Genomic DNA, 132,266 nt, shown 5'->3' with positions numbered 1-132,266 from the left:
GAGAGAAAGGAAGGAAGGAAGGAAGGAGGAAAGAAAAAAGAAAAGAAAACTGGAATGTAGGGGGCACTTCTGATCAAAGTAATAAACAATTATATCTCTGGAATACCTATGATGCAACATTTGGTCCATCTCCTGAGAGAGACATGATGACCTAAAGACAAATGTACATTTTTGGAAATGGCCAAAAATTTTCCTTGCATGATTATTTATTAAAAGGGCTTTCTTTTTCCTTCCTCTCAGTTATTTGGGCATGGGGTAGGTAGGGTAAAGAAGAGAGATTAAGAATAGTAATGTCAAGATAAAATAATGGAGTTACTGAAACATTTGTTTAAATGCACAGAAGATAAAAGAAGGAAGTTCAAAAGATAGGACAACAGGACAGTTTTGAAAGTAATATCTAGAATTTTTTATAAATTTTTTTGAAGCAAGTGGTATAAAACAGAGATTTGAGGTTTCATATAGAACCCTCTTTTTGCTTTCTCATGCATGTGAGGAAATGTATTTTTTTTGTTTTTAATTTCCAAACAAAAATACAAAATAAAAAATAAAAAATAAAAAAAGAATTATGCTGTGTTGCAAATTCACTACATGATCTCTCTTGTGAACAATAATGCCCTTGTAGTCCATCTCTCAGCTTCCCCCTATCATCACCTCAATATAGGTGTTAAAAAATATTTAAATAAAAATTAAACATACAAAATAAAGCAATATACATCATTATGAATGACCTGTATAACCAAATTATATATATTATATATATATACATATATATCATATGTAATATGGCAATATTTGAATATACCTGAATAATGAAAGCAACTCAACTGTCCTGGATTATGTGATGCAAGTTATGAGATGTCAATTGATAGAATACATCCTTGAGGGGAAAACTGAATGAGTTCAAATTTGAACTCAGGATTTCCTGACTCTAAGTCTAGTACTCTCTCCACTGTGCCACCTCCTTCAGCATCCTCTCCTCTGTGATTGGAGCTTGCTCTACTTGGCATCTGCTTCTCTGTCTAATATCAACTCCATGGAACAAAATACCCCTGAGTTGGGTATGCTCTATGTGTCCTTCCCCCCCACACACATATTCTCATTAGATTATAAGCTCCTCTGGGAGGAGGGACAGTCTTTCTTTTTATTAATTGTATCCCTACTGTTTAGCACTATGCCTGGCACACAGTAGGTACTGAATAAATGTTTATTGGATTGGATTCTGCACTTTGACTCATCTTCACGAGTTCAAATTGGTCTCAGACCTCTAATAGCTGACTGATTGTGAGCAAGTCACTTAATTCCATTTGCTTCAGTTCCTCATCTGTAAAACCTGAGCAGACTAAATGGTTAGGAATTCAAGAAACTTGCCTGTTTATAAGAGAGCTCTAGAAAGTGATGGGGACTCTACAAAGACAATTCACTAAGCCCATAATCTGTTGTCAAAGGAAAGAATCAGTCACTTGACACCCTGGACAGGAGGAACCAAGTGACAAACTAAGTAGTTTCTGAGAAGAGATCATCTACCAATTATAGAGAGATTCAGACAGACAATAATTAAGAAAGCGGTCTTTCAAATGGAGAAGAAGACTGAACCAGTCTTGAATCTACCAATCCTTCCTTGGGCTAAGGTGAGACCTTGGTTTAGACAGGGCATGGGACTTAATTTAGAGACAGTTCCTTTCCTGCCTAGTATTACAACTATAATAGACCCCTGGCCCAAGAGAGCAGCAAATATCACTAAGTGAAGGGAATGTGACAATTGTATTTAAAGAAAAGCACTATTCCTCTCTTCCCTCAAAAGGGAAGTCTTTACTCTTCTTCCATTTGAGACTTTTACATGCACACTTAATTCCTCATGAACAGCCAGGATAAAACAAAAACAACAACAAAAAACAGGTTTTTTGTAACCACACAGTAGTATAACAAACAGGAAATAGTCAGGATACTTGCACATGCAAGCATTACATTTCTACCTGATAAAGGGGTGTAGGCAGCCTTTCTCAATCCACTTCCTTTGGGTCTCTGTGGCAATATAGGACACTCAAATATTCTTCAGGGATTCATGAAACACACTGGGAATTCAACTAGAGTTCTGGAAAGAATCTCCAGGTGTCTCTACATATGGCACACCAAAATTCTCCAATGCCATTGCAAGGACAATTCTAACAGAATTCCAATCATAACCAACATGGGACATGAGTTTATTTTGATAGGTAAGAAAATTATAGGTAAGTCCTGAATAAGTACAAGACTACCAGAAAGGGGTTAAGCACTTGGGGTTGATTTCTTGGGTTTTCAAAGCCACTAGACATATCTTATCATATAGACCACTGGTTCCCAAATTTTTTTGGCCTACCGCCCCCTTTCCAGAAAAAATATTACTTAGCCCCCTGGAAATTAATTTTTTTTATTTTAATAGCAATTAATAGGAAAGATAAATGCACCTGTGGCCATCACCACACCCTGGATCACTCCAGCACCCACCAGGGGGCGGTGGCACCCACTTTGGGAATCACTGATATAGACCTTGGGGTATGGGTGTGGTGAATCATAGATATTTCTATATGTTCCATATTTTAATCGTCTTGAGTCATATTTCATATTATCCTTAGATCAACATTCAGCCTGGGTCAGTGATGATATCTTTGCTCAGCCATCTGGAATAGCATCATATGGTATTATTACCTATAACACCCAACCAGTGAATACTCATCTTTCATCAAGTATATCATACTTAAAAGACAAAAAAGATTAATGCTTATCTATTTGATTTGGGATAAAAGTGGGAGATAGAGAATAGGCTAGCAGATTTCTTCTAATTGCATGGCTATAAACATACATACATATATGTATGCACACGCACATTGTAACTGTGTTGAGACAAATAGCCAAATTTATCCACCGAACAGGTGCATTTTTAGATTTAAACATGTTTAAATTTACCAAGTAAATCCTAGGGAGTTGTAAGAACCTTACATTTAACAGAACCAAAACTAGACTTCAGTAGGATGTGGAGGGGAATGCCAAAGGGGATGACTTCCTCTATGTAGCCTCTGATCACTCTTCTATGCTGGACACTCAAGCAGCTGAGGCTAAAGCTGTGTGACCCTAAGCACCTCTCTATCCCTGGGGAAAGAAAAGAAAATGGGTATAGGTCCCATGGGAATGTAGGAAATGTGGGCTTGGTGAGTAGAGAATGATGGGAATGAAGCCACCATACTAAGAATCTACAAGCTCTGCCTCGCCCTGCTCTGACATTTACACTAGCCAGTTTAAGGATGAAAATAAAACCTATTTAGACTAAGGAGGGAGCTTTCCATTTAAAAGTTCCTTTGCACATTGTACATAGTAATAGCAATACTGTATGATGATCAACTGTGAATGACTTAACTATTCTCAGTAATACATAATCCAAGACAATTACAAAGGATTTAAGATGAAATATGCTATTTACCTCCAGAGAAAGAACTGATGCAATCTGAATGCAAATTGAAGCATACTATTTTTCATTTGGTTTTCTTTATTTTTTTAAGATGAATCTTCCACAACATGACCAATGAGGAAATGTGTTTGGCATGATCACATAAATATAACCTAAATCAAATTGCTTACCATTTTAGGGAGCGGGGAGAAAAGGAGGGAGAGAGGAATGGGAGAGATGAAGAAGAGATTTGGAACTCTAAATTTTAGAAAATAAATGTTAAAAATTGTTTTTACATATAGTTGGGAAAAATAAAATATATTTAAAAATTCCTCTGCTTTGGAACTATTTAATCATGCCTCTGAATCACACTGCTTTTTTTTTTTAATGAACACTTGTCTTATTATAGCTTAGAGATGCCACTTTAAATCCATCTCTTGATGCAGAGAATAGATCACCAAAAAATGGTGGGGGGAGGTGGGTTAGAGAGAGGACACATGACTGGAATGTACAGGCAGCTGTTTTCATTACAAAATTAGTTACTTATATTTTTCAAACTATTTGAAACAAACACCCCTCGAATAATACCTATCTTTTCAAATCTATTTTCCTTGATTGCATAGAAAAAGCCTTATCAGTAGAATGTAAGTTCTTTGAAGATAAACACTGTCATTTAAAAAAAATCTTTTTAGGTTCAATATTTGGTACAGCACACACAGCAAAAAGAGACTAGGATGATGAATATAAAAAGGACAGTGGAGGGGCAGCTACTTAACCCTTGTTGCTCTTCTGTCTTTTGATAATAAGTTATTGAATTAAGTTGATATTAAGATGGAAGGAAGGAAGGAAGGAAGGAAGGAAGGAAGGAAGGAAGGAAGGAAGGAAGGAAGGAAGGAAGGAAGGAAGGAAGGAAGGAAGAATAGTGGAATGAATTAGGAAGAGGATAAGAGCAAGGTAGAAAGTTCTTCTGTGTCACCTCAGGTGTAAGAGTATTCTCTAATAACAACGATAGAAGACCACAAATTAAGTCCTAGGGAGGTATCCTAGGCACATAGAGTATAGGTGACTTGTTTAGGGTTACAGAGCTAATAAGTATCATATTTCCCTGACTCTAAACCCAGCATTCTATCCATTGCATGGCAGTGCATTAATGCAACTAATACATAGTGTTTAATAAATAGTCATCTTTTTTTTTCCTTTTTTAAATTTAGAATATTTTTCGATGGCTACATGATTCATGATTGCACCACCACCCCTTTTCTTCCCTCCCCCCTCCCAGAGCTGAGAAGCAATTCCACTGGGTCATACATGTATGACTGTTCATAACCTATTTCCATGTTATTCATATTTGCAGTAGAGTGATCTTTTAACATCAAAACCCTAATCATATCCATATCAAACTACAGGATAATTCATATGTTTTTCTTCTGTATTTCTGCTCCCACAGTTCTTTCTTTGGATGCGTTCTTTCTCTGGATTGTCCTGGGTCATTGCATTGCTGCTAGTAGAAAAGTATTACATTCGATTGTGCCATAATGTATTAGTCTCTGTGTACAACATACTCTTGGTTCTGCTCCTTTCACTCTGCATCAATTCCTGGAGGTCTTTCCAGTTTACATTGAATCCTTCCAGTTCATTATTCCTTTCAGCACAATAATATTCCATCACCATAAGATATCATAATTTATTCAGCCATTCCCCAATCAATGGACAGCCCCTTGTTTTCCAATTTTTGCCACTACAAAGCACAGCTATAAATAATTTTGTACAAATCTTTATCCTTATTATCTCTTTGGGGTACAAACCCAGCAGTGGTATGGCTGGGTCAAAGGGTAGGCATTCTTTTAGAGTCCTCTGCACATAGTTCTGAATTGCCCTTCAGAATGTTTGGACCAATTCACAACTCCACCAGCAGAGTATTAGTGTCCCAATTTTGCCACATCCCCTCCAATATTTATCACTTTCCTTTGTTGCCATATTGGCTAATTGGCTAGGTGTAAGGTAGTAAGTACCTCAGAGTTGTTTTAATTTGCATTTCTCTAATCAGGAGGGATTTAGAACATTTTTTCATGTGCTTATTGATAGTTTTGATTTCATTGTGTAAAAACTGCCTATTCATGTCCCTTGACTATTTGTGGATTGAGGAATGACCTGATTTTTTGTAAATTAGAACAGTCATCGTTTTAATACAATTTTATTTTTCCCCCTTTAAATTTATTTATTTAATTACTTACTTTAGAATTTTTTTCCATGGTTACATGATTCAGGATTTCCCCTCTTCATTCCCCCTTCCTGGCACTGACAAGCAGTTCCACTGGGTTTTACATGGCTCATTCAAAACCCATTTCCATGTTATTAATATTTGCAATAGAGTGATCATTTAGAGTCTACATCCATTGAACCATGTGATCAAGCAAATGTTTTTCTTCTGTGTTTCTACTCCCACAGTTCTTTCTCTGGATGTAGATAGTGTTCTTTCTCATAAGTCCTCAGAATTGTCCTCGATCATTGTATTTAATGCAATTTTCTTAAAAAAGTTATTTGCTGGGGCAGCTGCATAGCTCAGTGGATTGAGAGTCAGGCCTAGAGATGGGAGGTCCTAGGTTCAAATCCAGCCTCAGACACTTGCCAGCTGTGTGACCGTGGGCAGGTCACTTGACCCCCATTGCCCACCCTTACCACTCTTCCACTGAGGAGCCAATACACAGAAATTAAGGGTTTGAAAAAAACGTTATTTGCTTAATGAAATTTCTTAGATCCTTGTTCTGGGCCAGGCCTAACTTAGGACAGTCTGTGGTTCAGGCTCAGGATTGGAACAAAATAAGACAATTCCAACCCATATTTAACAAAACAACAACAACAACAACAAAAAACAATTTAACAGTAGCATAGAAAGGACACTCAGTAAGGCCACAGCACTGGTTCAGGTAGATGCAGCTTGCCTGGTCTCCATGGAACTACATCTGGTCAGAAGATGTGTTGAGTCAAAAGTGTCAATTAACTCATATGGCAGGGTTGATTCATATCAGTCAAGGGTGAGGGGTATTGACTCTTTGAGGGCTGAGCTTTTTTTGCTCTGGCAACTGGGAAACCACATCAGCAGCTTGAGTTCTTGTCCTCTGGATCAACTAAGCCTTTATTTTATTAAATTTTATCTAAAAAAATTTTAAACTCTTACCTTCTGTCTTAGAATCATTGTGTGTTTGTTCTAAGGCAGAAGTGCAATAAGGGCTAGGCAATGGGGGTTAAGTGACTCATCTAGGGTTACACAGCTAGGATGTGCCTAAGGCCAGATTTGAACCTAGGATCTAGGCCTGGCTCTCTATCCACTGAACCATCCAGCTACCCCCTTAAATTTTATTTTTCAGTTATAGTGTAAAAACAATTTTTGACAATTTTGTGATTCAGATTTTCTCTCTCCCTCCTTTATCTTTCCCCACCCTTGTTGGTAAATAATCCAATATAGGTTATACCAATGCTGGATTAATCAAGTCTTAAGGATTACTTCCCTTTTGGGGGGAAACTAGCCAAGCTTACATGGTAGAGATTCCAGAAGATATTGCACCTACTATCTTCCTAACCTATCCCACTGCTCTTCCTTCCTTCCTTCCTTCCTTCCTTCCTTCCTTCCTTCCTTCCTTCCTTTCTACCTTAGTATTAATTCTAATACAGAAGAGCAGCAAGGACTAGGCAATTGAGGTTGAGTGACTTGCCCAGGGTCACACAGCTAGGAAGTGTCTGAGTTCAGATTTGAACTCAGGTCCTTACTGTAGTCCTGACACCCTGTCCACTGTGCTACCTAGCTTTTCCTCCACTATCCTTTCCATATTCATCATCCTGTACTGTGGTAAGAGCAATATCCTAATCCTTTCTTCCATGCAATTAGGTTAGTTTTTCCTTAAAAGGTACTGAAAGGCACATTAAGGCTTGTTTGGCTCAGGGGACTAATGGCTCAGGTTGCTGATATTACTTCCCCTTGACTGAGCACAAAACAGCCACACAGGGCACCAGGGGTATTTAAAACTTAACTGGTGGAGGGGGCAACTAAGTGGCTCAGTGGACTGAGAGCCAGGCCTACAGATGGGTGATATGTCAGCTATAAAATAGCAAAGCACACAATCCTCTAAAATATAAAATATTTGATCTTACAGGTGAAAATCTAGAGAAGACTCATCTCAAAGGACTTTAGTAGGTAATTTCATTTTGGATTAAAAGGCAGCTCTTTTACTTCAGTCTAGGAGAGAACCCCTCAACCCAAGTTCCCTGATAAAAAGGAAAAAAATATAAAACATTTTTGTCTTGCAATGAAGCCATGAAAATCTAAATAGACCTAAGAAAGAGCAAATCTCTACTCTATTATCTGATTTAATAGACATAAGCAGAAAGGATAAGACTACTAGAGAAAAATAACAATAACCAAATAGCCAGTAATTCCAAACATGGGAAGAGAACTATCAGGTGGTATGACAGCTGACATTTTGTGTGTCCTAATAAAGATTCTGTCATTTGAAGACAGCAAAGTTTTTTGTTTTGTTTTTTAAGCAAGGTTTTTTACAAGCAGAGTCATTTACAAAGTCTTCATTCTCTCTAGTTTTTTATTAGGAAAAATGAGGCAAAGGGAAGTTAATTCTCCTAAAAGAACTTCCTTTAGGAAGCTTGACTACACTGGAGGCAAGAGTTTTTCCAACTCCTTCTGTCAAACAGGCCTTTCCTTTCTTTTCCCTCTTTTTTTTCTCTCTCCTTTTCCTTCCTTCTTTCTTCCTCCCCTCCCTTTCTTCCTTCCTTCCTTTCTCCTTCCTTCTCTCTCTATTTTCTTCCTTCCTGCTTTCTTCCCTCCTTTCCTTTCTCCCTTTCTCTTTCTTTCTTCCACCTTTCCTCCTTCCCTCGCTCCTTTTTTTCTTCCTTCTTTCTCCTTCCTTTCTCCTTCTCTTCCTCTCTCTCTCCCTGCCCCCCTCTTTTCCTTCCTTCCCTCAGAGTACTTAACTATACCAAAACACTGTTAGGCAGATGAGAAGCCCCAAACTCATCTCCAGAAAAGTTACAAAGAAAAAAGCCCATATTAAAAAAATTTTTTTTCACTAAAAAAATTAACCTCTGTGTCTACAACGTGGACTGCTTTTGAATACTAGATCCTAAAAGGAAGGTACAGTAATCTAAGGATGCTCAGTACAGCATAAGACGATTTGACATTTATTCAATGTCAAGCAGTAAGAGATACATCTAAGGTCACAGTGACTTGGTGACAGCTTTAAGAGTAGGAGTCCAGAGTGTTGACTTCTAGTCATTTCCTTCACCTATTGGTTCATGATTCTCTTCTCAGGTCTTGAAACTAAGCAAAAGTGAAAACCACCATCCACAATGAGAAACCAGGTAGTAGTTGAGAAACATTTGATGTAGGGCACAGAAAAGTAAAGAGATGATGAAAAGGGAAAGCAAACAGAGAAAACGAAGTGTGGGAGAGGAGGATAAGGGATAAACCATACAAAACTGCTTTTCAATTTTTGTTTTAAGAGCCCTTGAGCAACTACATGATGTAGTGGATAGAGCACTAGGTCTGAAGTCAGGAATTCATCTTCCTTCTTCCTTCTCTCTCTCTTTATTTCCTTCAGACACTTACTAGCTGTGCAACTCCAGATAAATCACTTCATCTTATTTACCTCAGTTTCCTCATCTGTAAGATGAGCTGGAGAAGGAAATGGCAACTCATTCCAGTATCTTTGCCAAGAAAACTCAACCAACATGACCAAAATTAATGAATGACAATAACAAACTAAGAGCCCTGTTCAACTGTTTTTCCTCAGCCAAATACAAATGAAAGATCAATTTATAGATCATGTTAACTTGTCACCAGCTCAAAACCCTGGGTCTGGAAAATGTGCCTCCCTTCCCGCCATAGGTAATTAAGAGGTCTTCAAAAATTGAAATTGATAATTCAACTCAAAAGACATCAATAGTTCTTTCTTGGACTTCAACAAGTCCAGCTTTCTATAAAGATAATGCTTGTATTTTTTTTTAAGGAAAAGTATTTTCTCTTTCCCCAGGTGACTACCCATGAATCACTCTCTTACCTTGAAAAATGTGGGAAATAGCTTCCATTTGCCAGCCAGCATCCAAATACTAAATAGAATTCACTCATTCATTTGAAGGGATTGAATTTCCTACTATGAGCAAGGCACTGTATGTAATAGTTAGTCACAGTCCCTCTATTTGTGGAGTTTACAGTCTAACAGGGTTATGTTGTTGTTGTTCAATCATGTCCAACTTTTCATGAACCCAGTTGTGATTTTCTTGGCAAAGATACTAGAGTGGTTTGCCATTTCCTTCTCCAGCTCATTTTATAGATGAGGAAAATCAGGCAAAACAGGGTTAAATGACTTGCCCTGGATCACACAGTTAGTACGTGTCTAAAGGTAGGTTTGAACTCAGGAGGCTCAGTCTTCCTTTCTCCAGGCTTGGCACTCTATCCATCAAGCCACCTAGCTGTTCATATTAATATTGATGTTTATGTATTAATATTAATGATGTGATATGATATTAAAATAAATAATGAATAAACTATTTAAAGCCTATGATTCATAAATAAAATCTCACTCTAATACTTGGTAACTTAGTAGTTTGCCAAGAATAAAGGGAAGCAAGACTTGGCATATTGTGCCTTTAAATTAAGCTCAAGATCTCACTTCTGTTCTAGGCATTCTGGAGCAGTACATTCCAATCAACTATGATAGAGATGCAAGAGCAAGCTGTTCTCTAAATAATGTTTCCCACTGCAAACTCAGAGAGAGCAGAGGGAAGCAGCATAGTCTGTGCTACTTGGAAGAGTGTGAGGAATGAAATTTGGACTGTTTTTTAATATCTCAGCCCACATCTGATTCACAGTCTGATCTCGAGCAAAATAACTTTTTTTTTTGCATCTCATAATATGTTTATTTCCATCAAGCATGAGGCTAATAATATTTTATTGCTACCAACCTCCCTGAGATATTATGGGAGAAAATAGGAAAATTTGTAAAAGCAGCCTAAGAACACTGAAACTACAAAAAGTTCTTGAGCTTCAGTTCCAACATTATGGGAGGGGAGTTACAAAATCTGTCTGGAATTCAACAACCAGCTAACCACACTCCAACCCCAAACCATATCAGGACAAGTTCCTCAGTGTAAGGGCCTGAGTCTTTTCTCCCGTGCTTGCATGGAACAGTACTTCATGTGCTTAATACACACACACACACACACACACACACACACACACACACACACACAAAATAGCATATATACTTGTATAATGATATAATATGTGTCTATATTCCATATTAAGGGATTACAGATTTTTTTTTGTTTCAATGAAACATTTTATTTCATTCAGTGGCTCAAGCTAATGAGTTGAGATAGATGCTATATGAGCCTTTAAAAAAAAGTTACTCTTTCTATAAACAAATCCAAGGTAATTCTCCAAAGGGGACTAATCATCACTCATGACATCTTTTATAAATATACTCTAATTAAATATAAATAACCTACTTTCTCAAGCTACTTCTCAATTTCATATGTTGGTTAACTCCTTTCCGTTTTAAATGGATGTGGACAGAATGAGTTATAATTTTAATATATAGGCTGAGTACAGTCATAAATGCTTTCTTTTCTTTTCTCTTAGTGCAATACACTAAGGTTTGGGTAGTAATGGTTGGCATTGATATAGTGCACTAAGGTTTGCAGATAGATAACACAGTGGATAGAGTGATGGGCTTGGAATCAGGAGTTCAAATCTGGCCTCAGACATTTACTATGACCCTGGGGAAGTTATTTATTTATCTGTTTGTTTCAAACTCCTACCTTCTGTCTTAGATTCTAAGGCAGAAAAGCAGTAAGGGCTAAGCTTAAGTGACTTGCCCAGGGTCACACAGCTAGGAAGTATCTAAGGCCAGATTTGAACTTAGGACCTCCCATCTCTAGGCCTGGCTCTCAATCCACTAAGCCACCCAGCTGCCCCCTTGGTCAAGTTATTTAGTCCTATTTACCTCAGTTTCCTCATCTATGAAATAAGCTGGAGAAAGAAATGACAAACCACTCCAGTGGCCAAGAAAATTCCAAATGGAGTCACAGTCAGACACAAATGAACAAGACAACAGAAAGTTTACAAATAATTTGACATGAATAATTTAATCTAACCCCCACAATAACCCTGTAAGATAGGTGTTATTATTATCTTCTTTTTTCAGATGAAGTAACTGAGGTTTAGAGAAGTTCAATGAATTTCCCAGGGTCACACAGCTAAATAATCTCTAATACTACATTCAAACTCATATGAACCCAACTCCAACTCAATTCCTGAAACCTGGTGCCACTTTGACTTCTACATTACCCAAAATGCATAATTTTAAGAAGTTAGGTTTCTATTAATCCATGGTTTAGAGAGAAAATATATCTGTAACATGCCTTTAGATTGTATCTGATATCATGGAATTCATTATACTTCCATCAGGATTTATTTTTTTTTAAAGGAGTTTCAAGATGGTTCCCCTTTCATTTGTCTATCCAGTGTGCATTTATATGGTAATACTTTATAGAAGTGGTAAGTGCCTCGAATATGTCAGAGAAATATAAAATTAGGAGGTGGAGGGACACAGAACTAGTAGTCAGAGAGATCAGAAAAGGCTTCATGTAGGAAGAAGTCCCAGAGCTGAGCCTTGAAAGGAATTAGATGGGATATTGATATAACAACCTTGTCTTGTCTCATATATCTGGTGAATCATGACACCACCTAGTGGAGGTTGTTTGGAATTAGCCAATCAATCAATTAACAAGCATTTATTAATCATCTACTAGGTGACAGTTATCTGATTTTTTATCATGCTCAAATGCCTTAGCACTTGGGAATAAACAAGGGGCACAGCATCTTGAAAAGCAAAACAAAACTAGAGGGAAAATCATAGCCAGTGGCTTCTAGTTACTCCAAAAGCCCTGGGTCTACGTAAGTCCTTTTTACTATCTGATAACTTTGTGAATTCCAAAATTTGCCTCTGATATCCATCCACCTGCCTCCACCAATATTCACTTTTGAAGTATATTCACTGATTTTAGTGACATTATATACATTTAAGTTACTTGGCATACATATTGAGCATAATAGGGAAAAGATGAATAATACTAATTTAACTCTGAAGGACCCTCCCATGAGCCCAATGGACTAGACTAGCACTTTGCCCCCATATGTTCTGTACCCAGGCATGTGATTAGATAGATTCAGTCCTGAAGAATCTTCCTCTAATACAGTGGTTCCCAACTTTTTTTGGCTTATTATATAAAAAATATAACTTAGCCCCCTGGAAATTAATTTTTTTTAATTTTAATAGCAAGTAATAGGAAAAATAAATGCATCTGTGGCTATCACCGCCTCCCTGGATCGCTGCAGCACCCACCAGGGGGCGGTGGTGCTCACTTTGGGAATCACTGCTCTAATACAAGAGTTCTTAACTTGGAATCCTGTGAACTTTTTTTTTTATCTTGATAACTTTATTTCCATATAATTGGTTTCCTTTATAATCTTATTTATTTTATTTTAACTATTTAAAAACATAACTGTGAGAAAGGGTCCAGGCTTCACCAGACTGCCAGAGGACTCCATGACAAAAAAATGGCTAAGGATCTCTGTCTCAGACCATAATTGAGATATTTCGCCACTGCAGTGATAATCTAATCTAACCCTACATGTTTCTCAGCATACGATTTCCAAGCCAGCATTGTCCTAAATGCCCTTTGTAAAATGTCAAGGGACATTTTCTCTTCTCTTCATTCTTTATCCAATGTTATCTAGTCTCTCTTCTATTGACATTTGTTTTTTTTCCCTCTAGCGAGAGATTAATCTCTCTGTTCTTATGCTCATTGATACATTAAGTCCCCTTTATTAATTCCTTGGAAATATTTTTACTTGTTTTCTCATACATAAGACCTCCCTACAAAAGAGGAATAGAAATAAGCATATATATATATATACATATATAGTGCCTACTATGTGCCAAGTGCTTTTTATAAATATCTCATTTGATCCTCACAACAACCTCATATGGGAGGTACAATTATTATCCTTATTTTATAGTTGAGGAAATTGAGGTAAACAGAAGTTAAGTGACTTGCCCTGGGTACGTATCTAAAGTCAAATTTGAACTCAGGTCTTCTTGATTCCAAGTCTAAAACTCCATCCACTTTTGTGCCACCTGTTGCCTCTGTTAAAGTGAGAAAAGGTGTTTGATATATAGAATAAACCAGTTATATAGAATAGGTAATTTATTCCTACACACAAAAATGATACTAAAACATAGTACCTTTAAGAAGATGCATTTGATTTTTTTTAAGAGTTTAAAAACAGGATTCAGTGGCTTAATTTATAATTGTCATTATAATCTGCTGGAGGTTGATACTTAAACTTCCTCAGAACATAAAGCAGCTCACAAGACTGCTAATTAGATATTTACATTTCAACTCTACTGTGGAACATAATGTTCTACTGTAGAACATAATGTTCTAACCAGCAGTGATCCAGAAGAATGTGCAGATGGAGCAAGCCATTCCCTAAATAACTTGAACCTCTAAAGTCTGAACCTCCTCTGAAATTCATACTAAGCCCTTTTCACCGCTTCTGCCATAACCAGTAAGTAGTTTCTACTGCTGCCCCAACTAACTTTCTAATCTCCCAGACTCATGCCTCCAAATCTGAATGCTTCCACCTTAAAGGTGATATTCAGATACTCACTCAAGAAAGGAAGCAAAGCAAAAAAGACACTTAGGGATCCAGGTGCCACCTTCTGGAATCCTCCTTTGCTAGATACCATGTGAGCAGGGTAACTAGGATGCAAGAGTGGAGAAAAGGCAGCCTTCAATTTCCATTGTGAGTCCAAAATCTATATGCTATCTCCTCGAGAACACATAGAGACTGAACCAGAAACTGTCTCTTCTTTTTAGTGATACAGCACCACCCTCTGTTCTTATCTGCCACTGTCACAGGGCAGGGGGAGGCTAAAAAGACCCTTCAGGGTGCTCCACGTCATACCAAACCACTAAGTCCTTCCAGTTCTGGGTAACCACATGGCTGGAATCAGGACTCAAAGTTTCCATGTGGTCCGCCAGACCAAGGAAGGGCGATTCTGAGCATAACCCTCCTGGCATGAAGATAATATTCAATTAAATTCATTTGATTATAGAATCCTAGAATCTGAAGGGATCTTTAAAACCATCTAATTCAATCTTCTCATTTTGCTGAGGAATTCAGTGCATTATTCACTTTCTGGCAGAGATTGTGACTGATAAAGAAAATAGAGAAATGGATTATCTGTGTTAGTGAACTTAGATGGGTCCTATTAGAGCAGTGATCAAACTCAAAAAGAAACAAGGGCCACTAGTTTGTATATAAAGATTTCCTCCAGACAGCATATTGACTTTGTTTTAAAATGTAATGTTGGGGCAGCTGGGTAGCTCAGTGGAGTGAGAGTCAGGCCTAGAGACAGGAGGTCCTAGGTTCAAACCCGGCCTCAGCCACTTCCCAGCTGTGTGACCCTGGGCAAGTCACTTGACCCCCATTGCCCACCCTTACCAATCTTCCACCTATGAGACAATACACCAAAGTACAAGGGTTTAAAAAAATTAAAAAAAATAAAATGTAATGTTTATCCATGTCATTTTATATTTTTATTTTGTTAAATGTTTCCCAATTACATTTTAATTGTTTCAGAGTATTGTGGGCAGAATGCAGTGACAGGCAGACTATGTATCTAACACCTCTAGTCTAGAGAATTTTGGTCTGAAGCTATCCATGGACAAGTACCAATTTTGTAGAGTCTGTCTTAGATATGTGAGCCGTTCACATATTGTGAGTCTCAATAAAGTGTGAGCACTGGCCCCAAGAAGAAAGAAGTGCTTCTGAACTGGTCATGGCCTTCTAGGATTCAGCAATCATCATTAAGAATTGTGCTATTAGCTTAAAAAGAAAAACAACAACCTTACTTTCTGTTTTAGTAATAACTCTAAAGCAGAAGGGCAAAGGCTAGGCAAATGGTGTTAAGTGATTTGCTGAGGGTCACACAGCTAGGAAGTGTCTGAGGCCAGATTTGAGTCCAAGCACCCAACCTCAGACCTAGGGCCACCTAACTGCCCCCAAACTGTGCTATTGTTGCCAAACCATTGAATGATCTCATTTGTGTATACATGACCAAAAAGAGAAGGAACACAAAAAGGCTAAATTTCTCTAAAACACAGTTTTCAATGACTTAGACAACTGACTCATACATATATCAGGGCCAGCTAGGCAGACCCAAACAAGCCTTTTGTCCCACACACAGATGCCAGCTTGGAAGACTGAGAAGCTGTCCTGTACCAAGACAGTGATGGTTACCAGAAACCAATTACATTCAGAAAACTGACCAACAGTGAAATTCAATACTTCATTCACAAACTGGAGTTCTTGGCTTTGAAGTGGGCAGTCATTGAAAAGTTCAAAGACTATGTGTATGGAACAAAATTCCAAGTGTGGGGTGAAAACAATCCGCTGACATATTTTGACAATGCCAAATTGGATGTTGCATGTCAGAGGTGGGTAGAAGTTCTAGCCAGTTGTGAATTCAGCATATACATAAGCCAATAATGACTAACATGGATGTGGATGCTTTGTCCTGAAGGCTACATGACAAGACTTTGGTGATATTAAGAAATGGTTTGAAAACTACATGTATACATAGAAAAGATTAAATTTATTCGGTATCATTTTTGTTGATCCTATTCACAAATAGTTGTTAAATATGTGTATATACATATATACATACATATATACATTCATATGTACATGTAGATTATATATATAGATACATATATACATATACATATATATTATACATGGCCCCTAGGTGATTCAGGGGATAGAGTGTTGGACCTGGCATCAAGAAGGTCTGAGTTCAAGTTAGGCCTCTGACCCTTACTAGCTGTGTGACCCTGGATAAGTCAGCTAATCCCTGTGTGCCTTACTCCATTAGAAAAAGAAAAGGCAAACCATTCCAGTATTTTTGCCAGGAGAACCCCATGGTTAGAACTGGTATGCTATAGTCCTTGGGGTCATGAAAAATCAGACGTGACTGAACAATAATTTGTTCAAATTAAATTGAAAATAATTGAATAAATATTTGAATTTTTCATACTTAATTGAAAATAATTGAACAAATTATTGTTTAGTTGTGTCTGACTATATATATATATATTATATATATATAGTCAAGATACATAAACATGTGTGTGTGCAGCCAAAAATCTAGGCTACAATCATGCTGGAGAAATTGCTTAGAACTCAGGAGAGACTTTCACCCTAGACATCATGCCAATAACATATTTGAACTTTTTAAAATTTTCATTTTCTTTCCATCAGCTGTTTGTAGATGACTACCAGCAAGAGAGAAATCCATTAAAGGGTTAGAAGAGACTCAAGCCAAGAAGCAAAGAAGTGATGCTGAAAGTTCTAGTCACTTGTAGGCATCGTGTCATGGAGACAATGGCAGGAGGCAGAGCTGTGCAAAGAAATGGTTTGCCAGTTGAAGATGCTGTTTCTTTGATATGTGAGTAGTTTGGTTACTGAAAAGGCACTAAAATGTTTTTTATATTGGAAAAACTAATAAAAATAGCTTGAAAAGAAACACTGCTTCTCAAATAAAATGCTTGAGAGACACAGACTGTTCTGGAGAGCAAATAAGGATATTTGCTCTGAAGATATCTGAAGATATTTATCTGAAGATAAATGTAGAGAGGGCTGGTTTGAGGGCAAAATAATGACTAAAATAAGGATGATTTCCGAGCATTGTGTAGGTGACTTTTTCCTGAGACCTCTTAGAGTTTTAAGGATAACTGTTGTTAAGATGAAAATTAGGGAGTCTGGCCAGAGATTTTTAATATTTTATTAGCAGAGAGGAAAAGTTGAGATCCCTAATTTTAATCTTAACACTGTTTAGGGCTTTGGAGAAGATTAAATAAGGGCCTCACTGAAAGATCAATTTCTTGAGTTTTACTTCATAAGGTAAAGATGAATAACTGACCCTCCATGAACCTGATTTAAAACATAGGGAGTCAGAAAGAAAAAATACATAAAAAATAATATTTTATTCTCCCCCCACCAATTACGTGTAAAAACAATTTTTTAACATTCATTTAAAAATAGTTTTGACTTCCAAATTCTCTCCCTCCTTTCCTGAGATGTTAATCTAATGTAATATAAATTGTACACATTTTGCATCTGTTTTTCTATTAGCTGTCCTAATCTGTGAGAAGAGGCTTGGAGATGATTGGGCAAAGCAGAATTCCTATTTAATTCCCTGCTATTTTCTCTCTTAGACTCTAGATGGCACAAGCGAGCAATGAGCTGGGATAACCATTCACCCAGAATCCAGCTATCTTCTTATGAATTTCCAGAAGCTATTCGAAAGCCATTAGCTTTCTCTGGCTAAACAACAAAGTAACGTCTCTCTTCCAAGTCATCTGGCTGGTGGACAGGGTCTAATCAGCTCTAATGTAAAGGTTGCCAAAAGTACCATCTCCAAGAGTTCGTATTGTCTATTCACAAAATACATTTATTCCAGAGCGAACACCACGACTCAATCCAGCTGAGGTCTTCTGCCCTCCACCATGAGAGCAATGATGCCCTCATTGGGCTGCCCCAAAGTCGCCAATGGAAATCAGGGATTTAGTAGGACAGTAGCCTGGTTTTCAGTGATCAGTAGCCCTTCTTATATTTGGCAACATTTCCCTTTCTAGGCATCAGGTCTCAGGTCCCCTCACCATCTTACAGTTAAGATGATCCATGCCTTGGTGGAACTTCACCCTTTACCCTAGAATGACTTATCCCAGATTTCCTTAAAATCTAAATACAAGAATTTGGGTAACTCAAATTTGGGGAGGGCTTCAGGGGATATTTTTTGGTTGTTCTTTTCTTAAAAACATTTTATTTTCCCAATTACATATAATAACAATTTTCAACATACGTTTTCCAAAATTATAAGATCAAATTGTCTCCCTCCCTCCTTTCTCTGCCCCCTCCCAGTGATGGTAAGCAATTTGATCTAGGTTATACATGTATTATCATGCAAAACATGATTCCTTCCTGGGCATTGTTATAAAAGAATACTCATAAAACAAAAACCCCCAAAATAAAAACACACATTAAACTAAAGTGAAAATCACATGCTTTGATCTGCATTCCAACTCCATCAGTTCTTTCTCTGGAGGTGGACAGCATTCTTTGACATAAGTCTCAGGAGATATTTTAAGCTTGAGTGAAGTGGAAAGGTTCTTACTACCTAGATTCTGTCATGATAAAGTTTTACTAGCACTCTCATAAATTAGCATGCTCAAAACTTCTTATGCAGGAGTTTTCTCACTCTCCGTTTGTTAAGCTGGATAGAGAATATCGTTCTTCATCCCGCTATTTGTATAGAAACAAGCTCCACTGTTTGGTTTGTCTAGTTCTGTGCAGTAGTATGCCAGAGGGGATCCCCAGCCAAAGGCTGAAGTCACTTAGGTGGGACTCCAACCTGAAGGTAGAATCAAATTGTTCCCAATGTTGGCCGGTCATAGAATAAAGGACAGTGATGTCAAACTCAAAAAGAAAGGGCCTGCTAAACCATACAGAAGGATCCCTTTGGGATACATATTGACTTAGAAAACCACAAATTAAAATTTTGCTTTATTGTAGTTGTCTTGTTAAATGTTTCCAATTACATTTTAATCTGGTGTTAGTAGCTTCTTTTTTGGACCCACAAATCCATTTTAACCAGCTGAAAAGAACAATCTCCATCTAGGTTTCCAAATGATTTAATAGGCTTTCCGAAATATCTTATGTGAGAATCATTGTTCTAATGATGTAACAAGTTTGTTTAAACTTTTCCTGCAATGTCTCAGGCTCCTCTGTAGTAAAGCCCATCTATCCTGTGACATAACTCCCATAAAAAAGCACCTTCCAGGGTAGCAATAGGATTAATTTGTGATTCTCTCACCACCAAGGTAGAAAACCAATTCTCGTTCTCACTCCTGAAGTCAAGTGATAAGTCTCAACTTCCCTGCAGCAGAATCTCCAAGCATTCATCACCACATTGGTTTTGTGCTACATAATTACAAATTTAAAGTATACTTGGGCTGATTTTGCAATAGGTTACAAAGATTCTGGCCTCAGCAACGAATATATTTTTTTTTCAGACTCCTGACCAGAGAGCATTCTAATAGAGATGAAAGATTGGAAATATATAATAGACTTTATATCAAAGTTCATGTTTGGTAATTTTTTTAAAAAACTTCATTTGGAACCTTTTGGAAAGAAGGTAGAAAGAAGAAAGGAGCATATCCTCCATCTTGCTTGCTTTTTTTCCAGGGAAGAGAAAATTTGATGGCTAGTTTCAAGCTTTGGTATTTCTTTCTTTGCCTCATTTCTCCTAAGACTTTGGTGGACTGCTGTTATGGGACAATGCTAATTGGAAGTGATGGGAGATATATTAGATGTGGATGTTAGAGAACTTCCTGCCAGGTATCATCTAAGTGTAACATCTGTTTCACTGGACTCTCATGGAATCTCATGGAGACTACAGACCCTGTTACTGTATTTTTTAGAGTCAAATGGGGACAACTAGCTAACACAGTGGATAGAGTGCCAAGCCTGGAGTCAGGAGGACCTGAGTTCGAATATGACCTCAGATACTTCCTAGCTATATGACCCTGGGCAAATCACTTAATCCTGATTGTCTATACCTTGCTGTTCTGTCTTAGATAGAAGGTAATGGTTTAAAAAAAATAGAATGTTATGGAAAGAGTAGTTTGTTGTTATAATTGTAACTATTATTCTATCAGATGCTTCTCTCTAGAGTCAAAGTGAATGTGTGTTTAATTTTGATCTATCAGAAGCTATGAGAGAAACTATAGAGGAGATAAAAATGAGTAAGATGAAATTATCTCTTTTAGAATTAGAACTTTCTTAATGACTATATTTGTAAAGAAATATAATAAAGAGAATTTTATGATGATGAGTCTGGAGAGTCTCATCAAAATGAATTAGCTTGAGCTTGAGGGAGAAGCTCAAGATAGTTTTCCTGTCAAGGCTAGAGAGAAGCTGAAGAAAAAAAGAGAAAAAGAGGATGGAGAAATCTTTCTTGAAGGATCTGCTTTTAACCTTTATCTTGTAAAGAACATGAAGAAAATTCTTATGAAGACACTTTACTATTCTGAATGAACTAAATAGTGTGAGACTATATTCTCAGAAGAAAAGAAAAGTCATCTGCAATTACAGTACAGTTTGAGGTGACTCTAGTTGTGATCATTATCACAGCTTACACAGAGCCATTGATTATCTCTCTTTATTTTCTTATTACTTTCATTGTTAAGAAATCATATGTTTAGTACCTTTAATGTTTATTTAATCCTATGACTTTTCTACTCAGACTGTCACCTCCTTCCCCTCCCCATGAATAGCTTAAATCAGTGATGGGCAACCTTTTGAGCTTGATGTGTCAAAATTCACCAAAAAAACAAGCATAACTCAGGTGATGTGTCACTTCGAGAAAAAAACCATAATTTCACGATATTTACAGTTTAAACAACAAAAATGTATAATTGTAATATATAACTGTATTTAATAAACCAAAAGCTAATTATTTAACTTACCTGCTTAGTGACTTCTTTGTTCATCTGTCAGTTGGTTTCTTTTGTTGGTCTTGATATTATTTAACTTGTGTGGGGTGCTGCAAACTAAGATAAGTGAGGGGGAGGGGGAATTCTTTAACTAACCTGCCTTTTAGTGACTTTTTTGTTGCTGAATTTCATTGGCTAGTGAAAATTCGTTTAGCCGCTAAATCTTCAATTGAAGGTTAGTATTTTGTACACTTCGAGCCCAAGCAAGTGCTAACTTCATCTGTCAATCTGTTTCTTTTGTTGGTTTTGATATTATTTAACACTGAGAATAAGGTCTCACAAAAGTACGTAGAAGGAAAAATTGTGAGTAAAGTCATTGCTATATTTTTCAGGGTACTAAAAGTGTCTGGTAATCGGTTCCAGGAACTCCAAATTTCCTGTTTGTAGTGGCACTCCTCTTGATTCTCTAAGTAGCATCTTTCCAGATTCTCAAGCTTTGACCTCAAGTTGACAAACACCTGAGCCCAGATGCTGTCTTGAAATTCTGCAAGTTTTGTCTCCAAATCATCAATTTGCATCCATTGGAAACAATTTAATTCCAAACTGTAGACTACTACATCAGGATACTTAATTATTTTCATGGTCTGTTCTAGGCTTCTAAATTGATTAATTCTATCACTGAACTGGTCAAGTAATGAGTTAAAACATGCTGGTACTTTATATGCAAGGGTTCCATTTCATTTTGTACAGCTGCATTGGCCTTCTCAAAATACTTTTGTTACTCAAAGAAAATACTTATAAGTTTTAGTTTCTACATCTCACTTGAAAATGTTAAGTTTACTTTCAAAAGCTCGAATGTATCCAAACACAATGTCAATACTTTTGCCAAAACCTTGTTATTTTAAATTCAATTCATTAATATGAACAGAGAGATCTGTAAAAAACATCAGGGTGTTGACTCACTTATCATCATTGAGCTGAAGAAAGTTTCCCAGATCCTTATCCTCAAGAAATACCTTAATTTCTTCAAAGCACTACACAAAGCTCTCAAGAACTTTGCCTTGGCTCAGCTATCTTACATTATTGTACATCAACAGTCCACTGTAGGTAGAATCAACCTCCAGTAAAAGTGCAGAAAATTCTCACTTGTGAAGGGAGCGAACAGCTATTAAATTAACTTTTTTTTTTTTTAACAACTACATTGACGTTTAAGTCGGAGAATCCTGCCTTTGTACATAAAGCCTCCTGATGGATAATACAATGAAAAGGAACAATGGGATGTCCAATAGCTTCCGTAAACAATTTGACAAATCCGACTTTTTTCCCCACCATGTTTGGTGCCCCATCTGTCATCAATGACACAACTTTAGAGATATCAGTGCTTAGGTAGCGGAATGTTTGCATAGCAACCTTACATATTTCACTTCCTGATGTACTTGTTGGCACTGATACTAACTTTATCAACTCTTCTCTCATTGTGAAACCATCATAATATTGATCAATAATGACCAACTGAACATGTGATGTAACATCAGTAGTTTCATGAAGAGAGATCGAAAAATATTTACAATTACTTATGTCTCTTTAATTGATGTTGTATGTTTGTGTTGTCTCATTATTCGGTCTTTTGTGATATTTCTACTGAGTGGTAACTCGGATATCCTCTTAATAAATGCATCTTTATTCTATATATCATGAAATAGAACTGGTGCACATCTTAGGGGAGTTTCTTTAATAGATTCTCTCTCGCTGAGTGCTTTTCCATGCTGAGCTATGGAGTGAGCAATGCTCAAACTTGCAGTTGTTAAATTTGTAGAGCCTTTTACAAATTTAAGGTTGCAATTAGATTGGCTCTTATAAAGGTATAGCTGCCTGGAAATGTATTCCTTCCTTTCATCCTCACTTTTTTTTCAAGAGCTGGGAATGATTAGTTTCAAAATGTCTAGTTATATTTCATGTTCTGCTTACTACCGTTTCAGTACATAGAATGCAAAATGATCTGCCATTTTTTTCTATAATGCCATACATCTCTGTCCATGTCTCTTGAAAGGGTCGGCTACTGCTACTACCACTTCCTTTACTTACCCTTGGTTTTTTATTTTTTGGGTTCTCCATCAGGGAGGCAGTAATAGAAGATAGCATTATAGCTAGCCCGTTAGCCCTGCAGGCAATTAGGGGTTAATTAGCCTAACTGACCACAAGATGGCACATGTAACTGTCTTTTGGAAAAGGGCAGGGTTAATAAGCAGAAATAGGGGTTAATAAGGACGTACAACAGTAATAGTGGTGAAATGGAGTCTGCACTATGCTGCAAGATGGTGTTCCTTATGTAAATTAAGATGGCTGCTGGTATTTCTAATGGCGGGAAACGGCACCCATAGCACAGGCCCTTGCCTCTCCCAGCCTCCCCCTCACTTATCTCAGAAATGATGGTCAATTAGAAATCCTCTACACCCCAGAAAAGTAGATTGGATGATGGTTGCTGTGGTTATGTGGTTGCTGGCAGTGGCAGTCACAGGGCCCCCAGAGATACATCCCCTGTGGCATTCTGCTGCTCCCTGCTCCACCAGCCAAAAGTGAGGTCAAAGGTCCCCTAATGGCCTGGAAGTCCCAGAACTAGGTGTTCTGTGCTGGAATTCTGTTATTTTGGCCTACAGACTTCCAGCACAGAGTGTCTACACTACACTACAGCAAATGTTTCATCTTCGCCATGCGGCCCTATACTTCTCTGTATGAGGCTGCATGTGGCCTCATGTCATTGAAAATGGCTACGCATGTCAGTGCTGACATGTGTGTCATAGGTTCGCCATCAGGGACTTAAATTCTGTCTTTGAGTCTCTCAGCTCTGTTAGATAAATTTTTCTTTTTTCTTACTAAAACTCAGGCCTCTAAACCATTTCCTAGCCATCTCCACTCTAAGCCTTCCCCCTTCCCAGTTCCCCTTTATGTACTTTATTCCTCCATGAGAATGCAAGTCCCTTGTCTTATGTGGTTGTATTTATATTCCTATAGCTTTAGCAAAGTTCTTGGCAGGAAGTAATTGTTCCCTCTCTCTCTTTCTTCTCTTCTCCCCTCTCTGTCTCTTTCTCTGCCTCTCCTTCCCTACCTATAATTGGCCAATAAATACAAACCTTAAGAATCTGCAGCATGCTTTTCTCATGCAATCCTCACATGGACTATGGAACATGTGTAGACATTCTATAAGTAGTTTTAGCCCTCCAATTTTACAGTGAAAAGGATCCCTTTTGATTATCTGAAAGCACTAGTCAACCAGAATATACCCCTTTGGGGGGGGGGGGGGTCTGTCTTCTTACTACCTGGTAGTACTTTGGTGAGACAAAAGAAACAGACTATGCTGTTAAGGGAAAAGACTTGACACCTCCTTATCTAAGGTTAGCATGTGGCCCATGAATATGGACTTAGACCTCTGCCTCTGTGAGTGTCTTTGGTTTTTTTAAGTGAAGGAGATTAGAGGCTATGTCCTTGTGAGTTTTGAAAGCCATTAGGAAGTCCAAGAATGGAATTTGTGTTGGAGTTTTAGCCAACTGGTTCAGCTCTGAGGCTCTGAGAAAGAGCAAGGACCTAGACCAGTGGTAACTTAAATTGGGCTCATCCAGTGATAAAGATGAATTATTTAATCCTATGCCTTTGGACATAAACTTGGTGGGACTATGTAGAAACTGCATTAGGTCTGAGTCCACTTTTCCCAAGGACTAAGATGGCATAAGGATTATTTTATATCCCAAAATATTGGAGATGTGGGAAGAAGGAAGTGTTCTTCCATTCTTGCCCTATCCTCAAATTATTACTGGGTAAAAACTAATTGAGATTAAATGGTTAAATGGAACTGGAGAGTTAATCCCTGGTGCCTAGAATGAAGATTTGATCCAGTATTAGAGGAGATACACACTCTAATCCTTCAAAAGTACCCCTAGAAATGTGAGGAAGAGATAAAGCTAACTTCACTAGGAAAGAGAGAGGCCAGAGTACTCATTACATATTTATCTATCCTAGGAGATTAAGAGATTTAAGATATAGATACACATGAGTAACTATTATTGGAAAAGGAAGTTTCTCCAGTTTATTAAATTAATATTTAATTAACTAGAGGGGACTCTGAGCTTAGTTGATTGAGGGATATGTTGAAATTATATTAATTGTCAAACATATCTTTGGATTACCCTAGAAGCAAGTATATGATTAACAATGGAAACAAGTCAAGTGGCAGGTTGAAGGATGACCCTTAAGTGAGTTCAACTTGCACTCTTTTTTAAAAATTTAATTTTATTTAATTGGGAAAATAAAATATTTTTGAATTTAAAAAATGAATTTAAAAATTTCCACAATTACATGTAAAAAGAGTTTCTAATAGTTTAAAAATATTTTGATCAACCTGCACTCTTAAAATGGGAGGAGTCATCCTTCACAGACCTGCTACATAAGGTTTTGGAGCAAAGTGATGAAAGCTGTATTTAAGGATTAGTTTGGAAACGGTCAAAATGTCTTTCATGGTTTTTAGAAGTTAATGTCATCGAGTTAGTATAGTATTTGAAGCTGAATGTAAATGAGATCTCTGAAATAGAGAGCATATAGAGAGATCAGAAAGTTGAACTTCAGTGTATGTTTTTAGAATCAGGGAGAGTTGTCTTCCCGAGCTCAAATCTGGACTCAGACACTTATCAGCTGTGGGACCCTAAGCAAGTCACTTATCCCTGTTTGCTTTCTCATCTATCAAATGAGCTGGAGAAGAAAACCAGTGTCTTTGCCAAGAAAACAAATGGTGTTGTGAAGAGTAGGAAATGAATGAACATCAACAACTATACCATTTGTTAATAGAGCAGAAGGAAAAAGAGAAATTCAAATAGAAGAAAGAGTGATCTGAGAGTTTTTATTCATATAGTCAATATAGAGTACAGGCATACCTCATTTTATTGTGCTTTACAGCTAATACAGGGTTTTTTCCCTTACAAATTGAAGGTTTATGGCAATCCCATGTTTAGCAAATTTATTGGTGCCATTTTTCCAACAGCATGTGTTCCCATTGTGTCTCTATGTCACATTTTGATAATTCTTGAAATACTTTAAACTTTTTCATTATTATCATAGCTGTTATGGTGATCAGTGATCTTTGATGTTACTACTATAATCATTTTAGGATGCCTTGATCCATGGCTAAATAAGACTGTGAACTTAATAGATAAATGTTATGCTCTACTCACTGGCTGTTCCTGTCTCTCTTCCTCTTCTCGGGCCTCCCTATTCCCTATGACACAACAATATTGAAGAATATTACATAAACTTAGTGATAAAACAGTAGATGTGAAAGAATTGACTCCAATTTTAAAAGAAGTTCTACTGTGGGTAACATGCTATAAAATAGTACCAAATCCTACAGAGAAATCTTCCATGAAAAGAACAATCAATCAAATGGAGCAAACTTCATTGTTGTTTTATTTTAAGAAATTGCCATGGAGGGCAGCTGGGTGGCTCAGTGGATTGAGAGCCAGGCCAATAGATGGGAGGTCCTAGGTTCAAATCTGGCCTCAGACACTTCCTAGCTGTATGACCCTGGGCGAGTCACTTAACCCCCACTGCCTACCCTTACCACTTTTTTGCTTTGGAGCCAATACACAGTATTGACTCCAAGATGGAAAGTAAGGGTTTAAAAAGAAAGAAAGAAAGAAAGAAAGAAAGAAAGAAAGAAAGAAAGAAAGAAAGAAAGAAAGAAAGAAATTCCTATGGCCACCTCACCCCACCCTTCAGCAACCACTACCCTGATCAGTCAGCAGTCATAAATATCAAGGCAAGACCCTCCACCAGCAAAAAGTTATGATTCACTGAAGGTTCAGATGATGGTTAACATTTTTTGCAATAAAATATTTTTAAATTAAGGTATATATTTTTTATTTTATATATAAGGTATATATTTGGTTTTTTAGCTATAATATATTGTACATTTAATAGACTACAATGTAATGTAAATATGTGCACTGGAAAACCAAAAAATTCCTGTGACTAGTTTTATTGAGATATTCACTTTATTGGGGTGGTCTGGAACTGAATCTACAATATCTCCACGTATGCCTGTAACTGATGTTCACAGATATGTTCACAGTATAACTGGAGCTGTCAGGGGACTTTTTTATTTCTTCTGCATTGTTATATACCCCAAGGTGAGCCAGGGCAGCTGGGAACAGAGGAGGGAGACAGTGGAACCTTTTCAAGGTCTCTGTTTTTAATCTTTTCTCCACCATAGGAAGGTTCTAGGCTGACTTTCCCTACCCACACTTGTGTAATACCAGGGGAGTGGATAATTGCTTTGAGGCAAGCCAAATGAGAGGCTAGAGTCCAGAAGAAGCCAATAGTATTGATTCTTTTTTCCTTACTCCAATTTGCCCTTGAGATGGTGACTTTTTTTCTTTTCTTTCTCCATGCTGGTGGTAGTTAGATGTTGCTGTTGCAATGTAGGACGTAAAGAGAGGTACTGCTGGTTCTTGTCCTTTTCTCCTTCAGACCAGGAGAATGAGGGAAAACTGGAACACACCCCAGAGATTAGTGCTTCAAAAGCAAAGAATTTGGAGCAAAAACAAGGCATCATAGATGAAGACATAGTGGAACTGCTCTAGAATCTGCTGTGAAACTTCAATAAGTTTTTGAGAAGGCAGGGAGACCATTCCAACTCAAAGCATTCCTTGCTGTTTCTGCTTTCACTGTTCTAGAACAGAACCTGGAACTGGGCACTCAACAGTAGCATTGTTCCTCCCCCATGTACCATTTTCTTTCCATGACCATGATGCTTGAGTATTACTCCATGAGAGAGGAACATTTGATTTTTTTTGCAATTCTGCTATTCTAAATCAACTTTTTTTTTGCCAAAATCAAATTGATCACCTTTGTAATTTCAATATAAAACATCATAATTAAATTAGGAAATTTCCCAGAGGTGAAGTGAAGACTAGAACTTTCTAATTTTAATAATCCTGGATTCACTCAGAACTCAGGTTCAGTGTGGGGTTTCTTTCCCATCAGGTCTTTTTTAGCTAGTGAGGCTGACTTCTAGGACATGGATACAGAGAAGATATTTAGTACATGCATCAAAGGGACCTCTATGGGTCTACTGTGCCAGTGTACTCCAGTGTAGGCTGGAGTAGTAAGCTATCTGGTGAAATTATAAACTATATTCTCTTGCTGGTTAATGGTAATGTGGTACCTTCTGTGTTACTGTAGGCTTTCAGGGGGCAAACGATGAAATAATGTCACATAGCAAATGAACTTGCTGCTACTGCTGCTACAACACTCCAAGTATCACCTGGGATACCTGCCAAAAGCACACATCACCCTAATGTTATGGAAGTCAAGAGAGAGTTTCAGACAAGAGGATTGATAGAGAATGTCAAATGCTACAGATATCAAGGAGAATGTGGCCTCAGATAAGGCCACTGAATTTGGTACTTAGATCACTGGTCATCTTTATGGGTGCAATTTCAATTGATTAGTGGATATAGAAGCCAAATTTCAGGAGGTTGAGGAGTAAATAATGATGAAATGGAGACCTTTGGATTGGCAATGAAATGAAGGCAAGAAATAGGGGAAGCTGAGTCAAATAAAGTTATTTTTCAAAATAGGAGGGATCTTTGATATTTTACAGACAGACAGAAAAAAATCCAATGGAAAGGGAAAGATTGCTGAGGAGAAGGAGAAAGGTGATAAGAAAGGAGGAAGGAAGCTAGATCTCCCAGATGAGGTTCAAGGGGATGAATTAAATTAGCCTTGGAAAGGAGGAAAGACATCTTTTCCTCGTAGTTTGGGGGATTGGCACAGACTGAGAGACATTTTGAAATGGAAAGAAAGGTAGTTAGCCTTGATCTCAGTAAATTAGAAAGCAAGGTCACATTCAGAAAGCTAAGGAGAATTGGTTGCTTCAGGGGAAGAAAAGTTTAGAATTGATGTCTTAGAGAGTACATTAGAAAATCAACGAGACAAATAAATGGATGTCAAACACCAGTGAGGTTAGAGATCATTAATCAGTAGAGATGTGGTTTTAGGACTTTTTCCAGCTGTGTTCCATGACTCAAGAGAAATAGCAAAGAAAATATACAGTGAGACTGATCAAGACTGGGAATTGGCTCAGTGAGCTGGCTGAGGTCAAAAATAACCTAGGGCAGTGATGGGCAAACCATGGCCTGCGGGCCAGATGCCCTGAAATGTTCTACCCACTGCAGGACATTATTCCTAATCTGACAAATACAATGAGTAGGATACAATACAATGAAATTTCGAAAGAGTTGCCTTAGAAATAGACTGACAGATGAGCATTTCCTTTCCTTTGGCCCCCCTCTTTAAAAAGTTTGTCCATCACTGACCTAGGGTGTTGGTGAGTGCAGCAGTGAAGTGGCTACAATGGATTATAACTAGATAATCCTAAAGTGGGTTATAACCTTTATGCAGATGATTTCCAAGACTATCTCTAGCTCTGACCTCTTTCCAAATTCTGGATCCATACCTCTACTTGGATGTTCCACTAGCACCTTAAACTCACCCATGTCCTCAAAGAATGCTTATCCTTATTTTAAAAAAAAAGTTTAAAAAATATTCTTAACAAAAAAAAATATTCTTAACTTAGACATCAGATAAAATAAATATTTCCATTCAGTAGATAATTAGGATGACTGAAAAAAAATGCTACAATGACCCTATTTTCCTTCTTTTATCTTTTTTTTTATCAATACTATTGCTAGTCCCAATTTCCTCCCTGAAATTGACAAGAACAAAAGGAAAAAACAAAACTCTTAGAACAAATATGCATAGTAGGGCAAAATAAATACATTGGACATTTCTGAAAACATGTCTCATTTGCACCTTGAGATCCTCATCTTTTTGTCAGGAGATAGGCACCATGCTCCATTATTGGTTGTCTGAAGTGATAGTTAGCTATTTCATATATCAATGTTCCTAAGAAGACTTTCAAAGTGGTTTTTCTTAATAATAATGTTGTTGGCACTGGAATAGCAGATTGTTTGCCACCTGTGGATTGGTGGGGAGAGAGGGGAGGGGCAATTTGGATTGCAAAAGGTCAGAAAGTAATGTTTAAAAAATTGTTTCTACATGTAATTGGAAGAAATAATAAAAATGTTAGTTAAAAAATCCAACTAATAATGTCAGGAAAGTTAGGTGACTCTGTGGATAGAAGATTTGGTCTGAGATACTTCCTAATTGTGTGACCCTGGGCAAGTCACTTAACCCCAGTGTCCTACCTCTTACTACTCTTTCTGCTTTGGAATCCATACTATGTATTAATTCTAAGGCAGAAGATAAGAGTTTGTATTAATAATGTTTTTTAAAAATAGCTCTTCTAATTATGTTCATTTTATTCTACATCATATGTCTTTAGGTTTCCCTTGAAAGTCCCTTTGATGGTTTCTTCTGGTAAAATAATACTTCATTACATTCATAGGTCATAATTTGTTCAACTCTTCCCCAGCTGATGGACAATCCTTTAGCTTACAGTTCTTTACTACTACAAAAATATTTATACATATTTGTATAAATATTTTTATACAAATGAGTCCTTTTTTCTCTAATCTTTTTTTTTCTCTTTGGATTATCAGCCTAGTAGTGACATTTGGGTTAATATATAGAATATATATAGTTTAGTGATTTAAGTGAGAATAGTTCCAAATTCCTTTCTAGAAAACTTGGACCAAAGAACAGTTTGTTGTGTGCCAAGATACTTATGGAAGTTTGAGTTAAGTTTCACTGCCTTACATCTACCCAAACACATTCCCACAATGCTAGCCAGAGCTATTATGAACTAAGAAGTTATGGAGCAAACTGGGGAAGTTTGAATTAACTTTGTCCTTCGGTGGATTGATTTGGACCAAATGGTAGTGAGCCCTTAAGATCATCAAGCAACTTTATAGCTTATTTGCTTTTAACTTTTCAGGTGATTTTTAAAAATTGCTTTTGTCTTCCAATAACTGCTTTATCACTTTTTCATACTGCTTTTACTTGGAGGCATTTGAGTATGTATTTATCAAAGGGACTTATTATCAGTGCTCGGTCTCTGAGTCCTCAGCATTACTGAGACAGTTCCACCAACAGTGTTTTTGGTTAGTGTGCTTGTCTTCTTGCAGTCCATCTAACAGTTGTCATTTTCCTTTTTTGTTATCTTTGTCAATCTGATGGGCATATAGGAATTTCTTCCTTTGAGAATGTTAAAATCATTATCTGGGACAAGATGGATGCCACCTTGAATGACCAGACCAGCAGTTGAGAATTTTGGAATGTTCCCTGTGCCATGAGCCAAGGGCAAAAATTGGTTGGCCCCACCCTATAAATACCCCCAAGGAACAATGTTGGGAGCTCAGATTTGAGCAGGCTCTTTTGGAGCAAGGACTTGGGACGGAGGGAGGTGAAGGGTGGAAAGGGTAGGTTTGAAACCTGTAACCTGTACCTTACTGAGAGAGAGCTAGTGATCAATCAACACCACTGATATTAGAACTGAGAGAGTATACTGATTCATCTATCAACATTTATCTATTTGATTGGGTGGGGAATGGCTGAACAAATTGTGGTATCTGTTGGTGATGGAATACTACTGTGCTCAAAGGAATAATGAACTAGCGGAATTCCATATGAACTGGAATGACCTCCAGGAATTGATGCAGAGTGAAAGGAGCAGAACCAGGAGAATGTTGTACACAGAGACTGATATACTATGGTACAATCGAATGTAATGGACTTCTCTACTAGCAGCAATGCAATGATCCAGGATAATTCTGAGGGACTTAACAAGAAAGAACACTATCCAGGGCAGCTGGGTAGCTCAGTGGAGTGAGAGTCAGGCCTAGAGACAGGAGGTCCTAGGTTCAAACCCGGCCTCAGCCACTTCCCAGCTGTGTGACCCTGGGCAAGTCACTTGACCCCCATTGCCCACCCTTACCAATCTTCCACCTATGAGACAATACACCGAAGTACAAGGGTTTAAAAAAAAAAAAAAGAAAGAAAGTAAAGAAAGAACACTATCCACATTCAGAGGAAGAACTGTGGGAGCAGAAACACAGAAGAAAAACAACTGCTGGATCACATGGGTTGATGGGGATATGACTGGGGAAGTAGACTCTAAGTGATCACCCCAGTGCAACTATCAATAATATGGAAATAGGTCTTGACCAATGACACATGTAAAACCCAGTGGAATTGCATGTCAGCTATGGGAGGTGGGAGGGAAAGAACATGAATCTTGAAATCATGTAAAAATATTCTAAATTAATTAATTAAATAAACATTTCCAAAACAAAACTAAACAACAAAACAAAGGAAATGTAACTTTTCTTTGCTATTCTAATACAAGTGGCAGGAGATTTTTCACAAGACTCCAGACTGGCATCCTTGCAGAACACAGAGATATGAGGGCCTTCTGGATTTTCAGAGATGGACACAATATTACTTCCATAGCCTAGGAAAACCCCCAATTTTCTTTGCTATACTTTAGGGCAGTGATGGGCAAACTTTTTAAAGAGGGGGCCAAAGGAAAGGAAATGCTCATCTGTCAGTTTGTTTCTAAGGAAACTCTTTCTAAGTTTCATTGTATTGTATTCTACTTATTGTATTCATTAGATTAGGAATAATGTCCCCCCCCCACCCCAAGAACATTTCAGGGGGCCTGCATCTGAAGGCCTTAGTTTGCCCCTGCTTTAGGGGAAACTCTGCAGTCCAGGCATGAAATCCTGCTACTTGGGACCAAATGAGATAGTCAATAAACCACTCAATAAATATTTACTAAGCACCCACTCCAGTGTCTTTGCCAAGAAAATCCCACTGGGTCATGAAGTTGTACATGACTGAAATGACTCAACAACAACTCTATATAGTCAGGGTTCCTGCTAAGCCTAGGGATACAAAGAAAGTCAAAAGACAAGTCCTTGTTTTTTTGTGAAGAGCTCATAGTGTAGCTGAATGTACATATAAAAGACTATAAACTTTTAACAGTGATATGTTTGGTGTTATGATTGTTGTTATTATGAATCTACCACTGCAGGTACCAACTACTTTGTCATTGCTTCTTTTGACCCACCAGATTTGCAGTTCAGAATCTCCCTTCAGTAAATTAATCCACCCAGCTTGGCTTTGTACCTAAAATGAGTGAAATGAATATTTACCTAACACACTAGATCTATGGGGCCCCAATCCATGCTTCACACCCTATTCAACTGTCTACCAGGAAATCAGAGCCCCTTTGGTCCTTTGTTCCCAGACTCCCCATTCTCCCACTTGCCAATTCTCTTTCTTGCTTCTCTTGTTGCCTGAGGGAATAGTAAATCAATGCCGCTATCACCTCTGGAAAGAGCCTAAGAATTATCTACCCCATGGTTTTACTCATAATCTTATGATTCTCCCACCCAAAAGCCTTTCCATGCTCCCACTCCCAATATGTGCTATTAGAATGTAAAAATACCGGGGCTCGCACTATATCACTTTCCTGTTTGTGTCCCCAGCACCTAGCAATAATGCCTGGCATGTAACAGGCCCCCAATAAGGGTTTATATGTTCATTCATTCATGGCAATGGGATAGGCAAGAAGAAGGAAGCCTAAGAGCTGTAAGTCGAAGAGAGGGGAAGTTTGGCAAAGATTTCTAGCCTATATCCTGTAGTGTCAAATTAGAATTCCGTGTCCAGCCAGTGCCTGGATGTCTAGTTCCTTCAGGGTTCAGCTCATATACCACTTCCTATGATAATACCTTTCTTGATTCAATCCAACTAATTGTCGGTGCTGTCCTTATCCCACTTCAAATTATGTCGTATTTAACTAATTATATCGTATTTAACTAATCATCATACATTTGTATCTCCCAGGAGAATATAAGTTCTTCGAGAGTTGGGACAGTTGGTTTTCTTTGTATCCCTAGGGCAGCGCTTCTTGCACAGCTGTGTCTTCCGAGCAGGGCCTAGAACATTCTCCAGAGCTGAACCTTGCCCAATAGATGTTAGCTAAATTGAATAATATATAATAAGATGGGGGAACTGGGCGGGAGATGCTAATAAGTTTATGGCTCTGTTAGGTTTCTCTATGCAAGGAAGAGACTCTTCTCCTCTTGAGGGAGGGACGGGGAGAAGAGGAAGGGCGGTCCTCTTTGTCCCGGGGCTAAAGAGCTCCAACGTCCCGTACCCCGCCTCTAGGTGTGGGCTGCCAGTCAGTCTACAATCAGGAGTGTTCTTTTCTCTCCCTCCCTCAGGTGTCGCTTCGAACTCAGAAGTCTGCCCCCGACCCTCCCCCCCAGCTCCAGCCTAAAAGGGCGGAAGTAACTTCAGGACCTCTCACCAAACAACCAATGAAATCTTGGGAAACTGCCGCCACCCTAGTCTCTGACCAATAGAATCACGAAACGCTTCCCAGTCTACCGGCATCTCCGTAATCGCAACGATGAGGAGGAGGGGTTTCCCCTTTAGGATTGCCAGGACCATAGATGGCGGCAGCCCTAGGTGGAGGGGAGGTGAAGTAAGGGAGTGGGGTTAGGGGGCGAGGACTCTGGCGAGAGGAGAACAGGACCCTCGAGGGCCTGGTAAGTACCAGAAGGCCAGAGACTGGCCCGTGGGGAGGAGCAGTCTGGTTCAGGGCTGACCCCATCCCCCTCCTTCTTTGGCCAAGACCAGAGGAGTCTGAGGTCTGCACCTGGGAGAATGGGCCTGGTCTGGGGGTCGTCTCGGGGGAGAAGTGGAATGAATGGAAAAGGCTGGCCTCTGCCTGTCGGCTCCTTTTCCTCTCCTTGATTATTCCTTTCCCTCAGGGTCCCTGCCCCAGGCTTCTCTCCTGGTGGGGTCCAGCTGGTCAGGAATCCCTCCCCACTTCTCCTATACACACATGTACACAAAGGGTGGGCCCTGGTGGGAGTCCTCATCCAGTGCCTCAAGTTTGCCATGCATGGGCTCTGATCCTGAGCTTTTCAGCTCTGATGTTGTAATATATATTTATAGTCCCTGGGGGAGTCCCAAGGCCAAGCCAAATCTCAGTCCACTCCCCCTCCTCCTACGGGCTCCCCACCACCTCTCCCCAGCTCAGCTGTTGCTTGGGAGTAGGAACTTCAGCCTTTATGCTGACCAGTCCTCTCTCCTCTCCCCCCACTCCCTCCCAAGCTTCTGCACCTGCTCTGTTTCCCTGGGAGCGGATGAGCTGCTCAGCTTTGTTCCCTGGGTTTTCATAAACTTACTTTGCTGTTGATCTAATTCAGAAGTTTGGTGACTCAGTCAAGTCAGTCAGTGAGTATTTAAATCTCTTATAGAGAGGCCCTATGCTAAGCTTTGTGGATACAAAGAAAGACAAAAAAGGAAAAAAGGACCCTGCCCTCAATGAGCTCTCACTCTGGGGGAGATCATATGCAAGCAACTCTCTATAAATAAACTATATACGGGATAAATTAGAGATGATAATATCAGAGGGAAAGCCTGGATTTAAACTGAAGCCAGGAGGTTGAGTCTAGGAAGAAGAGTTCTAGGCTTAAGGGGAAAGGTTCTCATACTCTGGTCTTGGTCAAAAAGGTAGGTGTAATAATAACTCTTCCCACCTTCTCCAAAGACAATTTGAATTCTATAGTTCCTATCTAGTAAAACCAAGTGTTGGAGTTTTTTTTGTTGCTGTTCTCTGCAGTTCAAATGGTTCACTCATTCTTATCTCACAACATTAAATAAGCACTTGTCCATCTCTTTGAGTGACTCCTGTAGTTCAGCTACTGTTATAGGAGTGGGGGAGTAGAGGAAAACTCTGCTCTTAGCACTCTAGATGCAGAGTTGAAAGACTCTTTAGAAGTCATTTAGGCCACCTCTGTCATTTTGACAGATTAGGAAACTGAGGTGCAGAGAGGTTAAGTGACTGGTCCAAAGTCACAATTATAACACACTATATTATTTAGATATATAGAACACTATATTATTTATATAGTGTTCTAAAGTTGGCAGAACATTTTGTATATACCACCTCACAGAGTAGAATTTTACTCTCAACCTAGTTCTCTTTTCACTGCCTTGTATATTTCATTTGGCCTTACCTACACCACACCTTTTATTGGTCTGGTCATATCCTCCTGTTATCTCTTCCTCCCCCCTCTAGTTATAGTGCTCTGTTTTCCTTCTTGGTAAGTGTTCTTTATGCACCAATGTGAAAATGATTACTCAGCAGTTCTTTTACACCTTTCTTCAAGAAACTCAGTTTTAAAGACTCCATTGAATTTATTTTGTGGACACTCCTAGTAGAAACATATTCTAGCATTTTGTATATGAGACTGAAGGATAGATATGTAAAGGGTCTTATCTGGCTCACTTGTGAACAGTCTGAAAGAGAATCCAAACGTTTGGATTTTCCACTAGAACAATGGTTCTCAAAGAATAATCTGGTATTTTTTAAGGATCTTCCAGTTGATCTATAGTTAGTCTTCAATAATATCTTTAACATGATCCATATATATACACTGCAGTTTTTGGCAGGAATGAATGGTAGAAGCAGTGGTTTGACCAAAAAACAACAAAAAATGCCACCAAAATCCATTAATTACCCTCAGTTTTGGTGAGATTTTTTTTTTGTTTTGTTTTTTTAAGGAAAGCAAGTAGGACTGGTGGTCTTTTACCCTAATGAAATGATTCATGATCTAAAAAAGTTGAAATCCTTCCATATTTGGCCTGGACCTGTGATTTCATTGGTTTGGTACCTTCCTCTAGCAAAACAGATTAGTGCTTTTCTAAGGCAATCAGAAATTCAGAGACTATCCTGTGGTCACACAATTACAGACAGTTCTTACTTAGTGTAAGTGGAACATTCCACAGATCTGTCTATTAAGCAATTTTTATATCATTTGAATTAATCCCTACCCACCTATATCACTTAGCCTATATAACAAAATCATACACAAAATAATACCTTCACACAAGATATAAAATGTACTAAAATGAAGACATATTCAATAATAAACAGAATTATGAAATGAAAAGTAAAGTTAATGATAAAGTATGCGCGGTACAATACAGTAAAGTTAACCTAGGCTTTTCTTATGTTGTCCCTTTCCCACCGATTGCACCTGGCCTTTATTTTATCTTTGCAGGTTGACTGTATTTTTTTTTTTTTTATGAAGCTATCAAGAGATATTTGGACAGTGGTTCTCTTTTTTTTCTCCTTCATATATCTGATGATAGCAACCAATATAATCCTTAACTAATCTTTGAACTTTTAAAATTCCTGAAGTATTTGGATCTAAAACAAGAAAAAAAATTCACTCAAATGATAAAATGCTTCTGCCAACTGTTTTCATTGTCATAAACTTTTTAGGTTTGACCTTGGTTCCAGAGCTTCTCTTTCTTCTGTAGTCCTAGCTGGGCAGTCAGATTCTCCTTGGACAATTCTCCATAAAACTCAATCAGCAACTCTACATCATTCTTATCCACTTCTAATCTTGTGCTAATTTTACCTACTTCTTTGAATGTTTCATCTTTGTCAAATACAGGAAAATCAGGAATGAATGAACTGTGAGCAAATTTTTTTCCATACTCTTTTCATACATGTTTTTGTTATATTTTCCCATGTCCTAGTAATATTCCAGATTGCATGGTAAAGTTGACTTCTAGAAACTCTCAATGTCAATTCTTTATCTGTATCCAAAATTGCAGTTGCCTGGGTAAATGTAGTATGTAGCAATCACTTCCTCATCCCTAGGTTGTAGATTCTCCATTTTCATTAAAACCGTCCAGATGGGTAGAATATCCTGGGGCCTTATCCAAAATCAGTAGAATCTTGAAAGGAATGCTATTATCTTTGTTCAAAGATGATAAGGGTTATCCTGTACTTTTGGAATAACAGAATAACCTGTAGTGTGGCCTTATAGCTTCCTTTCAATGTTCTGGGATTTTTTGAGTCATTAGACTCAGAAGATGCACTAGAAGATGTTTTAATTTGCAAGTCCCAGATTCATTCTCTCCAAACAGAAAATTAACTATTTTTGAAAGCTTTATGTCCTGACATAGGTTTTGTTCCACCAAGATATAGGTTTAAGATGGCATTCTTTGATAAAATAGGCTGGTTTCATCTACATTAAAGATTTCCTTTGGCCAATAGGGACCTTTGGCTATTATCTTCATCATTAGTATTATTTAAAAACCCTTATCTTTCAGAATCAATGCAGGTTCCAAAAATCAGTATTTTCCATCTTAGAACCAATATTGGTTCCAAGACAGAAGAGCAGTAAGGGTTAAGCAATGGGAGTTAAGTAACTTGCCTCAGGTTTACACAGTTAGGAAGTGTCTGAGGTCAGATTTGAACCCAAGACCTCCCATCTCTGGCTTGGCTCTCACTGAGCCACCTAGCTACCTCCTCAACTATTATTTTTTTGTAGAAACTCTGGGAATTTCTTAGATCTGTACTGGCAGCACTTCCTGACATTTACATATTATGAAATCCTGCACTAAATCATGCAAACCAACCACTGCTTGCTTTGCTTGATGTAAATACCTGTGTTCCTTTAGGGGACTTTTATCTTTAAATAAAGAGGCTTCAAACCTTGGCTTGAATTGTCATCAAGCATAAAGGAATAGTTTTCTGAGTCTGGCCTGCTATCCACATAGTTAATAGTTTCTCCATCTCTAGAAAAGCACCTTCTCTTTATTTTGACAAATATCTTTGTGCAAGCCTTGCCTTTTGTGTTCTTTATTCTGGCAGCATCCCTCACTATGATGTTCACAGTCGACACAGCAAAATTAAGTTTTTGCCCTCCTTCAGATTTTCTAATTTTTTTCTTTCTTTTTGTAAAAATCCTTATCTTCCATCTTAGAATCAATACGGTGGATTCATTCCAAGGCAGAAGAGTGGTGCGGGCTAGACAGTAGGGGTTAACTGACTTGCCCAGGGTCACATAGGGAGGAAGTGTCTGAAGCCAAATTTGAACCCAGGACACATAGGGAGGAAGTGTCTGAAGCCAAATTTGAACCCAGGACCTTCCATCTCTAGACCTAGCTCTCTGATCCACTGAGCTACCTTGCTGCCCCCTATTTTCATTTTTATTTCTAAGTCTATTGACTTATGTTTATAAGGCAGTTCACTTTCCCCTCAAAAGCACATTTACTGCCAGTCATGGTGAAAATGTATGGATCACTCTTGAACAATAGGGAAAGGAACAGTGTCACTTGCTGTCTGTAGGCACACAGGAACAGATTTTGAGATCCTTTTCAGCTTCTCACCAGCGTTTATGCTCTCCTCATCACATAGCAGCTTTTCATCCAGCTTCTGTTTTGTGTAAGGAATTTTATGAATTTTCTTTTGGAATGTGGATTTCTTTCAGAATTCATTATGAGAAATTGAATTTGGGGAGGCTAGGTAGCTCAGTGGATAGGCAGCCCTGGGTTCAAATCTAGCTTTAGATAATTCCTAACTGTGTTACCCTGGGCAAGTCACTTAACCCCAACTGCCTAGCCTTTAATAGCTCTTCTGCCTTGGAACTGATACTTTGTATCCATTCTAAGACAAAAGGTAAGGGTTTAAAAAGAAAAGGAAAAGTTGAATAATGCAAACTTAGATCTAAACATGAGAACTGTCTGTAGAATTGTGTCAGAATCAGGACATGAGCCCAGTAGATCAACCAGCATTTATTAAGCACCTGTGTTATGCCACAACACTGTGCTTGAGATACAAAGAAATTTTTGAATTTTCTTCCACAGTTCACATGTGACCTCCAAGAAATCTATCTATGCCTCAGTTTCATCTGCAAAATACTAGAATATCTCTTTTCACAAATGAACTAGACCTTACTGTCACAGAGCTTACATTCTTTCAGGAGAGACATTTATTTTTTTTAAACATTTATTAATATTTATTTTTTAGAAAAGTTAACATGGTTACATAATTCATGCTCTTTCCCCTTAGGGCTCCCCCCCCCCCCGCCATCATTCCCCCCACCCATGGCCGATGCACATTTCCACTGGTTTTAACATGTGTTATTGATCAAGACTTATTTCCAAATTGTCGTTAGTTGCATTGGTGTGGTAGTTTTGAGTCCACATCCCCAATCATGTCCGCCTCAACCCATGCATTCAAGCAGTTGTTTATCTTCTGTGTTTCCTCTCCTGCAGTCCTTCCTCTGAATGTGGGTAGCATCTTTACCATAAATCCCTCAGAGCTGTCCTGGGTCATTGTATTGCTGCTGGTACAGATGTCCATTACATTCGATTTTACCACAGTGTATCAGTCTCTGTGTACAATGTTCTTCTGGTTCTGCTCCTTTCACTGCACCAGTTCCTGGAGGTCATTCCAGTTCACATGGAATTCAGGAGAGACAACATTTATACTCTATTTTAGATTCTTGTTCTAGTCAGCATCATGGCTGTTTCTTGACCATTAGATAGATGATAGTAGATGGCAGTGTAAGAACTTAATAGGGGTCAGCTAAGTAGCACAGCACAGCACAGATAGAGCCCCAGGATTTGGAAGGATCTCAGTTCAAATTTGGTCTCAGATGGACTTCCTAGACATGTGACTCTGGGCAAGTCAGTTAACCCCTTTTGCCCAGCCCTTGCCAGTGTTTCCATCTTAGAATTTATATCCTAAGACAAAAAGTAAGGATTTAAAAAAATTCATAGGAAACAACATATATGTGAATGAGTATTTATATACATATGCATGCATAGCTAGGTCCTGATCAGTACAGATGATGTTGAATCCTCTTAAGTTGACACATTATTCAAATTGGCACTGCATATTTCCACTGGGCTGTAACCAATTACCCTATTTTACATAATGATAATTTGGAATAGTGTGAATTCAAATATATGCAGCCACTTCAGAGGATTCTTTGTATCTAACAAAATAAATACAAGGTTATTTTTTGAAGGGGAGGCACTAGCAGCTTGGGGGAGTGTGTGGGTGGAGAGGAGAGGAGGGAGTTATGGAGGGGACAGACAGTTCCCTGTCTGGAAATGGAGTTTCATGTATGGAGAACAGTAAGAAGTACAGTTTTGCTGGACTATACCAACCCTGGAGTAGAATAATGTGTAATAAAGTTGGAAAGGTCAGTGGGTGTCAGATTGCGAAGTGCTTTCGATGCCAAATAGAAGAGTTTATATTTGATTCTGAGGGCTGTAGGCAGCCACTGGAGTTTTTTCGAATAGTGTAGTGACCTGTCAGATTTGTGCTTTAGCACAGCTACTTTGGCAGCAGGGTGGAGTATTGATTGGAATGTGGAGATACCAGAGATAGAGAAACCAATTAAGCTTGGCAGTTGGCCCTGTTAGAGGTGATGAGGGCCTGAACTAGAGTAGTAGCCATATGTAAAAAGTGGAAGTTCTTAATTTTAAATTAATTTATTAATTGACCATCCAAGACATTTTAATCTGGTCGGTTGTCTTTCTTTACCATCCCAAAAGAAAGGCCTTCATTCTTCTGGCACTTACAGGCTCACTACCTCAATCTCTCCTCTGGACATCCTAAGACATCTCTGCTTGGTAAATAGCAACTGAGGAGGTGGACTTAGAGACCTCAACTCCTTCCTTACTTCATCACAATACACCTGTGTCCTTGGTGGGACCCAGAAGATACTGCCAGAACATTCTGGCTCAACCACTGAACTTTAAAGTGAGTTCTATATAGTGCTCAGCCCACTCTTCGTTAGGGTTCACCTGGTCAGCTGGTTCAGGCTGGTCAACCCTGCCTTTAATCTTTTTATCCTTAATAAAGACAAAAAATCCCAACCCATTTTCATAGCCTGGGGGAGAAACTGGGTGTAGCTTCAATTTAGAGTCACTGGTGGGGGAGAGAACTAAAGGGAAAATGATTTCACAAAAACATCTCAATTCAATATTAATGTTCTAAACGTAGGTAAATAGAAAGGACTGGTTTGCCTTCTTGATTCCCCCAGGTGGCCTCTCTCCCTAACTACCTTGTGTTTAATTGCTATACATTTATTTTGCATTTATTCCCTATCTACTGAGACATGTACATACAATAGAATATTTTTAAGAGGAGGGATTGTTTCAATTTTTGTCTTTGAATCCCCAGTGTGTAGCACAGTGCTCTGCACCTAGTAGGCCCTTAATAGATGCTTGTTTATTGACTAACAGTTTCAAGAGATGTTGTGCAGGCTGGAACATACTGATCCCCAATCTTCTATGCTATTCTGTCCCTTGAAACTATAATGCCCGATATTTTATAGATGCTTGTTTGACTAACAGTTTCAAGAGATGTTGTACAGGCTGGAACATACTGATCCCCAATCCTCTATGCTATTCTGTCCCTTGAAACTATAATGCCTGATATTTTATAGATGACTCTAAGGTTTAGGAAACAGTTTATGCTCCTATGCTTCTCACAATAACTGTAAGGTGCTATCAAGTTTTATCCTTCTTTGTGGATAATGAAGCTGAGGCTCAAAGAGAGTAACTTGCCCAAGATCATACAGCCAATAAGTATCTGAGGGGAGATTTGAACTTAGGTATCCTTGATTCCAGGGCCAGCACCCAGTCACTTCTACTCTATAGTTAAAATTCTTGATTCTGGATAGGGTAGTTTCTGGAGAGGTAGAATGAATGGATGGAATTAGTGGACCAGGCTCTGAATCTTTATTCTGCCTGATATAACCTGTGTGACTGAATAAAAAAATTTTTTAAGCCCTTAACTTCCATCTTGGAGTCAATACTGTGTATTGGCTCCAAGGCAAAAGAGTGGTAAGGGCTAGGCAATGGGGGTTAAGTGACTTGCCCAGGGTCACACAGCTGAGAAGTTCTGAGGCTAGATTTGAACCTAGGACCTCCCATCTCTAGGTCTGGCTCGCAATCCACTGAGCCACCCAGCTGCCCCCAACTTTGAATAAATTGAACAAATTATTTAATTTATTTTCTTTCTTTGATTAAAAAAATTCTTACCTTCTGTCTTAGTATGGATTCTAAGACAAAAGAACAGTAAAAGTTAGGTAATTGGGATTAAGTGACTTGCCCAGGGTCACACAGCTAGGAAGTATCTGAGCCCAGATTGGAACCCAGGTCTTCCTGACTCCAAGCCTGGCACTCCATTCACTATGCTATCTAATTATTTACCTCCTCTAAGCCTGTTTTCTTGTCTGTAAAATGAAGGAATAGGACTAGATGAGAGGTGTCACACATGACCCTTAGCACTCCTAAATGAGGCCCAAACCAGGTTAAACATGCAATTGGAAAATATTTAAGAAAATGAATAAAAAATGATACAATGTAGATACTGTTACATTTTAAAATTAAATCAGCTCATCACCTGGGAGTCTCTTATGTACAGTTTGATAGCCCCTATTTCTAGGTGAGTTGACACCACTGGACTAGATGATCTCTAAGATCCCTTCAGGTATAAATTATATTATTTTGTGGAGAGGTTATTTTTTTTTTGTCCTGACCCGAAATTTCAGTGCTGTGGGGAATATCCAGTGAAGAAACCCCCACTGCTTGAAAGTCGATTGTCTAGGGCAGTGATGGGCAAACTATGGCCTACAGGCCAGATTGGGTGGGTGGGGGGGAACCTGAAATATTCTATCCTGTGGCCCATCATTATTCCTACTCTGACAAATACAATGAGTAGGATACTATACAATGAAACTTCGAAAGAGTTGCCTTAGAAACAGACTAACAGATGAGCATTTCCTTTCCTTTGGCCCCCTCTTGAAAAAGTTTGCCCATCACTGGTCTAGGGGGCTTGTTCATTGACAGCTAATGTGTGGCGGAGGCAGGACTTGAACTTCAAATTCAAAAATCACATTTATTTAGGCTACTATAAAAGCTTTCATTTTCCCCCATTAAATCTTCTACCAGAACTAGGACCAAGAAAATTGAGAGGTGTTAATGAGGAATAAAGTGGTCTCCACTCCTAATCTCCTACAACCCCTGAATAAATAAGAGCTGGTCATTCTTGAGGCCCACCTTCCTTGCTGTGTCTTGGGTAAGAGAAGAACACAGACCCAGAGAACTAGGGTCAGGCGATAGAGGGAGAGAAAGGAGAAAGCACTTTACATTTCTATTTTGAGCAGTTGCTGGGGAGTGGCAGACGGGTGCTCAGAATCACTCTTCTGGAAAGCTTAACTCCTGCACAGCTAATGACAAGCAAAAGTGGCAGTCTGAATGTCCTCCCTCCCCTCCCCACAGTCTCCTCCCTAGAGACAGACTTAGGAAAGAATTTGTGTGGGGAAAGAAGGGAACACTCAAGTAAAGGTTCTGCAAATTGGACGCTTTCTTTAACCCAGCGTTTTGAGTCCAGCAGGGTACCCTGGAAGAATGAAGCTATTGCCAGTGATACATTTTTGCTTCCAACTTTACAACTCTTGTTGGGGGCAGACAATAAGCAGGCGAAAGCAGCCAGTCATCTTTCCATTAAGCAGGGCAGATTGAAGCAGAAATGTTTTTCCTCCAAATGAAGCCATTGTGTATGGTTTTTGTCATCCAGAGTGTATAGTTTTTTTGCCATCAGAGCCCTCTATAATGGCTGCAGGTCAACTGGCTCCTACTAGAGCTGCCAAGGACAGTAGTAAGTGGTGCTGGTTCCCTGCCATGACAAGGGTAAGAGTCACATTTACACCTAGGTTGGATCTCAAGGTGGAAATTCAAGGTAGAAATCCTGTTTGATGTTCCCTTGGATCAGCCCAGTGGAGGAGGCTGCTGTCTTTGTATCTTACCTTCTGTCTTAGTATCAGTTCTAAGACAGAAGAATAGCAAGGGCTAGGCTAGGAATTCAGTGTCTTGCCCAGGGTCACAGAGCTAGGAAGTATCTGAGGCCAGATTGGCTGCCGTAGAGCTCTAATGGCATAGACCGAGCCACTTAACCTCAGTGTCTTCTATAAGTGGAGTTAATGGTATCAGCCTTCCTGAGTAGGAAGAATGATGTTGGAAAGGGACTTGGGAAAGAATTAGTACTAGAGAGATAATGGAAGGACATATACTTTTCTCACACTTAAAAAACCATTTCCCAGCCCCCTTCCCCAATAATTATTTCCATTTTGCAGAGGAGGAAACTGAATCTGTGAGAGATGGAATGATTCGTCCTTGATCACACAGCTGATAAATATTAGATCTGGATCTTGAACCCAGGACGTCTGGCTCCAAGTTTAGCATCCTCTTTTACCAACTACACTACTTTAAATAGATTTTGCAGTTGAGGACTGACCCTAAGGCCAAGAAGCTATTTGTTGCCAAGTAACAAACAAAGTGAGAAGGCTCTGGCTGAATCAGAACTGGAAGCTGCCCATGTTCTGATGCAAGGTCTCCTGGCTATCAGTAGCACCCTCACTGAGATTTTGTTAAAAGGAATTTAAAAAGACAGTGGATTATTCAGCTCCTTTTCCCCCAAACACCTTTTTGGCTCTCTGTTCCTCCAAATTGCTTTCTGTAAGAACTAACACATGGTCCTATTCCTATACGTTGCCACAAGAAACATGCCCCCCTTCCTTTCATAGTTTTTTGTGACCTTTAAAAAATTCTGAATTTAACAAACACCACATTGAAGACTATTGAGAGGATTATATATGAAATAATGAATCTGTTCTATGTTGCTTTTCAAAAGTACTGTAATAAATTCAATAAGTTGCCCTTATAGTTGTCCTACTTGTTTGTGTTTCCTTCTAAACTTCCTTCTGTTCTCTAAGCATTTAAAAAATAACCTTTTTTTCATTTTCTCTTTTTATTGGCATTACTATTGCTCTTCTCCTCAAACAATCCTTACATTAAAAACAGGAATAAAAGAGAAATAGCTTTTGTAACAAATAAATTTAGTCAAGAAAAACAAATTCTTTAACCATGTCCTAAAATGAGGCTCCTTCCTGCATCTTGACTTCACCACCCTTATCCAAAGGTGGGTAACCTGCCTTATAATAGGCCCTCTGGGGATGTAGTTAGTCATTGCTTTGACCAGAGCTCTTCAGCTTTTCAAAATTGGTTTTCTTTAGCATGGTGCTATTTGATAAATTGTTCACTTGATTGCTTACTTCACTAAGCATCAATTTATATGTCTTCCAATGATTATTAGAAATCATCTATTTCCTCATTTCTTACTGCTCAGTAATAATTTCATTACACCCAGTGTGTGTGATTTGTTTCCCAATTTTTCTTTTCCCTCCCTCCTTTTTGGTATTCAAAGCTGAAGTTCTTGCTTGTGATTATTCTCTCCCTGGTATTAGCCTTCCTCTTAATCTCTCTACATCTTCCCTACACATCCTCACCTGTTTCTCTATTGAGTTTAATATATTTTTGCACCTAATTCTGTGTGAGTGTGTCTGTAAAGGCATGTGTGTTTATTCTTCTTTTGACAGTGTTATATGAATGAGGTTCATCTGATTTCCTCACTCTAAGCTAACACTCTTCTAGTACATCTTAATTATGAGAAACAATACATTCCACCTCTTTTCCATATTAATGTTTTCCCTTTATCCTCACTATAAAACTCTTTATAACAGCCCCCCAGGTCCTTTGTCTTATTTAATTTCCTCAACTCTTTTGAAGATTTTTTTGTTTTTAGGTTGGGGAAATTAGAGTTGTTTATTTTTCATTTCTTTTTCAGCTAAGCAACATTTATTTTCTTTCACTCCTACCACAACACAGAGTGGTTGAGGAAATCAAACCCTTTTTAACAAATATGCATAGTAAAACAAGACAAAACTCCTACATTGGTCAGGTCCAAAAATCTATTTTATTCTACACAATCTCTCTATGAGGAGTTGGGTAGCATTTGTCTCTGGTGCTCTGGATCTATGATCCCTTCTGGAACCATCAAAACTGTTTTTGCAATGTTGTTATTATTGCATAAATCCTTCTGCTGGTTCTTCTTTCTTTATATCATTTCATATGAATCTTGCCAGATTTCTTTTTTTTTGTCCTTTTTGAAGACATTCTGAAAGGATACTTTCTCCTCCTCTTTGAATGTTAGCCTTTCATCATTATATAATCCTTTCCAATTGCTCATATAAATTTCACCTTTCTCTGGTGGTCTTGATTCCTTTGTTTTTATTTCAGAGTTCAGATTCAGCTCTGTTCTTTTCATTAGATGTGCTTGAAAGACTGTTTCATTAAAAGTCCTTTTTTTCCTCCTAGGGCAAATTATACTTGGTTACAGGTTTATATCTTTTGTCTTTTCTTATTTTATACTACAGGATCTTAAGGTTTTGGTAGAAGCTTTGGTAGAAGGAAGTATTTTTTTTTCTTTGTTAAGGAAGTTCTGGATTTTGGCTAAGACATTTTGGGGACTTTTTCCTTGAGGATTCCTTTTAGGAGGTCATTCGAGGATTCATTCTATTTCTCTTTCCTTTGCCTTCTGGTTCTAGGTTTTAATAGCTCTGGACAGTTTTCATTTATGATTTGTTGGAAAATAGTGTTGGATTAAAAAAATTATTTTTAGACAGTCCAGTGATTCCTAGTGATTCCTCTTAATCTGTTTTATAATATAATTTGTTTTTGTTTTTGTTTTTAAACCCTTAACTTCTGTGTATTGGCTCCTAGGTGGAAGAGTGGTAAGGGTGGGCAATGGGGGTCAAGTGACTTGCCCAGGGTCACACAGCTGGGAAGTGTCTGAGGCCGGATTTTAACCTAGGACCTCCCCCTGATCAATTTGTTTTTAATATTAGACATTCTTCTTTTTTCCCATTTTAAAAAATCTTTTGATTTTATCCTTATATTTCTTAGTTTCATGAAGTTATAGATTTTTGTTTCATTACTATTTTCTCTTCTAAGTTACTTAATTCTCATTCCATTTCTTTTCTGCTGAGCCCTTATTTCATTTTTTATCTTTTACTTCATTTCTCCCAGGTATTCTTAGAATTTCCCAGATATCCTTATGGGAAAATCCATTTTTTCCTTTGAGTCTCTCCTTCCAGTTATTGAGTTATTCCCTTCTGGGCTGTCTTTTGGGGTATCTGGATCGATATTTATTCTTTATAGTAGTTGGTGTCTTTTTACTTGTTTTCAACCACAGTTCCTGAATTTGGGCTTTGTACTAGGGTCAGACTGGTTTTGAATTTTGAATTTCCAACCACCTTGGGGCCTTCTCAAAGGATCCCTACACATCTGGTTGTCTCTGGATAAAGAGCTTTACAGGCTACACGAATCTGTGGTTGTGTTGGGAGGTTTCCCTCTTGTTTGCTGGCCTGGCTATCCTTTTGCCTGTAGGCTTCTGGCTGACTTTTTGAACAGTTCTGGGATAGATGAAGTCACTAACTGTAGTTATTCATTGACTTTTTTGATCATTATTTGGTCTTCTGCTATTTTTAGGTTTTGTTAGAGTAGGTCTATGGGATTTGGGCTGCTTGCCTCCTGAAATTCTTCCCTCTTTCTTTCTTTTTCAACTTCCATCAGACTAGTCTAAAATCTTCATCATCCCAAATTAGGATTACTGTAATAGCTTTTTAACTGGTCTCTCTGCTGGAGATACCACTGTGAGATTAATTTTCCTAAGTTCAGAGCATGGCATACATTAAAAACCCTGCTCAAAATACTTCTTAATTCCTCTCTGCCTACAGAATAAAGTTCATATCCCAAGGCCTTTCATAATTTGGGCTCTTCATTCTTACTTTCTACTTCTTTAGGAAGTCTTCTACTTTATATATATTGTGCATTCATGGGTCTCTACCTCTTTGCATGCTTTTCCTTTTTCTTGAATTTTCCTCTCTCCTGATCTAAATCCTATATATGCTTCAAAGTGCCAAGTCCCATCGCCTTCCCAGAGCCCCTTAGCCTAGAACTGTCTCTCCTCCAAAGTGGGACTAACCTTTAAAGCCATACTCCCTGGTTGCAGATCAGACCTAAAAAAAAGCCCCGAGTTCCAGTAGCCTAAGGTATGAAATGATGGAAGAACTTCATCCTTCAGAAATATCTATCCCCTGTTCTTAGCAATCTTTATTGTATTACTACTATTACCCTAGTTATTTGGCAGTATAACTGCTTTATAACCATTAGGGTTCCTCATTGGATGATAGTGGAAGGAATTTATAGGAATGATCTCCATCTGCCTAATGCTACCTTTTGTTATGGCGACTTCTCTGAAAAACCCTGAACTACTATATGGGGACATGGTTATTACACAAATAAAATATACTCAAGGCCAGCCGAATTTGGAAAACAGCTATGTAGAGGAAAGGAATAGATCTGCACTTTCAGGAGCCCATTTCATTGGCTGTATAAAACAAAATGTCACTGCACCCCAGAGCCATTTCATTCCCTCTCTTCTCTCCTCGGTGACCCTCTTGGGTTAGCTCTGGTTTCAGAGCTTTGTTTGGAAAGGAGAAGGGAGTGGGGGTGGGGTTAGAAGAAAGCTGGCAAGTCCTTGGATCTGGACTGTTCCATCAACAGCACTAATGCTGGCCTACCAGGAATCTGAATGAGATTTTCCAAGGAGCTGGCTGCTTCAGAGCCTTGGGCCTCCCTGCTAGGGTCCTTGGGACAGGGCTTTTGTGTTTCTTGACAGCTCCTTTATGAGCCAGTTCCTCTGAGCTTTTTTGACTATCCCCTCTTTAAAGAGGCCCTGATGCTACTAGCCTAAGATGTGGCTGTTCCAATTGGCAGCCTTCCCCCGGGGAGTCCGGGATCTGAATTCCTGGGTCCCCTTCTGAATTTGCCATTGACATCCAGTGTATCCTCAGGGCATATTCATCTGGGTCTCTCTTTGTAAATGCCAAATATTCCTTTCTGTGCCTCAATGTCAGCATCTAGTTCTGAGCAGGTTAATTGGGGATTAGTGGGGGAAGGAGTATCTTGTATCTTTCTATGTCCAACTCTCTTCTGTCTCTTGAAATTAACTTCCCCTTTGTGCCAAAGAGAATTCGGCTTTACCAGGGACTTCTCTGGCATATTAGTGGTTTTTTTTTAACTATGTAGTCTCAATCAAACACTAGGAACAATTGAAATGGGGACTTTCTGCTTCCCTTCAATCCCCAACCCACGATGATTCCCTGAAGACAATAATACATCATCCTCCCCTCCAGCTCTCTCTCTAATCAGTGGCTTCAAGCTGGTGACAGGCTCTGAGGAGTCCATTGTTCTGCTTCTGCCTAATCTCTTTAGCAGCTAGTAAATGCAGAGGTCGGTCCAGGTGGGAGAAACAGTACCATGCAGGGTGCACTTCACAAGGAAAACCAGACTAAAACTCCTGGATGCAATTGCATCAGTATACAGGCTGAAAAAAATAAGGGTGTTTTGCAGAAAGGAGTCGATACTTTCTAAATTCTTGCAGCTGATGGGTCTCCTGAGTGTTTGTGATTCCTGGAAATCATGTAGGTAGGGCATCTTGTTAATTCCTCAGAAGTCTGCCATAGAATAGCTAAGGCAGTCAAGGGGCTTAATGGATAGAATGCAGGGTCTGGAGTCAGGAAGATTCTTCTTCCTGAGTTCAAATATGGCCTCAGACACTTCCTAGCCATGGGATCCTGGGCAAGTCTTTTTTGCCTCAGCTTCCTTATTGATAAAATGGAGAAGGAAATGGCAAATCACTCCAGGATCTTTGCCAGGAAAACCTCAAATGAGGTCACAAAGAGTTGGACAAGACTGAAAAATGACTCCGCAGCCGCCATAGGAGCTGTCCATTCTGGACATTGTAGACCCCAGAGAGCAATTAAATGGGGGAGGCAAAGTCCTCAAGTAGTCCAAAGTATATGAATCTATTTTGAGTCCTATAAGAGGACCCCCTGGGACTCTACTGAAGCAGAGATGAACTCCTAAGATGTGCCCAGGCCTCTCAGAAGTCCTTCAGACTAAGGATGATATGGCATCAGGCCAGATTTGCCCGCACACTATATCAGATCAAGCATACTCTGGGGTATCTTCCTGCTGTTAAAGTGCAATTAAGTGAAGGAAGATGCCCAGAGAGATCCAGGTTTGGGGATGGAGGGTACTCTTCATTTCAAGCAGATCAGTCTACTTCGCTAGGCACTTGTATTGTCAGATCAGATCTGCCAGCAAAAGCTTTCCAGCCTTTGGCCATTCCATAGTACCCTAACCTGTTTCCAGTAAGTCCTTGTTGAGTGCAGATAACCACTAAACTGGGGGGAAGAGGTTGCTTTTATGGTATGTGTTTTCCAGCAAATTGGAGGCATTATTATTGGGGCTTCAGGGGTGATGAGTTGGCCAGACCTTAAACATATAAAACCAACTGATGACAGCAATGGAATAAACCCTTTGCCCTCCCTTAAATGCTTAAGGCCTCTACTACACTCGTACCTCTTCCCTGATCTTTTGTATCCCATCCAGAGAGAAGCCCTTATACATAACTCAACTAGCAATCCTATTGTTTGCCTTAAGGAATTGTACTAGTATAGGGCTGACTACTTCTAGACAGGTTGCTAGGAAGAAGCCTGGAATATGGGCTCTGTGTTAAGCAGGAACAATCATTTTAGTTGACCTCTCTATTTCTAATCCTGGTGTGTGGGAACATATACAAGTTAACCTTGAGTTGATTACCTAGCCCAGCCAGCAAGATGTACTTGCTGGGATAGAAGCAGGCTGGGATAGTGGAAAGCATGTTGGATTTGTGCTCAGGAGATACCAAGTATGACCATTTACTACCCTGGTGATCTTGGGCAAGCCACTTAACCTTACTGTGTCTCAGGTTTCTTAGCTGTACAATGGAAGGGTTTGTGCTAAAAAACCTCAAAGTTCATTTCTGTCTCTAAATATGTGATTCCCTGTCTATTCCCCTTTGTTTTTTCCTAGATGATGTGGCTGTGACCTAGTCACTAGGACTTGTACACGTGAAAGAGGACCCTCCTGCTGGGTCCTTACCACATTCTTCTGGGCATGCCTACTGCACTTTGGAGCCATGGACCTGAAGAAACACCAGGTGGGCCTTCATTGCCATGAGGTTCTTTCTTGGTCTCTTTTGGATTCCCCTGTTCTTCTCCCTCACCCTTTCCCTGGACCTTTTAAGTCAACTTCAAATGTATCAAGAGGATTCTCACATTTTGGGGGGGTTTGAATTCTAATTTAGTCTGTTGACTATATTATGGAGTAGTGGGGTCATGTAATATTGTATGGAAAGCAGAAAAATGGAGATTCTTTTATATAGGATAAATAAAGAGGTGGAACTAATGGACAAAATACATAAAGCTGTTCTGGGGTTTCTGATTTGATTGAATCCCAGAACAGTTTCTCATAGCTCTTGCCTAGGGGGTTGTAATTTGAACCGTTTTCATCTTTGTTAGGGACTTGTCAGTTGATTCATATGAGTCTAATTGATTACCCATTCACTATATATCATAAAGATTGGAAGAATCCAAGATACCAGTTAAAGTTGGAGAATGGTTTTGTTAGCTAGCACCAGTCAGTCTGGCTAGTGGCAAGGATTTTCAAGTTAGTATTTCACCTTATTCTCACTTTTGAATAATCTTTTTTATGCTACTGAAGCTAATGGTGGCTTGAGAGTTGGGTGGTCTTTTTGTGCACCTACCAAAGTATATTTGTCTCTCATTATACCCTTCCCATAATTCTCTTTGTCAGGAAGGTTTGGTTGTAAACAGAACCAGGAATTTCCTCTCTAAGGGTGTTGCTCTGAACCCATCACTTGATGAATATTACTGGCCAATTGCCCTCAAAAAGAGTCAAACAGAGCCATTTTTTAGCATCTGTGCCTGTTAATGGCTTTTTTTTTGTTGTTGTTAGTTTGGTGCATGCTTAAGCTACAGAAAGGCAGGTAGAAACTAGGACATCATGAGTTATAAAAGGACCTAGTTATCTGAGCTCCAGGGCCATGCTTTTGGACATGTGAGATGTGGTCGGAGGGGAAGAAAATATATGTCTGCCCATTTGCTGTGTAGGTATTATCCTGACTGACTGTTAGGTCACCTTATCTATAGAAGTCTTAGAAAAAACTCCCTAAATGTGTAGACCTGCTGATCCCTGGCTCTGCTGTGATGTGCCTTCTGGCTCTATCCTGATGGTGAAACACTATTTCCTGTTGTCACTGGGATCAAAGTTCTGAAATCCACTGCCAAGCTGAAGAAGAGTTTGAAAGCTCATCTCTGGAAAGTTATTTGTTCATGTTTCTTCTACATCCTCCTCCTCCACTTCCTGAGCTGATGAGGCCTGGGTGGGTGTCATCATGGTATAGCACTGTATCCTCAGCCTTTTATTGAATGTTTGCTAAATGTTAGGTACCACTCTGTCACCAGGTAGACAGAGGAGCTTAAAAATCTAGTTAAGAGTGGGCCAGCTAGGTGGCTCAGTGAATAGAAATCCAGGCCTGGAAAGGAGAGGTCCTGGGCTCAAATCTGGCCTCAGACACATCCTTGCTCTGTGACCCGTGGCAAGTCACTTAATCCCCAAATCACTTAGCCATTTTTGCCTGGGAACTGATACAGTATCAATTCTAAGACAGAAGATAAGGGTTAAAAAAAAATCTAGTTGGGGAGCTGGGGCAAATACAAAAAACATACAAATAATAATGCTCATTTAAGGTATAACATGCTAAATGAGTGAAAAAAGTCAGAGAAGACTCAGAAAAGGCATCTTCATCGGAGAGGTGGACCTTGAAGAAAAGGCCAGATTTATAAAGGGATTGGGCAAGGGTATGGGGAGGGGGAAGAAAGAGAGGAAGACGTTTCAAACAGGGGAAACATTATAAGCAAAATTATAGAGATGGGATTGTTTGTCCTGTGTTTGAGGAAAATCAGTAGACTGGATTGATTTAAAGAGCTGGGATTGTGGAGAATCATATGAAGGAGTTTGGACTTTAAATGGCTGATGATGGAATTTTTCTGCTCCCTTCTATTCTGGCTGGAAAATTATAATTTATATTTTCTGGGGCCAGATCAGAACTTCCTGAGCACAGAGTGGGAAATCAATCTTATTCAGCCTCTGTGGTGTTGGAAATTCATGAGGCTGGCCTGATTGTGATTAGTAGTTGGGTAGCTTTTCTGCTGGCTACAGAACTAAAGATCAGCTTGGCTGATGCTGGCTGATTTCCTGACCCCTGACTTCCTCCTCACTTCTCCAGTGTATACCCAATCTCTTGCTGTGTCAGATTCCCCTTTTTTGTAGCCCACAATATATATTCTGTAGTAGTGTTTGTCCAAACTCCTGCCTCTTAGAATTAGTGCCTATATTTTCTACTGCTGAAGAAATGAGTGCTGTGGCTTGCCATACATGACACTGTGCATTGTTGTAGGTCAAGCATAGGACCAGTGAGATTTTCTTTCTATGTCATATCGCACAGCACAAAGGTTTTAGCTAGTCATCTCCACAGTTGTGTCTCTTTAAATGAGTAATGTCACTATGTGGTCAGCCTCAGCAGCAGACAGAGTCGGGCTTCGTGGTTGGGGAGTATCTGACAGGCCTCTTGTGGGCTGACTTCTGAAACTGCTGCCAGATTATATAAACAGTTATCTGAACAGGGAGCTGGTCCTGCCCTTCCCTCTGTCCTCTGTGCCTCGGCCCAGTACTGGAACCTCAACTACCTTAACCTTCAGGCTGAATAGGCCTCCTTTCTGTCCTATTAAGCCAGTGGAGTTTGTCTGGGGCCCTACCTGGAGCAGCACTTGGAAGGGGGAGGGGAGAGGCCAACCAGCTTGGGTTGTGTTGAGGTTCCTTCTTCCCTCTTGTGGTATGAGACTGTGTCGCCTAGGAGACAGAGTGCCCTGGAGAAAGATGCTTGGGTTCATTCTCTCTGGCTCCTCTGCTTCTCTCCCCTTTGCAGTCATGAGGCTCTAGGTTCTCTTTCCTATCAGATCTCTCTGATCTGTGAGGTACTACCTAAAAGGGCTGCTGGGACCATCTATCCTTAAGGCATTCCCCTTTTATCTCTTCTTCTTCTTCTCCCACCCCCAAAATTAAGACTTTTGTTCTTATATCACATTCATTTCTGAATATAGCCTTTTCTCCCACCCAGCAAGTAATCTTGTAACAAAGATTTTAAAAAGTGGAGAAAAAGCAAGTTGGTCTTGTAAACCAACAGGCAAATGAAGTGGGCCATATCCCACACCCATAGTCTACCACCTTTACAATGGAGGTGTAGAAATGCATTTTCTTTTCTTTTCTAAACCCATACCTTCTTTCTCAGAATTGATATTAAATATGGATTCCAAGGCAGAAGAGTAGTAAGGACTAAGCAATGGGGGTTAAGTGATAGCTAGGACATGTCTGAGGTCTAATTTGAACCCAGGACCTCCTGTCTCCAGGCCTGACATTTTGTTGAACCACCCAGCTGCCTCTAGAAATTCTTTTTTTTTTTAAATTGATTAATTAAGAAAAATTTTCCACGGTTATATGATTCATGTTCTTTCCCTCCCCTCCTTCCATCCCTCTCCCATAGCCAACACGCAATTCCACTGGGTTTTGTATGTGCCATTGATCAAGACCTATTGGAAATTCATTTTCTTAATTCTTCTAGGGCCACCATCTTCTTTTATCTATTGCTAGGTGTTTTGTGTTCTTTGAGAATGCTCATTCTCATAAAACTGAGTCTCTGAAAACTTCTAGATCTCATGAAATGGCTTGCCAATTTGTTTATCTGCTCAGCAAGAGTCTTAGGTTGGATCCTTTCTCTCTGTTCTAGAGGTGTAGTCTGGTTATCCTTCAGGGAAGACTTAGCAGTCAGTAGCCTTCCAGGCCAGCCTCACTCTGGGTTTTGGATTTATCATTAGCTGCTTTTACAGCTCTTCCCTTGGCACAGCATAATGACAGCCTCTGTCTCTTACCTAGCTGTATGTCCCTAGGCAAGTCACTCAAAGCTTCAGTTTCTTCATCTATAAACTGAGAATAATAATACCCATCTCACAAGTTGTTGGGGAGCTGTGCTTTGTACATTCAAAACTCTATAAATGTGAATTGTGATGATTACCACTTGGAAGGAAGGGAAGCGTCCAAGTGTGGCATACTTTCATCTAAGGTAGACTTTGGACTTTCCCCTCTTTGTAGCCACCTTTTTCAGTTGGTTTCTTAACTCATCTAGGCCTAAAGTTATGTTTTCCAGTTTCTACTGCCCAAGTCCTTCCTAGTTGAGGGTGTCCACTGCCTGTAGCTCTCCCCTCTCCCCCACCCCAATCCACTTTTTCTCTCTACAGGATGTGTTACTATTAAAATTCCTCATTGCCTTTCTCTCTTCCTTCCTCTTCAGTCCCAGGACTAGGAACCACTGCTACTTGGCAATAAGGAAGTCACTCTCTGCTGTGGGGGAGTGCTCCCTGGGAGATGGCTACCTTGCCCCCCCCACCTTTTTTCTTACCTTTCCAAATGCCTTGGAGATTAATGGGTCCAGAAAGCTCTCCTTGACAAGCTGGAGACAGTCTCTTTGTGGCTCCTGTAGGCTCCCCATCTGGGATCCTTTTCTTCACCCAGTTTTTGTGAACTCCCTTCTCTATCTATATCATCTTTGACCACACACCTTCCCCTATGCTCACATGGATAGCTCTATTCCAATGGTTTCATATGACAGATGGCCAAGCTCCTGAATATCTGGCAGAACACTGTACAAACTTTGTGTTCACTGTTCTCAATCTCCTCCTTCCTTTCTCTCTATTCTGCCTCCCACCCTCCCTCTGACTGCCGCTGCCGCCACTGCTGCTGCTGCTTCCTCCTCCCTCCCTGAATCTTCAGCGTGACTGGAAATAGGCTGAATTAATCAGCAGATTGGAGCAGCTCCTGATTCTCTGCAGCACTGGGCTTCTTGTTCACATTCTGCCTAGCTTTTTGTGGTCAGTAGGTCTGTCCATCTGTCTCTTCTCCCTCTTTCCTCCCCTCCTCCCTTCTCTTCCTTCTCTCCCCACTCCCTTCCTCATCTCTCTCCCTCTCTTTACCTCTTCCTCTTTTTCTCTCCCTCTTCCTCTCTCTTCCCCTCTCCTTTCTTTCTCTCCCTCTCTCTCTGTCTCTGTCTCTCTTTCTCTCCTCTGTCTCTCTCCCTTCTTCATCCCCTCATCCTTCTCCCCTTTTGTCTCTTTTCCCTTTCTCCTCTGCCTCCTCTCCTTTTCTCTTTGTCCTCTAACTCTTTTTCTGTCTCTTTAAGGACGGTATTGGAAATTGTTTTATTTAACTCTTGATTACTCAGGCCTTATCCCCGATGCTCTTTAAGCAGGCAGAACTGTGGATGCCCCATCAGGGCAAGTACAGCAAAGTGAGTATGCCAGATTGGTTTTAAAATTTCTATTGAAAATGGCTTGTCCCTGCTTTGTGCTAGTCTTGAGATCTGGGTCAAGGTAATAGCTAGAATAGCCTCAGGTGGGCCAGAGGCAGTGAGGCCCTAGGAATGGGCCTGGGGTTCCCAGACAGAGAAAGTTGATGCACCCATTGGGTTGCCAAATGGGCTTATGAGTTGGCTGGAGAAGATGGAGGAAAGTCTCAGTGGATCCAACTCCAAGCAAGGTGAGAACACAGATAATATCCACTCTAGCCTACTTGAGGGACATTCTTTTAAGGAGTATCAGCATTCTCTAGATCTCCATGAAGGAAAACAGCACTAGGAAAATGCAAGAAGCATTGAAGTCTAGGCTTCCTCGTGGTCAGGGAGTAGAGATGAGAAGGCTCCTTTGGCAGTATAGGGATATCTTAATATCTTCCTGTTTTTTGGTGGTTCTGGAAGATGGAAAGAAAGAGATGGGGGAAAATGCTAGAGTAAGGATAAAAAAAGATTGGGGGGGGGGGGCCCGGGTATGAGACTCATAGGCTCAATGTTGTTATCCTGGTATCGTTAAGCTTCAGACAGATTTGTGACTTGCCAAAAAATACCCAATAGATTTTTGTTTGTCATTACTCTTTTTAAAAAAAAAAATGTATTATGTGGTAGGGGTAGGGCAGCTAGGTGACTCAATGAATTGAGAGACAAGCCTTAAAGGCAGGAGGTCTTGGGTTCAAATGTGGCCTCAGATACGTCATAGCTGTATGACCCTGGACGGGTCACTTGAACCCCATTGCCTAGCCCTTGCTACTCTTTTGCCTTGGAACCAATCAATATACAGTATTGATTCTGAGTCTAGTATTATGAACTAGGAAATAATGCAAAGAATTCCAGAAAAAGATTATATATGAAACTATTAGCTTTAAAATATACACATATGTAAATCTGATGTGCTAATATCAATATTGTCTTCCTTGTCTATGTCTTTTATGAACTCTTTCCTCTTTTCCTCTGTATTTTAAAATGCTTTATTGATGACTTTTGCCTTTCATTTTGCTTCTTGTCCATTTCTTCTCCTAGAAAAGTCTTTCTTTTTATCATATAAGCCTAAGCAAGCAAAACAAATTTGTGTTGAGTTGATCATGTCTGAAAAATGTAGGTCACATTCTATACCTACAGCCTCTTACTTCTCCAAGCAATGAAATGCATGTATCATTTCATGACCAATATGGAAGTGTGTTTTGCATGATAATACACGTATGGCCCAGATATTTTTTTTTTTTTACTATCTCCTAGTTGGGGAGAGAAGAAAGAGAGGGAGACAGTTTGGATCTTATAATTTTGAAAAATATATGTTGAGAATTATTATTACACATGTGTGGAAAATAAAATATCTTTGAATTTAAAAAAATCCCAAGTGTTCATTTCACAGGATTCTTGATTTTATAAAGTTTCGATCATTGCATAAATAGTTCTGGTTCGTTTCACTCTGTATCAGTTTATACAATTCTTCCTAGGCTTTTCAGATTCCATCCCTTTTTGTCATTTCTTATTGCATAATAATATATTATATTCATATGCCATAATTTGGTTAGTTATTCCCCAATTAATGGACACCCCCTTTTCCAAGTTGTTACTACAACAAAAAATAGTGCTATGATAATTTTGGTACTTATAGGTCCTTTCCTGATATCTTTGACATGTATTTGGGGGTATAACCCTAAAAGTGGTATTACTACACAAGTTAGTTACTTTAGGGTACAGTTCCAAGTTGTTTTTCAGAATTTTTCTGAATCGTTGGACCAGTTCATAACTTCCCCAAGAGTTCATTAGTGTGCTCATTTTCCTACAACCCCTCCAATAATTAATTTTTACTTGATTGCCATTTTTGCCAAATAGTTTTAATTTGCACCTTAAGTCTGTTTCCCTTCTGTCAGGAGATTAGAATAATTCTTCAATCAGTCTTCTAGAGGAAGGTTCAGAAGGCAAACTGTGGCTTTGCCATATTGTATAGCTTGGAGTTGAGAGTGGATTTTATATTTTAAAATCGAGTTTCATTGTTTTGGCCTTTGTGCTTTTAGTTTTCCTACCTGTGTTTGAGTCTGTTTGGTCATTGCATTAATCAGAATTCTTAAGTCTTTCAGAGTTGTTTTTCTTTACAATGTTGTTTCTGACTAAAATTTTTTCTTGGTTCTTCACACTTGAATTTAAATCAATTTATACAGTTATCTCAGGTTTTTCCCAAACTGGTTCATTCATCATTTCTTTCACACAGTAGTATTCCGCTACATTCATATGGCATATTTTATTTATCCATCTCCACAATTGATAATCTTCTTTGTTTCCATTTCTCTGCTACCACAAAAAGAACTGCCATAAATATTTTTGTACTTAAGTAAGATATTTTTGTACAAAATACATTGTACTTTTCCCCGTTTTTTTAATACTTTGGGTCATAGGCCTCATAGTGAAGTTGTTGGGCCAAAGGGTATATACATAGTTTATTAACTTATGGAATTTTTTTCCAGCAGATAGATTCTTCCTATTTTTACTTTGCCTTCTAGTTCTAATAAATTTAGGTGATTTTCTTTTTTTTTTTTTTAATGATTTCTTAAAATACCTTCAGATTTTTTGTTCTATTTTGGTTTTCAGGGAGCTTGATAATTCTTAAGTTATATATTTCATTGACCTGTTTTCAAGGTCAGTTGTTTTTGATAGTAGATGTCTTATATTTTCTTCTATTTTTTCCCCCCACTCTTTCCCCTTTGTTCTATCTTTCATCTCCAACTGTGTACTGGACATTTTGAACTAGATTTCTCCAAGATGGAAACCTCTTAAGCTCAACATGTCCCAAACATATTATCTTTCCAAAATGAACTTATTATCTTCACCTAAATTCTCCCTCTTCTTTCCAAATTTCTCATTTACTTTGGAGGGTATCACTATCCTTGCAGTCACCTAGGCTCACAGCTTAGGTGTCTTCAAAGAACTCTTATAGTCCTTGTGGCCCAGCCATTTTTTCCTCTGTAGTTCTATTATTGTTTTGGGGTTACTCTCTTCTTCTAAGTTTATTCTTGAGCTTCTCTAACCCTCTTTTATCTCCTCTTTCTTCATCATGTTTGGTTTCTTCTTTTTGCTTGTATTTTCAGCCTCACTTACAGGCAGCCTTGAATGGATTGTGTAGGACTTGTGTTATCCTGTCTCCTTTCTAATTTGGATGCTTCTGCTGCAGCTCTGAATGGTGTAGTTTATATAAAGCCTCCACTCTTCACCTTAATCTTTGGTTTCTGTCTTAGTCTCTCAGTGGTCTATTTTGACTTTAGGCTTTAGCTGTTCCCTTACTACTTTTTTTTTTTTTTAATGATTCTCAACTAGCAATGGGTTCCATCCTATGGGGTAGCCTTGACTGGCACCAATAAGTTATTGGAGGGACCTTCTGTTTAGCACTCCTCCCCTTCCTCCACACCTTATTCTGTGCTAGTTCCTAAAAGCTGAACTGGGCCTGACCCCTTCCTGGACTCCCAGTACAAAGAGGAGTATATAACTGGACCCTGCTTGCCTGCTTGTTCAGTGATCTGAACTTTTGGACTTCCTCCTTGATCTTCCACTGGAGCCAGCCTCTCTAATGGGAGACAGGACTGAGGTGGAGATGATTCTGAAACTGAATATCTTGATAGCCTCTTTCATATCTATGTCTCTCTATACTGCCAGCTGGATTCCCTGAGGCAGAGACTCATATAAATCTCTCCATTTTTTCCTGTTTGAGTATAAATGATACAACATAGGAGGGAGAGGGAAGAGGAATTGATTTAAATGGAAAAGTACCAATGTACTAGAGGACTAGAGGAACTGAGTTCTGCTTAGTTCACACTTCGGATTAGTTCCTTATCAATCATCCATTTTTCCCACTAACTTCTCTGAGGGACCAAGCTGGGAGATTTGAGATTTCTTTAGATCTGGTGGCTGGAGGGGGTTGGGAGGCTAAGCATGGAGAAGATCTTGCCCAAATGGAGCTCTTACAGCTAGGGCAGATTCTTGTCTTCCAAATCACTTGGCCATTGGCCTCTCTAAATAAGAATGGTAACTCTGGGAATGTGTTGAACCTTAGATTGAGATTGCAGACCCAGGTTCTTATTTCCAAAACAAACCATACCCTCTCCCTTGCCATGGCCTCTCCAGAGGCAACTTGGAACTCTCAGGAGTCCAGGCTCACACTCTGCCCTTAGAAATGCCAGTAGAACTTGCCTGCCTGCCAGCAGATTGGCATCCTCTGTTGTCCCAAGGCCAGCTCTGCCCCAGATCTTACTCTGGCCATTTGGTCACAAGTGACAAGATTAGCCTTTGGAGAATATAAAAATGCTCACCTCGAATATAAAATGCTCCCTCAGCCCTAAGACTAGCACCATGCATGTGGTGCATTAGGAGAAACCCAGGCAAAAATAACAAGAAAGCAACGGGACAACTTATAAGATGGAAATACCTGCCAGAGATGGGGTGAGATATTGCCACTTATTATTTGTGAAATGCCCCCAGTTAGATGAGCTTGCCTATGTTGATAGGAGAATTAGATGGGATCTGTGGGGAGCAATAGGGCACAGCCTTACCACCAGCCTGTACATGCGAGCACTTTCTTAGGAAGGCATGTAATTATAGAACGGCTTGTTTTTCCTTTGCTGTGTTTTCCTTAATAGCCAGTCTAGAGATTAGTGCCCCAGGCTAGACAAAACACGAGCAGGTAGGGGCATGGAGCAAACTCCCACAGATACTTTCTCTGCTTTCTGCTGCAGCCTGAGTGGCCTGTATAGGGAGTGAGTCTGTACCAGCCCACCACACCTCCCACCATAGTAATGGGATGGCTAGATACTATCAGAGAGTAGTAAAAGAGATTTCTGAGAGGCTAAAGTCTCTATTACCTGAGGTGGAGGTCTTAGTCCTAGTTTTGAAACAAGATAAGCTAAATGTGAAGATTTTTTGATGCTGGGAAAGAGTTAAAGGGAGAGTCATATGGTCCCTAAAGAGTGATATACAAGTATCTAGCTGAATGCCAGCAGCCCTGTTTGTATGTACTTAGCTTTTCATGTGCTATTTGTAGCTCTTTTCCTGCTTTACTTGAAATTCTTTAGCTTTTGTCCTCACTTCAGGCTTAGGAGTCCCTTGGTGAAATTTCAGCCCTATGGGACATGAGCATTCCTTCCCTCCTTTTCTTCTAGTCCATCATTATCTCCTCCCTTTATCTAGTTTTCCTATTCCTAGTAGTTGTTGGCTTCCCCTAGACGACTCTGCCACCCTGGCTACCTTTTCTATCACTGGTTACACATTCTTATATCCTCTGATTCTGGAGGGAAAATGAAAATAGTCTGTGCTTCCCACGTAAAACTTCCTTTGCTGTCATTACGTCTCAGAATTTGCCCTATAAATTTGCCATCTAATTTAGTGTACTACTTCTCCTTCAGCCCCAGAGTCGTCTTCCTTCTCAAGGAGTTCATTTCCAGACTCACAGCCTTCCTCTTTATCCAAGTTCCTGCTCTTAAGCTGGGGGATTTCAACATACTTGTTGATGCACCTTCAAAACATGTCAACTTTTGCAATTCCTGAATATTCTAAGCTTCCTTGACTTCCATTTTTCCTTAGCCACATCCTCAATCATTTCACAAAAGCTTCCTCTTCAACAATCAAAAACTCCCTAATTCCTTTATTAGTTATAAAATCTTACCATTCCATCACCTGTTTTTCCTCATTTGGCCCTCCTCCAGCCTCTGTTCCTCAGTATTCCAGGCCATTACCTTACTCTAACATCATTTTTCCCTTCTTCCCATTCTCAAACCTATAGTTAACCAATTTAGCTTTATACTATCCTTTACACTTGAGTGCCTTTCCCCTCTATCTTATTAACTCCATACTTTACCAAGTCTTAATTCCAAATTATTCCCACCATCTATCTCTTCCACACGTTAGGTGCAGTTATGCAACCTTGCTGACTGGGTCAATTTGACAAATTTATGTTATTAAACTCAGATGGGATCCTCATGTCAGCCGGATATTCCTTTTACTTCTCTCTAATTCTTTCCCTGTCCTTTCTTCCCACAAAGGCTATTTAGAGCTTTGCTTTCTCTCTTCATTTTCCCACATCTCTTTTCCTTCCCTATTAGCAGAGGACCTTGCTGTACATAGAAAATAGACTACTTATTATATATTCCCTCTACTTCTAGATTCTCCATCTCAAAAACCCTTGACATTATCTCTTATTTTACCCTCTGTTCCAGCCTGATGAAATGGTGACCTTTCTCCTAGTTAAGGCCAACCCCATTATGAGTATCCTTGATCCCATCCTCCTTCTCATCTTTGAACTCTTCCAATCTACTGAATCCTTTCAGGCCACCTTCTAACCTTCTTTCCTGCCCAACTCTTCTCTATGCCACCCCCCCAAAAAAAAACAACAAAACAACTTCATTCAGTTACCTTCCCCTCAAGATGTTGTCCAATACCCCTCTTCTCTTTCACAGCTAAATCTCTAGAATAAGTCATCTGTTCTATTTGCCTTCCTTTTACTTTGCAAGCTGATTTCCAATCTTATCCCTGAAACTCCTTTCATCGAAGTCCCCACCAAATTCAATGGCCTTTTCTCAAACCTGATGCTTCTCAAACCTTTCTGTGAAGTTTGACACTATTGACTACCTTTTTCTCATGGATACTTTCTTTTTCTAGCTTTTCATTCTGATTCTCCTCCTACCTATCTGACCATTTCTTCTCAGTCTCCTTTGGTAGTTCATCATCCATACCCCCTAACTGGATATTCCCCAAAGCTCAGTTGTAGGGCCTTTTTCTTTCTTTGTCTACACTTACTGATCGACTTCATCAGCTTCTGTGGATTCAATGATCATAAATGCCCATGACTCCCAAATCTAATATATCTAGCTCTTTTCTGATTTCTATTCTCTCATCTTCAGTCACCTCTCAGGTATTTCAAACTGAATATCACATAGGCACTCCACATCAAAATTAACTTCCTTCCTCCCTCCCTCCCTCCCTCTCTTCCTTCCTTCCTTCTTTTCTTCCTCCCTCCCTCCCTCTCTTCCTTTTTCTTCCTTCCTTCCTTCCTTCTTTTGTCCTCCCTCCCTTCCTCCCTCTCTCCTTCTCTTCCTTCCTTCCTTCCCCCACTCCTCTTCTCTACTTTTTTTTTTCTCCTGCTGAGGGCCCCATTGTCCTTACAGTCAACCAGGTTCTTAATTTTGGTGTTACTACTCTTCCTTACCCTATATACTCAACCAGTTGACAAATCTTGCTATTTATATCTCCAAATCTCTTGCTTCTTTTCCCTTATCTTTGTTCACCCTAATTCTTCTCCCTTATCTCCTCTCTCTGGTATTTTACAATAGCCTCCTGATTAGTCTTTCTGACTTAAATCTTTCCCCTCTCCACATAGTTGTGAAAGTAATTTTCTAAAAATTCTGGTCTGACCAGTGGCTCCTGTTTCCTCAGGGAACAAATAGAAATTCTTCTGGTCCCAGCCTACCTTTCCATCTGGTGGTGCTGATAGAACACCAGAAGTCAGGAAGACCTGATTTCAAATCTGGCCTTAGATACTTATTAGCTTTCTGATCCTGGGCAAGTCACTTAACCTTTTTTGCTTCAGTTTTCTTGCTTGTAAAATGGGGATAATAACAGCACCCACTTCAGAAGGTTGTCATGAGGAACAAATGAGAGAATTCATTTAGGTTTCTAATGTAAGCAAGTGTAAAGGCACATAGCACAGTGCCTGGCTCATAGTAGGCACTATGTAAGTATTTATTCCCCTCCTTTCTCACGTTCTACATTCATAACAACTTTCTAGCTAGTCTTTACCTAGGATAGTCTCAATCTTCCACATCTCTAAGCTTTTATTCCCCCATCTCCTCCACCTCTTAAGAGTCCCTCATTTCCTTCAAAACTCCATTCAAGAGCCACCTTCTACATGAAGTCCTGCCTGATTCTGAAGCTGCTAATGTGCCCCCAACGAAAAGAACTTAACTTGCATTTATTTTATATATGCTTAATTGTTGTCTATTATTTCTTCACCTCTAAAACATAAGCTTTTTCAGTGGAAGGACGGTTGGGGAGTTCTTTTGGCTTGCTGACCCCAGCACCTAGCACAATGCTTAGTGTACCTAATTTTGGTTGATTGGTTGGCAAGACTTGCTTTCAGGCCTTTTTTTTTTTTTTTTGTCTTCCCCAATTATCTAGCCCCAGTTGAGGGTTATCATTCTGAGCTCTGGCATAACCATGTGTAGGTAGAAGGTGGAAATACAAAGGCAAAAGGCACAAGAGGCTCTTGGTTTCTTTTTTTATTTTTTTAAGCTCTTACCTTTTGTCTTAGACTCAATACTAAATATCAGTTCCATGGCAGAAGAGTGGTAAGGATTAGGCATTTGGAGTTAAGTGTCCTGACTTGACCAAGATCACACAGGTAGGAAGTGTTAAAGGCCAGATTTGAACCCTAGACACTCCCATCTCCAGGCCTGGTGCACTGAGTCACCTAGCTGCTCCTGAGGCTCTTGGTTTCTAAACCTAAATCATCTGTACAAGCCTAGTTATAAGCCCACTATCTCCCTTCCCTGAGATGGGATAAATTTCCCTTTAAGTAATCAGAAATTTCATGGTCATCTTGACCTTTCTCTTGGTCCCCTTCTTTATTCATAATAATTCCTTATTAATTTTTCTCTCTTTTTAAGCTAGGCAGTAAAGAGTTCAGTGAAATAGGCCTTGTCCTCATCTGGAACTTGCCATAAAACCTAAGCCCATTGTCCAGATAAACTCTGGGATCCCCTACTAGAGGAATGGATAGATAGTTCTGAATGTGGAGCCCCTACACTGATGGCTATTTTTTCTTTAAAAAAAATTTTAGGGGGCAGCTGGGTAGCTCAGTGGATTGAGAGCCAGGCCTAGAGATGGGAGGTCCTGGGTTCAAATCTGGCCTCAGACACTTCCCAGCTGTGTGACCTTGGGCAAGTCATTTGACCCCCTTGCCTACCCTTACCACTCTTCTGCCTTGGAGCCAATACACAGTATTCACTCCAAGATGGAAGGTAAGGGTTTAAAAAAAAAACCAACTTTTTTTTTAATTAATTATTTTGTTTCAGTCTTCATACACACTCTTATTCGAATTCTCCACATTGTTCAGTCTCTAAAATCAGTTGATTAAGGTAGCTGTTCCTCCATAAACTGAAATAATTTGTTTATCCCCTGTGGGAAGATGCAGACCTTTTCCTCATAATATTCTAAAGCCTCCATTGTGAGCAGGTCCATAGTTCAGACATATTTATTGGTGGGGTGCAGTGTAAGCTGCTGAAGGCCTTCCCTTTTCCCCTTCCATGTCGAAGAGAATATATTTTTTCTTGACCCCTTGTGCCCAAATTGAAAGCAGTATGAGTTTTCCCACCCATTAGTAATGGATATTTGTTAATTCATTTGTTGGGGGATGGAAGAACTGAGACCAGAAGGAAGGAAATGGACCTAACAATGTAGGCATCTTGGTTAGGATGAGTGTGTAAGCAAATGGTAGCATAAGCCACAGGAGCCTCAGTATATGGGAATCTGAGTGGGCCGATTGAGATGGTAAAGCACCTCAGTGATCCTCTGTCCCTAATCCTCAACAGAAGATCATGATGATGTATAGGATCAGGGGTCCCTCTCTTGTCATAGGCCACCTTCCCTGGCTTATCAATTCCCTTATCAAGGATTTTTCTTTCAGAACTCCACTGGTGGCCCTTATTTTTAAAACTGAAATTTCTTGACATATTTTGTTTTGACATAATCACTATTTCTCAACAAATAAGCAAACAAACCCTCTTGCAAAGTGTCTTCCCCACAAATAACTGTTTATTGATTTTTAACAGAAGGAAGGGACATGTCACTTTAACTTTGACAATTCTCTATGGTATTAGCATACATAGACCATTGTATTTGAACAGAGCCCCTCCAACTTGGCTTTATTTAAATGGTTATAGTCATTGTGTATATTATACACTGATGCTCTTTAGGTGGTCTTTGGCAGTCTTCTTCATTAGGCATTTATGTTCTCATCTCCAGAGGGCCCTCTTAGACCTGTTGAGACCCTCATTTCTGTCTGGAAATAGGGTGAGATTTTTTTTTTCTGGATACATCAGCAACCAGGGACCTAGGGTGGAGCCAGAATTTTCTTGGGCGTCTTCAGTCTCACAACATTGGGAATAAAGAGAATCTGGGCATAAGTAGTTTCTGGCAGTGATCTGAAGATTTCCAGGAGGTGTCTACAGTTTTGTGCTTTCTTCTGTAGGGCGATCCCCCCTTGGCCCTGGGCCTATCCACAGGTAAGGCCCTTAGGATCCTGAAGGAACAGCTGGAGGCAGTGCTGGAAGGGCACTTGAAGGAGCAAAAGAAAAGCCTCACATGGAAGGTGCGGTTCTCCCTCTCTTTCTGTGTCCGGATTGCAGACCCAGGTGTTGCCAGTGTCCCTTCCTCCCTTCCAGACTTAGGCAGTGGTAGTGCTTAGTGGAAAGAACCCTGGATTTTGAATGAGAATATCTGAGTTCAAATGCCAGCTCTGTAACATACTATCAGGATGGCCTTGGGCAAATTCCTTAACTTTTCTGCCCCTTAGTTTCCTGCTTTGTAAAATGGGGGAATTGGGCTAAATGATTCCTTCTCTCCAAATCCTTTGATCCTAGCCCAGCTGATTGAGTGGGATGATGCCTGGGAAATTTATTTGCTAAGGGGAGTGTAAGGTACAAGAAGAGTCAGTAGAAGCCTAAGGAGTGGCCACTTTTAACTATCTTCCAAGGCTATAATGAAGCTTGAAAATCTGGACTTTTCCACTGGGCACCATCATTAAAAACATAAGGGGTAAGAGAACCCTTTTAATGGTTCCCAGGATCCTGATCTTCTCCAATATAGCCCCCCTCCATCCCACCCAAGTAACAACAAGTTGGTCTCAAGCTTAGATCATAGCTTTGCTTTACTTGAGAAATAAAAAGCAGGTGAGGGACAAGTATATGTGAGAAGGAGACCAGATCCTTAGTTGGGAAGGGGTCTTTTCTTGCCCTGACTGACTCCTTAGTGTCCCATTCAGGCACCTAAAGCTTGCTGCTGATTTACAGTATCTCCACTCACTCCTTAGGAGATATGGAAAAGGAGCTTCCTGCACCATAGTAACCGCTGTTCCTGTTTCCATTGGCCTGGTGCCTCCCTGATGCTGTTGGCAGTGCTGCTCCTGCTAGGCTGCTATGGGAGTCAACCAGCCGGGAGGTAAACAGTGCCCTGGTAGCCAGCAGAAAGAGGTGGTTCTCCACCTGCTTTCTTTCCCTCCCATTCCCAGAAGAAAGTTTCTATTCTTCCATCTGTAATGCTAACAGGGGGATATCAAGAATTATCTCCTGAGCTAGTGTAGGTCAGAACAGTGGCTGGACCCCCTTGGACCAGAACCTGGGCTATATGGAAACCTCCTATATTCTGTGACTGAAGCCAAAAGTCTAGGCCCATGTTAGGCATTCTGAGTTGAGGCAACCTCCTCTAGGGGAATGGGGGATAGGGGATAGGTATCAGAGAGGGGAGAAGGAAAGTACTTTAAGCTCTGGGAGTGGGCTGGATTGAGGACTCTGCATATGGCACCCCGACCATCTGGCTTTTTCTACTCAGCCATGGGGTAGAGTTGGTGAATGCCACTGCCCTTCTCCTGCTGCTGCTTTTGAACCTCATCCTCATTGGGAGGCAGGAACGGCTAAAGCGCCAGGAGGTGGAGAGAAGGCTTCGAGGGATCATCGATCAAATAAATGGTGAGGATGAGGATTGCTCCTTCTTGGAGGATGGGGGGATGCCCTGGGACAGCAGAATCTTGAACATCTCTTCTCTTTCTACCAGCCAGACCCTTGACTACTTAAGTTGGCAGCATATTTGCCTTGGTGCTTGTCTCTGCCCTGACCCTTCTCAGAGAGTTAGAAGGTTAAGGATGAAGGTTACATAATAAAATGAGCTCCAGCTCTAGAACTAAGGTCCCATGATCCTTTGTATATAATAAAGCACCACTTGACTGGTATAGAAAGTAGGACTTTAAACTGAGCCTTGAAAGATGATTCTGATTTGAAATGTGGGGAGAGCATTCCTGGAGATAGTCAAGCAAACACAAGTAAAAGAGAATTGAGAATGAGCTTGGTGGGTTTGGGCAAAGTAGAGGGATTGATTTGGCTAAATTGAAGAGTTTATTTTGGGGAGTCATCAAAGAATGCATTGTTCTCTTCCTTTTTTCTCCAGACGCCCTCAGAGATGGTAAGGAGGTCAGATGGCCAAATGCCATGTATCCAGATCTTCATATGCCCTTTGCCCCATCCTGGTCCTTGCACTGGGCTTACCGAGATGGATACCTGGTAAATCTACCAGTCAGCCTGCTGGTCGAGGGAGATGTCATTGCCTTGAGGCCAGGGCAGGAATCCTTCGCTTCCCTGAGGGGGATCAAGGTAGTTCAGAGGTTTCTTCCCCTTCTCTAGGGACATTTTAGGGGATGTGGGAGGAAGTCAGGGTTTAGTCCCAAAGCTTTAAGACCATAGGTAGTTCCTTAGCTTCTTGGCAGAGTCTTTGGGCAGGATAAGGCATGATCTGAATATTTATTACCTTTCTTCTTATCCCTACCCTTTCCTTTCCACTGTTTTTAAATTGCTAGAAACCCAAAAGAGCCTTGTCCCGCTGCCTGTTTGCTTCTTGGTATTCTCCATCACCCTGCACAATCCTGCTAGTTTATCAGGGATCTTAGAGGATACCTGGCAATGGGGCTGGCTGTGCACTGACATTTTTGTCTGCCCTCATCAATCTTCCCTCACGTTGCTGACAGGATGATGAGCACATTGTCTTGGAACCAGGTGACCTGTTTCCCCCTTTTTCTCCTCCTCCCTCTCCACGGGGGGAAGTGAAGAAGGGACCACAGAATCCCCAACAACACCGGCTCTTCCGGGTTCTTAAGACCCCTGTGTTGGACAACGTCAGGTGAGAGTGATGCTGCCTTTCTCCCAGCAACTTGCCCTCTTTCCTACTTCTAAGAAAAATTTGTTAGTGCAAATTATAAGCCACCCTCAATGTGGACTTTTTGGAGACATTGGGCTTTAAAGCATCTGTTGTGTCAGGAAGGGAGCTTGGGGGACTGTTCTGGGCAGACTAAGACTAGAGACTGGACATTTGACCATTAGGGCTTTCTAGAGGATCAGTGACATGCCCATATGATGCTTCTTGGCTTCCTTGATGAAGCCTGGCACTGAGGCTGCTCTTTCCCTCAGATGGTGCTTGGACATGGCCCTGGCTCGACCAGTGACTGCTCTAGACAATGAGAGGTTCACAGTTCAGTCGGTGATGCTGCGATATGCGGTGCCTGTGGTCCTGGTGAGTGGGAGGAGGGCTATCCATGTGGGCCAAGGGCATGATACATTGGATGGAGATTGGGTGTACTGAGCTTCAAGGGCTGGAGGGGGGATGGGAAGCAATGTTTCCAAGGATCCTAAGAGGTGAACAGTAAAATTTGGGGGGAAAAGGAAAATCAAGAGTGGTAACTGAGAATATAGGCTTTGTTCTTCATGCCCAAAGAAGATGGAAGATATTGAGATTCTGTCCTTTTCCCAACAGGCCAGCTTCCTTATCACTAATGCCCTGCGCTTTGTGTTCAGGGCTCCAGGAGTTACTTCTTGGCAATATACCTTACTCCAGCTACAGGTAAGGGATTCTTTTCTTTTTAAGGCTGTGGGGTGGGAAGAGATGGGGTCATCTTTTAAATAGGATGATCAAGGGAAGGCCTTCTTTTAAATATGACATGAAGCCAGAGTCGAATACCTAAGTTCCTACCTGAGTCATACTCCTTCCATGGTCAAAAAATCCTTCGTGGTGGTACTCGCCTCCCACTCTGGACAACTGAGATGCTTGATACCAAAGAATTGGCCACATAATTAGAAAAATCCTCCCTTTTCTTTCCCTTGTAGGCCTATAGATCTTTAGGGTATACTAGGGGTGGGTTTTTCTTTCCCCAGGTGAATGGTGTCCTGCCAATCCTCCCACTGTTGTTTCCAGTCCTCTGGGTACTGGCCACAGCCTGTGGGGAGGCCCGAGTCCTGGCCCAGATGAGCAAAGCCTCACCTAGCTCCCTGGTAGGTCTTTGAAGTTTGAATCCAATGGCATCTGGGGTGGAGAGGGAAGAAGAGAAGAAGGGGTTTGGCTCTCTGGCCCAGGGATGTATCTTATGCTTCAGAACCTGGAAGAGTCTGACTACTATGTTGGGTGTAATTGCTCAGTTAGCCCAGGTCCCTTCCACATAAGGAGATGGACTTTAACGTGAGGTTCTGGACAGTTAGTGATCCTCCCCCTCCTCTAGGTTCTTCTCCATATGGGGACTACAGTATCTACTTATATATCCTCTTCCAAAGAAACTAGCTTAGGGCAAGACTCTTTTTGCTGCCAGCACTAAATACTATTTGAACAGATTCTTTCTGTTTCACTGATGATGGCTCTTGTCTCTTGATATAGTTGGCCAAGTTTTCAGAAGATACTCTCAGCAGCTACACAGAAGTGGTCTCCTCTCAGGTCTGCCAGTTAGAATGTTGATGTCCCTACCTCCAAAATCTCGGGGAACTTCTGCCTTTCCTTATTCTCCTCTTCCTGACCTTAATTCTTCTCCTTGGGCTTTTGTAGCCTAACATTCATTTTCTTGTGTGGCCTGATTCTGAGCCCTTTCCTCTGGCAGACCATCTGTTTTCTGCTCAAAGAAGTTTTACTTTAAATGGATACTTCTCCATCCTTCCCCTTTCCTGGAATTCTCCCTTTGAGCTTTAGGATCTATCCTCACAATCAATGTCTTTTCTTCCCTCTAGGAAATGCTTCGCTGCATCTGGGGCCACTTCCTTAGAGTGATCCAAGGAAAGTCATCTACACTGAGCTACAGCTCTAGCTTGCTGCACAGCTTGGGTTCTGTAACGGTGAGGACCATTCCCATTGAAAGGAGAGGCCCTAAAGGGCTGGAGTACTGTAGGAACCCTATACTTCAAGGCAGAAGCTTCTGCTTCTCATAATAGCAATAATAACAAAAATAGCTAGGATGGCAAAGCATTTACAATTATTATCTCATTCGATCCCCACAACAATCCTGGGAGATAAGTATTATTAATATCTCCATTTTACAGATGAGAGAACTGGGATAGGCAGAGATTAAGTGGTTTGCCCAGGTATAGAGCTAGAAGTGCCTGAGGCAGGACTTGAACTTAGATCTCCCCGACTCCAGATTCAGTGTTCAGAGTCCCTTCACTAACTGTTTTCTGTATCTAGTCCAGAGAAGCTTCATTTTAGATTGATACTTCTCTATTCCTTCCCCATTACATTCCCTTGGAATTCTCCTTTGAGATCTAGATTTCCCAAGCACTGCAGGATGCTTTTCCTTCTCTCTAGTCTACAGTCTAACTTATCCCCAGATGTAGGAGGATACTTTTCCCTGTCTTCTGCTCACACATGCATAGGTGAGTGTAGTTCCAGGTATTTACCTTACCTCTGACTACAGGTGCTGTGCTGTGTGGACAAGCAAGGGATCCTGTCCTGGCCTAATCCCAGCCCTGAGACAGTCCTGTTCTTCAGTGGGAAGATGGAACCACCTCACAGCAGCCACGAAGACCTGACAGATGACCTGTCGACCCGCTCCTTCTGCCACCCTGAGGTAGAGGAGGAGGTATGGCCGGCTCCTGTAGGCCCAAATTTGGGCCAGGCTGTTTAGCCCCTGGAGCCTGGCCAGTGGCCTCAGGGAGGGCAGAAATTGACTAGAGGCAGTGAGTGTACCTCTTGGGGAGGATTGAGGAGGGGGAAAAACACTGGAGGGAACAACCCTCTTCCCCAGGGAGTGGGAAGGGGGAAGGGAGTCCCTGGGGCCTCTTTCTTAGTCCTCCCTCTTTACATTCTCCTTAGCCCCATGAGCGTGATGCTTTGCTGTCTGGTCCCTTGAGTGACACCTTGCACCTCTCCAATGAGCAGGAGAGGGGTGACTGGCCTGGGGATGGTCCCAAACCACCTGAACTTCACCCTCACCGAAAGCTACATGGGCGCAATAAACATCCCTCTGGCTCCAACGTGAGCTTCAGCAAGGACATTGAGGGTGGAGAAGATGAGCTATTTAAGGTGAGGGGAGAAAGAAGGATAGGCTAATCCTGCCCCTGTCCCTTGCCCCTTTTGAGCCCAGACTGATTTCAAGGTTGCTAAAACACCTGCAGAGAAGGACATCTGTAGTTTCACTGTTTCATTCCTGGAAAATCAGCTCCTAAGAGTCTTCTGATTCCTAACCTAAAATTCTCTTGTAATATAAGCTCATGTCAGTTGGAGCTCCTTACAGTTCTCTAGAGAAGTGCCAGTAGGTCCCCTTAAAACCTTTTTTTCAAATGGAATCATATCCTTTCACCTTTCCTTATTTCTTCCCCACCTTTTATACCTTTCTCCTTTGGACTTCTTGCTAATGGTTCTTTATGTCCTCCTTGAGATTTAGAGGGCAAGATTAGAAGAGATAAAGAGAGAAACTTGGAGGGGATAGAGATACATGAAATCCCTCAGGCCCTTCAGGCTGCCTCTTGAGCGGGGAGACCAAGGGCTCTGACTGACTTCTTCTCTGATAGAATGCTGAAAATCTACTTCCTACAAGCTAGGGAGGAGGGTAAGGGGCCTGGTACAGTCTCACCTTTGTTTCTGTCAATATGATGGATATTTCCCCCTTCTCTTTCTCCCTCTCTCCTCTCCTGCCCTGTTACCCACTCCAGGCTGTGACTGAAGGGGATACCTGTGAGGCAGAGGACTTTGTGTGTGATTATCACCTGGAAATGCTGAGCCTGTCTCAGGACCAGCAGAACCCCTCCTGCATTCAATTTGATGACTCCAATTGGCAGTTGCACCTCACCTCCCTCAAGCCTCTTGGCCTCAATGTACTGCTGAACCTGTGCAATGCCAGCGTCACTGATCGCCTGTGTCGCTTCTCTGACCACCTGTGTAACATCGCGCTCCAGGAGAGCCACAGTGCTGTGTTGCCTGTACACGTGCCCTGGGGGCTCTGCGAGCTGGCCCGCCTCATTGGTATGGAGCCTGCCCACTTCACTGGTTGGGACTGGGGTGGGATAGCCCTAGGCTGGGCAAGCCCAAATAATGAGGAGGTCAGATTGACATCAGCCACTTGTCTGTTTAGAGATCCTAGAGCTACTGTCTCTGCAACATTTGTAATATTTGTACACCATTTGAGACGCATTTCCATGACAAAATGAACAGAAATCAATCTTCCACTCCTTTCCTTTGAGGGTGGGAAGATAGGCACATTCTACTTGGACAGGTTTCAGAGAGGAGAATGTCCCCAAGGTGCCCTTCTAGAGGCCTGACCCTCTTTCCTTTTCACTCTCAACCTACTGCAGGCTTCACTCCTGGTGCCAAAGAGCTCTTCAAACAGGAGAACCACTTAGCACTGTATCGCCTTCCTAGTGCTGAGATGGTGAAGGAGACAGCCTTGGGCAAACTATCCCGGGTCACCAAGAGGCGCCCGCCACTGAGCCATATGATCAGCCTTTTTATCAAGGACATGACCACCAGTAAGCCTTCCTATCCCACTATGTCCCTAAGTTGAATCATCCCTTAGCTGGCAAGTGGGGCCCAGTACTCCAAGCATCTCCCTAAAAGGGAGATGGTCCCTGTCTCTTGTACCCAGCTTCCTGTCTTAGTGCTTCTGGCACCTGAGCAACTGATGGAGAAGCTCTAGCCATTCTTGGCTATTTCTAAGGAGGGAATGGGAAATGAGCATCTGTAACAAACAGTCTATGACAAAAGTCAGGTAGGCTTTGGGATTAGCTGTGAAGGCTGGCTCACAGGAGCTTCCTAAGGCTATAGGTACCAAGGGTATATACTCCAGTATAGCATACCTCCAAGGAGATACCTACTCCAGCAGCTCAATCTGAGGCTACATTGAAAAATCTAGAGGAGAGCCCTTGGTAGTTTTCTCCTAAGAAGTAGTTCTAGTCACTGGTCTTCACTAAGACAATGCTGCTGTTTCAAGGGAGCTTTCCTGGGGGATCTGTAAGCATCACTGAGAGGTTAGAGAGGAATTTTTTGCCTTAGTGCTCAGGACCAATGATGTGATGGGGATTAATTTTCTAGCCTTTGCCTGGCTCAAGGCTTTCCAAGGCTGGTCTTTCTGTTATCCTCACAACTCTTTAACTAGAAGAGAATGTGAGAAAGACTAGGCCTGAGGTAGGTAACTAGTCACTGCCTGATACAGAATTATCTTGGGTGTAGGCAGGTTCCTTGAGACAGGGAGCTCTGCCTGAGTAAGCCTCTCTGGACCACATCAATTACAGCATTACCTGCAACCAGGAGTTTCAGAAAGGCTTTTGGATGATGGAGTCACTTGGCCCCTGCTTCTCTCTCTGGCTCTGACACCAGGAGCACAGCCCATCTTTGTAATGGTTTAGCCTTATTGCCAAAATCTCAAGGTGTTGGGCCCAAGACATTAGGAGGTGGTTGTGAAGGGTTCAGATTTGGGATTTGGAGCTATTTTTTTAAGTCTTGGCCCTGTCTGTCACAGGCACTGAGCAGATGCTGTCCCATGGCACAGCGGATGTGGTCCTGGAGGCCTGCACTGACTTCTGGGACGGAGCAGACATCTACCCACTCTCTGGCTCAGACAGGTGGGTGTCTGTGGGTCCCTGTGGGATTGGGAGCTGCCAGACTGGTCACCCTCCCAGCTGGATCATTCTCTTCTCTTCTCTTTCTCTGACAGAAAAAAAGTCTTAGATTTCTACCAGCGAGCCTGCCTCTCAGGCTACTGCTCTGCCTTTGCCTACAAGCCCATGCACTGCACCTTGTCCTCTCAGCTCAATGGCAAATGCATTGAGCTTATGCAGGTGCCCGGCCACAATGCCATCTGCACCTCCTGTGAGCTTCCTGGCACCATACCCATCAAGCAAAACGTCCGCCGCAACAGCTGGAGCTCTGACGGTACCAGGGCAGCCCCGGGGCCTTCTCTTTGATTTCCCTCCTGAGGTAGCCTGAACTGGTCACTGCCCCTGGCCTGGTCCTGCTGTTCCAGAGGAGAGCCTTCAAGGCTCAGAGAGGCTCAGAAAGGATCCTGGCACTTGTTTGCCTTTGTTCTATCATTTTGGCATAATGGATTTGGAATATGATAGATCTGAGTTCAAATTCTGTCTCTGTCTTGTATGAGTGACAAGGCCTCTACCCTCAATGACACTTGGTACCTCGTTCTGTAAGATTAAGGGGTTGGATTGATTTCTCTGTTCCATTTTAGCTTTTGATGTATGAAGCCCAGCTTTTGTCCCTTGCCTGACCAAAGCCTCTCAAAAGATTGACACTCCCTTCCTTTGACCTACTCATGGAGCCTCTACATCCAGGAGCTTGGGAATTAAGCAATTTGGATGTACAGGGTTGGCTAGGGGAATGGGATTTTAGTCCAGTGGACACCTGTGCCCTCCCAACTTCCCTCCACAACTTATAATTGACTGATAGGTGTCTTTTATTGTCTTTTTTTCTTCTATTTTGTGTGTGTGTGTGTGTGTGTGTGTGTGTGTGTGTTGTCCCTGTCTATATCTGTATGTGTGCTGATGTTGACTTATGTCTCTGAATTTTGCTATGTGCGTGATCCCCTGAATGCCTGTATTTGTGTGGCAATCCCATGTATGTGATTGACCACCTGGGATTTGTGGTATTTGGATTCTGTGGTATCTTGGCTGGACTACATGCATCAATGGCACTGCCTGAAGAAGGGATTGGTGAAGTGATGGAGAAGGAGGACTGCATGCAAGCTCTGAGCGGCCAGATCTTCATGGGCATGGTGTCATCCCAGTACCAGGCCCGCCTGGACATTGTGCGCCTCATTGATGGGCTGGTCAATGCCTGCATCCGCTTTGTGTACTTCTCCCTGGAGGATGAGCTTAAGAGCAAGGTGGGACTAGCCTTTCCTCTCCTTAAGCAGCCTGAAGGGAGCTGGCTTCTTCCTTTCCTCTATTTCACTATTCATTTCTATCTTGTCTTCCCCAGGTATTTGCAGAAAAGATGGGCCTTGAGACAGGTTGGAATTGCCACATCTCCCTCACACCAAATGGTGATGTTCCAGGCTCTGAGATTCCACCTTCTAGTCCCAGTCATGCAGGTTCCTTGCATGATGACCTAAATCAGGGTGAGGACAAGCCTGTTGGTTTGTGGGGACGGGGCAGGAAAGGCAGTTAGAAGGGGCAAGGATCCAGAGGTCTTTTCTCCTTGGGGTAACTGCTGCTGAAAGTAGCCCCTGTAATTATCTGTTGAAAAGTGTTTCCCGCATTAGAATGGCTATGGTTTTTGTCTTCTGACAAAAGCTGTCATCAGAGGAGGGGGAAGAAGAGACTCTTGGGTATGGTGTTCTGAGTCCAGATGGTTCTGATTCTCTTGTAGGGAGCACTAGTCATTAGTAACATGGGAAAGAAGGGGTTTGAGAGAAAACCATAGCCTTTAACTTTGGGATGATCTGATCCTTTTCTTGTAGTGTCTCGGGATGATGCTGAAGGACTCCTGCTTATGGAGGAGGAGGGTCACTCTGACCTCATCAGCTTCCAACCTACTGACAGTGACATCCCTAGCTTCTTAGAGGACTGTAATCGGGTATGGTAGCTAGCCCAGCTTCCTGGGGACTGTCCTGGAGTGGGGGCATGGGGGGGTGGGGACACCTTGCCTTCTATTTCCCAGAATCTCCTGAAATGGTTGACGTGTGTATGCTCCCAGGCCTCTGTAAATCACATTATTAGTCTGAAGGGGTCTGAGGTGTGAGGAGAGTCCTGGATCCCAGGTAGAGTAGAGGAATTTAATTCATTCATTCAGTGCCCCAGCCTGGGCCTAATTCTATTTCTTCACTTTATAGGCCAAGCTTCCTCGGGGCATCCACCAAGTACGACCACACCTACAGAACATCGACAATGTTCCTCTGCTGGTGCCCCTCTTCACCGATTGCACCCCTGAAAGTGAGTCTTGTAGCTACTACAGCTCAGGCTGCCTCCCTTGGGGGAGGAGTCAGACCTCTTGCCCTACATTCTTCTGGGGTTATAATTCTTCTCATTAGGTTTTGGAGAAAGCTAGTACAAGGCTCAGTAAATTCTAGGGGATAGGTAACCACAGTTCCTACAAATGTCATTGTATTTTTACTTATTTTTAACTAGTCATCAGTATGTGGGTGAAAGTTGGCACATTGGGATTTTTAAAAAACCTTTACCTTCTGTTTTAGAGTCAGTACTGTGTATTAGTTCCAAGGCAGAAGAGCGGTAAGAGCTAGAGAGTGACTTGCCCAGGGTCACACACCTAGGAAGTGTCTGAGGCCAGATTTGGACCCGGGACCTCCTGGCTCTCTATCCCCTGAGTCACCTCACTCCTCTTTCTAGGTCTCTTTTTAACCCAGCAGCTCCTCCTCTGTTGTTGACTGTCTCTTTCTACTCTCTCTTTCTTCAGCCATGTGTGAGATGATTAAGATCATGCAGGAGTATGGCGAGGTGACGTGCTGCCTAGGTAGTTCTGCCAACCTTCGAAATAGCTGCCTCTTCCTGCAGAGTGACATCAGGTGTGGATGGGCCAGAGCTCAGGGACCTGACTCCCAGGGACACTACAGTGAATGGGGTTGTTGGTGATGGCAGGAGTGGAGGTGTGAGCAGTGATGGGAATGTGGCCGCTCTCAGCCATGCTCCTTTCATATTTTGTGGCTATCCTTGGATGGTGTTTGCTAATACTTTTAAGTGGCCAGTCAGGGAGGGCACACTGTGGTGAGAGCAAAGGCTCCAGGCCCAAAGTCGTGTTGGGAGGTGATGAATCTTTGGAGAATAGGACCTCATGTCTTCTTTCTCCCTTAAACTAAGCAGCATTGCTCTGGATCCCCTGTATCCATCCCGCTGCTCCTGGGAGACCTTTGGCTATGCCACCAGCACCAGCATGGCCCAGGCCTCAGAAGGCCTCTCTCCCCTGCAGCTCTCGGGGCAACTCAACAGCCTGGCCTGTTCAACAGCCTTTCGGCAGGAAGAGAGTATCAGTATCATCCGGCTTATTGAACAGGTGAGGATCCAGGACTCAGCAGAGACTTCATTAGCTTCCATCTCTTTTTTTTTTTTTTTTTTAATCTTTCCCTTCTCTTAGAATCAATACTGTGTATTGTTCCAAGGCAGAAGAGTGGTAAGGGCTAGACCGGTGATGGCAAACCTATGACACATGTGTCAGCACTGACATGCATAGCCATTTTCAATGACACGTGGCTGCATGTGGCTGCATACAGAGAAGTATGGAGCCGCATGCTGAGGATGAAACATTTGCTGTAGTGTAGTTTAGTTGCTCTGTGCACTATAGATGACAATTCTACCTATATTAATTTGCCTATTTTGGTTTATTAAATACAGTTATATGTTACAATAATATATTTTTGTTATTTAAACTATAAATATCACAAAATTATGGTTTTTTTCTTGAAGTGACACACTACCTGAGTTATGCTCAGTTTTTTGGTGAATTTTGACACACCAAGCTCAAAAGGTTGCCCATCACTGGGCTAGACAGTGGAGGTTAAGTGATTTGCCCAGGGTCACATAGTGAGCCATCTTTCTTTCTTTAGGACCTGGTACAGTACCTTGAACAGAGCAGGCATTTGTTAAGTTTTTGGTGAATTAGAGGGATGGGAACAGTTGTCCTGTTGGCTCTTAGTTCAGCCTCTCCACCACTTGGCCAAGCCTGAGGGAAAGAGGGGAGGTAAAGGTTGTTCCAGCTGAAATAATGATTGATTCCCACACCTCTCTGTTCTCCTTTCCACTGATAGATCTGGTCTGATTATCTCTGCAGGCCCGTCATGCTACCTATGGCATCCGCAAATGCTTTCTCTTCCTACTGCAATGCCAGCTGACTCTAGTGGTTATGCAGGTAAGTTTGGGGAACAGCAACAGGTATTATGCCTCTGCACCCCTGGAGAAAAAGAGGGGACTCAGGAGGAATAGTTGTCGTTGGGAGTAGTTTAGATAAGGGTGGGAGTTTAGAGAAGTACTTTTGTTTCCTCTGACACTCCCCTCCCTTCAAATCCCTCTAAGCTTCCTTTTAAAAGTATCTGAGTCAGGTTACAATGTGGAAATGCTGTAGATCCTGAAGGTTTATCACCTCTATCAGTTTGTTTTTTAAATCCCATACCTTCCATTTTAGAATCAATATTGTGTATTGGTTCCAAGGCAGAAGAGCAGTAAGGGGCTAAGCAGTGGGGGTGGGGGGTGGGAACAGGGGGGTTAAATGACTTGCCCAAGATCACACAGCTTGGAAGAATCTGAGGTCAAATTTGAACCCAGGACTTCCTGTCTCTAGGACCTGGCTCTTGGTCCACTGAACCATCCAGTTGCTTCCTCTATCCATATTTTAATCTTGCTTTTGTATTATTTTCCTCCATCTAGTTCCTTTCTTGCCTGGTACAATTGCCACCACTCCTGGGCACCACTGACATCCTATGGCTGTCCTGTTTTTGCTACCCCCTTCTGAGGTGAGAAGCCTTGTGGCATCCCAAAATGGGGCAGGGTGTGGCTTCTCGAGGGCAGGTGTGCATAGTCCTTTAGGAACTTCTTTCCCTTTTCCTTACTCCATCTTCCTAATGGTTCATGTCTTACACCCTTCTCCCCTTTTGAGATTCCCTGAAGCCAGTCCAGGTGAGGACATGAGTGTCTGTTCTCCCAGAGCTTTTGGCCTGCTTCTTGTCATCTCTGGGGATGAATAGGGAAAGGGGAGCTCTAAGGAGCTAGCCATCCTGACCCTGCCTTCTGCTTTCCAGTGTCTCCTTGCTAGGGAAGCCTCCACACAGCTCTGTTATGTCTGTAGCTACAGGAAAGAATCTTCTCTCCATTCCCAAGAAGGTAGGCAAGGCTATACCCTCTTGGTACTTGATTTCAAATTCCTAGGTTTCTTCAGCCCTTGGTGATGGTGATGGTGATGGTGTAGACTGGAGGTACCTGGAGATAAGGATATCTTTCTCTACAGTGAGGTGGGGGAGGGGTTCGGTGTGGGTTTAGGGGAACCATCCTCTGGTCTGTTAAGGCCTAATAGAACCCCTGGATCAACCAGTGTGTGATATGATGGGAGTGGACAATGGATGCTCTTACACTTTTCATTCCCAACACAGCCCTCTGCCAGGCTCATGGGAGATAAATACTTGTTGAATGAATTGAAGAATCTGAGTTTATGGCAGATCATTTTCTTGACCTGAGCTGGCTTGGCTCTGGGAAGGAAATGGTGGGGGTCAGTTGATTGGACCAGTCCTATCTTCTGTGAGTGATGGGCCCCCTCTTCTCCGGCAGACCCAGCACTACTTTCTCCTCTGCTTCTTGCTCAAGTTTAGTCTCACCATTGGCTCGGGCCTCATCTGCTTTGGCTTCATCCTGCAGAGTTTTTGTGACAGTGCCCAGGCCCGAAACCTTACTAACTGTTCCTCTATCATGCAGCGCAGGTAGGCCCCACATCACTGGTCACCCTTTCCCTCAGGAGACTCCCTGCTCCTTCACCCTCTGCCTCTCTGTTTACTCCTTACTTCCCTTTTTGCCCTGGTTTGTAGCTATATTCCTTCTCTGATTTGACAGTAATGCTGAGATGTCTCCAGATTGGTTTGAGGACTTTGCCAATGGGCTCTTGCTAGCCCAGAAGCTTACAGCTGCCTTGATCGTCCTACACACCGGTGAGCGTCCCTGATCTCGGGAAGCTTTTGGCCTGGTCCCCATCATCATCAAATTAGGACAGACAGCAGCTGCCTTGGCTGAGCCACATAGGGAGTAGGTAACCTAGGCTAGTGGGGGGTTCTGAGACTCTTTTGTCATCCCTCCCCCCAATAGTGTTCATTTCCATCACCCATGTGCATCGCACCAAGCCCTTGTGGAGAAAGAGCCCCTTCTCCAACCTCTGGTGGACCCTAACGGTGCCTGTGGTGTGAGTACTGACTGTGGGGCTGGGCGATTTGGTCGAGGGGCTCCTTGAGGGTTGTTGCTAGAAGCTGGGGATTGGGTCTGAGTCAGGGTTTGAAGTGGACTTTTGTGATTTCAGGGGTCACACAGGTACTGATAACCAACTCTTATCCAATGAAAGATTGGGAAGTGGGTGAGGATGGTACCTCCCAGAAGCTAAGTCTTTGGTTCTACCTTTGTTAGGCTTCTGGGGCAACTGGTGGAGACGGCTGTGGACTTGCAGCTCTGGACCAACAGGGACAGCAGCGTTAACTTTGGCCTGGCGGACGTGCCCCTGATAACCTGGCTCCTGGGCTGCCTTTCCCTCATCCTTGTGGTAGTCACCAATGAAATCGTCAAGTTGCATGAAATCCGGTGAGGAACAAGACAGGGGTCCAGCCCTCTCCATGGTTATTGTGTGTGCTGCATCTGTCCTTGACTGCCCATGGTGAAAGGAAAGCTGAGCCTTGTTCCATTCTCCATGGGGCCACCTCCCTCCCTTGTTCTCCTGTGCACTAACTTCTCTTTGTCTCCTGCCCTCAGAGTCCGGGTAAGATACCAGAAGAGGCAGAAACTACAGTTTGAAACTAAACTTGGCATGAACTCTCCATTTTGAGCTGCCGTGCACAATTGAGTTCCTCTCACCTGGCATCCTGCCCTCCTTGGGAATCCTTCTGCCTGTCCTCTCCACCTACCCCACCCCTTGTATGTTTGGGGATTCAGGTTGTAATTGCTGGAGAGATGGGCCTTGGGCCCTTTAAACTAACCCAAGGTAGGGGTGCCCCCAGGGTCCATGGGCCAAGCCTCCCTGCTCCGTCACTGCTAGACCCCAGTGTCTTCCATTTCGCCCGTTACCACATATTTTGGAGGAATCCCAGAGCTCAACAGGCCCTGAGCCAGTCCCAGCCTTTTTTCTGAGCCTAGCCCAGAAAGGGCCTCCTTATCTAGTGTCCTGGGCACATTATGGCACAAACCCAGACGTTAAGGGGCTTCTGCCCCACCTGAGCAGTCCCCCTAAGCTCCCCCTAGGTGGTGATGTTGAATGCTGGGGGGATTTTTGCCTCATCCTCCCTTCCCTGACTCCACAGAAGACAGTAGCCATAGGCCCCTCCCTTAACCTTGTCTTCCCAGGGCTGGGGCATGGCCTCTGAGCCCCCCACCCTCAGCTTTCACAGAGGAGCCTGTAGTTCTTGCCTTCCCTTCTCCGGGCCTGAAGATGGAGAGCGGCCCCAGCTCACCTGGCCCACCCCAGTCACCCCCCAACAGCTGGATGCCACCGTGCGGGCAGGGTTCCCGTTCCTTCCTCCAGTGTCTTTCCTATGTGAGAGTGTTTTTACTGGTGTATATTTTCTATCAGAAATGAGCCTTTTGGAGATGAATGTAAAAACTCCATTTGTATTAAAACTTGTAAATTGCTTCTGTCATTGACTGTCTCTCAGGGGAAGCCTGAGTGGTGCCAGGTAGAGGATAAGCTCAGACAAGATAAGCTCACAGGCAAGCCCGGGGTGAGGAATGCAAGCAGGAGGGAGAAGCCTTCACTAAGGAGGCAAAGATGGATTCAAAACACAAGTGCAGCAAGTGAATGAGTCTTTCATTGAAATTAGTGTTGGGAAAGGGTTAATGGTCTGGGGGAGGGGGAGGGAGGCTATTGACATAACTGAGTGGTTCTCAGGTCCAAGGTAGCTAGAGCACCTCCCTGCCTGTTAATAGAGAAAATTCCATTTCAAATATACACCTTTCTCTCTGCTTAAAAAATCTGCAAGTACACACAAGGCGGCCTGTAACACCAGGCCCATAACAGCCCAGCTCCCAGCCCTAGTTCACAGCAGCTTTGTCAGAGCAGTGGGGGAGGGGGAACTGGCAAAGGGAATGCCTGGGCACCTGGACCTGGCCCCTTAGGTCCCATGCCCCACTGACATCCCCAGCCCAGCCTCTTTACACATACCATATACACAGACAGGTCAGGGTGGGAGCGGGCGCTGGGCCAGCAAGGGTGCCCATCCTGGATAGGTTAGGGGTTGAACTTTGCTTCCAACCACCCATAAGGCCCAAGTTCTGGGAAAAGTTCTTTTGCCTGACAGGCACCCTCAGAAGATAGAGGCTGGTTGTGAAGACGGAAGGGGGCAGAACGGGAGGTCACAAAGCCTCATCCCTGGGGAGGACGCTTTCCCCAGAGGCCACGGTCCTGAGGGGCAGAGCCATCAGGTCAGATTACACAATGCCAGGTGCCAGAGCAGCCCTGAGCCTCTCAGGCTCCAACAAGTTTGCTTCGCCCCTCAGGCTGGGGGCTGCTCAGGGGAGGAGCTGCGGTCCTGACAGGTATTGGCTTACAGGAAGGGCAGGCATGGAAGGAAGAAGCACTCCAGTTCTGCTCCTGCTTCTCATAGGCTCCAGCTTTCCCCTCTGGACTGTTAACTTCTTCCTTGCTGGAGCAAAGGCACCTCACATGCTGCCACTCGGGGAAGAGCGAGGTTTCAGCTCAGTCCAGCATGGCATCCAGTTGGTCGGCCAAGGCATCAAACATGGTGCTGATATCATCCAGGATGTGCTTGGAGTTGCCCTGTGAGGAGAGGCTGGGGGAAGGGAACAGAAGTGGATCAGTGTCATGACCACTGCCCCCAGGGGCCTCATCAGTGTAGAACATCCCTGTGGGTGTACCAGGAGCTGGGTGAGGGGGTCTGTCCCTACTCCTCGCCCTCAGCGCCCCCACCACCTCCCCGCCCCACTCTCACCCTCCTCCATCCTCAGCACCAATGCTCTTTTCGGCCACCCTCAGGGCGGCTGCTAGGGAAGAGCTGGTCTGCTCCAGTCTCTGTTGGACAAGAGCAGCGACGGGCACTCCCCCATTTTCAGGCTTTGGCGGCGGGGCAGGACGAGGACCGAGCTTTGGGGCCAGCTTAGGGCCGGAGAACGCAAGCTGTGTGCAAGCCACTGACACAGGCTTGGGAGCCGCTCCTAAGAAGAAGGATGAGCCAGTCTCTTATCCACATCAAGGGAAAAGGCCCCTCCCCACCACCCCCAAAAGGCACTCCCCACATACCTCCTACTGGCACTTTGATGAGGGCTGTGGTGGGAGCTGGGGACTTTGTCTCCCCTTTTGGCTGAGTGGCCGCTGAATCGTCTAGGCCAGACCCAGGCAACTGGGGAGTGGGAGTCTGGGTTGAGGTATTGCTGGGGTGGGGGGTGTTAAGAGTCAGTGAGTTGTTGGAGCCAGGAGCTAGAGGGGTGGGAGTCAAGGGGTTGTGGGTGGGAGATGCCGAGGAAAAGGTGGTGGGCTCTGGAGGCTGTGAGGAGATGGAGGTAGCGCTGGCAGCCCCAAAAGCTAGAAGCGCCGTCTGTAGCGGCTCTCTCTCCCGGCATTTGGGCCTCCGCTTGACGGTGTCTGACTCTGTGAGGTTGAAGTCAAGTCCAGGAGAAACAGGGACCTCGCGGTTCTGGGGCCCAGCGGGCTTGGGTCGCTGTTTGATAGTCAGGTTGCCTTCTTCAGCAAAGGGCAGCCCCTCACCAGAGCTGCCCCGGGAGCGGGACGTCCCTTCTGTCCGCTCCTCTTCTGTGTCAGAAGCAGGACCCCCAGGGGCAAGAGAACCAGGAGGATCAGTAGGTCCAGTTGGTTCACTCAGGGTGCGTCTGCGGGATGCCACAGCTTCTTCTTCAGGCCCTGGGCTCCCACCAGACAGAACAGAGTCTGGAGCAGTACCGGTGACGGAGCTGAGGCGTTTGGGAGGTGGAGGTGGGGGCCCTTTTCGGCGAGCCCGTAAGGCAAAGGACTGGCTGCGGGGAGCTCCTCTAGTCAGAGCAGAGCCAGGACTGACCTGGGTCAGGGTGCTTCGCCCAGGGCGCCGGGTCAGGGTAGCATAGCTGTCCAAGGTGCTACCTACTGGTCCCTCAGACTCCCCTTCTGTTAATCCTGGGCGGCTCAAGCTGTGGGAGCGGCGTTTGGGTCGGGGTGGGTCAGGAGGAGTTGAAGCAGAAGCAGACAGGTAGGAGAAGGCTCTGGGGGCACTAGAAGGTGGCATAGGAGCTGGACTAGGGGGTGAACTATGGGGATGCACAAGGCTAAAGGCAGGGGTGTCTTTGATGGGAGGCTGTTCATTACCCTCTGGCAGATTCCTCTCTGGAGGGGGACTGGGGTGCCCAGTATTGCATCTTGGGGTAGGCTGTTCCTGAGAGTGCCCAGAACCCCTAGAACGTGCCCCAATGCTCTCCTGGCTGGGGGAACGGGTTGGGGGCAAGGTCAGAGGCTCTGGGGTACCCCTGGCCATAGCCGCTTGCAGCTCAGGACTCAGTTCACTGGCTTGGAAGGTGACCAGCCGGGGCCCAGCAGGGCCATCACCATTCTCCAACCCTTCAATGGCCATCACCTCTGGACCCTCTGCCACTCGCCTCCTGCCACCACTTCCACTCCCACCCAGACCTTCCCCCTGCAGCAGGCTCCGTCGGAGTTCCGCTAGACGTTTCACTCCCAGCATCAGCTTCTTCTGATGGCCTGAAGAAGAGGGAGAGCAGAGGGAGTCAGGCTGGGCAGCTTCCAGGGCCCTGCCACCCAGCCTGGGCACTCAAAACAAAAGAAGAATCCCTTCTGTGCGTTTAGTGCTTAATAATTTCCAAAACACTTTCATGTGCATTCTCTCATTGATGCTCCCAGCCAGGAAACCTGATTTTAGTCCCCGCCTCACAGATAGAGACAGCAGCCCAGGGTCACACAGCTTAGTAAAGTGGCAGATTTGTGTCTCCAAGGCCAGGAGGCCTCCAGGGAAGGGGGAGCCCCCCTAATCACTCCCCTCCCCTAGGAGACCCATCAGAGGAGGTGTGGGCCACACGTGGGGCAGCTGGGAGTTGGAGGCGGAGTGTTCGCCCTGCTTACCGAGTTTATTGACTCCAATTTCCTGCAGCTCCTCCCAGGTGAGGTCAGCCACCAGCCCCATGGAATCGTAGCCGCTGCTCACTAGTTGTTTGTGATACTGAGGCAGCCCCAGGGCCCCCAGCCACTCCAGGAGGTCCGCCTACAGCAGTGACCATCAAATGCGAGCTTTAGGATGAGCATCTGGCCCGGAGCCCAGTGTAAGCGGGGTGGGGGGGAAGGGGGTATGGGACTGCCTGGGTCTGATCTGTCCTGGGGTGGGCGCCATGCCAAGGATGGTGGGTGGGGATGGGGACCACAACCCTCCATGAGGCATTTTGGGGTGGGTGAGGGCTCACCGGGATGTAGCTGGGGAGCCATTCTGCAATGTTAAGCTGTGTGATCTCAGTAGCAATCTTCTTCCTGTGTCCAGGCTTCGTTACCCCAATGGCTGTCAGGTCCTGGGATGCAGGGAAATGCCCGTTAGCCACCATCCCTCGGCACCACCCCCGTGCCTCTTCCCCAGCCCCTTGCTTTCCCCAGGGGCACTGACCTCTGGCGTCATTCGGCTGATGGTCGGCACGTCGTAGCCAGCCTGCAGGAAGTGAGCTGTGTAGCTTTCCAGTTGGAACTCACTCAGCCAATTGTGAATAGCCTGAGCATCCTGGGAAGGGAGGGAGGGAAGAAGGGCATGAGAGGGGGATAACTCCAAGGATCTGCTCCTCCATCCCCTCCACAAGCTAGTTCTGCTTTGTCCTTGGGCAATCAGTGATTCAGTAGTCATTTATTAAGTACCCACTATGTGCTGGGCACTGTGCTAATACTGTAATAAAATAATGCATTTATATACAAAGAACACAAAGATAAAAGTAAAATTGTCCCTGTCCTCAATGAGTTTAATGGGAGAGACAACATGCACACCTATAAACAGATATGTATATAATATATATAAATAATATATAATGTAATATATAATATATATAAATTGAATGAGTTAAGTTTGGGATGCACTACATGAGCAGTTGGGGGGCTAAGAAATGCCTCAGTGAGAAGGCAGCACCTAAGTGGAGGCATTTTGTTTTTTTTTTTAAACCCTTACTTTTTTTAAACCCTTACTTCGTCTTAGAATTGATATTATTGGTTCTAAGACAAAAGAGCAACTGGCAAGGTCTAGGCCAGTGATGGTGAACCTGCGGCACAGGTACCAAAGATGGCACACAGAGCACTCTCTGTGGGCACTTGGCCACCCTCCCTCTACACCTCCTCCCTCTTCCCTCTCCCCCTTCCCCCCCCACCCAGTTTGTTACTAGAAAGGCAGAGGGACTTGGGTGGAGCTGCTCCCCTCCCCCTTTCCACCATGCCAGATGATATTTTTTCACATGACTCACCCCTCTGCCCAGCAGCCCAATAGTGCTTTCTCCCTCCCCTGTGTGGTGTAAGGGGGAGGGGGGCAGGGCATGCCTAACACTCAGTGAGGGGGAAGGGGGCAGGTGGCATAGCACTTGGTCTGGGGGGGGGGGGGTAGGGCAGGGCCCAGCACCCTGTCTCTAAAAAGTTCACCATCACTGGCCTAGACCAGCGATTACAAACCATTTAGAGACCAAGTGCCCAAGTTGCAACCTCACAAAGCATATGAGCTTACCCTCCCTCCCTTCCCCCATACAGGGGCAGGAGGAAGTGCTCCCATTGGGTTGCTGGGCAGAGGAGTAGGTCATGTGAGAAATGCCCTTAGGCCCATGGAGAAGGGGAGGAAAGTAGCCTCCTCTGGCATGCATGCCATAGGTTCACCAACACAGGGTTAGGCAATGGGCTTAAATGATTTGCTCAGGGTCACACAGCTAGGAAGTGTCTAAGGTCAGATTTGAACCCAGGATCTTCTGTCTTTAAGGCCTGGCTTTCTATCTACTGAGACCCTTTGCAATCCCCACCTTTTTTTTTTTTTAATTAAAACCCTTATAATATATGCATAAATAGCATTTTCTTTCCTGAATCACTCACTGTCTAGTTTCTGTTTTTGTAGAAAAATTTTATATTGATTGGTTCACAGATGAATGGTTGGTTTTACAAAATAGACTGAATAATACAATATAGCACTATGCCAAAAAACAAGGGTAGCATTGCTTAAACATGTACAAACACCAGTTTTTGTATGGGCAGGGGATCTGGTGCACTTTGTATGTGTATGGTCTTTATCTGTCAGCAAATAAAATGTCTTTTGTTTCCAACCCCCCAGAATGATACTGTGTATTGGTTCCAAGGCACAAGAGCAGGAAGGGCCAGGTAATGGGGGTTAAGTGACTTGCCCAAGGTCACACAGCTAGGAAGTATCTGAGGCCAGATTTAAACCTCTAGGACTTGATCCCTCAGCCTGGCTCTCTATTCCCTGAACTACCTAAATGCCCTTTAAGCTGAGTCTTCAAGGAAACCCAGACATTATCAGAGGTGGAGGTGAGGATGGATGGAACTCCAGGCACAGAAGACAGTGAGAGCAAAGATACGGAAGCCAGATATAGAGAGTTGTGTGCCTAGAACACGAAAGGCCAAAAATATGACTGGATGAAAGAATGTAAGGAGGGGAGTAAGGATGAAAAAGGTAGGAATGGGTCAGATTCTGAAGAGATTTAAATGTCAAAGTTAATCCTGGAGGGCCAAGGGAGTCACTGGCATTTTTTAAAGCAGTGGGATGACATGATCACTAACCTGATTTTAAGAAACTTAATTTAAGGGCTCTGTGAAGGAAGAATTGAAGTAGAGAAGGAGGCAGAAGGACAAATAGGAAATATTCAAGGGATGTCAGTGAGATAGAAATTTCAAGATCTGGCAACTGAATAGATATGGAATAAGAATAAGATATTGAGGATGACACTAAAGAAATGAAATTATGTGACAGGGAAGAATTTAGTGTGCTTAATTTTTTTTCAACCTTTACCTTCCATCTTAGAATCAATATTAAATATGTCTATTCCAAGGCAGAAGAGTGGTAAGAGCTAGGCAATCAAGGTTAAGTGACTTGCCCAGGGTCACACAGCTAGAAAGTATCTGAAGCCAGATTTGAACCCTGGATCTCCCGTCTCTAGGCCTGACTTAATCCGCTGAGCTACCTAGCTACCCCCCTGCACTAAATCTTAATAGAGAAATTTGGAAGAGGGTTAGGTTTTTAAAATAGAAGTTGGGGGCTCTATTTAGCAAAGGAGATGCCTATGGGATATCTAGTTGGAGTTGTCCAATAAATAGGCAGTGGGTGATATGGAACTCAGGAGAGACTCAGGCCAGTTATAAATGATAAGAGTACAAATTAGTTGGGACAAGCAATTTGATTAATTTTTATCTGCTTGTATTTTGTGTCAGCCATAGTCTGGCATGTGTGTCTACCAACACTAGGCTGACTAAAAAATGTCTGACCTTGACCAGATGAAACCATCTGGTTTCCTTCATTTTTAGTTATTTCTCTCATCAGTTGTATGATGCATTCCATGCCATATGTGTATTTCATTACTCTTATTTGTTGTGTTTTTAATTCTGTAGTTTTCCAAGGAAATATACTAATGTAAAAGCCCTTTTTGGGGCAGCTGGATAGCTTAGTGGAAAGAACCCCAGGCCTGGTGATGGGAGGTGTTGGGTTCAAATGTGACCTCAGATATTCTCTAACTGTGTGACCCTGGGTAGGACACTTAACCCCTGTTGTCCTGCTCTTATGACTCTTCTGCCTTGTAATGGATAATGATAATAATAACTATATTGCAAAGCCTGTTGATGTCAAGCATTTGAAGAATCTTTCAAAACAGGACTGTTATATCAAAATGGAAAGGAAAGTGTGGCTGAAAGTTAAAAACAATGCCAAGAACAGACATACAACTAGTGCTAACCACACTGAGAAAACAAGTGAAAGCCTTTGGAGGGACCTGGCCCGCTAAAGGAGTTGTTAATGATTCCTCTACAATGCTGTGTGGGCTTCTTGAAGTTGGAAGAACAGAAGAGCAATAAAAATACTAACTTTTCTTATAAAGAAAAAACTTGTCATGAACAAGACAATATAAAAACTGAAGTACTGGAGGTCAATTACTTTCATTCAGGGTAATACCGAATCCAATGTCAGAAGTACCAGTGATGTACTAATAAGATCTAATAAGGTATGCTTATTAGACTGAAAAACATCTACTCCAAAAAAAGTTTTGAGGATTTTTTTTTCAACTTCTAGCAGGCCCAGAAGTCTTATCTCCACTGAGGAAATAATGAAATCTGATAAACATATTAATATGCTCAACAGCAGAATTGTTGCAAAATTATATTTTCATTGCAATGCTGCAAAATTAAAATTTCCAGACCGAGATAGGATATTGTAGCATGACCTCACACCAGCTCCTATTATCATGAAAGGTTAAGATATGTATCCAAGAGAGGGAGAGAAACATACTTCAGTGATCTGGGAGGTCACTAGATTAAAGCACCAATGAAAAACTGTGGGTGATAATCTTAGGAAAAATGTATTGTTTGTCAAAGGTTTGTCCAATGTAATAAAAGTGTGGCTTCATGAAGAAGAATTGCAGAATATGGGTCAAAATCCTGTGAAATCAAAGCTAAACCATGGAAAATAATTGACTATAGCAAAAGGAGGACATAGGGCACATTCAAAGCTTTTGAAAGATATAGAAAATTAAAAAGTTTTATTGCCTATCAATAATTTTTAATTATTTCACTTTGTCCCAGTTCAGTTGCACACCACAGTAGGTCAAGAAGTCATCTTCAGAAAGATGGTAATGGAACCCATAGGAGTAGATGACATTAACAAAAGAAGAGAGAGGGCCCAGGACGGAGCTTTAAGGTACGCCCATAATTATCAGATATGGTTCAGATGCTGAATCAAGAAAGGAGACTCAGAAGCCGGAGGAGTAGTTGGAGAGGTAGGAGGAAAACCAGGAGAGAGTAGAGTGTGATCAACAAGTGTCTAAACGGGATTCCTTGGACTCCTGCCCCTTAATTCCTGCTCCTTCAAGTCAAGGACTCCTAGCCACCTGGAGAACCTGGCTGGCAAAGTACCCTGGCCATGTTCTTAGGAAGTCCTTGCCCAACACCCCAGATCTGATTATGCCTCAGGGAAAGGCACCCATGTAGCCTGACCCACTGTGCTCTAACGAAAGGTCTGTGAGACAGGGATCCCTTCCCAAACAGGGGTCATACCTTCCCCTCCAGCATCTGTTCTGGCCTCACGTCCTGGTTGAAGATTTGTTCCCTGGGGCGGTGGTTTGTCAGAGACCAGTGACTTAAGCCTTCTGGGGGAGGCAAGTGAGATGTGGTAGAATGAGGGCAGTGTCCCAGTCACTTCAGCCTCCTCAATTCTGCCCACACTTCCCCATAGGTCCTCGCCAATCCCAGTGTTCCCTAACTCCAGCCTTTCTCACCTGGCAGGGATGTGGGGTGCAGGCCAGGCAGAGGCAGGTCCTCTCCAGAAGGGGTCAGTGGCTAGAAGAGAAGAGCAGAGTCAGGAGCCTTGGGGGACAGGTACAAAATCAGATCTATAGCTGAAAGGGACCTTTTATCTAGTCCAAGAATCCCAATTCAGCACCCCATCTGTCATAAAGCCCCAAGTCTGGTCCCATACCTGAGTATTCTCGATGAGGAGGCCAGTGTTGTGTCCATTTGGGCCCTCAGAGCTTTGCCCACTACCTGCACTGCGGATGCTGCCCACACTTCCTTCACTGCCCACACTGTTCCTGTCACTGGCTGCTGGGAACAAGAGGAAAAGAATGAGAATCCCAGTAGGCAATACTGGCAACTTATAAAAAAGAGTTGAGATTTACACAGAACTTTAGGTTTTGCAAAGGTTTCCTTCCTCCCTCCCTCCCTCCCTTCCTTCCTTCTTTTCCTTTCTCTCCCTCTCTCTCCCTCCCTCCCTCCCCCCCCCCTTTTTCCGTTCTGTCTTAGAATCAACGCTATGAATAGGTTTGAAGGCAGAAGAGTGGTAAAGAGCTAGGCAATGGGGGTTACGTGACTTGCCCAGGGTCACCAAGCTAGGAATTGTCTGAGGCCAGATTTGAACCCAGGACTTCCCATCTCTAGGCCTGAGTCACCTAGCTGGCCCCTGTACAGACGACCTTCTATGTATTTAGTCCTAGTCTCTCTTCTGAGAGCTCCATTTGTTTCTTCCTAAAACCCTTACTTTCTATCTTAGTAACTCAAAGACAAAAGGACAAGAGCTAGGCAATGGGGGTTAAGTGACTTGCCTTAGACAACTAGGAAGTGTCTGAGGCCAGATTTTTGAACCCAAGACCCGCCATCTCCAGGTCTGACTGGAGTCACCTAGCTGCACCTCTTCAAAAGTACTATATATAAATTATCTCATTTGATCCTCACAACAATCCTGTCAGTTAGGTGCTATTATTATCATCATTTGACAGATGAAAGGACTGATCCTTTGAGAGGTTAGCTGGCTTTTCCAGGTTTACACAGTTTGAATGTCTGAGAGGATATTTGTACCTAGCCCTCCCTACCCACAAGTCCCAGAATACACCAAGCTGTCTCCAAGAGAATGCTAGGAGGAATGGGCTAGTGCCAGTTTTTAAGTCCTCAAGGAGGAAATTTACCTGGGCTATCTGGGCTAACAACTGCCCGAGGAAGTTGGCTATAGGTGAGAGGGTGCAGGGGGTCATCAGCTGGTAGCTGAGGGGTCCTGGCAAAACTCGGGCGCAGAGGTATAGTCCCAGTGGAGGGATGGGGTATGATTACCCCAGTCCGCTTGCTGACCACTTCAACAATGCCAGGTGGGAAATATCCCACCCGGTCCCTGCCCAGCTGGCTCTCGTGTATGTGTCCCTTCCACCGTCCATCTGGGTGTTGTTCAAGAACCTGCAAATATACATGGAGATTCAGCAGAGTTTGGGGACCTATGGCAGGCAAAAAGCAGTCAGGTCCCCAGATCTGCCCTTGTTCAGATCTCCACCATCCCTGACATCTCTGATGTTCTACATTCTTCCTGACCCTTCCCTTCTCTTTAAAGAACCCTAAAAATCTCATCAGGAGACCAGACCTTGGCAGCCCTCAAGTTTGAAGCCCCCTCCCCAACCCATGCAGGGATTCCTTTACTATCCCCTTACCGTGATAATGTCTCCGGCCCGGATATTGAGGGCAGTAGGGTCATGAAGGTTCCAGAAATCCTTGAGAGCTCGGACCTTTAGGATCCCTGAAGCCTCTGAGAGATAGGAAGAGGGCATAAATTATGCAAACATTCCTGGGGTCACTCCCCCCCATCCCCCAACTTAGGTTGTCCTTGTTCTTCCCACATCTAGTTGCTGCCTTCCCCACAGCATCTACTGATTATCTTGGCTTCAATCTTCCCTTCCTAAGCTCCACACTAAAGCCAAATGTGAAATTCTCCCCAGTGATTTCTGCTCTTCTATCAGTTTGCCCCAAGTACTTGACTCCCCACAATCCCCAACTACCTGGACTCCATTTTCTCTTTGCCAGGGTCGGGGCTCTTTTTAAGCACCTACATTCCCACCATGTTATTCCCACTTACCCCGTAGCAGCTGCTTGATTTCCCGGCTGGCCTGGGAGGTAGTGAACTGGTTCACGATATCCAGGGCTGTCTGGTTGTATGTATTCCTGATGTTCACGTCCACGCCGCCCTGTGATAACCGCTATGTATCAATCGCCTTTGAGACCACAGTTCTCCCCTCAACTCTAACGTCAGCCACTAGGCTCCCACAGAAAACTTGCCCAACCCACACCCTCATTAGGATGTGGGATTGGTGGAACCAAAGCTGGAAGGGACTTTGCAGGCCATCTGGACCAAGTCCATTTCAAACATGAGGAAATGGCGGCTCAGGGAAGGGAAATGATTTGCCCGAGGTCGCAGAGGTAAGGAGGTGCCCAGGGAGGGCTCTGAACCCGAGTTCGTTGCTCCCTGACCCAGTGTGCCACAACTTGGCCTCCTCAGTCCTTGAATCACAGCGGTTGCTCAATGATGATTTGCCAAATGAAAGAATGTGCTTGCCTGCCTGTGTGCTCTGCGGCATCCCACTCACGGCCCCCGGGCCTACCTCCAGCAGCAAGCGCACCACCTCAGTCTTCCCATAGAGCGCTGCCTCGTGCAGGGCAGTGCCAGTCTTCGTCTGCCGGTTGATCTCAATCCCAGCTCGTAGCAACTGCCTGAAGGATGGAAGATGGAAGATCAGGGGGTAAGGAGGAGGAGGAGGAGGGACGAGTTCACAGCAGAGGCTACGAGGTGATCTGAGGATGGAGAGGAGCTGGCAGTGACCAGGGGTAAAAGGACAGCCAGGGATGGGGCAGATGGGAAGAGGAAGCAGGTGGAGCGAGCAAGAGGTACCTGATAACCTCCTTGTGCCCGTTCTTGGCGGCCAGATGCAGGGGGGTCGTGTAGTTGGGGTCACTCGGATCTTTGGCCTCACCCTCCAACAGAGCCACACACAGGTGGCTATTTAGGAGCAGCTGGGCTACCTGTGGGTACCATGCCCATGTCAGGAATCCTTCCTTTGAGGCCTCAGGAATATCTGCCCTGAGATCACTCAAGTCTTACCCTCCCACAATGTACCCAGAGCACAGCCTGGGGACAGACACGAATATGGGGTGGGGGAGGCCTTACACTCTGGGGTAAAGCACAGGCAGGGGATGAGAGGGCTCAAGGGGGGGAAGGTATGCTTCCCGTGGCAGACAGGGAAGGGGATGCCTCACCTTGAGTCTTCCAAACTCACAGGCCAAATCTAGCGGTGTCTTCTTCGCCTTGTTGACCAGGCATGGGTTGGATTGATGTTGCAGAAGCATTTCTGACTGGGGAGGGGATGGAGAGTGAGTGCTCAGCCCTGGCCTTTCCCCCTCTGTCCTGGAGAGGGGAGAAGGTAAACTCCCCAGGGGCCACCCAAAGAACTCACCACTTCATAATGCCCGTACTGGGCTGCCAGGTGCAGTGGGATCTGCCCATCCAGGGAAGCGGCATTAACGGCAGCGGCTGCTTTCAGGAGCAGGCGAACGGGTTCCAGCCGGCCCTGCCAGGCCGCATAGTGCAAGGGACGCATGCCTGCAAGGAAAGGGACAGACCGAAGAGGACTTCTCAGGCTGCAGCGGCTCCCAGAGGAGGAACCTGCTGAAATCATCTGGGTTCAACACCAGAGACAAAGTACTCGGACTAAAGTGACTGAGCTGATGCTGGAAAATGGTGGCCAGGAAGGGTATGGCTAGAACAGGGGTTCTTAACCTGGGTTCCATGAAGTTGTTGTTTGTTTGTTTGTTTTTCTTAATATTGTGATAATATTTCAATCTAAGACGTTTGCTTTGTAATCCTATGGATCTTGTTTCAGGAATTTAAATTTCAGGAACACTCTGAGAAAGGGTTCATAGGCTTCACCAGAATGTCAAAGGGATCCACAAAGTTGTGGTGTTTTTTTTTTTTTATATTGTGATAACTATTTCAATATAATTGATCTCCATAATTCTATGTATTTTATTTTATGGATTTAAAAATACCTATGGACCTGCAAAGGAGTCTATAGGTTTCACCAGAATATCAAAGGGGCTCATGATACAATAAAGCTTAAAAACTTTTGGTCTATAATAATATTAACTGATATTTATAGAAGGCTTTAGTGTTTGCAAAGCACCTCGTCTTATAGATTTCATTGGATTTTCACAACAACATTCTTATAATTGAATCTACTTTATTTTTTTTTAAACCCCTACCTTCCACCTTAGAATCAATAATATGTATTGGTTCCAAGGCAGAAGAGTGTTAAGGGTGGGCAACGGGGGTTAAGTGACTTGCCCAGGGTCACACAACTAGGAAGTGTCTGAGGCCAGACTTGAATCTAGGACCTCTCATCTCTAAGCCTAGCTCTCAATCCATTGGTGATAAACCAAGGAAACAAATTGAGAGAAATTAAGTAAGGTCATGGAGCTACTGTCTGAGAATGGATTTGAACTCAGGACTTCCTGACTCTAAGCCCAGAGCTCTTCCCATGAAGCCTCACCAATGCTGCCTAGCTGGGTCTAGAGCACCCAGGCTGGGATACTCAAGAAGGATGGGAAGTTTCAAGTTCTCACCATTGCTATCTTTGATATCCACTGTGGCTTGAGCTTCTAGGAGTAATGCCATTAGCTCCAGGCTGCCCCCCAAGGCTGCATGGTGCAGAGCTGAGAACCTGAGGAGTAGAGCAGAAGGGTGTCTCAATCGACCTTGACCCCTAAATCCTTGGCCTCTCCCAGTCCATCCCCAGGGCCTCAGAACCAGCCAGGGAATGAGGTGGCAAGAGAGGGCTGGGCTATCTCTGCCCACTGTTCCCTTCCTCACCCTTCTCTGCCTCCCTCCCCCCCATCCCACCGTGGGAGCGCAGCGAGAGGCCAGCTGAATGAAAGAGCTCAGTGTCTGGGCTGAGAGGCCTGTTTGTCTGGCCATCTCCCTCCCCCTTACTCGGTGGGCCCAGAGGAGGGGGCCGTGGGAGCGAGAGCCTGAGGGTTTCTACCCTAGAGGGGAGAAAAGGGGGCCCAGCAGGAATCTGACCTGAAGGAATACCCTTGAAGAGAATGAGAAGCCCCTCCCCCTGGCCACCCTGCCACATGCCTTCAAGCTCTGTGGGTCTGAATGACCCTACCCACTCACTCAGATAGATACCCCTCTTCCTTAACCCAGGCTTCCTCAGATCTGAGTAATGACACCCCAAGTATATGTTTTAGATGAGCGACACTTGGGACCTCCTAACTCCTATTACACATTGCCTCAGTCTCCTAACCGATACTCCATGGGGAAAGGGACTGCGCTTACTCACCCATCTGTGTCCTGGTAGTTCACGTTGAGTTTCTTAGTGGAGCCAAGGAGTTCTGAGGGAAGGGGGCAAAGCTAGGTCAGGGCCCGAGCCCCTACACAGCCCACCCTATGCCCTGCCCTTCCTGCCCCAACACACAGGCTTCCACCAGACTTCTTTTTACCCTGATGCCAAACCTTCAAAGATTGGCACTGACCTCTCTGTGTACAGGAAAGCACGAGCCCCATGGTCCCTGTCCCAGTCCCCCTCGATGCCCTGCTCTTCAAAATCAAGGAACCTCTACAGCAGCCCAAGCCTTCGTCTTTCTACAATCCTCCAGACTAAATTCTGTTTATAGGGACAATTGAGTATGTGGAGGTGGGGGGTGGAGTGGCACTGCCAGAAGGCTGTGCCCTATGCCGAATAAGCCCATAGGGCACATGGTTGACATTCTTGCAGAAATAGGCAGAGATGGGAGTCACATTGCCCCACGCCTCAGCTTAGGAACAGAAGGACAAATGCTACCTATGCCTTAGGGCACCATTTCTTCATTATGGGCCCCAACAACAATCTCTTGCCATAGGGTTACCCACTATTCAGTCTTGGGGACTCTCCCCTGCTGCTGCATTTATAGAGATGCTCCTCTGACTGGACTTATGTTGGGGCTGGGTTGGAAATTCAATTTGAGTGAACAAATATTTTATTAGTTAACTACTATATTCAGAACACTGGGCTGTCCTGGGAATACAAAGATGAAACCCAATGTATTCCCTCCCCTGAAATAGTTACAATCTATTGACACATCCTAATTCTTAGGGAGAATTGGATAGAGAGATTGGAAGTATAATTTTGTTGTCCACATGGACAAGAAGGGTGAAAAGGGGCTCTATGGGGACCACCAAAGAGGGATCTTTCGGAGATCTGAGCACCTAGAGGTCTTTTCTCCTGCTAGTTCTTGTCTCTGCTAGGAAGGAAGCTTGGTCCACCCCAGGCCTAGGCAGGGAGCCAAGCACACTGGTCCAGGCCTGCCCTTAGGTCCCAGCTGGGCCCCCTAAATGCCCCTGAAGCCTAGGCAGGACAGGATGTCATTCCACTAGTGATTAGCTAAGCCAACTGGGGAGTGGCATGGGAGGGAGTATGTCAGGGGAGAAGGGGCATGGCTTCCTCCTGGGGCTCCCTAAATCTGGAAGTAAGTTAGACTACTCCAAAGAGATTATGTGCAGATACAAGAGTCAGACCTGGGGGCAGCTAGGTGGCTCAGCGGATTGAGAACCTAGAGAGGCCTAGAGGCCTAGCGATGGATGGGAAGTTGTAGGTTTGAATCTGGCCTCAGATACTTCTGAGCTGTGTGACCCTGGGCAAGTCACTTAATCCCAACTACCTAGCCCTTACTGCTCTTCTGCCTTGGAACAGAGAAGATTCTAAGATGGAAGGGTTAAAAAAAAAAAAAAATTCCCCCTAGAGATGGGAGGTCCAAGGTTCAAATGGGGCCTCATACACTTCCTAGCTATGTGACCCTGGGTAAGTCATTTAATTACTGTGGCCTGCCCTTACTGCTCTTCTGCCTTGGAACCAATATACATTATTGATTCTGGGAGGAAAGGTAAGGGTTTAAAAAAAAAAAAAAGAGTCTGACCTGGAAGAATTTAAGAGACACTGATGTGTTTGATGGTCAAGAGAAAAAAAACTAGATTCATGATTCTCTGTGGAATTGATACTTTAGCACTGTTTCCTCCTCTGACAACTTCAGAGGGAACAGATAAGAGAGTATCTCCAGCCCAGCATCATTCCATGCTAAACCCCAGTCCCAGAGTTGATAGAGGTGAAGGTTGGGGCTCAGTGGTTATAGCTGCCAAGGAGGAAGGGAGACTTTCCTTAAATCCCCACTGGTACGTAGGTGGCTCTGCTTGACACAAGCCAAAACTCACCCTTGGGGGAGCACAAGATAAACTTGGCCTTGCAGCCGGGAACAGGAACAAGGGCCAGGTCATGCTAGACTGCTCCCGCCAGGCCAGAACAATGACCGGAAAGGTGGTAGAGGAGAGACTGTTACCATGTGGGGGTGGAGTACCACAAGGAGGGTGCCAGGGAGGGAAAGATGTTCCCCCAATGGCCCTGCCCAAATCCCTCTTCCCCTTAGGGGTCTTGGGACTCTCAGTGACACAGGGTGGGGAGTGTTAGGCTAAGCCTGGGAAGACAGGATATGAGCTCAGTGCCTCTTCCCCAAACCCTCTCCAGGCTCCAGGAACCAGGAAATGCTTTTCCCCTTCCTCTGATTAAAAAAGGAAAGAGTTCAGAAAAGAGGTGGGGGGTGGGGAGGTACAAAGGGAGGGCTGGGGGGCCAGGCTGGGCTGTCCCACCTGTTCTCGGTCAGAAGGACCAAAGGGAAGTCAGGGAAGGCACTCCCATCTGGATTTAGGATTCTAAAGCCGCTGAGGAAGAAGAGATAGGGTCCTGGAGGGCAGGACCCACCTAGAAGGAATTCCCAGTAGGGATGCTCTGTTTGCCCTGCTCCTACCTCAGAATAAGGTCAAGCCCTCATCATCTTGGTATCTAGCATTGTTCCTTTTTTTCTGTCACCTTGGGCAGCTGGGAAATTCCAGCCCAAAGCAGGAAGGGTCCAGAATCTTTTGCCATCCATTCATCCATTATTCCCAAATTCTAGCAAGGACAAAACAGAAGCCTAAGGAATGCCCTACTCCCCTAGCTTGTAGCTGTTTCCCTGGTTTCCTACAGATCTCAGTTTAGCTTCCTTAGCTGCTAATAATGCCTATCCTCTGAGATTGTCTTCTATCTACTCTCTTACTCACTCTCTCTCTCTCTCCCCCATCTCTCTTCTCTTTTTCTTCCCCCCTCCTTTCTTCTCTTTTTCAATTTATCTCCTCTCTTCTCTTTCTTAATCTCTCTCATCTCTCCCCATCTCTTTTCTCTTCTCTTTCTCTCTCCCCCCTTCTCTTTCTCAATATCTCTCATCTCTCTCCTCTCTTCTTTTTCAATCTCTCTCTCTCATTCTCTCTCTAAATATATACATACATGTATATATAGGTACATACGAGTAATATATATATATACATGTGTAATATGACTCGTTACGTACCAGTACATGTTATTTCCCATGTTAGAGTGTAAACTCCTTGAGGACAGGGATTATTTTGTGTTTTTCTCTGTATACTCAGCTCTTAGCACAGTGCATGGAATACAGTAATTGACTAATAAATGCTTATGGGGGCAGTTAGGTCAGTAGTTAGAGAGCCAACCTGGAGATGGGAAGTCCTAGGTTCAAGTCTGACCTCAGATACTTCCTAGCTGGGCAAGTCACTTAACCCCCATTGCCTAGCCCTTACCACTCTTCTGCCTTAGAATTTAGTATTGATTCTATTTTTTATTTAAAAAATAAATTTACTTAAATATAATTTTAATTATTATGTAATTAAAATAAAATAAATATATATTAAATAAATAAAGTCAATGTCCAGTTTTCCTAGTCATTACCACTCTTCTGCTTTGGAACTGATATTTAATATCAATTTTAAGAAAGAAGGTAAGATTTTTAAAATTAATAAATAAAATAAATGCTTGTTGACTAACCTCCTGTTTACATATATACATATACACATACATATCACATATTGTTTATGTCTTGTCTCCCTCATTAGAATGTAATCTCCTTGAGGGTAGGGACAATTTTGCCTTTCTTTGAATCCCAGCCTTTAGCACAGGGCCTGGCACATTGCCCTGGGAAGAGGCAGGGATGTACTTACATCAAGACTGAAATAGGGGCAGCTGGGTGGCTCAGTGGATAGAGAGCCAGGCCTCAAAATGGGAGATCCTGAGTTCAGATCTGGTCTCATGGACTTCTTGGCTGTGTGACCCTGGGCAAGTCACTTAACCCCCATTGCCTAGCCATTACCATTCTTCTGCCTTGGAACTGATATTTAGGATTGAAGAAGGAAAGGTGTTTTTTTAAAAAGACAAGTAAACCTCTCCTCTCTCTATCTCTGGGTCATTTGGAGCCTGGAGCAGCAATAGGAAAAGAGGGAAGTTAGCCAGGCCGGGCTGAGCCCTCCCTTCTCCTATCCACCAGCATGGCCAGTTAGTGCCAGTCACAAGCACAATGCCCAGCCTAGAGGGTGATGGCATCGGCCCTAGGCCCAGCCTAAGCCATGCTTAGCCTGGCACACAGTAGGCACTTAAAATAAATGTTGATTGACTATTCAGCTGTCTTCCACTGGCCCTGAGGCAGCTCTCATTTTGTATTCTTATAGACCAGGGGGACAGAGGCAGCTCAGTCAAGGCCACACTGGGCAGGGAGCCAAGAACAACCCAGAGAAGGAGTGGATGGGGAAACAGGGTTAGTGAGGGTGTGGGGCAGAACGGTCTCCTCTCACACAGAACCTCTACAGCACAGCAAAACCTTCTAGCGACTCAACCTACTTCTAAAAGCTGAAAAGTGGGGGCAACTGGGTAGCTCAGTGGATGGAGAGCCAAGCCCAGAGACAGGAGGTCCTGGGTTCAAATCTAGCCTCAGGTTCCTCCTAGCTGTGTGACCCTGGGCAAGTCACTTAACCCCCAGTGCCTAGTCCTTTCCACTCTTCTGCTTCGGAACTAATGCACAGTTGTTATTCTAAGAAGGAAGATATGGTTTTAAAAAAAAAAAAATTTTAACTAATTTTTTAAAAGTTGAAAAGTATGTGATTATCTGTGGATTTCCTCAGAGCTCACTCTTTCCCATCCCACAATAATCCCTTTCTTCAAGCTTTTCACTCCAGCTCAGAGAAAATTATCAATTGGGTATTACCATTATAACAGGAAAGGGTGGGACAACTTTCAGCCCAGGAGCAGCACTCCTTTCCCTGATCCCTATATTGTATCTATCCCCCAGGTAGAAGGTAGGCTACAGGAGGGCCAGATCACAATAATAACAGCCAGCTGTGTGACCTGGGAAAGTCACTTGATCCCTATTGCCTAGCTCTTACTCCACTTGGGACCAATACACAGCACTGATTCTAAGACAGAAAGTAAGGGTTTAAAAAAAAAATAATAGCCAGCACTTAGAGAACACCTATTATACGCTAGGCACTGTGCTAACTGCTTTGCAAACATTTTCTCATTTGATCTTCACAACAATCAGGGAGATGGGTGTTATTATAATTCCCACTTTACAGTTGGGAAAACTGAGGCAAACAGAGGTTAAGTGACTTGCCCAAGGTCAAACAGCTGGCTTGGTGTCTGAGATAGGATTTGAACTCGGGTTTTCTTAACTCTAAGCCCAGTACTTGCACCTAGCACTTACTGTCAAATAGTATGGATTCAAGAAGTGCTTGCTGATTGACTCAGAAGAAGCATTGGCCAGAGGCACAAGCTACAGAATACTCAAAACTTCTGGATAGGAGCTGCTCCTTGACATGGGAGCAAATCCCAGAGAAGAGATCTGTCCTGTTAAGTTCCTCAAAACCCTGCCTCCTAAAGAGACAGTTAGACCTCTTTCCCTCTGGGCCACTTGGAGACCAGGCCAGCAGTATTCATTATTATTAATAAATTAATATTAGTACTAACCAGACCAGACGAGGCCCTCCCTTCTCCTACCTATGCTCAGTTAGTGCCACGTCACTGAAGCCAAGAAGACTCGTCTTCCTGAGTTCAAATCTGGCCTCAGATACCAGCTGTGTGACCCCGGGTAAGTCACTTTATCTTGTTTGCCTCAGTTTCCTCAACAGTAAAATAAGCTGGAGAAGGAAATGGCAAACCACTCTTTGCCAAAAAATCCCAAATGGGGTCACAATGAGTCAGACACAACCGAAACAACTGAACAATAGCAACAACGATGAAGTTTCCCCCAAAGTACTAACTCTGAACTATAGGTACTCTGCACCTTCTATATTTACCAGGAGATCTGGCCATTCAGGGCTAATGCTTCCAAAGACACGAATCCTCTTAGGCTTGTTTCCAACTCATCCCACCCACAAGGACTGTAATACTACTAATGGAAAGACTTCATTAAGACCAGTTCTGGCCACATAACAAGGAAGCTTAGTGTCTACAAGGTCTATGGGATCCTTTTTTTCCTCCTAAAGTGAGTTCTCTCTCCCTCCCTCAGTGGCACTAAGTAGCAAGACATGATTCCCAATTTCCCCAACCAATGATGCACCTCAGCCAATCTTCCCTCCCTCTGTCCCCAAATTCAAGGCCCTGTAAGCCCCCCTTCTCCCCCACTGCCCTTCCCAATCCCTGTGGAAAGGGCAGCCTGCCAGTCACACCAGGGGCACTCACTGCTCTTCGCTGCCTTGAATTTGGCCACCAGCTTCTGTACCCCAGCCACATCCCCATTCTTCACTGCAAGAATCAGGTCCTGCTCCCGCCCCATCTTGAGTTGGAGGGCTGGGGCTCTGAAGGGTGAGGGAACAGAGAACGGGAGATGGCCCCGGATATCCTGGGTTTCAAGGTACCATGCTCCAAGCTCCTCCGAGGCCTGGCAAAAAATCCAGTTAAAAGTCCTAGGGTTGGAAGTCCAGAGTTGAGGAAGAGTGGTGCACTTGGGCCGCTGGCTGGCTGTTAGCAGTTGACTTGCCCCAGTTCCAGGTGCTTAGAGAGCTGCTACCACAAGCAGGAAAACCAATCTTGGAGGGCGCGTGGGCTGTGTGAAGATTTGGGCAGAGACCAGCTTGCGGCTTCTGACAACTCCGGGATGAGCCAGAACTGGCCACGCCACCCTTCCCTGCTTGGCACAGGAACTCCAGTGCCTATCCTGAAAAATGCCAGCATGCCCTCTGGCGAGTCATGGGGTCTGTCTCTGTCCTGGAAAGATAAGGCATTCCCCACACAACGGAAGTCTCTTGCTGGAGAGGAAGGCTCAGATCTTCAACAGTGGCTTAAAGAAACTGAAGAGAGAAGGTATCAGATACAAGGTAAGTCAAGAACTAGAGATCTAGGACCCCCTGGGGATTACTGTCATCTCAGAACGACTTCAAGGAAATCTCAGAATTATTTTTGCTTTATGATGAAGAAGAGGGGCTAAGCCTGCCAAGAAAGTTAAGAGCTAACCATGATGTAAAAAAGTGGGAAGGGGTGGGGGTGCTGGGTTGATGGGAGGAAGCACTGAGTTCTGGGAAGGGGAGGCTGAGTCACATATCCATGGGGCATCTGGCAGCACCTAAGACTTGGGACAGGAGATGCTCTACCAGCATGAAATGGGACAAGGATAAAGTAGCCCCCCTCCCCATAGCCCCAGGTTCCTAACACCCACGGACAACTGAGTTGGTGTGGTAAGCAAGGGGGCCTAGGGCACTGGGCATGGATCCCAAGGGGTAGGAGTTGACATTCTCTGCCTGAAATTCAGGGCTCTCATGCTCCATATACATCCTGGGCTACTCTCTAAAGACACATCTGATTCCTTACTACCCCCAGTTGGCCTTGGTTCACTAGCTACGATATTCTAGGATTCTTTAAGGAAGGTTGGGATGAGATGGAAGGAATATGGGGCAGGACTGTGACCCCCAAAGAATCTGTGTGAGTGGAGGGTGACAACATTGAATTATTAGACAGACACTGGACACCTGTTGCTCAACCATTCCTGGTTGTATGTGTTTGTTTCGGGGCAGGGGTTTTGCGGAGAAGAAAGTAGGCTCCTTTTTGGGACGGAAAAGAGATGAGATGTTGCTCCCAATCTCGGGTCCCCCCTCCAAATCACCCCCTTCACATTTCACCCTGGAAGTCCTAAACTCTCAAACTGGTAACAAGTCAACATCAGTTTCCCAGCTAATCCTATTCCTTCAACCACCCCAAAGCTGTAGGCGGAGACCCAGGTCCTAGGTTGTAGGGGGCTCCCTTCCCAAAAACAAACAGCCCTCTGGCTCTTCCTATACTGCTCAGGCAGGTTGGATACCCCCCACCCCCACCCCGTTTCCAGGACCCAAATCTCAGCTATCTAGCAAGAGGGCGCCCGCGACTGGGTACGGGGCTCATTATTCACCGCGCCCCCACCATTTCAGAACCCCCCTACCCGGGGAGCAGAAACAATACAAGGGGATCGGGAAAGGGGGAACTGCACACGATCGGATTAGACTGGGGATTGGGGGGTAATGGAAAGTGGGGATGAGAGGATGGGAAGGGAAGCAGAGATTCGGAAGGTGGGGGCAACAGCCTATCCGGCAAGGAAAGTTACTTTGTATTCTCCTCGAATCTCACTTCTCTTACCCCACAACCCCCCCGCCCCTCCACAGTCCCGGGCCGTCTGTCTCACCGCTTCCAGGTCCAGTCGCTTCGCCTAAGTTCTGAGGGACCCCCTCAGCCCCCTGCTATTCCAGAGCACAGCTCGCGCCAGCCCCTCTCCTTTCTCCTCCTTCTCCTCTTCCTCCGCGGCCGGCTCGGCGCCTCCAGCAGGAAATCCCGCCCATCCCCCTCCCCACACCCTCCTCTCCCTCCAGCCGGATTTGGAGTTCTGGAGCTCTGGGGCCCTCCCGGCAGAGCAGTCGACTGTCATTCAGCCCGCTCGGCCCCGCCTACTCGCTCCTGTCCCAGCCAGACCCGAGTCCGAAGCTGACTAGACGCATGCGCCCAGGTGAGCTGCGTCTCTTACTCTGTACCTCTTTCTCCCTCAATTAAGCCCCCTTCCCTAGTTCCCAGTCCCTCCTCGCGGGAGAGGGAGTCTTCTGGCTAGGAGCAAAGAAGGTGGTAGGTGTTAGCGTCCTAAGTAGAAAGTACCAAACTAATTAGAAAAGAAAGTGACTCAAAGGGAAAAGAAAAATGGAATGGGAGAAAAACAATACTGGGAGGCCTCCATTCCTTTCTTTCCTTTCCCTCCCGGCCTTCAGAAGCACCCCCAAGAAAGTTGTGGCTCCCCAACTGTGTCCTCATGTGTCTAGTCGGAGCAATGGCTCCATCTCGCGGAAGATCTCGAGACCGTTCAGCCGCTCCTAATCTTTCTGATTCAGGAACTAGGGAGCTCCTACTGCCCCCAAACCTCTAAAGCGTCTTTAGGGAAACCTCTGGAAAGTCGGACGGGGGGTGGGGGGGGGTGGGGAGAGGGGAATGGGAAGGAATTCGAGGGTTAAAGATCCTTTTTACTGGAGGGGGTGTGTGAATTTGGAGCCAAGGACTCCTGAGTATGAATTACTCATTACCTGTGTAATCTTAGGCAAGTTGCGTCTCCTTTCTGGGCCTCTATTTCCTCACCTGGAAATGAAGAGGTTGACTGAATTAAATGACCTTTTAGATTTAATATAACTCTGAGTTAGCTGACCTGTCTTATCTAGGTACTAGCCTAATTCTAGCCAGAAGACAAACAAATTAAAGCACTCTACTAGTTATTCCTGCTCTCGCCCTAGATACAAAAATCTTTGGGAAAATCCATAATTTGGGCTTTAGGGGATGTGGATAAAGGAAGTGTGAGGACACTTACTTGGACCCCGTAATGGCGAGAGCTTCATTTTCAGCACTATCGTGGGTCGGACAGCTCTCTGTTCCCCCTCCCCCCCAACCCCTAACTTCTTAGGTTAGGACTAAAGAAGGACATAGTTCCAGGACCCCCTAGATACAGTCCAAGAATTTCCCGCGTCCACTTTTAACAATATTCAAATATTTTTCTAATTCTTTCTAGGAACCCAACTCTCTTATCTCGTATCAAGCTCTTTTCTCCCCCCATTCTAGCGTAGTTTTACTTTCGAAACGGCGTTAGCGACCAAACTCCAATATATCTTGCCCCAGGGTCATGCATTTCTTTATCCACCCGATCCACCCCCGGACTCCTGGCTCCTCCAGTCCTACCTTAGAACTGGCCCTGGAGAGGGTGCTGGGAGACCGACACGTGTATGTTGATGAGGTTGGAATTGGGTGGAGATCAGGATCTTCCGAAAGTCAGACTGTTTGCTGTACCCCTGAGCCCATGGACTTCTTCCATACACTACCAGACCGAGGGTAGCAGTGGCATAGAAAGAGCCTGGGAAGGCTCCAACCAGGCGGGAAGGCATATAGGGTCGGCACTAGGACCCGGGGAGGAGGAAGATTAGTTTCGTTGCAAGAGCATAGAAATCCAAAGGGCTCTAGGGCCGCGCGGAGTCCAGGAGGCGGAACTAGAATGGGCCTGCCTGGCTTCGAGTTGCCTATGTCTGCCTAATGGAGCCGGCTCTGGAGCAGGCGTTGCAATCGGAGCTGGAGCCCGAGCCCGAGCCCGAGCCTGTGCTGGTTCCCGCTGGCCGAGTGCTCAGGTGAGGGGGGAACGGAGGTGCCGGCCTTGAAGTGGTGGCGCCCCCGGGAAATCCCTCTAACATTCTGCTGGCAGACCACGTGGGGGCGGGGGTAGTATGGGGCAAAAGGAGGGGCGAGTTGAAGGAGTAAATTTTGGAGAAGAGGGCAGAGTTAGGAATGAGAATCTTTAGTGCTTAAGGAAGGAGGATGAAGGAGAAAGGGAAAAGGGAAGAAGAGAAGAGATGCTGCAGTGTAGGGTGACCGGCTAGGACTGGAGAATGGCAAAGACTGGGAGGCAGGACAAACGTGGCAGGGGCCCCTCGTCACCCCATACTCTGTGGTCTTGGTTCTCTATCGACCCTCCGCAGCCCTGACCTTCTCTTCTCTTCCCACAGCCCTGAGGAGTTATTTGCAGCCCGTTCCCGGGACCAGAAGCTGCCCCTGCGTTCGCATGGCCAGAAGGTCTTCCTCCCGGACGGCTCCAGGGCCCAGGAGGAACAGCTGCGGCTGTGCCGGGAGGAGCTTTGGACACTCTTTGCAGAGGAGCGAGTGGAGCGACGGTGGGCGAGACTCCGGAGCTAGGGGGTTGGGAGTGTAAAGACGGAGACCGAAAGCCAGAGAGAGGCAGATAAACTAAGGAAAGACAGAGAGAGTGAGAGTTTGGGGTGAAATGGTGATCGCTGTTGGATATTAACAAAGCCTTTGGGGACAGAAGGAGGAAGGGGATGTGATATTCTGGAAATCTCAAGGAGGGCCACAGTTCTGGGAATTCGACCCCAAACCCAGGAGAGAAAGTTTGAGAATTTATTTTATTTTATTTTATTTCTTAAATCCTTAACTTCTGTGTATTGGCTCCTAGGTGGAAGAGTGGTAAGGGTGGGGGGTCAAGTGACTTGCCCAGGGTCACACAGCCCGGAAGTGTCAGGTCGGATTTGAACCCAGGACCTCCTGTCTCTAGGCCTGGCTCTCAATCCACTGAGCTACCTAGCTGCCCCCCCAAGATTGAGAATTTTAAAAATAAATTTTGGTAATTTTCTAACCATTTTTTTTTTTTTTGCATTCCTTATCCAGGGGCAGCTTGGTGACTGCTGAATGGAGTCCTCAGAATGGGGTGGTAACGTTGAAATCCTTTGCGGTGAGTGCTAGTATTCCAAACCAGCAGCAGGTGGATAGGGGGACAAATGGGGGATTCTCACCCCTCACCTTTATAATTTTCTCTTTCTTGTAGGGTAAATTCTGGCAAACCATGGGATTCTCTGAAGGGGGTCAGCAGCGGTTATATCCAGAAGAGGCCCTGTACTTGCTGGAATGTGTAAGTTGGCATAGAATGGGATGGGTACCCCATGTTTCAGAACACTGCCTGTCTTAGCTTTGGTTGCCTTATCTGTAAAACAGGGATAATAATTTGCATGGAAAGAGCTTTGTGAGGGCAGCTAGGTAGTACAGTAGATAGAGTACCAGGCCTAGAGTTGAAAGGACCTGGGTTCAAACAGACAATTTCCTAGCTATATGACCCTGGCCAAGTCTAACTTCATTTGCCTATCTCTTCTTCTGCCTTAGATTTGTTACTAAGACAGAAAGTAAGGGTTTAAAAAAAAAGTGTTTTGCAAACTATAAAGTGTCCCGTGTTGAGTCTGTAGAAATTTAATTTATTTAAATAAGTATTTAAGTATAGGATGTCCAAGCAAAAAGAAATTCATAGACTAGTTAGGATTAGAAAATCAAGATGCATTCTTCAATTATATATCTATAGACTATGTTCCTGAAACATAAAAGGTGCTTAATAAATATTTATTTGATGAACGAATGAATTGATTGAACGACCACTATAGAGGATGCCCCAAGAGTCTTAGTGCAGCTTCAAGCTTTAATAAACCTTCAGAAGTATAAATGTTACAAGCTCACAAAAAAACAGCATTTGAAAGTTTTAAGTTTCATTTATGCTTTTATAGAATAGTGAATTTTGAATAATGCATTAAAATTTTTTTCACTGTAGGGAGACAATTGTGGCAGTATGCATTGCATGTATTCATTCATATTTCTGGATGACACTTTGAGGGAGGAGGATTTGTAAAAGCCTTCCTCTGCCTTGGCTACTTACTTACCTGATCTTTTTCTTTTAGACTTTTTTCATGTAGAGTCACAACAAAATTGTCATGTACACATTGTTGTTTGTTCTTTGGATGATCTTGAGGCCAGAATTACAAATTCAGTCCTTTCATAATACTGAGAAACTCCTAGTATAAGTTTTTACAAATCTTGAAAATCAACCTGTAGGGGTAGCTATATGGCTCAGTGGATTGAGAGCCAGGCCTGAAGATGGGAAATCCTAGGTTCAAATATGACCCTCAGATACTTTCTAGCTATGTGACTCTAGGCAAATCACTTAACCCAGTTATCTTGTCCTTACCAATCTTCTGCCTTGGAACTGACAGTATCTATTCTATGGTAGAAAATAAGGATTTGGGGTTTTTTTGTTGTTGTTTTTAATTTGTATTCCAAGATATTTTCTCAATTTCATATAATAACTATTTTGAACATGTTTTCCAAAATTATAAGCTCCAAATTGTCTTCCTCCCTCCTTTCTTCCTCTCCCACCTCTCAGGGATAATAAGCAATTTGATTTGGATTATATGCTATCATGCAAAACATATGGAAATTCCATATTGGTCATTTTTGTAAGAGAATACTAATATAAAACCAAACCCAAATAAACTAATGTGAAAGATAGCATGATTTGAGGTGCATCTGACTCCAACAATTGTTTCTCTGGAGGTGGATAGCATTCTTTGTCAGATGTCCTTCAAAATTGCCCCAGAACATTATATTGCTGAGTAGCTAAATCTTTCAGTTGATCATCATACAATATTGCTGTTATTGTTTATAATGTTCTCCCAGTTCTGCTTGTTTTGCTCTATATCAGTTCCTGAAGATCTTTCCAGCTTTTTCTGAAATCATCTTGCTTATCATTTTTTATAGTACAATAGTATTCCATCACCAATAACCACCACAATTTGTTCAGTCATTTGACAATTGATGGACATCCTCTTAATTTCTAATTCTTTGCCACCTCAAAAAGAGCTGCTACTGATATTTTTGTATGAGTAGATGCTTTTTTCTTTTTTTTTATGATCTTGTTGGTATACAAACCCAGAATTGGTATTACAGGATCAAACAGTATGCACAGTTTTATAACTCTTTGGGCATAGTTCCAGATTCCTCCAGAATGGTTGGATCAGTTCACAACTCCATCAACAATGCATTAGTGTCCCATTTTTGCCACATCCCCTCCAATATTTGTCAATTTCCTTTACAGTCATATTGGCTGATCTGATAGGTGTGAGGTCCATTTTCTTTAGTCAAGAATGATTTAGAACATTTTTTCATATGATTCCTGATAGCTTTGATTTCTTCATCTAAAAACTACTTGTTCATATTCTTTGACCATTTCTCAATTGGGGAAGTTCTTGTATTTTTATAAATTTGACTTAGTTGTCTATAAATTTGAGAAATGAGACCTTCATCAAAGAAAAGTGTTATGAAATTTTTCCCAGTTTTTTTTTCCCCTTCTAATCTTGGTTACAATGGTTTTGTTTGTACAAAAGTTTTTTAATTTGATATAATCAAAATTATTAATTTTACATCTTAAAATATTCTCTATCTCTTGTTTGATCATAAATTCTTCCCTTCTCCAAAGATCTGCCAGGTAAACTATTCTGTGTTCCCCTAATTTAGTTATGGTATCACTATATCTAATACTTATATCCATTTTGACCTTTTTTTCATATACAGAGTGTGAGATATTGGTCTATACCTAGTTTCTGCCATGTCATTTTCCAGTTTTCCCAACAGTTTTTGTTAAATAGTGAATTCTTATCCCCAAAACTAGGGTCTTTGGGTTTATCAAAAACTAAGTTGCTGGGTCATTTACCCCTGTGTATTGTGTATCTAATCTATTCCATTGATCCACCATTCTATTTCTAAGCTAGTACCAAATTGTTTTGATGATTACTACTTTATAGTACAGTTTGAGAACTGGTACTAGCAGGTCACAGAAGGTAAGGGTTTTTAAAAAGAAAAAAAAAAGAAAGCCAAGTCTTACTGATATAGTACAATATTGTGTTTATGTTGACATTAAATAAGAAACACCAATATTTTAAAATTTCAAATACTTAACCTTTCAAACACTGTTTTCCTTAAGTTTGTAGCATTTATACCTCTGAAATTATTAAAGTTCCAAGGCCTAAAGGTGGTAAAAGCTAGGCAATTGGAGTTAAGTGACTTGCCTAGGGTTACATAGCTAGGATGTATCTGAGGCCAGATTTGAACTTGGGTCTCCTGATTCCAGAGGTGGTGTTGTATCCATTATGCTACCTAGCTGCCCCTTCTAATTACATTTTTAAATTATTTTTTCTAATTACATTTTAATCTGCTTCTGCATATAGAACCCTTATACCCCCTACCTCCTGCCCCTAGGAATCATGCTTGACATGTCTAGCCTAGAACACTGAAGGCGATTTTACCAGAATCACACATCCAGTATATATCAGAGTTGGCATTTGAATCCCTTGTTTTCTATACTGAGGGTGATTATTTGTCCACTATACCACATTGCCCTTCCTTTTTCTTTCTTTTTCTTTTTAAATAATCAAATTGTAAGCACAACAAAATCTCAAATTCAACATAACTTTCAATCAATTGTGTGTGTAAATATGTGGTCTGATACAACATATAATTTGCACAGTCCTGTCTCTTTGAATCTACTATTCATCAAGAATAACCTTCCATGTCAAGATTTTATGGAGATAAAATTTTATATATATTTACACATATATATAATATATAAAATATATACATATATATTTTAATCCTTACCTTCCATCTTAGAATCAATACTGTGTATTGGTTCCAAGGCAGAAAAGTGGTAAGGGATATAAGGGGGTTAAGTGACTTGCCAGGTCTGAGACCAGATTTGAACCCAGGATTTCTTGTCTCAGGACCTGGCTCTCAAACCACTAAACCACCTAGCTGCCCCCCAGTAATATCTTTTCCTAAAAATATCTTTTGTTTAGTATCAGTTATATTTCCCAAAATATCTCCTCCTTTATTAACAGAGACCATAATTTAGATCAGTGATTCCCAAAGTGGGTGCCACCACCCCCTGGTGGGTGCTGCAGTGATCCAGCAGGGCGATGATGGCCAAGGTGCATTTATCTTTCCTATTAATTGCTATTAAAATTTTAAAAAAAATTAATTTCCAGGGGGCTAAGTAATATTTTTTTTTCTTGAAAGGGGATGGTAGGCCAAAAAAGTTTGGGAACCACTGATTTAGATGTTTTCTAAGAGCTTCTTTGGCTGACAAATGTATCACCTTAAGTTAACCTAGTAATGAGTCACTTTGAACTTAGTCTAATCTTTTTTTTTCGTTTTTTAAACCTTTACCTTTTCTCTTAGTATCAGTTCTAAGACAGAATAGAGGCAAGGGCTAGACAATTGAGATTAAGTGATTTGCCCTGGATCAGATCATCAAAAAGTATCTAAGGCCAAATTTGAACCCAGGTCTTCCTCACACTGTACTGGAACTCTATACACCGTGCTTCCTAGCTGCCTTTTAGTCTAATCTTTGAACTAGGTGAGTTATAGTCATCGCCAGGCCCATGCTCAAAAGTTTTTCCAGATTGGTGTAAGACTTGCCAGAGCTTTGTGTTCTGATGGTACAGACTTCAAGAAGTATGGTTTTGAGGCAGCTAAGTGGCTCCATAAGAGAGAGCCAGGCCTGGAGATGGGAGGTCCTGGGTTCAAATTTTACTTCAAACACTTCCTAATTGTTTGACCCTGGGCAAGTCACTTAACCTCCATTGCTTAGCCCTTACCCGTCTTCTGCCTTGGAACCGATACTTAGTATCAATTGTAAGGCAGAAGGTAAGGGTTAGGGAAAAAAAAAGTCATGATCTTTTCCATATCTCGAAAGGTATCAGGACTAGCCAATTTTTCTTTTCTATATCATGCTACAGTTAGGGCTATTTTCTGCCTTGGAAAATGGGGGGAAAGGGGAGAATGAAGGTAAGGAATACATTTCCTCCCATTTATATAGATAGACAGACAGATAGATAGAAAGATGGATAGATAGATAGATAGATAGATAGATAGATAGATAGATAGATAGATAGATAGATAGATGGATAGATGGATAGACGGATAGAGATGGATAGACAGATAGAGATGGATGGATAGATAGATAGACAGACAGACAGATAGATAGATAGATATAGTAGATGGATAGACAGATTAGATAGGTAGGTAGATAGACAGGCAGAAAAGATGGATAGATAGACAGATAAAGAGACTGACATTTAGGCAGACAGACTGATGGACGGACAGACAGAAAGATAGATAGGCAGAAAGATGGATACTTAGATAGACAGATAAAAAGATGGATGGATGGATGGATGGATGGACAGACAGGTAGATACTTTGTGTACATAGTTGTTTGCATCTCAGTCTCCTTCAACAGAATGTAAGTTCCTTAAGGGCAGGGACTGTGTTTACGTCCTTCTTGCTATCCCCAGCCTTTCTTACAGGGCCTGGCACATTATAAATGCTTAATAAGTGCTGGTTCATGATAGAGGGAAGAGAGAGGGCATATAATCAGAGCTTTGGTTTTCCCTTTTCCAGGGATCCATCCAGCTTTTCTATCAGGACCTGCCCTTGTCCATCCAGGAGGCCTATGAGATGCTACTGAGCCAGGATACCATAGGCTTTTTGCAGTACCAGGTATTCCCCCTCCCCATACATACATCCTCAGGCCAGGAAACACCCATTTAACAAAGACCCCAAGGGGGATTCATATCTATGGACTCACAGGTTAGAAGCCTAGGACCAAATGTGTTATCTCAGTTAAAAGATAAAGCCTTTGAGGCCAAGATTGTCCTTCTTGTATGCACAGTTCCTGTGTGTGTAGTAGGCACTTTATAAATGCTTGTTGAATTAAATTAGACAGGTGACCATGGGCAAGCCTTCTAATTTAACTTTTGAACCTCAGTTTCCTCACCTATAAAATGGGAATAAATTAGTATGACCTACCTCACCAAGATGTTTTCAGGACATCCTGAAGATTGTTTTCTTTGTGAAGCACTATATAGGGGCAGGTAGTGGCTTACTGGATTGAGAGCTAGGCCTGGAGATGGGAAATTCTGGGTTCAAATCTGGCCTCAGACACTTCCTAGCTATATGATCCTGGGCAAGTCACTTAACCTTTACTGCCCAGCCCATGCCACTCTTCTGCTTTGGAACCAATACTTAGTATTGATTCTAAGACAGAAGGTAAAGTCTTTAAAAAAAAAAAAAAACACTATATAAATGTGAGCCATGTAGGTTGTCCTAAGTTTATACTGGTCATGAAATGGGAGGAGAGGTCCTATCACCTTCCTGTGCAGATTCATAACTAGGAATTTGACTCAGTAGCCAGTGGTAGCATTAAGTTATTCCAGGAATGCTCTTTCCTGTGTTATGATTAAAAATGATGATGGCCGAGATCAAAAGGAAGAATAGTATTTTAATAAAAGCCATGCTGATAGAGATAAACTGACCACGCGCCTGTAAGAAACCTATTCCAACCTCACCCTCAGCCATTTTCCTTTCCTCTCTCCACTCACTCAGGTAACTAAAGAGAAAGTTCAAAGTCACTTTCCCCCTATTTAAAACAGTCCCTCACCTTGAATTCGTAATCCAAAACAGGAAACCCATTGGACCACGGGAAATGTAGTTTTAAGGACCCCCACAGGTCCACAGAAGTTTGTCAAACACTATATTGAGGTTCAATCCTTCCAAATAGAACCCCAGGTGATTTTAACTAACACACCTGTCAGCTCCTTGCATTCTGGAGGGAGGTGGACATCCAAGCATTTAAAACAGAATTCCTCTGGGCAGCTCTGTGACTCAGTGGATAGAGTGCCAGACCTAGAGTCAAAAAGACTCTTCCTGAGTTCAAATTTGGCCTCAGAAACTTACTTAATAGTGTGACCCTGCATAAGTCACTTAACCCTGTTTGCCTGAGTTTCCTTATCTGTAAAATGAACTGCAGAAGAAAATGACAAACCACTCCAAGAAAACCCCAGATGGGGTCATGAGAGTAGGACATGAATGAAAAACGATTAAACAACATTCCTGTGGAGCTTAAAACTAATGGCAGGAGCCATCTGGATGTTGAATTGACATGATTTGTGTGTAGTATCCTGTACTAAGTAAGGATTTGGTGGAAGGAGGAAACAGAGGAGATGGGAAGAAAGAGAAAACAAGAATCTAGCAATCCAGTTTCTGCCCTTGGGGAGCTTAAGCTACCAGAAGAAATGCTGAGTAACCATTGTTGGGACCTTTGTGTCAGGAAAGAAGACTGTTTAGAAGATTCCTTTCCTCCTCAGATTTGGATGAATGTCTGACCTCTCCCCTTCCTTCCCTAGGTTTTCAGCCACCTGAAGAGACTGGGCTATGTGGTTCGGAGGTTCCAACCTAGGTAAGATCTTTCAGGCTGTTGTAGACCTGAGATCCTAATTAACTTGGTTGTTCTCTGTCTACCCTGAAGGTCTACTCAGCTAGGGCTTCCCACCATGTAATTAGGATAGGTCCATCATCGAAATCTCTTGTGGTCTCCAGCCCTGTCTTGACTGTATTAGGTCAAGTAGGATACTGGAAAACAGCTAGCAAACTGATGGGAGTCATTAAAAGACCACAGCCTGAAGTCAGTGAAAAGAGAAGCAAAAAACTGGGCCGGTGAGAATCTTAGGCCACCTGCCACAGCCCAGAGATCAAGCTGCCAGCTGAGAATAGGGTTCAGAAAAATTGGGGTGATTTTTATTTCTGCCCTTGAGGGTAGGATGGGGACATGAAGTACATTGCACTCCCTCTCTGCCTCCTTCTATAAATAGATAGATAGATGGAGAGAGAGAGAGATAGAAAGATAGATAGATAGATGTTTAGATAGATAGATAGATGGAGAGAGAGAGATAGAAAGATAGATAGATGTTTAGATAGATAGATAGATGGATGGATGGACATATAGATACATAGATGTTAAGATAGATGGATAGATAGGTGTTTATATAGATAGATGGATAGATAGATTTTTAGATGGATGGATAGATAGATAGATAGATAGATAGATAGAAAGAAATATAGATAGATAGATGAGAGATAGATGGGGATGGAGAGATGATTGGATGGATGAAAAGAGAGAGAGATGGAGAGATGATTGGATGGATGGATAGATGGAAAGAGATAGATAAATGGATAGATCGAGCTAGATGGAGAGATGGATGGGTGGATAGATGGAAAGATAGATGGAGAGAGATAGATAATTTTTCAGTCATGTCTGACTCTTCATGACGCCTTTTGGTTTTTTTTTGGCAGAGATACTTGAGCAGTTTGCCATTTTTCTCCAGCTCATTTTACACATGAGGAAACTGAGGCAGATAGTGTTAATGACTTACCTACCCTGGGTCACAGAGCTAGGAAGTATCTGAGATCAGACTTGAATTTAGGAAGATGTCATATGACTTCATGCCCAGAATTCTATGCACTGTACCACTTAGCTGCCCAGACAGATAGATAGCGATTTGCAAACCTTAAAGCATTACATAAATGCCATTTGTCTTTATAAAGTATCGAACATAGAACTATTTTCCGTTTACCTTGATTGTACAGTAAATTAGTATCCCTTCCTTCAAGTAATCAGCAGTCTTTTGTTATTCTCAACATTGTTGTCTTATTAATTATTAGTTTGTAATATAATAATTATTATCATATGTTAAAATTCATCAAAGACAAGGCCAGTTAGTTAAACCCTGTTCTCTAAATTTGGATTTGTCTTCTTATCACTGTGTATCACTGATTATAAAGAGGACTAGGTAAGAATATTGGAAATTTCTCCTATCCTAGAAGCCCCATGTGATCACTTAGTGCACATAAAACCCTAGCTAGTTGGTGTCCTCTCTCTTCATTCAAATTCTTCTTTTGTTCTCTATCATCTCTTCTTTTTGTCTAACTTGGCCTTGGGGAATAAAGCTCAGAGGATGCTGGATTAGCAAAGTGGGCTCAGAGACCTCTGTTTTTCCACAGCTTGGTCCCATCCCCTTATGAGAGGCAACTTAACCTGGATTGTGGAAATTCTCAGAGCTCCGAAAAGTGGCATGGCAAGAGGAAAAGGAGGAATTCTAGTCCTCGGTAACGAGTCCCCCTTCTAACAGCCCCACAGCTATTGGGGGGGTTGGATGGAGGTATGAAGGAGACAGGTATGTGGATTCATGGAAGCAAGTGATAACGATGTACCACCCCATCAGCACTAAATTCCCGGAGAACTCAGCACCAAACATTTGACCACTTTGGTTGGAAATTAGCCCAGCTTCTCTCCAGTTGTTTTATGGTGCCAGAAATTCTTCTTCCCTAGGGCTGACTGATGGCATCCTCCACTGGTGACCCCGCTGGGATCAGATCTGTTTCTTTCCCACGTCCTGCAGGTCCGCTGATAAGAAACCCAAGGCACAGGAGAATCTTCCATCAGGGGCAGATGGGGCCGATGAAAGTCAGGCAGCTCCAATCCACTCTGCCCCCAGCCAGAACAGCAGATGCCCAGAAGAGAAACCCCAGGAATCAGGCTATGTAAAGCGTCCAGAGGGCTGCAGTCAGCCTCTGGAGTCCCCGGAGCCAGTCCCTGGCCAGACAGAGCATCATGGAAGGACCTTGAAGGAAGGAGGAAGAAATGAGGCTAGAGCAGCGGAGAATAATGGGAACAAGAGAGTTTCTAAGCCACGATGGGACTTTGATCAAATCGCATTTCCTAACATGGCCCGAGATCACCCCCACACCCTACTACTTGCCCCAGACCCAGAGTTACTCCCAGGGAATGTCACTGCACGGGAAATTGATGCGGCCCCTTGGTGTCAGCTGCTGAATCAACGGAAAGAGAAGCTTTCTAGGAGGGAGCGGGAGCAGCAGAGGGGGTCTGCTCCCTTCCGAAGCGATGTGAATGCAGACCCCGAGGTGCAGAGGTGCACCAGCTGGCGGGCGTATAAGGAGCTACTACAGAGGAGGTGGCGGCAGAACACCTGGAACCGACCCCCCAACTTGTGGGATCAGCCGGTCACTCCCCTGCTGAGCCCTGACCAGGCAGCCAGCCCAGGTATGACTGTCTTCTGAACTTTGGGGCCCCCTGTCCCTCACAGAATTTTGGGAGATCAGGGTCACATTAGTATGCTATTGCAAGAGGAAGGCCTTATTGCTTTGGGACAGAACATGATTCTATAAGAGTATATATAAAATATGCAATTTTATATATTAATATTAAATATTTTAATTGTGTTATTTTATTAATATAAGTTAATTAAATTATACAAAATAATTAAATCTAATTAAAATTTTAATTAGGGGGCAGCTGGGTAGCTCAGTGAATTGAGAGCCAGGCCTAGAAATGGGAGGTCCTGGGTTCAAATCTGGCCTCAGACACTTTCCAGCTGGATGATCCTGGGTAAGTCACTTAACTCCCATTGCCTGGCCCTTACCACTCTTCTGCCTTGGAACCAATACGTAGTAAGGGTTTTTAAAAAATTAAATACAATACAAAATATAAAATGTATAAGTGTGTATTATAAAAGGGGAGCTTCAGGCTAGAAACTACAGAATGCTGACAGGATTGGTGTTGCATGGAAGAAACTTTGCAAGTGATACTGGCTGCTGTTTTGGGGACTCTAGTAAGAATGATTGAGGGCTCTAGACTGGGAGAATGTGTCATATGACAAAGGAACAGAGAGAATGAATTCAAATGATCAAGGAATTAATGAGAGGAGGGGGGAAGTAGATAAAGGTTGAATGGAGAAACAAAGTCTATGAAAACAAGAATTGTACAGAAATGGTGAAAATGGACTTGCTCACTCAGAGAGGGGAATGGATATCCCCTTGCTGTTCATGGGAGGTAAGTTTAGGACAAATTAGTGAACTCCATTATAAAGAACAAATTATTTAAATTATGGAGCTCACTACTCCAAGAAATGGTACAGGCTAGAAATGCATGGTTGATTTTTTTTTTTTAACTCTTACCTTTTATTTTAGAATCAATACTGTATAATGTTTCCAAAGCAGACGAGCAATAAGGGCTAGGCAGTGGAGGTTAAGAGGGGTTAAGTGACTTGCCTAGGATCAACCATACGATTAGGAAGTCTCTGAGGCCAGATTGGAACCCAGGATTTTCCAAGTCTAGGCTTGGTTATCAATCCACTGAGCCACCTAGCTGCCTCCTGATAATTTTTCTTAAGCTTTCAAATTAATTCCTGGAGGACAACGCCAGGGTGGATTATAACTCTTTTCCTTTTGAATACAGCCAGCGTCTTACAACAGATCTCTTTACTGAAGACCACACACCTCACCGATGAAGTTGATGGGTAGGTCTCTAAAGCAATATTTCTATCGTTGTTTCAGAGGCTGGAGACTCCTCTGAGTTCTTAGGAGCTTTGGGTCCTCAGCACACCTAAAGTTCAGTTTTGATCTCAGCCATAAAGCAATTGAGATGGAAGGGAGAAACCCCTCCTTCAGTTTCTCCAGACAGCAACTGCCATCTTCTCCAGGAGCTAAATAGGGGTGGGAGCACTAGAATGAATAGACTTGGGAGCTCTCAGCCTCAGGAATTGGAATAGAGAAAGTGTCAGGGAATATTAGTTCCTGTCCTACTAATAATATTTGTAAAGCACAATGCGTGGCACACTGTAGTTGCTTTCTAATGTTTTGTTCCTTTTCCTCTCCCAATTTTCCCCTTATTCCAGTTTGTTCTCATGGCCCCTTAATCTCCTTTCTGTCTGTCTATCAGTAGGCTGTTGGAGAAGTCTGGGGACATGGAGATCATTTTTAACATCTATCAGGCAGATAGTGTATCCAGTTTCCGGAAAAATGACCCAGGAAAGCCATATGCTCGGATGTGCATCAGTGGGTATGATCCAGAATAAGAGCTGAGGCCTAGAAGCAAACCAGCTCTCTCTTTTCTCCCCTCTTCCCCATCCCCCTTTCTCTCAAGATCATGCCATAAAGGATTGGTTGTAGGAACTGGGGATGTTTAGCTTGGTGAACAGAAGACTAATAGAGGAAATGGGTTGTTGAATCTTTTTTTCAGTTGGTTCTAACTTTTTTTTTTCTAAAACCCTTATTTTCTGTCTTAGTATTTAAAAGAAAAATTAAACCCTTTCCTTCTGTCTGATAAGCTACACCAAGTATCAGTTCCAAGGCAGAAGAGAGGTAAGGGCTAGGTAATTGGCATTAAGAGACTTGCCCAGAGCCACACTGCCAGGAAGTGTCTGAGGCCAGATTTGAACGCAGGATCTCCCATCTCCAGGCTTGGCATTCCACTGAGTCCCTTAGTAAGCTGCTCCCTTGGTATCAATTCTAAGGCAGAAGACAGTCAAGAGATAAGCAGTAGAGCTGAATGACTTGCCCAGGGTCACACAGCTAGGTAGTATCTGAAACCAACTCCAGGCCTGGCACTCTATCTGCTGTGTCGTAGCTGCCCCTGTGTCCGGCTCTTCATGACTCATTTAGGGTTTTCTTGCAGAGATCCTGGAGTGAGTTGCCATTTCCTTCTCCAGCTCTTTTTACAAATGAGGAAACAGTTAAGTGACTTGCTGAGGATCACACAGCTAGGGTCTGAGATTGGATTTTTCACTCACAAAAATGAGCCTTCCTGACTCCAGGCTATGGTGCTCTTCTACTGTGACCCCTAAGCAAGCTGTGTTCAAATATTTTAAGGACCATCAGTGGAAAAAAAAAATGAGGCACGCTTAGCTTGACCTTAAAGGACAGAACTAGGAAGAATTAGAGGGAGTAGGGAAGAGTTTGCAAAAGGGGTGAAAGTAAGTAAAAAAAAATGTTTTTAAACCTTACCTTCTGTCTTGGAACCAATAGCAGAAGGGTGGTAAAGGCTAGGCAATGGGGGTCAAGTGACTTGCCCAGGGTCACACAGCTAGGAAGTGTCTGAGGTCAGATTTGAACCCAGGACCTCCCATCTCTGGGCCTGGCTCTAAATCCACTGAGCCACCTAGCTGTCCCCAGAAAGTAGGTAAATTTGCATAGGAAATTTCCTAACAGTGAGTGTTGGCCCAAAGTGGAACCACTCCAGACGTGGTGAGTTTCCCTCAGAGATTTTCAAGTGATGGCAGTCTACTTGAGATACTACAGAAGGGATTCATATATATTGGGATGGAACAGGAGTTCCTAACCTTATTTGTGCCATGGACTTCTCTAATAATTTGGTATAGCCTAGGGAGCTTTTCTCAGAATCATGTTTTAAAATGCATAAATTAGGGGCAGCTGGATAGCTCAATGGATTGAGAGCCAGGCCTGGAGACAGGTCATAGGATCAAATCTAACATCAGACACTTCTTAGCTGTGTGACCCTGGGCAAGTCACTTAACCCTATTGCCTAGCCCTTACCACTCTTCTGCCTTGGAATCCATTCACAATATTGATTCTAAGATGGAAGGTAAGGTTTAAAAAATAAAGTAAGATGCTTCAGAGAGTAGGGGAAATTAGTCCTATTGATAGAGTTAAGAATCTCTGAAAAATGATTTTTGAGATCCTTCCCCACCCTGTAATCTTGAGACTCTTTTCTTCCATTACCTACCCCAAGGAAGGTCTTTGTAAAGACAATGCCTCAGATACCACCTGTTTTTCTGAGACCATTGACAGGGTGGGGAAAGGGATGGGTAGGCAGGGTTCTCTGCCATATTTTTTGTCACTTCTCACAGCAGATAAGTTGGTAGGGACCCACAAACGAAGCCAGAGCTCCTGAGCCTTGGCGAGACTTTGAGGCCAGAGCTGTTTCACCTTAACCATTAATTCCTTTCTCAAAGACCCTGGGCTGAGAAATCTGAGGGAACTTGGAGGCTTGACCATTGTTGTGGAGTCCTTCAAAGACTCATTTATCTCTGCAGATTTGATGAACCGGTACCAGACCTCCGCACCCTCAAGCGGCTATCCTTCCAGAGTGGGGATGTTCCCTTGATCTTCGCCCTGGTGGATCATGGTGATATCGCTTTCTATAGCTTCAGAGATTTCACATTACCAGTGGACCTGGCACATTGACCAACTGGCCTCCAGAACTCATCTTGATAGCCTCTGGCCTAGGTCAGAGTTAATATGATGGAGAAAAATGTTGCTTCCATTTTGGCAGCCTTTGCTCTCAGGAATGACTTACCACTCAGACCCCCCATTTTCAGTTGTCTCCTGCATTGGAGCCTTTGTCTGATGCTTTACCAATGTTCATTCCAGCTTAAGCCACCTCCATAGAAGAGCAGGCTTGAAAAATGCCAGGCAAATTGTATTGCCTTACTGGGAGAACAGTCCTCCTGATTGCTCTGATTCTTCTATTGCTGCCCTTAGGACCTAGTACCTTTCTTTCCACAGGCCAGATGACAAAATCTTGGTCCTGTGTTAATGTAAGAGAACTTGAATTGCATCTGGGAAAACCTGGATGAAGTTAAAGCCATTAAACTTCTTTCTTATGTCTGATATGACTGTTTTGGGGTATTTTGTCAAATCCAACACCCCCACTTTCCAATCCACTCAATTCCTCTACCTGGAAGCAATGGAGGGGATCATTCCTTACCTTTACCTTGTTTCTTAACCTGCAGGGCAAAGACCCATGTCATCCAGTTTTATTCTTCCATCTAAACCCATTTCTGGGGTGTGGGGCTCGGGGACAGGAATATTATCTACCTTGCACTAGATGAGTAGGCATTCCGGCATCACTGGAGTCTAAAGCATTTTCCTCTGCGTTGGGGTTTGAGTAAGGAAAGTAGAGTAGAACCTAGCTTTCTCCCTTTCCTTTCTCAGGACTCTTTCTCCTTGCTCCTATCCTTTTTGAGATAGAGATAGTGGATCAGTTTCTTGAAATACAACTGTTTCTACAGGATGGTAGCTCTTGCCAACTTTCAAGGTGCCAGAATAAAGAAAATGGGTATATAAGAGAGCCATGAACAAGTCATTGGCTCTTAAATTACTCCATGTGGCAACAGCTGTTCTGTGGGACAGCTCCCACATTCACCAGCTCCCTCATATTGATTCTATTGCTACCAACTGAAGGGCCATGGACTGCAGCTCCTCTTTCTCAACCTGTGCCCAGCATCCTTCCCCTACCCGCAACCAGCTACTTGTTGTTTAAGACCAGAGCTAAGTATCAATGCCATTCTTGTCCCCTGAAGAGTTTAGGGGGAGGTTTCCGTGAGATCCCAAGTTGAGAGGAGTGTTTCCTGCTTCTGGGTCTCCAACTTAATTAGAAACAAAGCTTCACCTTCTTATCAAGTCCAGCCATCCACCCAGGCCATCTCACTATACCCCTCCCCAGCGATTCTCAATCCACTTCCCCCCAAAAAAACTCCCTCCACTAGGTACTTCTGGCTTAAATGTATGTCTTCTATTAGGATGGACCCTGAGTGCAAAAATTGCCCCTTTTAAAAATCTTTGTATCTTTGAGGCATCTAGCAGTTACTTAAATAAATGCTTTTTTTTTTTTTCATTCATTCTGGAAACTGGACAGTTTGTCAGCTAGCAATTCTTTAATAGTGAGATACTAGAGTTGACTCTTCAGAGCCGAAGGGAACTTTGTGAATTTATGCCCCTCCCCACCGTAGCCGTAGCTGATTGTGGGGGAGGGTTTGGAGAACTAGAGAACTACCTTTTGAGAACTACTTCATGCTTCCCCACCGGCGGTGGAACATTGGGCGGGGCGGAGACAGTAGTTCGGCTCCCAGGTACTCCCAGGTAAGTTAGGGGGTAGGCGTGGCGCCCACATGAATATTCACGTTCAGCTTTTGGCCCCGCCCTTTGCCTGCTCTTGGCTCGGGATTGGATGTTTGCCCTCCCCCCACTTTCCCTGCTCTCTTTGCCAGCTCTTCAGCTGTTCCTCTCCAGTTCCGCGAACTTTCGTCCCGGTAATCTCCAGGGGGCCATTGGACTGTACTCTGGGGGACACCCAGGCTGGCACTTCTGGGGAGGATGGGGCGGGGCCACGCGGATATTCGGGAGGCTCAGGGCCCCTCCCCGTTCTTTATGTAAATAACTGGGCGTGTTCTACCTCCTCCCCGGCTCCGGGCGGTGGAGGTGACCAGGAAGGAGACGGCTCCCTAGCAGCCCGTGGGCCAGGCAAAGGGGAGCGGAGCTGAGCCGGCTGCTAGCTCCAAGAGACGCCGAGGCCTCGGGGCAGCGGCCGGTCTAAGTTTGCAGGTGAGAGAGCGCGCAGGGCTGGGACCACCACCTGGGGGTCTGCTCTTTCTGGGAACCTAGGAAGGGGAGGGAGGGTGGTGGCCGGGTCAGCCTAAGCTGGTTTGGGCGAGGATGCGCGTGGACCGAATTTGGAGCTAAGCCCTCTCTGGGTCCAAGGAGTTTTCTCTAGGGCCGCCAGTGGAAGTTCTAGAGCTGGGGTTCCCACCGTCCGGTCTCCTAGCCGCTCCCTGGGTGAGCGCAGCACCTGTAGAAAGCGGCGCCCGCCCGGAACTTCCCTCCGCGTAATCCGCCTGTGATTGGTTACTGAACTTGGATTTCTGGTTTGCACAATCGTTTTTGGGGTTTGGCTTCGGTGGAACAGGTGCTCGGCCCCAGGTTGGGGAGGGAGAGGAGGTGGGGAGCCTCGCCCAGGGGCACGCCAGAGTACGCTTGGACTGAGAGGGCCCCCAGCCTCCCTCCAACCCCAGGTGCTGACTTTGCAGAGTTTCTCTTGCTTCCTGATCGGGAGAGTTACTTTCTTGGTTTCATCTCCTTCAGAGGAGACCTGTTGGAGTCATTTAACTCCTGCAATTCACGTCTGGCTCCCTGCGCGCTGGGGCTCTGGACTCTGGGAGCCTCTTAATCCTCCCGCTGAGCAGATACAGGAAGCCCGACGGCTCCATGGGTATCGCCCTCTCTCTCACTCTGCGTGGTGCCTGTGTGAACACACATCCCTCCTCTTCCCTCCCAGACTGTTTTGGACACTGGTTGGGTGGAAAAGCTGAGACCTTAGGTCAGGGAGTCGATCACCTTTGCCCACACCAAATAGGGAGAGGGTAGGAAATTGAGATTTAAGGAAAAGTGGAAAATCCCAGTGATCTCCGGGGGACGTGTAGATCTTGGAGTCATTCTTAATTTGTTGATCAGACTGGAATGTTTTGGCCAGTGTCGTAATGAGAGCTGGGGATCCACAGAGGTTAGGAGAAGGGTCCTCACACCCAGCTTGCCTTACTATCCTGCTCTTTATCTGTCTGCTTCCAGGGTCTGAGAGGGCAGCTCCGGTGGCCTGATCATTGCTGAGCTGACCTCTCTGTTTTGAACTTGGGCTGGATTTGAAAAATCAGAGAACTCACTTTACCATTTACTTGAGGCCTTAGCGCACGTGTAATGGGTTGGAGCGAAGTTGTGTGGTTTTATGGTACTTTACGTGATTGCTGGGAGATTGAAGTCAATGAAAATACAGTTTGTCTACAAAGCACACAACAATTGAGAAGCCTTGGCTGAGGTGGAGTGGGGGCAGGGGAGCAAAAAGAAGGAGGAGAGGGAGACTAGAACAAACAAATAAAAAAAATTAGAGGGAGAATGGGAAGCTCAGTCAGTAAACATGTATTAAGTGCCTTTTTATTGAAGACGTTTTTCCGAAGCACTGGGAATTAAAAAGAAAGGCAAGAGCAGACCCTGCTCTTATGAAGACCACAATCAAGGGGAAAGAGGAAAGTAATTTATTATTTTGCCATTTACTATGTACCTACCAATGTACTAAAGTGATTCACAAAAATTACCTTATTAGAGCATAGAGTCAACTAATGGTTCGGAAGGAGACTTCAAAGAAGGGTTTGGATAATAAATAGAAATTTAGAGGTCATTTCATCATGGGATCACGGGTTTGGAAGGAACCTTAGTAATAATCTAGTCCAAACTCTTCATTTTACAGATAAGGATACTGTAAGAGGGAAAGTGATTTTTATCTAGGATCTGTGATTACAAGTCAAATTTGGAAGTCGGGTCCTTTCCCTTCAAATCCAGTGTACTTTCCTCTTTACTGCAGCTGATAAATAATCTAATACTCTCCATTTACTGATAACTTCACCGAGAGCTGCATTGAGACATGAAACAGTTTATCCAAGATCACAAAATCTGTAAGTAGGGGAACCTCTGTCTCTCCTTAGTCCCATCCCTGGCCTGTTTCCCCTAAGCCAAATTAACACATCTATTATAATAATAATAGCTAGCATTTATATAGCCCTTTAAGCTTTGCAAAGCCCTTTACCGGTTATTATCTTCATTTTGTAGTTGAGGCCAAACTAGTTCTCCAGGGTCACACAGTTGTCTGAGACAGGATTTGAACCTCAGCCTTCTGGACTCTATTAGGCCAGCACTTAATCCACTGCATTCCCTAGCTGCCATATCTAAAATCATTCCAATGCTATTAGGCTGTATTTCAAAGGATTGAGATCACTTGTTGGCTACTTGGGATGGGCGAAGAGTGAAAAAATGTCTCTCCTCTTTCAGTAGTGGGACAAATTCATCTTCTTGAGGTGGCAGGATGGCATGGAACCAGAGATTAATATAAAAATAAATATACAGTGCTTTAAGGTTTATGAAGGGCTTTTAAAAGTATTCTCATTTTATCCCAGTGAACTAAGTGCTATTATCCCCATTTTACAAATGAGGACACTGAGACTGAGAGACAGAGTGGATAGTCCAGGGCCACAAAAAGTTAGTCTCTGAGGCAAGAGAGAAATTCGAGTTTCTAAGTCCAATGCTCTATCCATTATATCACTTTACATAACTTTTTTAACCTTTTTTTTTTTCCAACAACCTTTAAATCTTCTCGGAGTATAGGCTTTTTTAGGGGAGGGAAGCATAATGATAGAGTTTCAATTGGCATTGTGTTTTTGAATCAAGGACTGACCCTCATTGCAAAGCTGTTGAGCAGTGCCTAGTTAAATGATCTGTTTTGTGTACTCTTTTTCTGTTTCTGAGGAGAATTAGGGGTTGGAAGACCAGGATTTCCTGTGGCCTAATCACAGACCTTAAACAAGAAGATAGGAAGGCTTGAATTAGATGGAATGACCACTGCTGAAAACAGCCATATTGCTAGCACCGAAAAATATTTGACTCTGTACTTTTAGGTTCACTGTCTCAGGTATTCCGTCAAACAGGGTCTACAAATTCCCATGTTTTTAAGGTCATTTGGCAGAGCTATGCTTCCTCCTATTGCCTTTTAGAGGACCTCATTATTTTACAGTCAAGACTTTATGGAGATTTTAGTTCCCACACTGGAGAAGTGCTACCTGGAATCTATCATGTTTTGAGTCTTGGCATTTAGGTTTTGGCTGCTTGTCTATTTGAGATTAGAGCTATCTGTTAATATGTGGTGGAGATCCTGTTCTATCTCTAGAGTGTCCTGGTTGCCTTGCTGTCCTATAAAGTGTAAAACTTACATACTTTTAGGGGCAGCTAGGTGGGCTCACTGGATGGAGAGCCAGGTCTGGAGATTGGAGATCCTAGTTTCAAATGTGGCCTCAGACTAGATGATTCCTAGCTGGGTGACCCTGGGCAAGTCATTTAACCCCTATTGCCTAGCCCTTACTGCTCTTCTGCCTTGGAACCAATATACAGTATTTTATTTATTCTAAGACTGAAGGTAAGGGCTTTCAAAAATAAATTGCTTGTTCATGGAGCTACAAGGGCCTGGGCTGAAAATTTATGTTAGAGCAGGGATTTATTCACCTTTATTTGTATCATGGACCCCTTTGATGTTTTTAAACACATAAAATATCATTGCAAATTATATCAAAATACAGTTATAAAAATATTTTAAAAAACAAAGCCCAGGTTAAGAATCTCTGAGTTTGGGGGGGGGGGGGGGGGGAAGGAGTCTTCCCTAGAGCCTAGTGACCTGGGACTTGGCTTAGCCTTCCAACCAAGGCCTGTGGCATTTCATGGTCCTGTGAAGGATCATGGGAGAAGGGTCTTTCATTAGTCGCTTAGGGAATTTTGCTTAAACCAAAAAAGTTCTCAGTTCTTAGATACCCTCTTTGGTATGAGCCCAGGAACTTCTTAGTCTTCTTAGTGGCTTTTTAAAATTTACTGCCCAAATCTCCTCAGTCAGGATTAGTACCTGCTACGGAGAAAAGTAATACATAATGAAATCCTGAATGTTTACTGCAAGTGTGCTGAGATTTACTTAGAGGCTAAAGGAACCCTGGAGGTCGGTTCATCCCACCCTCTTGCCTGAGGGCCAACTATGAGCAGCTTTTTATTAAAACACCTACTAGGTGCCCCAGGGCACTGTGCTGAGGTGGGGGCCAGGTCTAGTTAAGTGCCCTGACCAAGGTCTAACAGGGAAAAAAGAAAGGAGAGGGAGGGGGGAATGGCTACAATCTTGTCTGGAGGGCTAGAAGGCATGTGTTTAGGGACTCTGTTCCCTGTTGCCCTGCTCCAGGAATCTGGCCTACTTTCTTTGAGGAAGATCATTCCAGCATTGGAATGAAGGAATGAATTAAAAAACATTAATTAATCTCTGAACTGTCTTCCAGGTTCTGTGCTAAGGGTGAGAGACTCAGATATAGCAAGCTAGACCATCATTGCCCTCAAGGAGCTTACCTACTAATATATTTTATCATGTAATATATTACATTCTAATAAAATCATGCATCAGTAAAGAATTGGAAAGTGAAGTGGGGAGGGAAGTATTTTCTGGTACCTTCTTGGTTTGGAGATAGCCTGGAAGCAGTGTGGAGGCAAAATAAGGTGAAAGCTCACCTTTCAGAGCCCAGGGACCTGGTACATTTGGTGCTAAGGGCAAGTTGTTGAGGAGTATGGCTAGAATGGAGGGGGGGAAAAAAAACAAACAGCTGTGCAAAGCTTTGTGTTGTCGTTCTGAGGAATCACCCTAGTTCTTCCCTTTTCAAAGGACCCAAATTGAATTCTTGGCCTAGGAGAGGCTTGGAAGGAGTAGGTAGGGCGACTGCTTTGTTCCTAACTACATCTCTCAGGAATTTAGAGGAGACCAGAGTGTACTCCTGAGGCAACCATCTCAATGATCCCAGCCTTTAGAGTAGGAGGACATCCTGGGAATGTAACTGAATAGTACTTGGATGTTGTGGGGCTCAGGCCTGCAGCAGAGCCAGATAATCTCCTTAAAGCAGGTCAGGAAAATCCTCAGGGTGCCAGGCCACTGGACAGGGCTCCCACCTCAGACAGAGAACCCTGAGCATTTGCTCTTTTAGTGCCTGAGGAGTCTTAACCGGAGATACACTTTTGCTCAACCTTTTTCTGAGTCAGACAAAATAGGAAATCTCTTCTAGCCATCCTTTATGCTGACTTTCTGTTTTCTTGAAAATGCCCTGTATGTTCTTTGTCAAAAGTTATTTGTTATTTGTCAAAGCTCAAAAAAGAGAAGGAGGTTTGGGAATGGAACTGGGCCTCTGAATGAAACTCTCTTAGAGCTTACCCCATATCACCCAACTGAAACCATGCTTTATTGGCCAAAACTTGCTTGGAGTGCTTGCCTTATCTTTTTCTTGCCCATAAGCCTACCTCTTTTTCCCAGATGCTTGGTTTTCATTTTTGATCATTTCCTCTGCATCCCCACTTCCCCAGAAGGAGTAAAAAAGGAAACTAGAAATTTTGGAGTGATTTGAAGTGGGGAAATGATCCAGAGGTTATATTCCTCTCTTCCCCAACCTGAGTTCTTATTTCTCTAGAATTCTCTAGAATTTTTCCTCTGGCTTCTGCCTTTTGCTTTGAAGTCTTAGCATCTTTATCTTCCCATGTGGCAATGGTGGTGGAGACCGCTGAAACCTTAATTATCAATAACAGGCTTTTATTTAAACTGCTTCTATGGGTTTGGTTCTCCCGAGGCACAAAAGCAAAGGTGAAATAAGTAATCCCTTTCCCCAAAGAAGTTTGCATTCTCTTAAGGGGGATAATGTGTAAACAAGGCTGTTTTGGAGGAGAGGCACAGGCAGCTAGGGAGAGCAGACAAGACACATTTCAGATGGCATAGGAAATGAACTGTGATAAAGTTGGGCTTCTAGAGGGCAGAGGTGAAGAGGACCTGTATTCTAAACCTGTGCAAAGGTAGGAGATATAGAATGTTATGCATGGCGGCTAGCAAGGATCCTGGTTTATCTGGTCTGAGGTATAATAAGCCTAGAGAACTTGAGGTTTGAATAGCTGCAATCTGACTTTCTAATTTCTAAGCCTGTTGGAATGTAGAAGATCTTCTCTTTCTTTCATCCCTGACCAGCCCTCCTTAATAAATAATCTGGGACTGAGTTGTGGTTAAATCTAATTGAATGTGGTAGCAGAGATAGTGGAGGAGGAGGAGCTCTCCTAATTTCTGCCAGAGCGCTCCCACCCTCACCTTCCCAACTACAGTCATGTTCGTTGTCCTAACTGACCCTCCTCTCTTGTGATTGGGGTGTGACATTAGTCAGGGTTGGGGAGCATGAATTTTTGGTGGTACTTTTTTAAAATCCTTTTCTTCTGTCTTAGAATCAATGCCAAGTATTGTTCCTAAGGCAGAAAGATCAATAAGGGCTAAGCAGCTGGGGTTAAGGGATTTTGCCCAGGGTCACACAGCTGGGAAGTTTCCAAACCCATATTTGCATCCAGGACTCCCATTTTTAGGCCTCACTCTCTAACCATTGGACCACCTAGCTGCCCCTCATTGGTAGCACTTCAGTTTGAACTTCTTTGGACATCTTGGACACCACAAAAGCTGGTTGAGTTGTCAGAGCTAGTATAGATGACCAGTCAGTCAGTAGACATTTATTAAGTACCTACTATGTGCAGCATTGGCAATACCTAGAGAGGCAAAAGACACTCCTAGTTTTCAAAGAGCTCATTGGCTAATAGGATGTAGAAACCAAGGAAAAAACTGTGTACAAATAAGCAAGTGCGACATAAATAATCAGAGGGGAACTGGGAAAGGCTTCCTTGGAGAAGGTAGGATTTTAGCTAGGAGGAAACCAGGGAATCCAGAAGGGTGGAGATGAGAGAGGACATTCGAGGCCTGGGGACAGCCAGTGAAAATGCCCTGACTCAGAAGACTGAGTGTCCTTCTTGTGACATGGAGGCCCTCAGCCAGGATAAGGGAGCAGCCATTCATTCAGCAACTAAGTATGCCGTGAGGGGGAGGGGAAAGTGGGAGAAGACTGGAAAGGTGGTGGGAGGAGGGGCAGGTTGTGAAGGGCATTTCATGAGTTCATATCCCTGACTCTCTGTCTCACCCTCATTCTCTCTTTTAAATGTCTGTGTCTTTCTGTGTCATTCTCACTCTGCCTCACTCTCATTCTCTGTCTGTCTTTTTTTTTTTTCTCTGTCTGTCTTTCTATGTCACATTCATTCTCTGTCTGTCTGTCATTCTCACTGTCTCACCCTCCTTCTCTGT

At 43.0% G+C, this 132,266-nt stretch overlaps 3 protein-coding genes across 5 annotated transcripts; 2 read left to right on the top strand and 1 right to left on the bottom strand.

Moving 5' to 3' along the window:
- The first annotated feature begins 34,577 nt into the window (after positions 1-34,577).
- Positions 34,578-83,494, top strand: TMEM94 (transmembrane protein 94). Its single transcript, XM_044675895.1, has 32 exons — positions 34,578-34,620; positions 51,725-51,851; positions 67,405-67,524; positions 68,245-68,372; positions 68,763-68,899; positions 69,375-69,577; positions 69,949-70,100; positions 70,388-70,490; positions 70,731-70,817; positions 71,129-71,245; positions 71,622-71,678; positions 71,966-72,070; positions 72,646-72,810; positions 73,044-73,253; positions 73,883-74,192; positions 74,522-74,695; positions 75,685-75,787; positions 75,880-76,097; positions 76,877-77,058; positions 77,154-77,292; positions 77,635-77,750; positions 78,007-78,106; positions 78,588-78,696; positions 78,992-79,181; positions 79,956-80,033; positions 80,549-80,634; positions 80,920-81,001; positions 81,443-81,591; positions 81,722-81,816; positions 81,971-82,064; positions 82,283-82,453; positions 82,622-83,494. Exons 2-32 carry the CDS (start codon positions 51,831-51,833, stop codon positions 82,692-82,694), a joined length of 4,074 nt encoding a protein of 1,357 aa, XP_044531830.1. The 5' UTR covers positions 34,578-34,620; positions 51,725-51,830; the 3' UTR covers positions 82,695-83,494.
- A 154-nt stretch (positions 83,495-83,648) lies between these two features.
- Positions 83,649-104,208, bottom strand: CASKIN2 (CASK interacting protein 2). 3 transcript variants are annotated; one of them, XM_044675896.1, is made up of 19 exons: positions 103,937-104,208; positions 97,691-97,742; positions 96,969-97,066; positions 95,804-95,949; positions 95,607-95,702; positions 95,242-95,372; positions 94,955-95,063; positions 94,432-94,540; positions 94,010-94,104; positions 93,500-93,761; positions 92,518-92,642; positions 92,318-92,378; positions 92,097-92,188; positions 87,472-87,582; positions 87,278-87,379; positions 86,943-87,081; positions 85,119-86,564; positions 84,811-85,033; positions 83,649-84,651 (listed from the first exon to the last, which is right to left on the bottom strand). In XM_044675896.1, exons 1-19 carry the CDS (start codon positions 104,028-104,030, stop codon positions 84,558-84,560), a joined length of 3,585 nt encoding a protein of 1,194 aa, XP_044531831.1. In that variant the 5' UTR covers positions 104,031-104,208; the 3' UTR covers positions 83,649-84,557. The 3 variants fall into 3 exon arrangements, with proteins under 3 accessions (XP_044531831.1, XP_044531832.1, XP_044531833.1); XM_044675897.1 differs by having other exon boundaries at positions 92,518-92,639; XM_044675898.1 differs by lacking the exons at positions 96,969-97,066; positions 97,691-97,742; positions 103,937-104,208 and having other exon boundaries at positions 95,607-95,698; positions 95,804-95,849.
- A 3,568-nt stretch (positions 104,209-107,776) lies between these two features.
- Positions 107,777-123,371, top strand: TSEN54 (tRNA splicing endonuclease subunit 54). The gene is made up of 11 exons (XM_044672494.1): positions 107,777-107,868; positions 108,244-108,408; positions 108,920-108,983; positions 109,077-109,160; positions 114,524-114,622; positions 116,308-116,360; positions 117,962-118,066; positions 118,360-119,021; positions 120,216-120,276; positions 120,699-120,818; positions 122,812-123,371. Exons 1-11 carry the CDS (start codon positions 107,777-107,779, stop codon positions 122,960-122,962), a joined length of 1,656 nt encoding a protein of 551 aa, XP_044528429.1. The 3' UTR covers positions 122,963-123,371.
- The last annotated feature ends 8,895 nt before the right edge of the window (positions 123,372-132,266 follow it).

This window comes from Gracilinanus agilis, chromosome 4 (genome assembly GCF_016433145.1).
Source record: "Gracilinanus agilis isolate LMUSP501 chromosome 4, AgileGrace, whole genome shotgun sequence".
Classification (NCBI taxonomy): domain Eukaryota; kingdom Metazoa; phylum Chordata; class Mammalia; order Didelphimorphia; family Didelphidae; genus Gracilinanus; species Gracilinanus agilis.
This window is presented reverse-complemented; position numbering and strand designations above follow the sequence as displayed.

Coding starts and splice junctions, on each gene's coding strand:
- TMEM94 (XM_044675895.1), top strand. CDS start 51,831: ATGGACCTGAAGAAACACCAG. Junction 67,525..68,244: donor AGAAAAGCCTCACATGGAAG/GTGCGGTTCTCC, acceptor CTCACTCCTTAG/GAGATATGGAAAAGGAGCTT. Junction 82,065..82,282: donor ACCCTAACGGTGCCTGTGGT/GTGAGTACTGAC, acceptor TACCTTTGTTAG/GCTTCTGGGGCAACTGGTGG.
- CASKIN2 (XM_044675896.1), bottom strand. CDS start 104,030: ATGGGGCGGGAGCAGGACCTGATTCTTGCAGTGAAGAATGGGGATGTG. Junction 93,762..94,009: donor GGGCCGGAGACATTATCACG/GTAAGGGGATAG, acceptor GTATATTTGCAG/GTTCTTGAACAACACCCAGA. Junction 92,189..92,317: donor GCACCCCACATCCCTGCCAG/GTGAGAAAGGCT, acceptor TGCCTCCCCCAG/AAGGCTTAAGTCACTGGTCT.
- TSEN54 (XM_044672494.1), top strand. CDS start 107,777: ATGGAGCCGGCTCTGGAGCAGGCGTTGCAATCGGAGCTGGAGCCCGAG. Junction 116,361..117,961: donor GTTCGGAGGTTCCAACCTAG/GTAAGATCTTTC, acceptor GTTTTTCCACAG/CTTGGTCCCATCCCCTTATG. Junction 120,819..122,811: donor GCTCGGATGTGCATCAGTGG/GTATGATCCAGA, acceptor TTATCTCTGCAG/ATTTGATGAACCGGTACCAG.